A 144,179-nucleotide genomic window follows, 5' to 3' on the forward strand; every position below is an offset into this window, starting at 1 on the left:
GGTGATAATCCTTCAGGGTCGCTCTTCCATGAATAACGGTGGGGATGGGGAAAGAAATATCTGAATAAACGAAAAAAAAAACAACTAAGCGAATATGCAAATACAAGGGTGCCAGACCGCGAGTGTTGTTAGTTAAATATTTATGTAAATCTGCTTTCTGTGCCTGCATGCTTCTAAATAAAATAAACTTCGCAACCACCTATTTAGCGTGGTTATCGATCGCCACCTGACTGGCCCCTTCCAAGCGTGACGTGACGTCATCACTGCCAGCGTGGAACGCACGTCCCGCAACCAAACCAGGAAGTAAATCGCACGGTTGGGTCTGACGCCAACCGAAAGAGCAGGAAACACTTCAAAGTCAACATTACAGCCTTTCTCAAAGAAAGCTCCATGACGAGACTTGGTGGGATTTCTTTTCCATAGGCTTGTCCTTCCATCGCAGTGGAGCGCTTTAAGTGAAGTCGGTGAAGGTAAAGACCAAGAGCTTCTTTAAGATGCGTGTTGCTAGCTAGCAGCTTGTCATTCGCCTGTCAAACGGCGTAGTGCATACTAACTAACACTACATCCCGAAGATCCTTGCGTAAATGCTTGTTTTTAGCGATATACACGCCACCTGTATATCGTTATTATCGCCCGCAAAAGAAAACAATGACAGCGACTGACTTTGCGGCGCTTCCGGGCAAGGACCGTCACTGTACCGCAGCACCAGTGCACCTGTCGAAGACATCGTGTTAATGTCGATACATTTCACTATTATGCAATTGGTCTTATTATGAGCGCCCTTTTTAAATCTTAAATGTTCCTCTCTCTTTGTATTCTTAATAGACTTGATTATAATGTTACCGCACTTTGATAAACGATCTGTATTCATCTATGTCTTACTTAGGGACATAAAACTGCTGGTAAGCCCTGATTAAATATAACCAGTCGTGTGCTTTTCAAAATAAACATTGTCATACATTGCAAGAGTCACACCCATTTAACTGCTGTATCAAATTCAACCCTACCGGTCTGACATAGAAATCCTTTTTGTTGTATTTTTGGGTTGGGTTAGCTGAAACATTCACGACCTACCCAGAGTAGTATTCTATTTTATTAAGTTACACATTACCAACATGTAATCTGTACTTGTATTTTGGCTACAAAAGAAAAATATACCAATGAGTTTTTTTGAGTTGCACAAATCAGACATTCCTTCCTTGGATTTTACTCTTTGATTGTGGGGTCTTGCGATGTGAAAAGGTTCGTTGAATAAAATGTGTTGTTTGTATACAGTGAAACCCTCACATTAGACAAATTGGATTTTAATTAACATTTAAAAAATGTGCCTCTTTAACTAAAGAGACCACTTTAAGATTTGTTATGTTTGTACCTCGACAGCAACACACTTCTGGGCAGTAGTGATAGTTCCAATTTTTAAGACAGCATGAGATGAGTCCAAGCTGGTCCACATATGTACCTTCATACACTTTACAATACAAAGGGTTGTTGTGACAGAGCCACAACTACTACTAAGTAGAAGGCAGCTCACTGTTTATAATTATTCTGGAACTTCTCCCTAATTAATTTGGGGGAAAGAAACTGCCATTCATATTTCTATTTTGAATATTGGCCTCATCGTGTTGTTGTGAATAAAAATAAACGTGTATCTTCCAAAATGCATTTTGAACTGTCTTTTATTTTCTCCCAGAACATAATCACTGGTAGGCATACACATCTTTGGAGATGGTGGACACCACACTGGCTCAAGTGGGCAAGAATCTGAATGATGCCATGAAGATCTTGGGAGATGGACAAAGGTAAGGCTTGACTCAGTTGGAGTATAATTATCCGTCAATGTTCAACAGGGGTCCATAAGGGGCTCCATGAGTACCAAATCCAAAAAGTTGGCTCTGAATTAGACTCGATGATAAACATGTCACAAATCAAAGCATTTAAAGTAACGGTTTAAGAGGAATGTTTCTTTAAACATACTCTAAGTATATCAAAGCGCTCCATCGGAATCAATTTAATTTGTCGTCATCAAACTAGTCTACTCTTGGTCAACATCCAACATTTATTTAAGGGTCTTCATAGTTCAGTTGTGGCGCTTGTCCCCAGTAATCCACGATGTGTTTAGTGAAACACATCAAGGTTTGTTTCGTTGTCGACGAAGTTTGAAGCTTCACTTCTTCAAGTGGTTGTCCAGTTTGTTGGAGTACTTTACCTTTAAAGATGCCTTGATGACTTTTTACAGTGTTTGTGGTTGTTTGGAGGTGTTGGAGATTGCGTCATTGGACGATTATTAGCAAACTGTTATTCATTATTTCTTTTTTAATTCAACACATTTTACTAAAGAATAACTAGATTTAAAAGTATTTCAACACTTTTATAATGAAATAGAAGAGCAAACCTCCTACACTACCTCATGAAACATTTAATGTAGTTATGTCCTTGAGGACTGTAGCTCATACTCACTATTGAGAATTTTTATATTGCTGATTATATTTGTTCAACCAGGAGGTGTCTCGTGTACTTTAAAGCCTCAAATAATGAACCTGTCCTGGCTGGAAAGAAACTGCTTCAAGAATCTAAATAAAAATGCACCACCATAACTATATCAACCAAGACAAATCTCCATTGTATAATATTTTTCTCTTACGAATACCTTATGTAAACATGTACAGTGCTGTTAATGTATTCCTCTTAAATAATTTTCCGGTACCAGTAAGTGACTAGCAAGAAGCATCTTCCTAATGTAATCCCTACTGCTAAACAAGCAGAAAGCATCTTCTTAGAGTGTCGTGGTAGCAGACATAGGTAGGCCAGCTGTTAAAATTAGACCCACTGCATACAAACGGCCTTCTCAGAGAAATGTGAAAAGGTAGAAAGAACACTATGGCATAATGGTAGCAACCTGAATAATGGTTGCATATAATCATGGATGTTTGTGGTGTTCTATCAACTAGAGGTCTGGAGGAGGGAACAGAGGGCTCAATCTTCAGTAGAACCAGCATACCTGGCCCCCTTCAAGAAGCGTAAGACGCACGCACGCGCACACACACACACCCACCCCCACACACACACGCACACGCACACACACATCAATACTAGTGCACGTAAAACAAACGCATGCTAATGTGATGACTTGTCAACAATTGCCATTGATTTATATTCTATTAAATGCAGAGCTGGGAAGTCCGTCCCGGGGGCAGAACAATCAGACAATTTTTATGAATACTCCCGAAGGGTCAAAGCCGGAAGGCTAGCCGGATCGCTGTCGGAGGGCAGGAGTCTGACAATTCAATAAAGGGTCAAGTGCCCAGCTCTGATTAAATGTTTGGATTTGCTAAAGTATATTTACATGAACATTATTTTTGCTCATGTGTTTAAAAAAAAGTTTAATGTGGAATATTTTTATCCTTTCTTGTGCAGTGGTCAAGAAGTTGCCACCATAGTGCACCTTGTTCACAGCCTCATCCATGAAGCGGAGGAGGGAGAAGACAGAACAAACGCACAGTAAGTGACAAACCTTATCCATAGCACCATTATCACAACCCCGTTGTGACCAAAGGAAAGACTTTCCAGGAAGATGTTTTCCAAACAAAAGGACATAATTGTATTTCATTTTAGCAATGATAGTCATTGGGATCGGTCAATTTTAAACGGATAAATAGACCTTGTGTTTTTTGTGACCAGTAGGATGCAGAATGTGGGTGAGCAGGGTCACATGGCACTACTCGGCCACAGTCTGGCAGCCTACCTTTCAGTGCTGGACCGAGAACGACTGCGGAAGCTGACCACTCGCATCTTGTCTGATACCACACTGTGGCTCTGCAGACTGTTCAGGTAGTCTTCTCAAAATTCAACTCTACAATGTGTTTGCAACATGGTGGTTACCGTTGCAGGCTCCAGACATTGCAACTAATCACAGTCTTTAGTCAGGTCACATTGTAACTGTAATTTGAATCAAAATACATCTGAAATTGTGCGGCAATTTATTTGTTCTGCAGAACATAATTTCTCTCTCCAGTATCTTAAAAACACAACTATCTACTCTGACATTTAGATATGAGAACGGTTCCGCTTACTTTCATGAAGATGACAAAGAAGGGCTGGTCAAAGTATGTCGACTGGTCATCAATGCTTGCTATGACGACTATGCGTCTGAGGGCTACGCTGTCCTCGGATCAAAGCAGCCAGTCATTTACCAGAGCGCATCAAGCAGACCTGGGCTAGGGCAGCATCTGTGCAACCAGGTAGGTGCCCAACAATCTTTGTTTATGCCCAAAGTTCAGTTTTGTTTTAGCACTGTGACGTCGTTCACTTGCTTTGTAGAATGATGTAGGAACATTACAATAGTTTGTACTCATGGCTTAATTTAATGTCAGTTTCTGTGTCATTAGCTTAGCTTGCCTCTCTCCAGTTTGTGCACAGTCCCTTGCAACACCCTCTTTGGATCACCACATCAAATGGTAAGCGATGACACATAATAGTAGTTCAATAAAAACTGTTTAGTAAATAAATACATGTTTTTGTTTTTCTTTTTTTCACAAAGGATATTGCCCTATTGGACAAACTAATCAAAGAGGACGTGGAAAGTGGAAAGTTTCCTTTGTTGTTAATTGCCAATGCAGGTAAAGAAAAATAAATCACACATTATGTTTAACTATTTATGCTGATTAAAAAAAAAGTTTTCAGGTAATGCAGGAGGGATACATGTTGTTTTTTCAGGTACCGCTGGGGCAGGTCACACTGATAAGTTGGCGCGCCTTAGGGACCTGTGTGATCAGTACGAAATGTGGCTCCATGTAGAGGGGTAAGACATTTAATATGATTTAATATCATAATCTAATTTAAACAAATTTAAATTCATATCTCAGGCGGAAATGATGATGATGATAATTATAACTTATCGTATTTTCCGGACGACAAGTAGAACCAGCCCAAAAATGCATAGTGCAGGAGAAAAAAGACATGCATAAGTTGCACAGGAGGATAAGTCGCTTTTTTTGTGAGTAATTTATTTTTCAAAATACTAGATCAAAAACAGACATGTCTTGGAAGGCAAGTTATAATATTAATAAAAGAATAAAGAACAGGCTGAATAGGTGTAAAATATGCTAACACAATGACGTTTTATTAGCTACACGAAAAATAAACATGAACAGAAAAGGTGTCCAGTGTTCCTGTTAATGTTTTTGGGACGCCGTGGTCCCTGCTGTGATAGAGAAGCAGTTATGTTGCATGACGCGGAAGCACCAAGAAGGTCCTCCTGCAAAGTCCTTTATATTCATAACTGAGTGTGCAGACGTACTGTAACGGCACTGTTGACAACTCACCCGCTGCATGTTGTCTAAGCAATCACTGGCAAAGTCATTCCTCTTCCCATGACCATCAAGATCTCAGGTTTCTTTTTTTGTTTTGCTCTTGTCATCACAGTAAAAGTACCGTATTGCTATATCAAAGGACGCTGGACCAGTTGAGGGTGTTATTTCTGTAATTAATATTTAGACTGGGCACGCCTTGTCGCATGCTAGCTCGCGCATGCTAGCTCACGCATGCTAATGGCTGTTAGTTGCAGCACTTCAGCTCAGGCCAATCAGAGATGTCATGGAAACTCATCTTATTGACTACGTCAAGGGGAGGGATGTCACTGGTCACCACACTCCTTAGAGTCATGGTTTCAAATCAAAACCATAAACATCTCTGAACAGCATACAAGCAAATAATGAAACAAAGAAATACAATGAACACAAAACATGCATCTCTCATGCCATTCCTATCACCAAAAGAAATAAGAATTACACAAAAACAGTATTGAGGCATTCTGGGAGATTATCCCACTGAGGCATCTGGGAGATTATCAGACTGAGGCATTCTGGGATGTTATCAGTCTTGTCAGGTTAGAGAGATGTTGTTTTTTTTTAGGTTTTTTTGCAGTCTGTTGTCTAAACCTGTGATGTTTCTTGCTTGCAATAACATGAATGTTAAGACAGACTATGACATTGTGTACAGCTGCCCTTTTGTCCAGCTTTCCCTTGCACCATCTCTTAAGATCGTATTCACATAATGTATTTTTCACAGTCAATTTGTATCATAAATATATCAGACTTTTGTTAGCAGGGTGTGCTAACATGCATTCTGCAATCCCACAAAGGGATCCAGGTCAATGTCAATGGATGCGAGAGATGCTCCGTCCATATAATAGGCAATAATAGGCATGTTGCTCTATAAGGCGTCATGTTCGTTTTTGGGGAAGATTTGGGACTTTAAAGTGTTCCCTATGGTCTCGAAAATATGGTAGCCTTTTTGCCAGTCCCCAACAATTTTCTCACTCACTGCAAACTTTCTGATGTTAGATTATGGTTTTTCACTACATCCTGTTTTGTAGTCTGCAGAATATAATTCTCATGAGGGGCATTGCTATTGAATCGAACTCAGCTGTCTTTGCAAGGAGTCGGAGATATTGATGCATAAGTCTAAGTTGCCCACTCGAGGCTCTCTATGAAATTACTTTTTTTTCAAGTCTTTGTAAGGAGCAGGAGATATTTCTTAAATTAAATATTTTTTTATGTAAAGTCGCTTCAGAGTATAAATCGCAAGACCAGCCAACCCATGAACAAAAGTGCGTTTTACAGTCCGAAAAATCCAGTACTTGTGCGAGAGTAATTTTCTGTTCTATGTTATCACTACTGCTTGTTGATGTTGATAGATTATGTTATGCCATTTACCATATGTTAAATTATATCTGCTTTATCTTCAGGGTCAACCTGGCGACACTGGTGCTGGAGGAGGCCACCTCTGCAGTTACGGTAATCTAACCTCATCATCTCATTGATCATTTTACATGGACATGTACGAATTATTTTGTGCATCTATTTTCCATCCAGGCAGCAACCAGATGTGACAGTATGACGCTCACGCCAGGTCCGTGGCTGGGACTGCCTGCTGTTACTGCTGTCACTCTCTACAGACACGAAGACCCGGCACTGGTAGGGTGATAGTACCGCGCAACTCAACCAATTTTTTTCGGCATTTGATCCATATGAAGATGCATCTAAACAAGATGAGTAATCGGTATATTCATTGGTGCATGCTGTGGGTGTATCTGAAATGACTCACTTTTGACTCTGTCTGTTTTCTCTTCAGTCTTTGGCTGCAGGATTGACCTCAAGTCAGCCTGTAGAGAAGCTGCGAGCATTACCGCTTTGGTTATCCCTGCAGTACCTTGGTCACAGTGGAATCATACAAAAAATAAGACATGCCACCGTGCTGGTGAGTAGGGAAAAGTATATTACTGTAGTTCTTCCACATTAGCGTCCAAACAATGGCCTGGGGGACATTTGCGGCCTGCTGTTTATTTATTTTTGCCTTAGGGTAGATGTGTTCCGATCAGTTGTATGCTACCAGTTTCAATATCAATCAATCATGAGAGGGATTGGCCGATTCCAATACCGATCACATGTTCACTAACAATAATTATGTCAAAAATGTTTTGTTTGGTTAATTAATGAATCAGATTGGGGGGAAAAAAACTATCCAAATATTCATCCTTTTATTGTAAAAAACGTGACATTATTTTAAATTGACAATGTGGAAAATTATTCACTTACTGGTATGGTCGGTAACATGTCAGAAAATAGGGGAAATGTTTGTTGTATGCAAGTTTGTTTCGTTTGCCGTGTGCCTGTCCAGTGTTAAGCAGACAGTTGATGTTACACTACAAACAGGCTTGTTTCTAGTTGGCAGCAGACTACAAAGCACGAGCTACGGCTGATCGGAAATGAAAGGGATTGATCGACATATGCCAGTCACATACTTTTCCACGGAAATCGGCTGATCGTAATCGGTGGCAGATAGATTGGAGCACCACTAAATTCAAGAGGAGTATATAGCAGAACCTATTAGTAACGATAGATTTGGTGTCATTGGCGCTGCTGTAATTTTTTTTTTTTTTTATAGTTGGAATCTTTCTTTTTACTTTGTTGAGTAGTCTTGTCATGTGTGTGTGTCTCACCGACAGAGTCAGCAATTGCTGCAGAACCTCAAATCTGTGAGCTCCATCAAAACATCGGTAGGTAATATAATGATTTTATGACATTCAAATCTAAAATAACAGAATTATTTGTGAGTGATGAATCAAATCCAGACAGTATCAATAGATGTAGTGCACAGTTCTGAGGGATGTGTGTATCTATGAAAAGGAGAACTTTTTGTTCATGGCATTTTCGATTGGTCTGAAATGGAAGTTAGACCACCGGTACAATAATGATGCCACATTCAGAACTATTAAAACATTCTTCCTTATGGCAGCTATATTTTCAACACACATGAAATTACCCGAGATTGGCATTCCGCCCCAGGGACAGAACGGTCCAGAATGAAGGACTCACATTTTGGGGATTTTTTTTTTTTTTAAACGGACGGCCGAAGAAGGAACGAAGTGGGTTTTCATCCGTCCCTGTAATTCTCCCTAACCGGGTCAAGTACCCACGAACGTAAACACACCATTACGTATGTAATCTGTTCATACACTACTTCAGACCAAAGGTATCACGACGCACCGCTGGTCTCGTGGGTGTTCACCATGCTTGTATACGTGAGGGAGTGACTCCGTAAATAAATGAAAAAATAAGTGTACACATTGGCAGTCAGTCTGGTGACCAATGGTGGTTGTGTTGTGCAGCTAATTGCTATCTTGTTTGACATTTAAAAAAAAAATGTAAACAATTCAATCCTGGAAGCCGGAATTTAGGAAACCTCTGCTGTTAGCATCTCACAGCATTGCACAGGAAGAAATATAAGGACGGAAGCGCTGTAAACGGATGAGGATGGATGGGGACAGAGAACGATTATTTTATGAATAAGGATGGTGGGACGATGATGGAATGGTGCCCAGGTTGTGGATGGAGGACGGACCAGCAAAATAGGGTGGCGTGCCGATCTCTGGAAATTACATTGTATTAACTCAAAGTACTCACTGATTAACTACCAGTATTTGTAAATGCTTTTGACAAAGACATACGGATACGTTCAAAGATACATCTTTGTTGGATGTGTTCGCGATGAAGATGCCACTCTTCGATGCGTTAACCCTCGTAAAAGCCTATTTCTAAAATAATATTTCTTTTTAAGTTACATGATGCATTTCAGATACAGTGAACATTGGAAATTTATGGGAGTATCAGTCACACAGCCAGGTCTGCAGACTGACCCCAAACGGTTGGATTTTATCTCTAAAATTTGAGACACTTAAAATTTTGATATCTGTGATTTTTCTGCCATTTCCACATGGATGTATTATTCTCAGACTCTTTGATAGTCTGCCCCACATTTAAAGAATAAATGTACTATTGATCTAAATACAATCGCTGGCAACCAGGTCAGGGTGTACCCCACCTGACAGTGGTTCTCCAACTCATGCTGGCTTGGTAATTGATCATTTTTCATTTTATTCCCGGTTCTCTAAGGTCGCTCAATATTTGCATGGTGTTGTTGAAATGTGTGTGGGCAATGTGTACGGTGCCTTGAAAAAGTATTCATACCGCTTAAACCGTTACATGCTTTGCCACCTTGCAACCAAAAACGTAAAGGCTTAGATTTCACATGATCGACTTTACATATTGTCACATAATTGTAAAGTGTACCTGAAATTAGAGTTCTCAGTTTTTGAAGCAAATAAAAATGTGGTGTGCATTTGTGTTCAGACCATCTGTATCAATACTGGGTGAGCCACCTTTTTAATTTTTCTTTGCCCATCGTTATTTGCAAATTAGGTCAAGCACAACCAGTTAGGATATAGACCCACGGGTGATCAATGGGATTTAGGTTCAAACCTTGTGGCCGTGGTTCAGTAGATGGAGCGGGGCATCCAGTAACCAAAGCAGGGTTGGCACTGGGTCATGAAACCTCTTTGTTCGCCAATGTGGCTAAACAGAATAAAAATCTCCTTATCGCATTTATGTTTTGCCGCTGTCTTGTTGCGTGACACATGGCAGAGATATTGCCCGAATAACATGAAGCACTTTAGAATCCGAGAAGAATCTAAATGCCCTTTGTCATTTTGCTCAGGACACAACAGGATTAGACAGCTTGCCCTCGCCAGTGCAAATATAAATAATAAAATAAAATAATAAGACAAATAAAAATAAAAACAAATAAGACAAGTGTTGAAAAGGTACTGGGGGCCACATTATTTTGCATTTCTACAAGGCAAAGGTAGTTGCAAGAGTTCAGCATGGAGATGGCTCTCAGGAAGAAACTGTGTCAGTCTGTTTGTCTTTGTATTGATGCACCTGTAGCGCCTGCCAGAGGGCAGCAGGTTGAAGAGTTGTGAGCTTGGGTGAATATTGTCCTTGATGATCTTGTGAGCTCTGCTGAGGCACCGGGTGGTGTTGATATCCGACAGGGAAGGCAGAGGGCAGCCAGTAATCCTCTGCGCTGTTTTGACTGTACTCTGAAGCCCCATTCTGTCTGCCTCAGTACAGATGCTGTACCAGGTGGAGAAAGTTAAGTCAGCAGGCTCTCGATGGACGAGTGGTAGAAAGCCAGCTGCAGCTTGCTGTCCAGGTTGCATTTCCTGACAACCCTCAGGAATGTAGAGGCTGATTGACCTTCTCCTTCACTGCTGTGGTGTTGTGTGTCCAGTAATTGGAGATCTGTACTCCCACGAACTTTAATGTGTGGACCCTCTCCATAGTCAGTCTTCAGTCATAGATGTAGAGAGCGTACAGGAGAGGGCTCAGCACTCAGACCTAAGGGGAACTGGTGCTCAGCGTTCATGTGAAGGATGTGTAGTGGCCGAATGTCACAACCTCGGGTATGTTGGTCAAAAAGTCCGTAATCAAGTTGCCTGTCATGGGGGAGGCCAAGAATGTCTAGTTCGGAGAGGACGATGTCCGGGTTGATTATATTGAATGCCGTGCTGTAGTCCATAAAGAGCATCCTGGCATTGCTTTGCTACTGTTACTGATGGCTCAGAACAAAATTAGCACATAGCACTTTGCATTTAGGCCATAAAATTCAGATGTGCTCTCATCTGATCAAGCACCTTCTTCCAAATGTTTGCTTTGTCCCGACATAGCTTAATGAGAATCGTTATGCCTTTCTTTCAACAATTGCCCACTTCTTGCCAAAGACCTGATTTGTCAATTGCACAGTATATGGGTGTCCTGTGGACCGTTTCTTCCACCTGAGCTGTGGGTTTTTGAAGTTGCGCCAGAGGGCAGGGGGACCATGGGCCTCTTGGCTACTGCTCTGACCAGTGCTCTCCTCGCTCACTCTTCCAATTTAGGTACACGGTTATTTATTGGTACGGTAGATTTCCAGTTGTGACTATATTCTCTATTTATAGGTGATAGATTGTATGGACTTCCTTTATAATTTTTTTAATCTTGGGTTTTGTTTTTTTTTTTTTAGAACCTCATCTTCATTTAAACCCGTCAACTTTATCTGTGAACTGTCTGGTGGGATTGTTGGTCTTTATGATACTCCTGTTCACTAGCACCGAGGCCTTTAGAAAACAGCTGTATTCATACTGTTGGTATAAATGTGTTTACTGTAGATAGGGGGGCCTGAATTCAAATGCGCGTCGGACTTTCCAGATTTATATTCACTTAAAATTTTGAAATCCATATATAATTTTCATTCTACGTTTTATCAATGTGCTGCTTTTTGTTGGTTTAGCCGATAAAAATCTCAAAATGTTTCAGATTGTAACGTCACAAAATGTGAAAGACTTCAAGGGGTATAAACACTTTTTTCATGTACACTATATGAGCATTTTTCTGTGGTTACTTTATAATAGCCAGCACGGGTTAACCTTGGTTGCAGGCTGTCATCCCACCGATCCCGCCCATCTCTGGGGCTTCTCTACGAGATGTTCTGGGCTCTCTTATGCTCTCTATTGTAGGTGGGAGTCTCCTCTCTCTCTGTAGCCAAGTATCTGCCTGTCACCCTCACTCTTTGCCATTTGCCCCTTCTCTCGCATTTCTGTCTCTTTCATTCGTAACCATTTTCCAGCCGCATTGGCTCAGTGGTATTAGGGTCTCCATTGGCTGATGGTCTGTTCACTTCTTCCTAATTGTTTAGGATGTGGACAACACAGGCATGTTCTTTGAGGTACTTCAGGGAATGCCTCTACACTCATTATTTTTGTTGCCCTTGGAAGATATTCCAGGGTCATGAATAATTGACTTTTATGCTGTTATGCTTAAAATATTTTCAAATATAATACTGATATGTAAACTCTTCTGTATATTTTTGTCACACACCACAAAGAGAAACAGGTCACAGATAAGCAAGAGGAGATGCCCAAACAGTGCAGCCTCTCTTGCGTTGTGGTTGCGGGGGGATTAGACTCTTACTCTCTTAATTAATCATAATTAAGCATTCTATTTCATGAGCCGGATATACAGATCCAAATTTGTTGCACGTGGGGGCTGAATGAGCCTTAACTATACTTCCATCGCAGCAAACACCGTCCTTGTCTAATTGTGTCATTTGAGAAAAACTATGGAGGTAAAAAGAAAACAAAAACCAGTATTGGTAATTATTTCTCTGACTTTACTCAAGACTTGACAGTCTTACTCCCAATGACCAAAGTGAACTAAGGTTTCGGTCATGTTGAATCCAGAAAATGCAATTGCTTTTGGCCAACATTTTGCTTTTTTTACGTTGATAGTACATCTTTTAGTAGTTTGGTTTCTTTTGCCATAAAGTTTATGCAGAAGGGATTTCCTGAGCTCTAAATCAGGGATGCCCAGGGTTTTTTCCCCAATATTCAATATTTTAAGAAATTTCGGTGGTGGATTTTTGTGGGCATTGGGTTTTCTTCAGAAGCCATTGCCTATTTTTTTGTCGAAAATACATGGAGGGAAGTTTATGAGCATACAATTGTTTTTCGCTATAGGAAGGCTAGCCCAGGCCCAATGAGTTTTATTTTAAAAAAAAAAAGAAAAAAAAGTTATTCTTCCTAATTTGGCAGACTAGTTATCAAAACTCTTCTGTCATGTCTCGTACTTATATTTTTTTATTGTCACTTTCCTGGATCTTCAAATAAAATAAAATGGTGTCAGGAGTTCTGTTCAGTAGACTAATAATCAACATGCGTCACTGTTCAACTTTAACCATCCGTAGTTTTGCAGAAAACTGGTTCTACTGGTTGAGTCTCTTGAAATCCTTATGGGGTGTTCATTTGCTGAGTTTATTTAAAAAATTACGAAAATAAAAGACATCGCACACTTTTGTCACAAATGACTTTGTTAAAAAACAGCTTTTCACCATCCAATACAATATCTAGTAGGGTTGTCATTCAATATAAACATTTGTTCTAATTATTTATTTAACCTGACAATGCCATACATACTTAAATCAATTATTCATGACCCTGATGGAATGCACCCCGTGCGCACACCTGTTGAGCTCAACCCAACCCACGCATGATAGTTCTTTGTCTGTAATCTGTGATGGTTTTTATGATAATTTAAAAAAAAAAAAAAACTAAAAGAACACATGGCTGATTTCACTCATTTGTTTACACCGCCATGCTGGCAGGATAGTAGCGATATTGGCAGGTGAAGGATTTACCATGGAGGGCAGTGATAAAATTAGCATTTTATCAGTCAATATTCCACCCAAGGGAATTCACATCTCACCCAAACTCCACTCGCTATTCTTATTGACGTGAACAACTGCTTGACAGAATCAAATCAAATGGATTACTCAATGTTACTTAAAAAAGACGTCATGGTACAACAAATGAAAACTCCAATTTTAAAGGTATATTCACTTATAGCTGTCAAGCGTGTCATTTTGTCACAGCATATCAACCCACGGAAAGGTTTTGCGTTTTAGTTTAAAATAACTAACTTTAACCTCCATGGTCCCTCGTCGTACCCTCGCCAACGGCGAACGGGATGTTTTTTTTCTCTTTGGCACCATTTACGTTGTATTGTACTAGCCTCTTCCTAGTTGAGGGCTAAGCTGGTTTGTTTCTCAGGTCCAGCGCAACTTTGCAAACTCGCTTTGTTTGTTGCTAGAACGGAGTTCAGCTGGTTATTAGCCAACATGGGCTATGCTAGGGCACTACCCACATAAATACGCCACACAACAATATGCAATGAGCGTTTTTATTCAAATAGGAAAATTCTGATTCATCATTTGCAACATTTTCTATCCTGCCAAAATGGCATTGTTTACATTTGCTGCATGCATTGTGGGATGTATGACGTCAAAGTCAGCAAGTCTGTTGATGTTATACAGAGACACAAACCCTGGGTATTTGTGTCTTGTTACTGACTCTATTAAATACCTAATTGCATGATTCAGTTTATTTTAAAACTTGACAATGCTTATAATGGGATCATTAAAATGGGTAATGCCCAATTTGCTGTTAGAAAGTAATACAATACCGATTACTCTCTCATGTGATTCCGCCCCCCCCCCCCCCCCCCCAAGCTTGCTGTGTTGTTGGCCTGCTGCTTTGAGGCAACAATGGGCGGACTATTTATCCATCTAAAAGCAACTACCTGATTCCATACCATCTTGTTAACCGATGGCTTACCATTCAGTTGTCTGCATTAAAATAAAAATTAAATAAAACTCACAATTTCTCAGATGACTGTATGTCCGTTTGTCGCTTCACAGGTGGAGGATGAACTCAACTCTCCTGTGGTTCTGTTCAAGTTTTCTCAGGAAATTACCGCAGGTAAGGGTGTTGTAGTCTAAGCTCATGGGCATAAACGTCCTTATGAAAACTTTGAAGCAAAAAACACAGAACTGCATATCTTTATATCTTGTAAGTTTTTTCACGGCCAAAGTCGATAATTGGTAGTCAAGGAGGTTATTTTTGGAGCCAATATTCATTTGCAGTAAAATTAAAATATTGGCACCAAAATGTAAGAAAAAAAAAACTCTTAACATTTTTTAAATACCATTAAGTATGACTTCAAATTTGCGACTTGTCACCATTTTTTCTTAAGTATTGTAATTTAGTCAATAGACAGCTTTGTTTTGAAATTCCAACAAAAAGTTGAGGAAACTTCCCTAAAGTTTTATACTTCTGTAAGTAGTTTTCTAAAATAACTCAATTATTTTTGTTTTACTTTCAAATTTAAATGCATAACCCCTGAAGTTAACCCAGGTTTAAATTTAATTATTCTAAAAATTCTGATATTGGTAAAAATGAAGAATAACAATTTCTACGTAACAATGTTAGTTCAAAAACAGTCCTAGTCATTAGTGAATCGTGTCCTACTGTAGCAGTTGTCAAAGGTTACAGCTGTCATGTCCATGATGATACTTTAATTGTCTCTTTTTAAAATGTTTTTCACATACACTCCACTCCAAAAGTATTTGAACAGTGAGTCCAATTTCTTAATTTCTGCTGTAGACTGAAAATAAATGTTTAACATCAAAATATTAGTCTGAGGAAAGAGATGGAATTTTCCGTTCTTATTTGATACACAACATTTAGTTTGAACTCATTCATTTTTATTCTAGTAGTACTGTAGAATTGTATGACTGACATGTCACCCTCAGTATTCCAACAACAATGTCAACGGGTTTTGCCTATGAAGACTGCATTCATATTAGAGTTATAACCAGTATGTAGACCACAGTGGGGTTTTTTTTGGTTGAAAAACAAGTAATTGTTCACAGAAACGAGGGCAAATCAACCAGTCAGTACCATATGCTACAACCTCCATGGGTGGGATTGATTTACTCTTAGGCAGAAGACTTGGAAGCCCTTTACGTATATAGAATTGGGGTGCTCTGTTATAAACAATACTGTCTTCTCAGATATTTAATTCAAATGGAAATACTTGAATAAATATAAATGCGTACAACAGCAAAGACAATTTTGTCACTTCTCAAATACATTTTAAGAGATGTGTATACCGTGGTAAACTAATTTAATTTGTTCTGTCCTCTTTGTTAGAATCCAGCAGTAGTTCAGTGGAAGCTTACTGTACTGAGGAGGAGGAGTTCCTCGATGCAATGAATAGATGGGTATGTGACTTGCTGTGATCATTTCATTTAAATTTTTATTTATTATATGAAATAGTCTTGTACACCAACCTATTTGGAGCTGACAACAACTTGTTGGGTACTGATTAATGCAAAGTATTACCAGTTTTTATACACACTTCTGAAATAAGAAATTTGATCAAATTATCAATAATTGGTCATTTGTGTGACAACACTGATCATTTTAATAATTTGTCATAAGAATTAGGAAACAAATACATATCAATATGCAGCACTTCTAAATCTCTGCCATTGTTCACATTTTGACAAATCACCGCATTCCAAGGGTATTACAAGGTCAGCTCTTTTTACAATATGCTCACGGGCTACTCATGTGGTCCTTGGGGGCTACTTGGTGCCGACGCCATCACCCAGTCAGTTTATAGAAACAACAACAAATCAATCACTGGGTTATCGCTGGGTCTTAAGAAGCCTTAAAAGCATTTAATTTATGAATTTGGAAATAAGAGATTAAAAAGTCTTGAATTTTAATATCTGGGTCTTAAATTTTGCACAGTATTGTGTGCCAAGTTGAAAGCCAGAGGGGTTTGGAACATACTGAAGGACTGATTTGCTTGAAAGGGATACTTTACTACTTTTAGATAGAGGGATACTTTATTATTTTACAATTTTCAGCTATGAAATGTTGATATTGTGTCTATAATGAATTTGATAACTTCATTATTTTTCATGTTCAATTAATTAATAGTTTTAGAAACACATTTGGTCAATTGTTTCTGTTAACTGAAAATGACATTGCATGTATTGAGGGCTCAGGTAACAACCAATCACAGCTCACCAAACTTTCACAAGCTAAGCCGTGATTGGTTGGTTGTTTCCTGAGCCATCAACACGTGAGGTCATTTTTAGTCAAAAGCAAGTGGCAAAATGTGTTTTTAAAGCAGGAAAAAAAGTTTTTTTTAAATTTTTTTTATAATGCACATTATGATTCTGAATGTTTTTCATCTACTTTTTTCCCATTAATAGAATGCAACGTTCAGGCCGCATTATGTGTAAAATAGCAATGGTCAAATGTCGGATTGACAGTTAAATTTTTGTGGAGCACTTTTCCAGATGCAATTCATCTGATCTTGCCACTTTAAGGAATTATTGTTGTAAAATTAAGAGCGTGGATAACCCTCAAATGTCCAATGCTGATGTTTGTTTAGATTATATTTTCTTCTGTCAGTTTGTCGCTTATATTATTGTTTAGTATGAGTTTTTTTTTTTTCTTTTTTTTTTTTTTTTAAATTCTAGTTTGGCAAGCAGCTCGCCCAAATGGTTCCTGCCTGTGGGGTCGATGTTGTGGAGCTTGAAGATGAAGGCATCTGTGTTAGGTTCAGCCCACTCCTGACGGCTGCAGGTAACACAATTGCACATACAGTATGAACACCTGACAGACTGGACGTGTTTTTTCTTAAGCACTACTGTAGACTAAAGAAATTCCACAAAGGGTGTGTTTAGAGAGTCGCTTAAGTTAAATTTATTATTCAAATTGTTTAATTCTTGTACAGATTTAGGAACTCAACCTGACGATGTGGACAATCTGGTTAAGAAGTTGATGGAGCTGGTGCCTTTGATGACCTCCACAATGTCCTTTAGACAGGACTTTAAAGAGGAGACTCACCAATCCTCACCCTACCTCAGATACATTGAAGAGCTCAGCTGGCCTGGCCTAGGAGCTGTCCGGTAAGGCCTAATGCAGGATGCATCCCTGTTAACATGCTCCGCTAACATCAATATTTTTCATTTGCTTTCTGTCAAAAACAATCATTACATTGTTCAAAATTAATGCACCGCACCCTAAGCGGGTATCTTATACAAGCAAACACCGCAACTGTCCAATTGTCTGATCGTATACATGAAGTACTCTAAGGGCGGAAATTAGTTAATTTAAAACCTAAATGGTGAGTTATTTCATTATTTATGTGATTTGGTGATTAAAACAACTCATGATGCCTGGATTGTCAGAAAGGACAGTGTTGCCTTGCCTTAGAGCTTATAGCAACCATCACATATAAATATACAGAATATATGTAGAATTCATTCCCTTACAAACTTATGGATATCCAAGTACTCATGCTTTTCAAGGAAAAATAAATTTAGTGTTCAAACTTATGAACTTAGCAAATAATCATGAACTTGGAATTTTATGGCTACAACATATCCAATGTTCTCAAGGATACACAATATTTACTCAAATGACACAGGATATCCTGACGGAGGAGGTGCAAACGGGAATGTCAAAAAACTTTTATCATGGGAGTCCCCCCGTGGCTGATGGGGTCCTACGCACAGTGGGTGATCCACGTGTTGAGCGGGGCGGCTCTGCATGGCGTGATGATGCCCTCTCTGTGCTTCTGCTGCCATGATAAGGCTTCCACAGGGGAGGGACAAATGTACAACAGCTTTCTTTAGACATTATTTGCTTCACTCAAACTGTGTGTGACTGTTTGTCAGAGTTAGTGAGTGACTCATTTATCAATGAAGCTCATTTGAGACTCAAAAGTGGGTCTCGGTCCAGTTGTTAGATCTGCGCCAGGATTTATTTCTGTGTATTTACACGTGGACAAAAGGTCCTGACCAGCGTGTGAAACCCTGATTCTGGTCCATTTTACGTGGACCAAACAGTGCGCATGTAAATAAACCTAAATGTGCGCAAATAGCCCCGGTAAACCAAGCACATTCTGCTTGGCAGTGGCGTTAGTGAAGCCTAGTGTCTCAGCTAGCCCTCCCCATCCCAAAAGTAAATACGCTAATCAGTTTTAATGACCCTGATTTAATTTCACTGGCATAATTATGGTCTGCTAAATCCAGCATTTGTTAAACCATGTTAAGCCCAATTCTACAATTTTATTCAATGGCTCAATTGGGTTAATTAAAGCCTCAGGTAGCATGTTTAGAAATACATCAACATGCTTTTCAATAATGACTCAAATGTGCTCTCACCTATGGCTGAACGTTTGAGTGGTTTTCTTTTTAAATAAATGATTGAAATTTTAATTAAATTTTTTTCCCGCCTGTTTCGTCCAATACTAACTGCTCAGATATGAGCCTCAGGTGGAAGGGATTGACGATAACAGGAGAACAAAGGAAATCAAAAAAATAAATGCTGAACTGCTGAAGAAACTGCAAGAGCTTGACACTGACATCATCTTCTCCACTGGTTTGTACCCTTTTGTTTTTTTGTTTTTTTTTGTTTGTTTGTTTTTTTTGGAAACAGCAGTAAAATGAGAATGGCTTCATTGATTAATTTCTAAACATTTCCTTTCTTTTTTTAATTTTTAATTCCTAGGCCCAGAGTTTGCCAGAGAAGAGGATTGCATCTTTATAAGCATGGTAGCTGACGATGTTGAGGTGTCGGAGCTCGTGGAAACAATAGTGACGCTGGGCCGTGACATTGAAGAGAATGGAAGAGTAATTTGCATTCCTTTATTTGTCCTCATCTGTTCTTTCTGTCGTGTACATTTCATACAAGTAACAGCGGAGAGATGTGCACTCTAAATTATTTAATCCCAATTTCAAATTGTGTTTATTTGATATGAGGACAAAAAAATAGCTAAATACTAATTTAGCAGGTGACCATTGTTTTGGTTGGCTAACCAAACAGAATCTATGCATCTGCCATCTGCATTTTACAGTGGGAGGAAAAAAGTATTTGGTTTTCTTATTTTTGTTAAAATTACCTGGAAGGGGAAAGTAAGTGAACCCTTGGATTTAATAACTGGTTAACCCTCCTTTGGCAGTAATCTTTTTTTTTTTTTGTATTGCAAATCAGATGTTTACAACGATCAGGATGAATTTTGAACCATTCGACTTTATAAAACTTGCAGATCATCAAGATTCCTGGGTTATGCTGTGAATAACTTTCTTGAGCTCCTGCCACAGGATCTCTATCGTGTTGAGATCAAGAACAACATGTGTTGCTAAATCTCCCATAACTAAAACAGTACAAGAACGGGATTCATGGGAGAACACAGAAGAAGACGTTACTCCATTGCCACACATTTGAATTTTTCTGTTACTCCAATGTCACACATTCGTTTTGTTTTCTGAAGAACATTTGGATGTTCCACAGCACTGTTGGCAAAATGTTCTGTGGACAGTTGAATTTAAAGTTGAATAATTTGGGAGAAACACACAACACCACTTGGAAAAAAAATGGCACAGCACACCATTATCAAAACCTTATTCCAACTGTGAAGATTGATGGAGCGTGCATCGTGGATTTGGTGTTCCTTACACTTCAGAGCCTGGACAACTTGCGATTGTCAATAGAAAAATTAATTCTCAAATCCTTTTCCAGGACAATAATCCAAACCAAGTAAACATATCAACAAAGAATGGTTTCAGAAAAAAAACACATGAAAATCCAAATTCCTGACTTCAACCCAATTGCGATGCAATGGCATGACCTCAAGAGAGCTATTTACATCAGACTTCCTAGTACTCATATAAGGAGGAGTGGTCCAAAAATCATCCTGATGAGTTTACGCTTCTGATGTGCAACTACAGGAAACATTAGGTCCAGGTTTTCTTGCCAAAAGTGGGTCAATCAGTTAAATCCAAGGATTCACTTGGCACTTTATTTATGCTCTATATGAAATGATTCACTTAACTTTTTATTAATACTCTATAAGGAGTATGAAAACATCATTTATGGGGCATCAGTTTTAGACACTGTAAAATCTGGTGTTATTTTATTTATTTATTTTTAAAATCTCAGACCACGTTTTATGACTTTTTGCATACTTCCATAAAAAACCAAAATGTAGTACTACTAGTGTTACTCTGTGCAGCTGGTCATGTCAAAACACATGTGCACTATATCCCAGTTTGGCCCCTCTTATCCACTGGACAAATCAAGCCCACAGTGTAAAAATTCTGATAATGCTCTGTGGCCAAACTGTAGTTTGTTCGTTTGTAAACCACTAGCCACTAAACCACTAGCAGTTTTTGTGTGAAAGGTCCTGCAATTGCACTTTAAATCTTGAACCACATTTTAATGGATAGAATGAGACAGGAAGGTTCAGAAGTATACATTTAAAGTTTTTCAAATCTCTTAAATGTAATGGCCAGGTCCTGATGCAAGTCAAAAACTTGGTAGCTTATTTATACCTCAAGTCACTCCTTTTAAAAGATCTTCTCATGTCAAGTGAAGAATTTTTTTTAACTAATTAATCACAAAAAATTCCATGATTGATTGGGATTAATCACATTTTTTCAACTACTATTTTTTGCGACGCTTATAACAGATATTTACTTGATTAATATCTTGGAATTGATACAAAATCACCAAATATTAAGTATATTTAATTCAAAGACTGTTCTTATAGCTTTCTTGGATTCTCAAATACGATCTAAATGGAGACATCTTTGCAGACATTTATTTTCAAAACATTTCTCAAAACTGCCCACATGCGCCACACTCCAGCAGTGTTGGTTTTGAAAGGCCCAGTGGTAACTTAAACACCGTGTTTTGTTCTGAGACGTGCTAAAGACCGCTAATATGGCACAATATTTGCAAAGTATGCAAATTATTTTTTAAGTAAATCAAACTGAGTTAACTGAGTTAAAATATTTAATTGAGTTAAAATGTTTTGGATTAATCACCTGAGGTAACGCTTTAATTTTGACAATTATATATATATATATATATATATATATATATATATATTATACTTAGAATGAAAGTAGTTGCTATAAAACCACTGGCATTTTACTGCTGATTGTCAATAAATTCAATTAGTTGCATTAAATATAAATGTAACATTGGAATCGATTTAATTTTTTGAAGTTATTGATGGACTAGTATTACACTGAAACCTAATGAATATTGTAAAATAAATGTTGCAGTTTAGTTAAACAACAGTACAGCAAAAGTATATTAATGTTAGTGTATTCAATTATCATTCAGTATTATCTGCGATATCGTAACCTTGAACGTTTTTATCTGTTGTAGTACATTTCTAAATCGATTTGTTTCCGATGTAGCTACTGGAGAACATGACAGAGGTTGTGAGGAAAGGCATTCGGGAGGCAGAACTGGAGCTGCTAAAAGCCAATGATGAGAAACTCATGGAAGAGGTAAGTGAATTTGGGCCGCAAGATGTTGCCTGAACATCAACCTGCAAACAGAACTTTGTTTTACTTTAGAACCAGGATGAGTCTAGTGCTGATAATCAAGGTTGCCAAAAAGGGGGAAATGATGATTAGGGGTGTAATGGAAATCAATTGTCTTTATTTTCCAGGGCATAATGAGACAGCTTCCTTTGGTTGGCTCAGTTTTAAACTGGTTCTCACCTATTCAAACTTCAATTAAAGGGAGGACCTTCAACCTGGCAGCAGGTTTGTGCATGTGTATTTTTTTTATTCAGTTGGTCATCAGAGCTTCTGTTATTTAAATCCTAACGTATAACGCACAACACCTTTGCACAGTTTTTCACTTTTTATTTGCTAGTATTGTTTTAAGTTGAATTTACAGGGACAACAGTCATATGCAGATAAGTAAATAGACAAGGTCAGGGATGCAGATAGGGTAACGTTGGAGAAACATTACACTGATAGGCTGATAAAACATTGCATCTTTCAGGACCCTGTTGTGTATTGAGCGAAGACAAGTTTAACTTGGGTAGTGTATCCTTATCGTGATTCTTATTTATACTTAGTGTGTACTTATTATTCATAGGTTCCTTGGACTCCACAGAGGTGACATATTCAACCAAAGCCCAGGCAGGGAGACCTCCCTTGAAAGATTCTTCTACCTTATCATCAGAGAGACTCCAAGGTAACACTGTACAAGTGTCATTACTTTTAGACAGACTGTGCGTAGCGATGCGTTGAATGACACTTGCACCTGTGAAGCAGTTGAGTTGTCTTGATTAGTTTTGTTCTTCAAAATGCATCACAATCCACTTTTGCTCTTTACTTTTCCATCACAGGTCAGAAGTTGTTTCGGCGTTCAGGTGTAGGCTCTGACTCTCTCAGTGAATCTAGCTCCTTTGGACAAGTTGAGGGTTCAACCAGCATCAACTCATCCATCTCTATATTTGTACCTGAGGAGGACCCTGCATGTCAATGCATTCCGGAAGACATTCAGGATTTGTCTCAGCAGGAGCAGCATGGCCAGGTGGAGGACAAAGCATTCTTGGAAGAGAGGAAGCTTGAAGGCCAAGAGGGCCAGCCATCATAATGGTACCAGCCTAACTGATTAACAAGACGTTTTATACATTAATTATGCATTTAAATGGTCTCAAAGAGTAAAGTAGCTGAATTAGTTTCAGCCGATTGTCTCTCACAAGATTATCTGTCCATTATGGTCGGAAAGGATGTCAGTGGATATTGTAAAACTGTGACACTCTTTTCTTATGACTTCCACATTTACCAGTGGCTGCAGGTTACATTGTCATTTCCAAACATTTTTGTTTGACCTATCAGGATGGACCAAGATGTCCGTCCATCTATCCAATCCATCCATCCCAGCCCTCCCTCCCAAGCCCATCCATCCATTGTCCAGGACATTGTACAAAAGGCACAGTACACCCTGGACTGGTCAAAGGGCAAACACAGCACACACATTTAAACCATTACTTTATGAGAATTTCCCAAATCACAGGTGTCAAATGCCGGTCCTCAAGAGAAACTATTTTGTGTGTTTTCAATGTTTCCCCTCTCCTACACACTTGATTCAAATGATCAGCTCATCAGCAAGCTATGCAGAAGCCTGATAACCATCCTGATCATCTGAAACAGGTGTGTTGGAGGAGGAAAACATGCAGGATAGTGGCCCTCGACGCCTGGAGTGTGACACCAGTGGTAAGTGAACCGTTACACCATCAGTGACCATACAAACATCTTGAATTACATTCAAGCATATAGTGTCATGCACAAAAACAGCGCGTTGGTAAAATGTGTTGTCGTGGGTGCAATTGGTTAAGTGATAGTTGCTTATTTTGGAATGATTAAGATGAGTATTAATTGCACTAGAATTACACAAGTAACCATTAATCATTTGCAATTACATTGCAAATGTACCATGATGCATTGGGGAAAAAAATAAACTGAGTCCCCTTTCAAGACCTCACTATAGGAGATGCCTATTCTTTCAGCTCTGAGAGATTCCAGGGTCAAATAATATTGTTTGCGAAACGGATGCAAATGAACTTTTCTGAAGAAAGCACTACATAAATGAGCAATGGCTCATTAGAGCAGTTCTGCTTGATGGTGCATTGCTGTGATTGTAATGCAGAAAAATCTGACAGCATGCACAATGATTTTGGATATGTGTTCGCACAACACTGTAGAAATTCAAGCCACATAATATATGAATATCATCTACCTTTACTTTGTCTATGCAAATCTAATTAACACAGATTACAAATAATGATATAGGGGAATATGTACAAGCATAGAAAACTGTAATGGTGTGTGTGTTTTCATTTTGCCAGAATATGGTATTTTTATGGGAGTAACAATAAGTAAGATTATTGAAAACAATTATTTCAAAATATATACAACCGCATTGCAGCCATAGCCACACTAACAAAACAACACTGTAAAGCATTTCCGTGTGTTCATCGTGGCCTTCAGGCACAGAGCAAAGATGTTTTTTCGTTGCCAAAAATATCCCACCTGACCCAGCTCAAAGTACTTGCGTTGAGAAATACCATTTAACATTTTCCACATGCCATACGTATGGATCATGAAATCCGAACTAAAAATAGAATCATACAAGGAGTAGTAGTTCATGGACTGGTAACAAAAAGTGAGAATTCAAAACTACATACAAGTTTTCCCTGGGATCGTTTTTTAATCGCTTTGGTACATTTCTCTCATCATCCTCGAAATTTGCAGAACAGTGTATGCATTTCTCAAAACCAATTTGTACAAATAACAAAACCATGGATTGTCTGCAAAAGCCATTGTCTTTCTCACAATCCTTAGTGTATCTCTCAAAAGGAAATAACTGTCATTGATTGCGTCTGTGTCATGAGAATAAGTCTTCGTGTCATAGTGTTTGGATAAGACAGCCAAATTGCTTAGTCATGTTGAGGGATGTTCTGATGTAAACTTGGGCTGAAGTATTGATGACCATTATTATAGTAAGTTACATCTTAGTGTATGTAGAAGGTTGAGAATTCGAGACTGTACAAATTGCACATTTATGCTTTTACTGTTTGTTGCGAAATTTGTCGACTGACAATCTATTTGCGGCACAGAAAGGAAAAGAGAACATATTCTACACAAAAAAAATCTATAACGTAGAAATATAAATTTACTACTATTTGTAATCCTTTATCTTGTAATGAGCTATTTAGGGAAAAAAGGTTGAGCTTATGCTTCACAGGTGTTGCTTTTTGGGAGAAAGTCAGTGGAAGGATACCGTAATGCATTTGCAACTTGTTTAAAGAAATTACTTTAAATTTTTTTTTTTTTGTCAATGTCCACAAATGACACAAGTGAAGATTGAACAAGTAGTTTTGACAATTTCAAATTGGGTTCTGAGAAATGTAATGAGGAAAAACAAACTATTTCACAGCCTTCTCTGCCGACATTCATTCTCTCCTAGAAGGTTTATTCTGGTCTCTTGCTCAGCTCCATTGTAATGGTCATCTTGATGTGGACTTCTTCAAAATAAGTTCCCTTGATGACCTCATTTGGCTTTTGGAAAAAGAAAAAAATTCACACATAGGTAGGTTTATTAGGAAGGTGTCTTCACCCCAGTGATATGTTGTCTCAGCTTGGAACTGTCAGCACACCTCTCGCCTCTTCTCATGTACTGAACGAAGCAAACGTTCAAACATTTTTTGTAGACGTACTGGTTGATTTTTTTTTTTTTTTTTGGCCAGCATTGAAAGGGAAACACTTGTAGTTTGTTTGAAATATCTCTTGTTCAAACCAGTCCTGAAACCTTTGTGATACCCCTTGTATTCTATCATAAGGAGATGTTGAGCTCAACGCTGCAAGAGATTTTTATTTAGCGTACATTTGCCAATTATATCTTAGAGAAAAGCTGGTAGTAAATATTGTTACACATTACAAATGTTGAAGATTTTATTTTCTAGTTTTTTCAAAGGTTGAAAAGGGAAATTTTGTGCAGTTGCATTAGAAGCATGTTTAAATTGGTGATGATTGATTGTTTGTCAAAGCAACTTGGAAATTGGTGAGCAGTAGAACTAGTCAGACCTGGAAAATATTGTCATATGCCTTGCCTAGTATAACTTAAATGTATCCAAAAAAAGTGCCAGTTGGATAAAGTCACACTTCTGTACTCTGAGCCAGGTCTTTCTGGAATATTTGGATCGGATAATGAAGTACAAACATTTGTGGATAGAAATGCATTTGTTGGTGGAATTAAGTTATTGTGGTGTGAATGAAATTGATTCAATTTACCTTAATTGCACTTGTAAATAATTTCTTACATGGTGTAAATTAAACTCATGCTTGATGATTACATGTCGGATTACATGATGATGATGTAAAGTTGTTTCTCTGACTTTGTAACCTTCTAATCTTTCATGAAGAACCCTGATTTAGACCAACCTGTTGTAGCGTTGTCTTATTGGCTATATATGATTATGAAACTGCCCCTCCCCAAATGCTCCATATAGTTAGTATATACATTAATTTATTTGTTTTTACATCGTAGTTTATATAGATTTTGTTCAAATTTCCTTGTGGAAGGTAACACTCTTACATTGGATGCAATGTGGCCAATATAAAATTTCCATACAATAGAACCACATGACAGACTTGAAGCAAATAAATATTCCATTATTAATTACAGATGTGGAAATCAATTTTAAATATACCGATTATGTTAATCTATATAGCTTCTCTTTTAATTATGTTGGGATTTTTTTGGGGGGTCATTTATACTCAATTGACAAAAATATGCAGGTACACAGTACAGTGTATACCAGAGGTGTCAAACTCAAGGCCCGGGCCAGATTCGGCCCGCCACATTTCATGTGTCCCAGAAGGCAAATCATGCATGGCTTCATGTTTTATTGCTAAAATCCCAAAATTGAAAATTTTCGTCAATTTTAAAAACTTTAAAATATTGCAAGCATTTTTTTCTGTTTGCAAGCAATTTTTCTGTGTTACCAATCATACTTGTAAAATTAATTGAATGGTAGTTAAAGATTTCCTGGATTCTGGTTTTAAAAACTAGTTATCCATCAGTTTGTTGTGTATATGTAATTATACTATGATGATGATTTATATGGGTTCACTGTCACAATGGCCCACCGAGCAAGACCAAACCTATGATTTGGCAGCGAGAAAAAAGAGTTTTACACCCTTGGTGTATACGGCATAAACACGGCAATGTGTATGAATTTAACTTACGGTCGCCGACCCAACTCGTGACGGCATTTCAAACTCAGACTTAATATTTCACATTCAGTTACATTTAAAAGATGTTTAAACTCAAAAGTACCGTATAAAAAAAACAGTTAAAGGACAGGCGCAAATTCTTGAGCGTTGGCATTGTAGTAAACGGGAGATGTAGTCTTTTCTGTTTGATGAGTGGCGAAATGCCAGTTTCTTCTCCACTACCAGACTTCATATCCCAGGTGTCATTGCGGACAGCACGTCCGGTTGAAGGGACGCATGAGCTCACGCGGACTGTCTCTGGGAGTGCTGAGTCGAATATCCTCTTCGGCGTCTCCACCGATAGAAACCGGCCGCTATATTTCACCTAGGTCGGATTGAAAACATTCCTCCTCGAGTTGGGACGTTTTTTAATCATTCTAAGGTGTGGCCTGAACACCGGGATTTGGGTGGACATTTAACGTAGCCTAAGAACTGCGTAGCTCAAATCTCACTAGTGAAAATTCAAAACCCACGATGGACCAGAGAGACACTGCCCCTGATTCTTGGGAACAAGAGGACGATGTGGAGGCCACAATCGACGGACAGCTTGAGTCTGCTTTCACAAACTTAAATGTGAACGCTAAACCCTTTGTTCCCAATGTGAACGCTGCCGAATTTGTCCCGACGTTTGCCATGAAAAAACACTCGGAAAATCTCGATTCAATAGGTAAGCCGCTGTCACGTTGGGTAGCAACGTTAGCAACAAGCTATTCGTTAACATGAGCACGACTGTGCAGGTGCTAACCCTCGAGCTACACTACAGACACGCGTTAGTGTATTACTAACAACTGTGCGGTCTACTTTTATTTTATGATTGGACGTGTGGTGCGTTGTAATTAAAACATCGCTCGGTGTTTTGATCCGTGTTACGTTTCTTTACCGTTGTGGGGCGATTATATCACTTTTTTTCGAGACCTGTTAAATGTCTAGTGGATCCCAACCGGCATTAGCTTTGTTAGCTGTGAATGCTAATGCTCGTGTGGTTTCATGATAGACTCCTGAACTCTTGTACCGCCCATTTAGGTTTACCGTGTCATGTTAACCGTTACTTCTAACGGTACACGTCACTTGAAGAGGTAACTGAATGAAACTTTGAAATTTTGTCATGTTTAACTGTTACAACCTCATTGAATCACTCTGGTAAAGATAACCTCCTTAGACTATGTTACGTGTTGACCTTAGTGTGGTATGACGTGGTAATTGTGACGCGTAAAGATTAATTTAATCATTCGTTAAGGCCCATTTCCACGTGTAAACAACTGAGGGCGAATTACGCAATGGTTGAAACAACTATTTGTACAATAAAATACAACTATTTATATAGCGTATTTCGCAGCAGCTGGAGCTGTAATAAAACTTTCTATATGGTGTAATGTAAATTTGCGTGAAATTGGAACACAATTTAAACACAATAGATATCAGAAACATTAGAATTGCGACCGTCTCAGCTAAGTAAATAGCTAAGGAATAAAAATGTGTCTTCAAACGAGTTTCAAAAGTTGACAAAGGGGGGTTGCTTAACATTCAATGGGAGGTCATTCCATAGCGAAGTACAGGCAATAGAAAAGGCATGATTCCCCTTTGAGGCTCCGCTTAGTCCTTGGCACCTCCGGCAGCGTTTGAGCTCGGAGAGGTACGCTGGAGTGAGGCCATTTAAAGATTTGAAGATAAACAGAAGTATACTAAAGCAAACACTAAAGTGTATGTGAGCCATTTAAGAGAGGCCAATATTGGGGTTATGTGATCCGTCTTCCGTGACCTAGTTAAGAGATGAGTGGCAGCATTTGGCACCAGTCGGATGCGCTTGAGGGAGGACTGGCTGACTCCAAAGTAATGTGCATTACAGTAATCTAGCCTTGGTATTACGAAGGCATCTATTACTGTTTCTAAGTGCTGCTGAGAGAGAAAGCTGCCCAGGATGAAAGAAGCTCGCTCGTACAACAGCGCTGATTCGCTCCTCTAATTTAAACTCACTGCCCAGTTTAAAACCCAAGTTTGAGACTGTTGGATGTCGATAAAACAAGAAGCTATATTAAGGTGTAAAGGATAGCTTTTTGCGTGTTTTTTTCTATTCCATTTAGGCAGACACATAACTATACTAATATGAATGATGATGGTCAAATCTGTTGAACAAAATCCATTTGAAATTAATTTAAAAAATGCCTTGACACCCTCAGTTTGGGATCAAAACAGTTGTGCATAATGATTTATCTAATTTTGGTGTAACAACCATGTTGTTTTTCAGTTGCTGTTGAAAAAATAGCGACCATGGAGGTGACAGAAAGTACTGGTATGTATGGTCTCAGTGTCTTAAGTTGTTTGTGTCAGCGAGCATTCCAGAAGTGAGACCTATTTTCTTGACGTATATTGTTGTCCTGCACTGTGCAGAGTTTTAGAGCAAGTCGTATAACGGTTACATCAAATTACTGTAATGCATTTACACTTAAAAGTTGGCTGCTTCTCTTTGACTGTACTATGCCACATATCTACAAATTACTTAAATTGTGGGTGAGCCTCGGCTTCTTAGAGATTGTCTCAAATACCTACCGTGGTTCCTTTCACAAAAGCAATTCCTCAACTTAAAACAGAAGATTTTTCATCATAGTTAACATGCAGCAACTGTGTTCATGAGATACTGCAAAAAAAAATAACTTGGAAGAGTTCAATTTTAGTGCAGCCGGCTTACTCCCTAACTTTATCAAAATAATCAAATGTGTATGAATAAGTATTTTTTAACTGTAATTGCAGAGCAAATGTTTGCATTCATATGATAAGTGGACTTTGGAAATTGATCGCAGCCATCTTAGCCCAGTCTGCCGTATTTTCTAAAACTAATGCCAGAAATGGTAAAATATAACATTTCCAACTATTCGAAAAATAATGCAATAGTAGTTATTGCTGTGCTGTATCAACTGTCTTTACTTGTTCAGGTCGCTGTTGGTATGCTGCAGAAAAAACATTATTATGCCATATTACACATCTGAATTGGTGTCGCTTTACTGAGATGTAGTACACTATTTTTGAATAAGAAAAGGGGGCAATACATAATATAAAATGATTATTCAGAGACAAAAGCATGCAAGAGACTTTTATAAAAAAAATATTTGGAAACGAAAGTGCAAATAAATATTAAATGTTTTTTATGCAGCTTTATTGGAGAACGGTGACACAGAAATGACACCAGAGGAACCATGGGACCAGAAAGAAGTTGAACCAAATGAGGAAGAGCCAGGAGGTGGGTGCTGTGGTGACCATGGACCAGTGGTGGTAGCAACAGCTGAGGAGACGGGGTCTGAGATGGTGGAGGAGGAAGAGGAAATGCTTGCGCCCAAGGTTCCCCCTACACAACCAGACGCCCCCAAGAAGGAACACATCAATGTCGTGTTCATCGGACATGTAGGTCAGTGCAAATTAATGCATTACACATAAATTTTGATGAATGCAGTTGTTTGTAAGAACTTAGTCTTGACTAAATTGCCCTGTTCACGCTACACAACATTGGTGTGAGTACGTGCCCTAGCAACAGGGCTTGGCGATATGAGCTGTTCTCGTTTGGGCATTTCTGTCTGACTATATCTCCTATCACAATGAGCAGCGAACAATAGAAAGTGTTTGCGAAGGGAGCGAATGTTGCACTCTTATCAGGGTTTGTTCAAGGTAGCAAAAGTTTGCCGGACATTCACCTGTACTTTTCTTGTTGTAAGGGAAATTTGAAGGTAACATCTTGCGACAGGAAAAAAAAAACACACAAAAACGGATGGAACATTTGCAAACCTTGAACAAAATGTTGACGTGAACGTATGTTTTGCTACCGTCGCCAACAGTCGCAATTTTTCACCCCTCACTGGGATAGAGGCTTAAAGAAAGTACCTAACGCTTGGCACTACGTATTGTGGAGCAAGGGTTTTAAACTGGATGCAATGCAAGCTGCATCTGGATTTACATGGTCAGGAGCTCACTGTGGATCTTTTCTTTTATAATTTTTTTTATTTATTGTAATTTTAAACCTCAGTGTATTGCTTCTACTTTCTAAACACACAATTTGTATTTTTATATAGTGTCCGCTTTTTTTTGCAATTATTTCTTAAAATACTGCTTGGAGTCATCGCACCTTTGTTTGGAGTAGTGTTCAGCTGTTAGTACTCCGTAGTGACACTGCACCGGTTGCCACAGTGAGACCCAGCATTCCCTGAGACGTTATCAGCCCATCTTACTTGTCTGTCATCATGAGGAATGTTCGATATAATACTCAGTTAGATGACTGAGCTCGCGATATTCACCTGGCATGAGAGCAAGCCAGACTAAACCTAGCTCTACCTCCAATTACAGAGATCTAAGAACAATGAATAGATGGAGTCACGACTTGTTGCCAATGCCATGTACAATTCTTTTAATCAAATTGAAGTATGAGCGGTGGAAAAAAAGCTTCCTGAGAGTGACAGTTAATTCGTCTTCATACTTTTTCAGACTGAAGTTCTTAAATTTGAGTACTCACAAATACCTAGCACCAATACCTGATTATGCCAATATGTCTTGCTGTTGTGAAGAAATTACGATTTCCTTTCAACAAATATTGTTCAAACTATAACATGCCATGTTGCATTCAAATACTGTATAGCACTTTTTAGAGAAATAACTTCCAACTCCATCCATTATCCAGACCTCTTCTCTTCACAACAGTCACTGATCTGCTGGAGCCAATCCTAGCTCTCTTCGGGCAGGGGTACGTCCCTAATTGGTTTCCAGCCAATCATAACTGGTGACTGCTTTTTATATAAATTTAAATGGGCTGTCACTTATATAGTGCGTTTCTACCTTCGGTATTCAAAGTGCTTCACTCTTAACTCATCTACATACTGATGACGCAACATCAGGAGCAACTGGGGGTTTAGTGTCTCACTCAAGGATACTTCGACATGGTCATAATGGCCGGGGATCAAACCCCCAACCTTTGCGTTGGGAGACGACCACTCTACCACTGAGCCATGCCATCCCAAATGTAGCCTTTAACACAGGGTATTTCAGTTTCAGGCAGCAGAACGCTAAAGGGCGCTTTTTTGAGGGCGTATCACTACATTCCACGTAGCACCACCTGATTACATCAACAGAATCTATCACATTGCGAAACAAAGTCAATCGTTCCAACAACGGTGCGGTTGTTGATGGGAGTGTGTATTAACTAATGCATACTATGCAATACGAATTACATATCCCACAGTTATCCATTGTATTATACTGAATGGAAAGAAATAAACGTTCTTTTTTTTTTTATACAGTGTTTTTCTGAATGCACCTCAGTCAGCCGTTACGTGACTGCTAATGTAAACATGAATGGCAGCTGAACTGAACTGCAAGCCAGCATTAATTGCATAACCAAACAGGTGAAAAATAAGCACAAAGTCGTTGACAGGACGGATGCATGGAGTTACCTGAACAAAGTTTTATCCGCACAACACATGAGCTGCAAACTAATTTGTTGTGGAAATAGAGTTCTCTCTCTGCAAAAGATCATACTGATACTGGTATCGGTCTTTACTTTCCATTTGAAAGACTTGGATTTTGCTGCATCATTCACCTTGTTGGCCAATAAGCTTGCTACTGCTTGTGTTTGAACACACGCAGACACCATATTTCCTTATATGAACGTCACCAAATTAGAGTCCTTGCTATAGTATATAGTCACTGTTGTATACAGGGTGACACACACCCTTAAGCCGCCAACATACTACAGTATTTTTACACCAATTATTCACACCGTATTAAAAGGCATTGTCTTAGTTACGGGCCCTGTTTTTGTATTTTATACACACATAAGGCTCAGTTTGGTTGTACTTTATTAAAGTATTGAAGTATTTAACACGCCAGGTTCACTCTCTTCATTGTCAAGTCAGTCTCGATGTCATGCAGCTCCTCAGAAAAGATGTTGGCTTTTGTGAAAGAACAACAGTGCGCAAGACACATTCGCCCAAGCATCCTTCATCCATTCACAAATCGTGGTGTAATTCACCCAGTGCTGCCTCCTTGTCTTAGTAAAGCTGTGTTCGCCATCTGTCATGCATCGCTCGCACATCACTTCCAACTTCACTTTGAACGCCCTCTTTATACCAATGTCCAACCGTTGGAATGATAACCAGCTCCTTTAACGTCTGCATGCGGTTGGGAAGGTTGAGATTAGTGGAAAATAACTTGTCCGAAACAAGATAAGTCAAATAAAATTTTAAAACATAATTTTACCTTGCCTTCCATTGTGCACAGAGACTCTATAGTCTTGAAGGTTTTATGTTTAGACAGACTAATAGCTTTAAAAGGATAACCATTGTCAGAATTACAGAGGACGACTGGTTTGCATGATGATCTCACAGTTCAGACATGCAGGGTTTGATCCCAGCTCCGGCCTTCCTGTGTGGAGTTTGCATGTTCTCCCAGTGTCCGCATGGGTTTTCTCCTGTTACTCCAGTTTCCTCCCACATTTTCCAAAACATACATGGCAGGTTAATTAAATTGCACCTTGGTGTGATTGTGAGGGTGAGTGGTTGTTTGTGTTTGTGTGCCGATTGGCTGGTAACCAGTTCAGGGTGTACACTGCTTACAGCCCAAAGGCAGCTGGAATAGGCACACACATGCTTGTGACCCTCGTGAGGACAAGCGGTTCGTTCGATGGCTAGATGCATGTCAGAATGACAGGTCTCCGTAAATCATATTCATCTTAGAATAGTTCAGTAGTTTCATAACGTTTTTGGGAAAAGAGCACTTCAGATGGATGCAAAAGCATCCAAATCAAAGGAGGTAATTTAACAGCATTAAACTGTCAGTTAAGCTTAACCAATCAAATAATAAAATAGTTTTGACAGTTTATAAATGTCCTATAACATTTCTTTCCTTTTTAGATGCTGGAAAGTCCACTATAGGCGGTCAAATCATGTAAGTTGCATGTTTTTTGTTATCTAATTGTCAGTGACTTTAAACATTGACTCTTCTCATATTTTCCCATGCTCCCTTCCTCATCATCAGGTACCTTACAGGCATGGTAGATAAGAGAACCTTAGAGAAGTATGAGAGAGAGGCAAAGGAGAAGAACCGAGAAACCTGGTGAGTGGGTGTGTTGTCCTGTCTGTTATTTCAGGCAACAAAATAGAAATGTGTGCGCAGTTCTTCAAAGAAATAAAAAATACAAAAATAATAAGTCCCTTGTCTTCCTTGAAATATATGAGCGCTTATAACTTCTCAATTGTCTCTCTTTAGGTACCTGTCTTGGGCCTTGGACACCAATCAAGAGGAGAGGGACAAAGGCAAGACGGTAGAAGTGGGCCGAGCATATTTTGAGACAGACAAAAAGCACTTTACCATCCTAGATGCACCAGGTCACAAGAGTTTTGTGCCCAACATGATTGGAGGTGCATCGCAAGCTGACTTGGCCGTACTGGTGGGTATAGGAAAAGACTCCTGTTTGTTAAAATTTGCTGCACATGTGATGGCGCAGGCACAGTGGTGAAAGCATATCATCCGTGTCACATTTAGCCTGTTAAAATTCGCACCTATTTTTCTGCGTACGCCAATTCTGTTGTCATTTACGTCTCCTTGGTTGTGTCATATGTGACCAGCCACAGCAAAAATGAGTTGCGTCATTGACCCATATTTTAGAAATGAAGTTTTGGCATAAACAGAAAGTGAATGTGCACATTTGTCTTGGGCGTTGTTGCATATGGTGGCGCACAACACAAAATGTGATTTAGAAAATCAAATTAAACCCGATCATTAATTTACTAATGGTGTTGATTCAACTGCAGTATACTGTCTATATTTGGGACCATGTCGATCAAATTTTTCAGTATAGAAATTGTAACACATCTTGAATGTTGCCCGCAGGTGATCTCTGCCAGGAAAGGCGAGTTTGAAACAGGTTTTGAAAAGGGTGGACAAACACGGGAGCACGCCATGTTGGCCAAAACAGCAGGTGTCAAGCACCTGATTGTACTGGTGAATAAAATGGATGACCCTACAGTCAACTGGAGCCTAGAAAGGTGGGTTGGTGGATCAGAATGAGTAACACTATAGCATTACTCTTACAATATTGTCACATTTGGACTGCAAAGGTTTGCAAACCATTTGTAATCATCTCAAGTAAAGAACAAGACTGACATTTCTGCTTTTTTACAGTGTAATAATATTTTTCTTTTATTAAATCTATGGTGGGGAAAAGCAAGGGAACATGTGCATTGTCTGTGTTCTAAATCAAATGTGGATATGTTTTTCTATTTTCTGAAATGTATGCATTACAGTGAACCCCCGCACACCACCCCTCTGACTATTAGTAGTTCGCATTTTGCCTATTTGCGTATTTTTCATGGAACCCATCTCGACTATTTGCTTAGTGGCGAGCTTTGTATTTGTTCTGTAATTCTGTAAAATGCCACAAGATTGCGCAAAAGCCCTTACTGACAGGTAAGTAGTGCTGTCAAGGAAGTATGTTGAAGTGATGCGCCTCAAATGAAGTCCAAATGTCTTTGTATTTTGGGGAGAGGCAAAGTTTAGTGACTGGCAGGAGGGAAGGGGTGATCGAGACAGGCTTTGTAGAGCTTGCTGTTTCTATGAAGCTAAACAAATTTTGCGTGCTATGAGAAAAAAAAAGACAAAAACATTGCACGTCCTACGATGTGACAATCACGCATGCGCACATCACAATCGCGATGTTCAAACCGCACATCGTGCAGCCCTAGTCAATATTCATTTAGTGCACAGGCTAAAACAGATCATAGCACTTTAGTAAATACAGCAATCCTTCTGTTCATGAATGCCACTATTTACAAATGACTCGGTTTACAACAAAGGTTTCAGACATTCTTTGTTGGTTCTCAAACTAAGCCTCAGTTTGAACGGTCTCAGTCACTACGATGCCGACGATCAAAATGTTTGACAATTTTTAATAGTCTGAGCAAAGTTTATGTATAAATTTAACCATTTGCCACTTTTCTTTTGAAAAAGCCTCGTCTTTGGTTAAATAAAAACAAAATTAAAAACAAATACAAGTGTTTATTCTAGTTTGCATTTACATTTATAATGAATATGATTAATTCTACTCTCTTCTATGTAAAAAAAGAACGGATTGGTGAAATATGTTTACAAGTATTTTTTTTTTTTTTTTTAGTTTTTTTTTTTTTACAGATAGTTTCTTAGTATTAGTGCCACTCGGCATAGTGTATAGTTTTTAGTTCAATTTTAAAATGCGCTAAACATTGACAGCTAAAAATGTTCAGGTCAGTTTACCGCCTTCAATTTCAGTTGTGCCATCATTTATAGAAATGTCGAGAATGCTGCTTCACGCTGTAATGTAAATTTAATATATTATCTTAATTGTCTTTATTATTCATGTGTACATACCTTAAAGAATTATAACTTTACAGATGGTCATATAAGAGCAGCCGCTTGCTGGTGTGGTTATGGGGCGATTTACATACAATCTGATTAGTCAATAGGCAAAATAATAGTTTTTGGCAGCCGTACTCTGTAGTTGTGCTTTCCTGCACACAGCATACAATTGTCGCGCAGTCTCTATCTTTGTGCTGTTTGCTTTAAATTAGCCATTGGTGTGGGTTCCAAGAAAGTGAAGTGTGAGCCACGGCGTGAATACAATTGGTAAACAGAGATTCCACTTGATGAGTGACTCATGGTATTTTTGTTTTTCGACTTTGCGACTTTACATGGCCCTCTTTCTCTCTCCATGCTCAGGTATGAAGAGTGTAAGGAGAAACTAGTGCCATTTTTGAAGAAGGTGGGCTTCAACCCAAAGAAAGACATTCATTTCATGCCGTGTTCAGGTCTAACAGGAGCCAACCTGAAGGAGCCCACTGATATGTGCTCCTGGTACATGTAAGTCCTCAAATATCATCAGATTTAAAGCCTTTCTTGTCTTTATCCCACATTCCACCAGATGCAACATGTGTCTGTGTTTGTTTTTGCAGAGGTTTACCATTCATTCCACACCTGGACAGTTTGCCAAATTTTAACAGATCGAGTGATGGCCCTATCAGATTGCCCATCGTAGACAAATACAAGGTAACTATTTTTTTTTCACTCTTATATTAAATACCCACCTCAAGATGCGGAAGCCTTTAAAGCCAGCTGCACAATGTGTGTCGCGATAAAACGACAATTTGGTCGCATTGCAAAGTGTGTGAGGTTCTGCTACTAGTTTTCATGAGTTTGTACGAGTGTTGACTGTTTGGTTCAGCCATCAAATGGTTGTGCTGCTTGTTAAAAGTAAAGTAAGGGAATCTCAACACAATTTTGCTCTTGTGTAATACCTATCATCAATTAAAAATGCTATTGTCTCAAATAGACTTGAGAGATTGCATTTGTGATCTTTTCTAACGGAAGAAATGACATCACTCATAATGCTGCCTCTCCTACAGGACATGGGCACTGTGATTCTGGGCAAACTTGAGTCGGGCTCAATCAGTAAAGCACAACAGCTTGTGATGATGCCGAATAGGGTAAGACCTGTGTTTCTCCAGTACCGTTAATAAAAGTTGTATCTCGTTTGTTACGTATTCTACTCTTGATGCTCAGGCCTTTACTCCTCTCCTGTCATTTGACTGTTGCTATAATGTCTTAACAGCATGTGGTCGAGGTGCTGAGCCTCTTGTCTGATGATATGGAGACAGACGATGCAGGACCTGGAGAAAATCTGAAGTTGCGACTCAAGGGCATTGAAGAGGAGGAGATCCTTCCTGGATTCATCCTTTGTAATGCGGAAAACCTCTGCCATTCTGGGCGCACCTTTGATGCCCAGGTCATTTTGGAAGAACAAACAATGTACAATTTCAGCCATATACAAGTAGTAATAATGTGAAAACTCATACGTGTCATTCTTTTCCTTCTAGATTGTCATCATTGAACACAAATCCATCATCTGTCCCGGTTATAACGCTGTCCTTCACATTCACACGTGCATTGAAGAGGTGCAGATTACGGTAAGTATATGAAAAGGTTGAGAAGTATTTCACAGTCAAGTCTGTGGGCAGTCTGTAAGAATTGTAAGTCAAGTATTCAAATGGGAGTTTAAACTTGGTGTCTCAAATCGCCGATCTGAGCAAACTAGCGCAACAAAAATTTTAGAGCAGAATTACCATGACCAAAATGATCTCTTACTAAATAATAAGATGCAAATGTCGCAAAACTTTTTTTCCCCCAATACAAAAACTAAATGGGCACCCAGTGTGTGAGACACTTCCTGGCAACACCCAAAGGGTTTGTTTTCCCTTGGAAGGCCCTGCAAAATGTATTTGAAATGACTGATTTAATAACGGTGAGAATCTATTAGAATATTAATCCAGATAAATAATTTCATAATTATTCACATTTTAACCAAATGTACATTTTTGAACCTATAAACAACATTCAACAATTCTTTTAAAAAAAGGCTTTTGTATTCCAGCAGACCATTTCATACACTTAATTCATTCCCTGCCAATGGCAGAAGAATGCAGATCGTCAATCCCAGAAATGGAGTTACAATTGTTTGGGAGGGGTGTGGCTTTCAGTTAATAAGTGCAGATGCCAGAATAAAATTTCAAACTCCATTTTGAGTTAGATTTAGATTATCTCACAATTGAGATTGGCTACATTGTATTCAAGCTTTTAAATGACTTATTCAACTTCACCATGCATTTCTGCGCTTGTTTCCCCATGTTCCTGTATTACAGAGGAGAGTTGACACCTCCTCTGGCTGTGGTTTTGTAAAAGTATCATCCACATTCCACAACTTGTACTTGTGTGACGTTTTCTTCAATTTCGTGTTCATTTTAATGTCTGATGCAACTAAGTTTATCAAATGACTGAAAAGAAAAGTTGGACTGCCTAAAACTCCTGTTCTTGACTGAACAATGCCATACCTATTTAATATATATAAGAACTTGGGGTAATTTTGATTCAGACAGGTAAACAAACCCAAAAAATTGTGAAAAGGTGGAATTGTGAATGTGTAGAGTGATGCTGTTTTGTGAGCCTGCTATTAAACTGTAAATGTGTTTTTTTTGTTTGTTTTTAATAAACGTATAGGGCAAACTTGTTTTTGAGGTGATCCCTTGCAAAGCCAAGTTGTTGCTGAAAAGATTAGATGACATTTTTTTTATGCATAATGCCTTAAGTTTTTATATCTTATGTGTCTCAAAGCAAGTCTTTCTGTTCACTCGTCAGCTGAGCGGTGAGGTTAAACTTGACGGAAGAAAATTGTCTGAATGGAGGATGCTGTTTTATTAAAAACATGTTGTGTTTTGTAATTGTCCAAATACCAATTTTCTGTGGTTCTTTTCCCTCTTCAGGCCTTAATCTGTCTGGTAGACAAAAAGTCGGGGGAGAAGAGTAAGACACGGCCACGATTTGTTAAACAAGACCAGGTCTGCATTGCTCGTCTGCGCACGGCAGGAACCATTTGCCTCGAGACCTTTAAAGACTTTCCTCAAATGGGACGGTTTACTTTACGAGATGAAGGTAAAGCACCTACACACAGCGGCACAGTCAAATAAGTTATCTCCCCATTTAGTTTAAGAATTTGTAATTTTTCAATCGAAGTACTGTGTTCAGTAATTGAGTTGCTCATCCAATATTTACTAGGTCAACAAGAATGTTTGTTTTGTTTACATCAAATTAATAGTTAATACTTTATAGTCATTGTATAGGTAGTGAATGGAAATGGTTCCAGACTCGAATGATACAGCGGCCACGACAGTCTGTACATTTTGCATTCAAACCCGTTAAATATCAAGTACCCATTAGAATCACTGAGGCAGAATGTCGCATTTATATGAAGCAAATCTCTAAACAACAAATCTGGGAGGGACTTCCAATTTTGTCCATTGTATGCAGAACTCCAGGCTGCCTCTAAATGATGGCATTTTAGGCAGTGCAATGCAATTTTACTCGCGCCTGTGAGACCAGTAAATAAGCAGATTTATTTTAATTTATTACTATTGAACATTTTTGTTGCTTACGAACTTCTGCGCCACACTAGGGCTGCCACATGAGATTTTTTTCGTAGTTAACTAATCACCAACAGTAGTCATGATTAGTTGACTAATCGGATCATATGTAAATTGTGGCATGTCGTACCAGCAAGCAGCTGCTCTTATATAACCAGCATTAGTTTACAGCTTGAATTCTTTAAGGTATGTACAAATGAATAAGATGATAAAACATTCAACTTTAATTCAACTTTGCAGCTTGCACCAATATTTCTGAGATGTTTATAAATGATGGTTTTTGGCTGTAATTGTTTAGTGCATTTTAAAATTGAACCAAAACTATACTCTATGCCGAGTTGCACTAATACACTGTAAATCTATATAAATACCAAAAGAAATGCTCATAAACAAATTTTACTCTTCCTGGGCACCATGACTTTTTTTCAATGTAACAGGTCGCAAAATCAGTTAAGTAGTAAATTAGGAAAAAGCACTTTACAAAAGAAAACTAAAATAAACGCATTGGTTTTTTTTTAGAATTTGGTTTTATTTAACCTTTATTATCCCAAACCTTTTGATTTTCTTCACTAGTATGCACAATTTAATAGTAGTTAATTGCGTTTCAAAAGCAATGCACAAGGTACAAACAAAAAATATTTGTGAATAATATTAGGATGAACATAATGTGTTGCTTGTTTGAAAGTGAAGGTCATTCTGTAGTCTTAACGTGATAGTATTTTGTCAAACCTGTGTTGAACTTGAAATGTGTATTTGTTGATTTATTTATGTTTATAACTGAAATGAGAATTTTTCTTATCTAAAACCTAACTAATAGCGTCACTTGTAAAAATGAATAAAAGGGGACTGAAAGTATGCGTTTTTGTCCAAAAGACTATAATTTGGATTGCTGCCAAACACAAAACGTGACAATTACAATGAGACTGACATAATTATTGCGTGTTTGTTTTGACGTTTGTCCCAGGCAAGACCATTGCCATCGGTAAAGTTCTGAAGCTGGTTGCAGAGCGAGACTGAAGACGCAGCTGCGTGAAAAATCCAGTTCGGAAGAAAAAGGTGGAGCTCGGTCATAACCCGCCCAGTGTTGTCAGCGGCAAAGGCACATCCCTCTGACGCCTACCTTCTGTGTGTCGATGATCAGCTTCAGTGAAAAAAAAAACATGAAAAAGAGAAACCGGTTTTTAAGTCAGTGAAATCCAAGACGAAGTCCACTCAAGTCAGCTTTCTCATATTGAGAGCTCAGCTATGCCATGTTTGGGTTCGCCCACCCTCCACCATTCCCTGCCTCCCTTGTCTGGTCGATTCACCATGACAGTGATTTTTTTTTTTTCTTGCCCTATTCCATTTTATTTTCTTGTATTCATAAATGACAGAAGTTATATCTGTGAACAAATGTGGACCAAGATTTTTGCTTGGAGTGTAAAATGATTTCAGAAATGTGCTGCAAAAACAAATACTCTGAATGAATTTCATCAATTGAAACCAAAATGTTTATTTGGGTGTACATGACTCCCTTTGCTTTTACCCAGTTCTTGGTTTCGCGTGTGGCGTTCTGGCTGTCTGCTTGAGCGTGCTCAACTATTAAAGTAAACAACTATGACAATAAAATGTTTGGAAAAACGCTTCTCATTTGTATGGGCTCTTGAGCTTATGCGGTAGAAATACTGAATAGCTTCAAGTATAAAAATTGTGTTAACATTGTGAAAAATCAACTCCAGTTTTCTTGGAGCAATGGTTTTCTCTTGATGCATCGTTACTGGTGAAAATTAATAAGGTGGTATACCGCCATGTGTTTACCATCCTATTTTGTTGACATCAGTGAAACATAAGCGAACCAGTCGTAAGATTACAAGAGTAATGTCTCGTGGATGGAACTTTTCCCTTTTCTCTTGAATATGCTCACTGATACTTGATGGGTGACGACCATGACCCGGAAAATTATTAACCCCCTTTGGCCACACGCTTGGCACACCCCTGACTGCCATATTAGACTTTTTGGGAGACAGGTTGCAAAATTAATTGTTGCAGTTGCATTAGCAGGTATCCCATACAAAGCAGTACTGTTCATTTGAAATGTGGTGTGTAATATATACTGTGTGTTTACAGATCCAGGTGTGAGCATTGGCTGGTTACACAAGGACATTTACTGATAACCTGAATCCACTTGTTCGAAATCTCTGTGTCTTTGTCCAGCTGAAAACTGAACTGTTGCCTTCGTATGAGACAAAAATGCTTTCATTTTCACGTTTCCATCCTTGGTGTCTCCACATTTCTGTATTTATCCTTCCCTCACTATTCTATTGCTCACCACAGCATGAGGCCATGCCACTACACTTCACTTTAGAGATGGCGTTAACCCGGTGATCAGCCTTGCCTGCTTTTGACGAACATGTCTGGCACACACATCAAGAGTTAAATTTTTGTCTCATTGAATGAGCATTTTGTCTTTCCTGATTTGAGAGTTTCAGGTGCCTTTGGGTAGGCACCAGTTGTACTCCCGAGTGCTTTTTGCTAAGGAGGCTTCCATCTAGCCGCTGAACCTTGCAGGCTTGATTGGTGGAGTTCTGCAAAAAAAAAAAAAAAATCAGATGAAAGGTTTTTTTTCTTTCCTGGCTGGACTGGTGCACTGACTGAATGTCTGTGTATTTATATACTGTGAGTGTATACATATGTATAGATGTATGTATATACACACCATGTTTTTGAAGTCAAAAACCAGCCTTGAATCGAATTGAGAATCTGTGGAAAATATCTGAAAACTCCTGTTCACAAACGCTCTCCATCTAATCTACCTCAGCTGTCGCTATTTTGCATGGCAAATGGGCAAACATTTCAGTGTCTAGAGATGTGCAAAACTGATAGACATATCCCTCGACTTTCGGCTGTAATCATATCGGGTTTGATATTTCCGCGTGTCCTACTTTTACTTTTACGTTTTCTTTGTAAAAAAAGTTTAAACTATCATCTAGATTTTGCTCCAATTTACGATTGTGTCACCACACTAGACTAAGGGGCTGCTATAGCCCCCTCAGAAATCTGGGTAGCACCACTTAAGCCTCTCCAGCTTTTTATTTGATCTTCGAAAAGTTATAATTTATTTTCTTAGCCTCTTTTGTATTGTCAAGCCCCCTGTTTTTAACCGAGGAAAGAAAAAATCCTGGAGCGGTGCTTGCTTGGGGTTGATTATTTTATACATTGTGTTTGAAACCTGAAATGTGGCGAAAGGCTAAAATGTACAAACCAGATTATTATTATTATTAATTAAATAATCATTTATTTAATTTTTATACTTGCATTCGTGCAATGTGAGTTGCGCAGCGAAATCCATCCGTTTTTAGCCATCTCGGGGTGCAGCCATTTTGTCACTTTTGTCGACAGAAAAAAAACATCAGTTTCTCAGGGCTCAGATAACGGCCAATCATGGCTCAGCTTTGGAAAACAGGTAAGTCGTGACAGGTTTGTTACCTGAGCCCTGAGCGACGCAATCGTTATCAGAATCCTATGTTTACTACCGGAGGCAAATTTTGGGGGGTTGACTTCCCCAGCTGTTGACAACAGTCATATAAGGGGAGTATGGGTGCTTGTTTTTTTCTTGAAGCACTGCCCTTGATGTAGTGTGGGGGAAAAAAAACATTTTTCTTTATATAGCGCATTTCATAACAACTGGAGCTGTACAAAGTGCTTTCCATGTGCAGGAAATTAGAACACAAAGTAAAACACATATAATAAATAAATACGCCATGAAATGTTTAGTTAAAATTGTCATTAATCAAATGTTTCATTTATTAATTGAATATGGAATTAGATGAATAAATGTGTCATTACTTAAATTATCAATGATTATATGAAAAAAAATCTATACAATTATTTATGCAATTAATGTATTATTTCATGGTCCCGCGATGCAGTGTTTCATGAATTAATTTTAATTTTCGCCCTTCAAAGTTTGGCGGGCAGGTCCTAACACCTAATTGGTTGGGCTGCTCATCAAGTCAAGGCAAATCAATTCCAGAATAATGGATTGATGCCAACCGAGTGTCTAGTGAAAATACTCCGATACATTGGTTTGAATACTACAGAAAAACAATTAAATACAAGCCTCGACCACTCAATCAACGTAGCTCAAAGTCTTCCATCGTCGTAGCCGCCAAGTTTGCCACCACTTGAGGCTAAAGCAAGGTTATTTGCGTTCGTCAGCGTTTAGCCCCGCCCACTAGCTTTGATGGGCGAGTTTGAATATAAAATTAATTTATTAAACACTGTAACACGGGACCAAGAAATAATTAATTAAATACATAAATAATTAATATAATACATAATTAATGAAATACGTAAATAATTATGTTCATTTTTTTACGTATAATAATTGATAATTTAAGTAATGAAATTTATTTATGTAATTCCACATTTTAGTAATTTAAACATTTAATTAATTAGTGACAAATTTAACTAAACATTTCATGGTGTATTTATTTTTTTGATTTTGGCACTTTCAGTCCTCCATACATTCAGTCAAAAACTAAAGAATGAAAATGTGTCTTCAAATGAGTTTTAAAAGTGGACAGATATGGGGCTTACCTAACATTCAGTGGAAGGTCATTCCATAGAGAAGGACCGACGACACAAATGGCACGATTGGATTGTTTATAAAACCAGTTACTTTAAAGTAAAAAAAAAAAAAAAAAAGGTGCAAATTTATAAATTCAAGCAAGGTTTCCTTGTTGAAAAAGAGTGCATTGCAGTTTAGGAGGGCTGGTGTCAGTCCTAAGCTGAAAATTCACATGATGCCCTGCATCCCAACCCATTATAAGAAACAAACTATTTAGATTTTATTTCTATTTAATTGATAAATGAAACATTTGATCATTGACAATTTTAATTAAACATTTTTAATTTATTTAATTTTGGCACTTTCAGTCCTCCATACTATGGACAGGTAACGTCCTTTTGTTTCCTCCTCCACTGGGTCCGCCCCCACCCACGCTGCTTCTCACCTAGCTCACCTTACAGTCTCTCTGCTGACACACGACACCTGCGCAGTGCGGCCCATTGCACGCTGACATGGAACCAGCGTACCGTGGTCTGGGTCGCTGTGTTTGTTGTTTCTGGCTGGCTGTGGCCTTCGACGTCGTCGGACTGCTCGTCCTTCTCATCGGCGTGTTCGTCAACGTATTTTTCTACGACCTGCTCATTTACGCCGGCGCCATAGTCATCTTCCTCAGCCTCGTGTGGTGGGTGTTTTGGTACTCCGGCAATATCGAGGTGCTCTCCGCGGAACTGGAGGATGACGTGGGCCTTACGAAGAAGGGCAAAGGCGGCATCGGCGGAGCGGTCCGACGGCTGTCCAACCGCGTGTCCGTCGGCATCAGAAATTCGTTGCGCAGGAACGGAGGGGCGGCACCAGGCACCGGCAGTCGGCAGGGAGGCGCGCGGAGGTCGGCTGCGGATCCGACCGTGGCCCAGAACACTGAGCAAGTGATCGTTGCCATGGCAACCTTGACGCCGAATGAGCCAAATTTACGAACTTCTTCGGTGGTGTGCTATGATGCGGAGATGCCTCCCACAGCAACAGAGACTTCACCCGCATAACTGAAGACCAAGAAAGACAAATTTGTGTGCAGGGACATATCCAAACTAAAACACGTGTTCCCATCACTGTGCTTACAAGTACACTTTGTATCAAATTAAGAATCATTGTCATTCATGTATTGCAATATGTAATATATATATATATATATATATATATATATATATATATATATATATATATATATATATATATTCTACATATATATATGTATATATATATATATATGTTGTGTGTGTGAGTGTATTTTTTTTGCTATTCTTTTCAGAGTATATTTGTGAGTATAGCTTCCCTCCATTTTAATGGATCTGAAATGCAAAACCAAATGCTCCTTGGCTTTATAGTTTGCTTGTCACAGACTGCAAAGTATTATCAGTAGTTAATTATTAACCCCAGTTTGTTACCTACTAAAAAGACCACGCCAGTTCAAACAATAGAAACCTGATATGTACTTCCTTACAATGGTCATCAGACACACTTGGGTACAAAAGTCTAGTGTAAATGAACTTTCTAAGTCCTTGATGGTATTTTATTTTTGTTTCACTTGCAGAGACTGTAAATTCAGTGCTGACACGGGGAGAGTCAGCATGTGCGCCAACTCGACTCAGTGATTTTTATTTATATAATTTTATTTTATTTTATTGTTTACAATATCCACATTAAATCAAGAAACAGGCAAGCAGGTGTGGTTTATGGATATTGATTTGCAATTGTAGTCATATTGATAATGATTTTTATTTTGAATAAAAATGTTTGTATTTACCTTGGAGGCATGTATTCAGATTGTATGGCTTTAGTATGTCTGCTAGTACCTGCCAAGCCTTCAGTCATGAAACCCCTCATCCAGGTAACTCACTGTACTGACTCCCTCCAGAATTAGTCTTGTCTAATATCCCATCTTTTTCAATTTGGACACTCCATCTGACTCATTATTATCAGCATTATTATTACTATTACTATTACTATTACAATAGTAGTGGTTGATATCATTGTTGTGTTGTTATGCATTGCTATTATTATACTGTAAGTAGTACACTTCATTTGACCTCAATTACTTTACAACACAAGTGATTCGGGTCTTTCTACAGAATTAGGTCGATTATGCAAATATCATGCCCATCTCAACAGCAACGATAGCAAAAATGAATCGCAACGACCTGTGGGCCAACTTGCTTTGGATCATGTTAAGTCAATTTGTAAAAGTTTACGAACAGAATAAAATTAAATACAGTCTCAAACCATTACATCACATAACAATTTCGATGTTGGTGGTTGTTGGTTGAAGCTTACACAATACACTTTAACTACAGTAATAAGTATTAATAAATTAAATTAGTACTGATTATATAATGTATACAAATTATAATATCTATCTCTCTTTCTAAAAAACACATTTATTAAAAAAAAATTTAGAAATTTGAACATCTTCAAATACAAAATGCGTGGTACTACACATTAGTGCCGGGCCAATTATCGGGGCAGATATTTGGCATTTTGCCGATTATCGCCATTAGCCAATAATTTTGGCTTATTTTGGCTCGCTGCAGTACTCGCTCTCTGCTCAGTTGGTGGCCCTGCTTGCAGAAGCAGATTGGCCCACCCACAACACCATCTAATTGGTTCCTTGTGCAGTGGTAGTAGCCAATCAACAGTAAGATGCTTATTTGCTTTTCACCTCGAGTCACAAGCACCACAAGAGAGGTCCCGCGAGCAGAGTGAGCCAAAATTGTAATAAATGTCAGTCCACTACGAACTCACAATTAATAAGTTGTCTTTTTTTTCTAAGATCTAAAAAAGCTTTAACATGTTGTAAATCGCTAAAGTTGTTTAATAAATGTGCTTGATTGCATTTTTTGTCAAGTCAGGTTTTGGGGTTTTTATTTTTCCAAATTTTGACACAATTTACCCCTTTTTTTTCAACAAATCAATATCGGCTTCAAATATCGGTTATTGGCCTCCATGACAACTAATAATTGGTATCGGTATCTGCCCTGAAAAAAGCATATCGGTCTATCACTACTACACATGCACTGAGAAAATGTCGAATTGGCAGCAGCTTCCTTGTTCCCACACGGGGTGATGACAAACATCAATGAGTAACCTTTAGAAGGGGTTGGCCTTATTTCCAAATGACGATTCCTTCAAATACTTTTTTTTATAAATAAAAGTTCCACAAATTTTACAGAATCTAATATACATGGATTTTAACATGTTTTTTGAAAAATTGAAATGGAGTTTGAACTTTGAAAGAAGTGGAAAAGAAGAAGTGAAGGTGCATCTGCGGCATGTTAAACACTAATTTGGTTGTAGTCCACCTAGAAATATCACTTTTACTTTTAAAATCTTCCAAAAGGCCACTTTTCAGTTTAGAAAATCTTTACTCACAAAAAAAGATCAAAGTCAGGAGAGTTTGACTTCATCTCTTTCTCCACAGCACCACACAATTAGTACTTAAAAATAATTTATAAAGCTGTAATTGAAACCAAAATAAAGACATAATTTTAATGTTGGCGCCATTTAGTGCAGTGGTTCTCCTTTTTTTGTGATGTACCCCTTGTGAAATATTTTTCAGCCAAGTACCCCTTAACCAACGCAAAGCATTTTGAGGTAAAAAAAAAAAGACTTAGAATATGCCATCAGTGTCTTATTTATTAAACTTTATAACCTTTCAAACTTCATTTGTATTGGTCCACAAAAATTAATCAACATAAAGTGTCCTATTTTGGATCATTGAAGAGATCTGCAACTTGTGGGCGTAAATCCAATCGAAACATAATCTTCAATTTACAACTGGAATTCTGCTGACTGGTTTGGCCTTCTTTTGTATTGTGTCATAGTTTTTTCAGGTTTGCGCTTCAACAACGACTCCTTGCGTCTTCAAGTGATTCACGAGTAACGGGAGATGACACGTGACAAGTTGGGTGAACCATTCTTGTACGAGGAGAATCTGGGATTTTTAAATAATGAAATTGAAAAAGTTACTGAATATATAATTTGTTTTATGAACTTCTATTGTGTTTTGAAACATTTAATTAATTCACAAATTATTTTACAGGGTTTTTGCGTGGTGGTTTGTTTTATCTAAAATCTCTCGTACCCTTGGAGTTCTTTCAAGTACCCCCGGGGGTTATCTGATTTTGACATTACCCGAATTCTAAATTAAATATTGTGGAATGTAACCGTTCTTTTCGATTAATTCAGTAGTTATTCCATTTTCTTATTGGTACTAGATTTAGTATCCACTAGATGACTCTAACGAGCAGCACTGCGCATCAATGCACGCCTAAAGTATCCGAAGAAGTGAGTCACTCGGAAGTGCAGAGGAATTGTCCATGTGGTTGTTTACTTTCATATAAGACGTTTACCTTCTATACGCAGTATATATTTCCCATTGACCATAAATATTATTATTCGCAGACTAACAGTGTATTGTTTTAAAAAGTATTTACGAAGCCATGTAATGATTTCCACCGGCAGCCGTAAAACTGCTCATTCGAGAAGCTAATCTCGCCCAAAAAACTGCTCGTGTTTCTTTCAAGAATGGAGATAGAAGGTCGGGATTTTCTAAACACTCGTCCATTGAAGACGGTCAGATTTGGTGCTAGTGTTGTGGAAACATTAGCCAAGTATAAGAAGGTGAGTGATAAGGGGTGATTTTGTTTGATGGGTTCGGAAAACATTGAACTCAGTCGGTCTTTTGTGTGAAGGGAGACTTGAGTGACTATGAACTGCTGAAGCATCAGTTGGCTGACCCCGAGATAAAGGTAAAGCGTATTCAAGAAGCACTTGTAATGACAGCTTGTCACAGATTTGTGTACATCTTCATAGGATGCACAGATTATTACATGGCTACAAGAATTTCGGAATTGTATCTCACAGCTCACCAAAGATCATGAACAACTCATCTATACTATCTTAGTGAGTATGTTGCAACTGCATTTATTTAATTCTCATTTAACCTAATACGGTATTTAAACAATAAAAAGCTTGTGCTTGTGTGCTGTAACTGGTTCTATTTGTGTGGATTTTGCAGAGGCTTCCCTGGGTGGGTCGGAGCCAAGCAGTGGTGGAGGAGTACATGGCCTTCCTCAGTAACCTGGTGTCGGCACAGACTGTCTTCCTATGTGCATGTCTCAAAATGGTTGTCTCCCACTTTACGCCCAGTAGGTTTCTACCTCGTGACAGTTTTTAGTTTGCTCTGTCACAACGTTGCCAATGTCTTTTGAGGAATAATGTGTGTGTGTGTTTGTCTCCAGAAAGAGTAGCCATCTGTGAAGGAGGAGTCGATTTCTCAGATTCAGATGATGAAGATGAAAGTATGTGACCTTTTTTTATTTAGTGTTGTGTGAAACAATCCCACTGGCTGTGTGAGCAAGAATGATTGGGCTGAAAAAATTATAATTGAAGAATTTTTTTAATTATTCTTTTTTTAGAACAGAATAAGATTCAATTCATTGATTCAACTCCTATGTGTAAGTGGAATATTGCCGCTTAGCTCTTAGGTGGTGTGAGTGCCAGTTTAAAAAAGGATAAAACATGAGCCACTCATGTGTACTTAACCAATTTGTGAAAGACCTCCAAATGAGGAAACCTGCAAGAATTTATTCCGTTCTTAATTTTTTTTCCCTTTGTTGCACGACCTAACGCAACAACGGTTCACAATATTTCAATTCTAAATATGGAAATAACTCAGCGGAAACACCGCAGCAGAGCACGTTTTGACTTGCAGTCTTTTTGCCTCCAAAGTGGCAGATAGGTTGATGATGCATTGCACTTTCCCCTTACAATACACGTGTGTTGTCCTCCCTCTTTTAATTTTTTATTATTGTCCAGAATTTGTTCCTCTGTTTCTTAGCTACTGACATTTATACAGCAAAGCAACAAGAATAAAAAGCAAGGAAAATATTTGATATTTATATAGAAAGTAAAATGAGCTATATATGTGCCATTCTAAGTCAAAATAATTTTAGTTTTTTGTTGAATTAACACTTTCCTGTCCAATAACATTTCTAGATCTCCCCAGAAATTTCAACCAGTGCCATCAGGCCTTGCAGCTCATCACCAGATATGTCCCATCGTGAGTCATTTAATATTTTCTTTTCCTTGTATGTCATTCAGGTTTGAGCACATAGTGTCATGTTGAAAACTTAGAGCCATTTTGCTCTGTTTCGTGCTTAATATTCTGCTGTTACTTCTTTCAGAACAAGTCACTTTCTGGTACCTATTTTGCAGAACAGCTTTCCTTTTGTTCAAAAGTCCTCCAGAACCCTGGTAAGTGACAGAAAAATCCACTACATTTTACCACCCAACCGAATAATCGACCGGCACATTTAATTGGCCGATATTAGCTCATATAAATCGGGCAAAAATCAGACAATGTTTGTAGATTAAATTTATTTTTTTTATACACATTAACAAAACAAAACATCTCAGTTTTAAAGTTAAATGCTGTAGAACTACGTATTGTAAAACAGTTAAATGTTCTGTTCTGCCTGTAATTCATAATCATATTGTGAGTGTTGAAGGACAAAATACAAGTAGTTTTATTACTCTATATATTTTAAATAAATCAGCCGATTAATCGGTGATCACAATTTTACTATGCCAAATATTGGTATAAGTCTAACAAAAAAAATCCATAGCCCTTACTACCCATTAAATTTATTCCACCTATTGTATTGGGTAATTGGGTATTGGTTAAACAGCAGCCAATTAACTTTTCAAAACAGTTTTTAGCCATCCCTGAAGTCAAAACACTTGAAGCTGTGAACACACTTAAGGCCACAAATGGTGTGTGTCCCCGATTTGAATTCTGGTGGGGTTGATGCCTTGCTCCATGGCACTTCAACGCAACCTTCGGTTCCAAAGCCCAAGTCTGTATGGAATGTTTTTTTTTTTCCTCTCCCTGCAGGAGTGTTACGTCCACAATCTCCTGACAGTGACTGTGTACATACCAACCATTCGACGAGACGTACTGGAGATCATCATTGGACAGATGCTTAAACTGGATGTAAGTGTTTTCGCTCTTTGAGTGTTTTATTTTGTGTATATGTAAAGCCTCTTTTCCACTTCACACTAACTTCCCAGTTTGCTACAGCTGTATTTGTCACTACCTTATTTAAAGGGACACTTGCCTGCGTTTAACATTGGCACTTATATAATAGGTTTGCATGTAAAAATGACATCAGTACTAAAACACTTTGAAATATTCAGAGCACGAAAATTTCAGCGAGGAGGCCGACTCTCCAGCCAAGTGGCCGAATTGGAATGTCTAATTTTCGGATGAGTGGTGTACGCGTAGTCAGTAGTGGCCTTGATGGGAAAAAAGTAAGTCAATCTAATGCTCATGGCTGAAATTGTAATATAAAACAACTTACATCAACATCGGAAGAATCGGAATACATGAACTAGTCAGAGCTGTTACGTTCCAAAGTAGATGGTGTGTTGTGTTGTGTAGGTATGAACAGTTGAAAAACTGGGGCCAATCCTCATCCAAATAAATACACGTCTACTCATTCCCACTTCAGTCTCTGTATATATCCCCACGGGTACGTGAGCAGCAGCAAAGTAGTGTGTAGCGTCCTAACAGCATAATCTCTGTGCCACTGCTCACTTCCACACTTTCTCATTCTCATATAAATCAGACAGGTAGCATATCTTGTGATACTTTGAAGTGGTCATAGATAGGTGATGTCCACATGAATTTTGGTGCCAATTGATCACTGTTTCGGGACGTTATAAGCAATGAAAGTACAATGATTTCCAATAGAGAGTTTGTAATCCGTACCTTTCATTGACTCCCAAGGACACATGATGGTGAGAGCGGTTGGGGGCGTGGCCATATTCTGCATTAAAAGTAGGCGTTTTTCAAGTCGTTACTTATTTCCTAATTTCTCCAAAATGAATTGATAAAAAAGAAAATGATGACTAATTTTGATCAAAAAAAGTATATAAACTGAACTTGTTAGAGAAAAAAATCCTTTTAACACATGCTATGCTTTGGAACTGAAGATGTGACCAGCCAGCTTGTTGAGGAGAAAACCATTCACAGGGCTCTCACTAATCCCAACAACTACATTCATTGTAATTATCCATCCATCCATTATCCGAGACAGACCCTTTTCCTCACAAGGGTCGCGGGCGTGCTGGAGCCTATTCCAGCTGACAACGGGTATTAGGCAGGGTACTCATCTTATATTAATTCATTTAGTTTTTCTTCTCTGTGTGTCTGTCAAATTATGTCTTCATGTAAAACTGGTCTGTGGTGCAATAATGGTTGTGGACCACTGTGTTAGATTGAGTAAACACCCAATTTAGCACCCACTATTTGGGATCTAAGGCTATGTTCACACTGCGGGGCGTGATGCCCAATTCAGATTTTTCTGCTAAATCATTCAATTGTTTTATGGACTGTTTCACATTACAAAAACAAATGCAACTTCTATTGTAAATTATTACGTAACCATGATGTGACTTGCATGCGCATAAAGCATGATGTTTGAGAAAAAAAGACGTAATCACGTAGTCCCTCGTTTTATCATCTTTTATCATCAACCAGAGCAGCGAGGTGGGAGGAAGTACAAATGTTTTCGGGATATGAGGCAATGCTCTTTCGATCATTCTCCTTATTTCATGGAGATTGGAGAAGTCTACTAATATGGATTTGGAACACCAACTGTAACACACTAACGCGCACAATGATGATCTGTTTTAGGTGAGTGCGTCCCGCTCAGATATTGAAGAGGCTGAAGAGTGCATATTACAAAGCCAGCAGGCAGGCAACTCTACTGAAGAGGCCCTTTTTGATATGGTACGTAAGAGTTCCTTCCAGATCATGAAAGAATTTTTAAAATACGCAGCTCGTTACACTCATGTTACATACACCATCTCCTGTCGGTATGATATAGTATGATCCAGTTCATTCAAATATATTTTTTTATATGATTGACAAACTGTATGTAATTAAAGTGTAGTGCAGCAAATATAGTTCGCTTTTTTTCTGTTCATACATCACTGCACTTTCTTGTGGAAAGCACTTAGGGAGCTCATAATTGTAGAAGAATCTAAAGTAGTTTTGAGAGGAAGTTCTAAACAATTTTATCACAAATCACACTCATGCAAAAGTACCGGAAAAGTGACTTTTATGGACTCTCGAAGGAAGCATGGGAAAAATATCACTTCTCTGAATATTTATCATTTTATTTATTCTGGGCTTTGTAGCTCATTTGAACCTTTCTGTATAAAAGGATTTAACCTGACACTTAAAAAATATGGTAACGTGTTTAAAAAGATCAAGTATTCATAAGTTTAAATAGATAAAACTCAAAATATTGAATAATAAATATTAAAAGAGAAAGATTGTGTTGATTTCATCACATTTTCAGACACCCCTGATGAGCTCTCACCGCATGTTAGTGCGCCACAGTACCTTGGTTTGGAATCACCGGTGTAGTCAGTCACAAATGTGTACACATTAAACTCGACACTTGGACCTCAAGTGTAAATCAAGCATTAGCAAAATATCTTTTAATGGTATTATTTTTTTTCCCCCGTTTGCGCATGTGTATGTTAGGATGAGGACCTGCCAACGAGTCAGCCCCCTAGTGTGGGAATGATGGCTCACCCGGTGGCTGAGAGGCTCGATTCGCTCATGACAATTTTGCTGGCGTTCATCAAAGATGTCTGCTATGTCAACGGTAGCCGACTACATCGCTATTTTATTGTCTTTACACTCCTGGTTTGATTAATAGGAGTTAATTGACGTATTTTATTCAACGTTTTCGCCATCTCTGTTTTCACTTCCAGGTACTCTGCATACGGAGAGAACAAAGGAACTGTACAGGGACTTGTTGGATGTGTTTGACAAGCTCATCTTGCCCACACATGCTTTGTGTCACATCCAGTACATGCTCTTTTACCTTTGCAGCTTCAGGCTGGTGAGTCTCCTCCTCACCCTCCAGTCTCAAACTTTCACAAATTAATTTTTAAGATCTGACCGACAATCATGGCTCACCTGTGATCTGTCTGAGCCCTTGGGGTCATTTTCAAGCCATTACAACAGGCAGTGTAAGGCAAAATGACCGCCCCCCTCAGATGGATAAAAATGGGTGCATTTTTTCATCTGAATTCATTTTCTAATATCGCAATATGAATTGAAAATTCATGCTAGACTAGAGGGAGGGGGTGCGGTGCATATCACCTAGTGTAAAAAGAATTTTTGACTTGACTTTCCCTTTAAGAATCTGAATCAGAATGGCCTTTATTGTCATTATACTCATTGTTCAACGAGCTTAGAGAGCTGCGCCTCTCCGGGGCAAATATAACTGACTGTCCTCTGAAGCCTCACTTTGTCTGCCTTAGTGCAGCTGCTGTACCAGGTGGAGACACAGTAAGTCAGCAGGCTCTCGATGGACAAGTGGTAGAAGGCCAGCAGCAGCTTGCTGTCCAGGTAGAATTTCCTGAGGACCCTCAGGAAGTGTAGACGCTGATGGCTCATCTTTAAACACCTTAAACACCTAAATCAGTGCTTCTTAAGCTTTTTTCACACCCATCATGAGTCACGTTGGAATAAATTATTGCATAGTAGGCTTAAGTTTTCATCAGACAAAGTTTTTATTCCCGTTTGATATGGTCAGCGACTGCAGCAATATACACAGTTCCAACATTACCTTTGCGCTTCAATATACTGTTGGAAACTGTGCTTATTAACTAAAAGTAAAATGTATTACCCACACATTTTTGAAGTTTAATGTATTAAGATTTATTTATTATGTGTCTTAAAGGCCCTAGGTGAGGCTTTCCTTGAGCACTTATGGAAGATTCTGCAGAGTCCAAATCAGCCTGCTGTCCTCCGCCAGGCTGCTGCAGGGTACATGGGAAGCTTCCTTGCCAGAGCCAAGTTCATCCCTGTGCTGTAAGTATATTCACAATTTAGCTTTATAATACAGTTGAAGTTATCAATTTCTTGTTTGGAGGAGCGTTTACTGTTCTAATTGAGTGCACACATTCTCTCCTGCAGCACAGTACGGGCTTGTCTGGACCTGCTCATCTCGTGGATCCAACGCTATATTGATGGCCAGGACAGTAGAGGCGGGCAGGTCTGCTGTGACGTCAACCTCCATGGACCCTTCTACACTGCCTGCCAGGCTGTCTTTTACACATTGATCTTCAGACATGGAGCCATTCTGGAGGGCAACATGAAGAAAGGTGCACGTCTTATCTCTTTTGCTCACATTGAAAGCTTTTTGTAGGCAAACTCGGTCATGATTCTGGACTTCCGTGTTATTACAATGACAATTATTTATTTTTAGTACCAATAACTATTGCAGTGCAGTTGGCCAATGAACTAACTGGTCTCATATGACAAATTCATTTTTGTCATATCAATATAAATATCAATCCCAAAAAATCTTGTCTGGCACTTTCAATTGTACATGTGCTGAAGAGAAGTACTTTCTCTTCTCTTGAAAATTGACAGGCAGGAGGCAATATGATTGCTGGTTGTTTTTGAAGAAGTTCTAATAGTGATTCGAGTAACATGAATTTGAGAACTATGTGCACAACAAACAGCCAAGGCACAACTTTATTGGCAAATGGAGCATTCTTATATCTTAAAAACCTCTTCTACAGTATTTTATGTTGAAGATAACAGAAGTAAATTAATTTATTTTAATCACGGAGTCTTCTTTCTTGTGCTCTGAATGTTTTCATTTTTGCTATAGTGTCCATGGAGATGCCACCATGATGTCATCTTGTGATTGTGCTATAAAATTAAAGTTTTGTATTGCAATGTTTTTTTAGAGCACCAACAAGTCAAGACTAAATCAACAGTGTTTGAGCTGGTTGCACACTGTTTTGCCGCTCCCGCTTCAAGATTAACCTACAACAGTTCTACGACCCGGGACCATTTGCGGCTCGCTTTCCATTTTTTTAGTGGCCCTCATTACAATTTCTATATGGCCTGCAAATCTTGGGTGCAGATGTTGCAAAAGGGTGGGGGAGGGTGTTTGGGACGCGCCTGACTACGAATAATACATTTGATTTGCAAAGTAACAATTTCCAACTAAAATGGATATCTCTTTATTTAATGTCTCTTGAATGAAAATATTTTAGTTTTAGTACCTAAAATGTTTTCCTCTACTTTCTGCTGTCTGATTAGTGAACATATCATATAAAAGATTTATTAAGGTCATCATGTAAACTCTGCTTTCAAAATTGTCATCTTGATAATTGCTAATACTTTACCGATGCCACAAGAGGGCAGCAAAGCAATACTGTGGTCGAAACGAAATTGCTGTCATATACAAGTCAACGCCTTCCCTATCCATTTGCTTGATTAAAAACAAAGAGAGAAAAAGAATGTCAAGTAGTAGTCTTTCTAGAAAATAACTTGATTACTTCTGTTTGTAACAATTTGTTAGCTCCTGCCTAACAGCAGAATGTCAGAATGTGAGCCTAAAAGATTTCACTGAATAAAGTCAATTGTGGTGCAGTAATATTTGTGGAGGGCAGTGTGTATACGTAGCACCATGTTTTACACTGAGCCAATAGTGTTTGGGCACATGATTGCGTCCCTGTTTTGAGCGCTCTAATCTGTCTACGCTCATCCTATCAAGTAATGTGGTGTGTGTGTGTCTGTGTGTTATTAGGCTTGGAGTACCTCCAAAGTTTGAACCTGGACAGGTTGGTCATGTCTCAGTTGAACCCGCTTAAAGTGTGCCTCCCAGCCGTCACAAACATGTTTGCAGCCATCACCAGGTAACAGCTCCGCACACATAACAGCTTTCAACAGTTTCAAACTAATACAATCCTAATCCATTGTGCGTGTCAGAGCAGAGATTCTTTAGCGTCGCTGTGCTTGCGGTTGTTTCAGGAAATATCAGGTGGTGTTCTGCTACACCATCATAGAGAGAAACAGCCGCCACATGCTGCCCGTGGTGCATAGCTCAGCAGGAGGCGACAGTGTGAACACCAACACCAACCCCCTGGACAGCTACTTTCCCTTTGACCCCTACCTGCTGAAAAGGTGCGTGACTGCCCGCGCAGCATTTTGTCTTTTATGTCACGTCTGCTTCAGGCGCTCCGAAACCGTTACAGCTCGGAGATCAAATAACAAATGTGTCCAACACATTGTGTGAATACACACTGGCAGTTGCTAGTCTGTAAGGACAAAATGGAAAATAGCAGCTGACATCTTATTGTTTCACAAATATTATACAGTAGTGTAAGTAGAATTTTCCCTTAAGGTGTCATCCGTATGTTAAATGTAAGAAAAAACAGGTGTGCATAACCAATATGAGCATTTTGGCAAATATTCTCCCTTTACCAAGATAATAATGTTAGTTTTTGATTGACACTGTAAGAGGCCCGTGTCAACCCCCTTTATTTTGCGGCAATCTTTCATGTCTCCCCTATGGTTAAGATTTTGAAGCATTTTTAAGGGGGTTTATATGCGGCAGGTCCGAATTTAGTCAGTTGCCTTCAGCGTAGTTCCATGTGCTGCAACCAATGTTTCTATAGTTAATATAAACAAAATAATGACAAATAAAATGTCACTAACATTTCCATTAACGTAATAAAATAATGTTTTTTTTTCTTTTTTTAAACCCTAATGGAAACTGCATTTTACGTTTCCAAAACTAACAGAAACTAAGCAATGAATAATTGCTACTGTGACTACTTCCATTTCAAGAAATGATGACATACTCATATAAACAAGATCCCTTTATACTCTCAACATTCTTATTATTGTTTTAAATCCAAAAACAGTTATTACTAAAAAACAAATCAACTGGCAGAATGAAATTTAATTAAGTTCTGAAAAAAAAAAATCAGTTTCTGTAATTTATTTTTGATTCCACAAAATACCTACATCGATAAATAAAATAATAGGCGGAATTTTATCCTAATGGTATTACAAATTGTAACGTTGCGTTGCAATGAATAACACCGAGCAAGTGTATTTCAAAATTCCCACACAAATATTAATGTAACAGAGACCAACAGTCACTGTCTCTACATAGACATACAATACAATACAACTTTATTCATTCTGTCTCATAATAAATTTAACAATCACAGCAAAAGAGGTGATTTCATCTGTGGAGCATTGACCAGCTCATACTGATGAAGTGTTGAGTTAAACGGAATTACATTTCACAATAGAAGGAAGCGCCCAGGAGCAAAACTAGTGTTCTTTATATGACTTCAAAGCTTCATTTTAAGGTTTGTTTTGTGCTCAGGTCTGGTCAGTCCATAGAGCCCCTCTACCAGGTGTGGGAGGAGCCAGCAGACACAGAGTTGATCACAGCTAAAACAGTTTGTCAGGTATGATGACTGCAGGATGAGATCAACATGCTCCTGAAAATTAACAATTGAAAAAAATAAAACTATGATTCTGATAAACACAATCACCGCTGTCGTTATGTCAGGGCTCAAAAGAGGATGACTTCGACTTCCTTTGTGGGGAAACGCCTCAAGGTGACGGAATCGTCGGAATGACACCCAACTCCTTTGACTCAAATCCCAACATCGGCTCACCTCCCATCTCCTTCCAGAGACATTGCTAGTGCCACATCATGGACTGCCTCTCTTGGCTGGGCAGAGTGTGTCTGTACTATTATTTGCTAACATTGCAATAATGCACATGGCATTCTTATCAGGATGAAAAGTCTTTTGAGGCAACTTTCTTATCTTAAACATTAATAAGGTCTGACTGGAGAATTAAATGACTGCTGTCAGTTCCTGTTAGTTTTATTTGTAGTGTTTGCGTTATCAGGTGCAATAACAAGAAACTGTTTATATCGTTAAGTGTATTGTATTCTCAGAGTATTTTGGGTTTTCTGTTAAACTCCTCGGGCAGTTGTGAGGTACAACCGATAAATAACGTTAAAGTGAGTCTCCTTTTTGGGAGCCTTTTTCTTGTAGGCGGTGATACAAACAGGTTATTTTCGTCAACTATTTGAAGAGGTGGGGGCGACTTGTTCTGGTTTCAAATGGTTTTAAAACTGTGTATTGTCTTCAAATGACAGTTCTATCCCGTTGCTATTGCTCCAAAAGAACCAAAGTCATTAAGTTGAATAACGATAAAGTCCAGTTGTCAGTTGTCCCTTTATTATAAAACGGTAACAGAAAGAATATGAGGCCACAACAAAGATTCAGTCTGGTTGAATGACGGGAAATGACAGTATCTGTTTATACGGTATGTGCATTGTTCATCGAAATATACAGAACCATGATGGGTGGCTGTTTAGACTTGACTACCAACAACACAAGATTACATAACATGAGCTACATCAGCGATTTCCTTATTGTACAACAATGTCCCTCACAACATCAAGTGATGTTGACTGAACAAACAATGCTCGTCTTGGGCTTGTGTACCAACGCTAAATCTTGCGCCGCTTCATTTCACATTGGGAGAAAGAAGTAAAACAATGGGGTCAAGTAAAGGGATCACTCAATTGCTACTTTTTCTTAGCAGTTGCTAACGTATCTCTGGCAGAGGAAACAGATGGGGAGGAGTTATTATGGAGACTCATGGATTTAGATTGTCCTTTACATGCTATGTGGTGTGTTTTGTTGAAAGGGTAGAAAATAGGTCAGGAGGAAATATTAAGTCTGCAACATCTGTGTGTTGTGGTCATGCTTCAACACAAGTTAAACAAGAGAGGAACTGTTCTCAACGAGATGTCCGTTAAAGTCCGTAGAAGGGGAGACGTATCAAGTCTTGGTTGAGTCCATCTGCAGAAGCCACACTGGAAACTGAGGACGTCTAATTGGATGGATACTTGCGAGCTTTGGCATCAAATGGTTGTGTTCTATCTGTCCCTAGGACCCGTGGATCTGAAATAAAGTCATTTTGAAAGATGACGCTGACTCTGTTGAGTGTCCGGGTGCTTTTGGCGTCTGATAGGACAGCTTCATTCTTTTAATGTTCTTCCTCTGTTATTCTTTTTGTTCACATGTAGTGAGGGCTGACATGTGGGGCGACTTCCTCCTCTGTCACTGGTCACACGTCAGTAGAAAATGAGAAAATCAATTTAATGTTAGATAAAGAAAAGAAGACATGATTGTAGAGTTTATGGATAAATGCATAAAGCATGTTATTCTTGAAGTACCATGAATTACCATTTTGCTTTTTTGGTGTATTTTTCCAAATTATTTCTAGCTGAGATTAGCTTTAAAAAAGCTATGGGTAGAATTTGACATTATGCTGTCAGGTTCAGGTGCCCGTGACTTGCTGATGTTAATTTGAAATGATAAACTGTGTCTTCCTTGAAAACACATAAAGATGAGCGAGGGGCCAACTGGGAACACAACACTCTGTTACCCAAGCGAAGAAAGGAGAGCCTCGTCAGACCAACTTCTCAGCTGTTTTCAACTTTGTTTAGAGACTTGTATAAACACCCATTGAAATTCTGGTTTATCTTAAGTGTATTGCCTCCATTCTTCGGCAAATCTTTATATAACTTGAGTGATATATTCAAATGGGAGTGGGAGGTGGTTGTAGAATTAGTACATCGACATTAACCCGTGCCTCCCACCTGCTACTGGGGCATACCATTACAAGAGGGAGGGGCAATACAACAGACAGAACAGAGGTCAAACCGTTAACGCGCTTCGAGTTGACAAAACACTTACCACCATAATAAGCCCATAAATTCGCCAGCTAATGATTGTCATTGGGATTGTCGTTTTGCCCCCCCCCCATCCTCCACTTGTAATGGTATGCCCCAGTACCAGGTGGGAGGCGTGGGTTACGTGATGTCAGATAAGGACTGGGCAACAATTTTTATGAATAAGGCCGGAGGGTCGAGGTTGGATGGGAGCCAAGATAGCAGCCGCAGGGCGGGCGTCTGAACGGCAAAAAAGGGTGAAGTGGCCAGCTCTGATCAAATTTACTTAGAAAGGGTTGCCAATGTGTGTTTTATCTAGCCAATAATCCGTGATACCTTTGTCATCATTGAAGACGCCCTGCACCAGCTCTTTGGCCTCAACAGCCAGCTGCAAAGCGGGATCGGGAAGTGGCGACATGGTGTCGGGACTGTCTGCGGCCGGTGACGACCTGTTGCTCCTGACACATAAAACACAAGCCACAAAAGTAAATAAATAGAGTGTGACGCAGACATCTGGTGTTTAAATTCATGTCTTACCCGAGTTCACCTCCAAAGAGGCTGGGTGTTGTTAATACCTTGTGGACGTTCTAAGGGGAGAGCACAGGCACAATTATTAGGCGGCATCAATTTTACGTCCCAATGCCAATGTTCATCCCAACCAAGTGCCCCTTTACTTATTGTGAACTTTTTTTGTACCTGTGCGAAGCCGAGCAGTCTTTTGTTAGACATCTCAAGGTGTTTTCTGTTGACCTCAGACTTTCGAAGCTGACAGTCAATAGCGGTCAGCCTCCTACTCAGTTCCTGCACCTCCTCCTAGCAAAAACACATTTCGCATAACACCATGGATGAATGAAGACATTAACAATATAACGAGTCATATGTCACTACAGAATGAAAGATGTGATTATCTTTTAAGACTATATTTATTTATATATAGTAGACTGAAGACATTTGGATTTGATGAACACTTCACCTTTGATTTCCAGGAATTAACATCTTGAAAATAGCACTTTTCGTTTGACACCACCCATTTTTCATGTGGGTGAAATTATTTGAACTTTTGAATGACTGGTGTATTCTGTTGGCCAGTTGTGTCCTATTGTGATGGTTATATAAACAATAAGTCACGGTAAATGTCCAGGGTGAATCTCAGATTTGGGTTTTGCCTCTTAAATTGACATTAATATTAATAAGCGGTGTAACAATCGTGAAACTAAAGCGCCGTCAATGGATGAATGATTAAAACTTGTGAAGCTGAAAAAAAATGGATACTCATATGACGATGCAAACATTAGTAATTTCCTGAAAAATGAAGTAACATTCAAATGTTGAATGGCTTGATTGGAGAAAACAGCATCAGGCGATATAAATATTTGTAGCCGTGTAAAGAAAAGAAAAGATCAGAAATAACCTCTAGAGGGCAGCAGTGAATTACCTGTACCAACAAGTGTGACGATTTGATGAATAAAAGTATAAAGCATCATAGTCAGAAGAATCTAAGACTAGACTGGAATTGTAAAAGATGTATTGAGTGGCAAGCCATAAAAATCAAGGTCCAAGTTTGAAGATGAACTGACCAAATAAAAGCTTCTGATGATCCCAATGATAGAAGCTCATTTTGGGGCTTGCATCACTTCTTATGAGGCAGGCCTTCATTGATGAGCAACATGATGGCAACAGCTAAATTAACTCAGAGGCTCAGAGAATCCTAAAGAAAAAGAAATGGTGCAACCAAAGCGAATGGGAAATCCTTCGCCACCCTATCTGATGATGCAGTGATTCACTTTCCTGACTTCTGTATGAGTGTACCAATCAGATCCTCCAGATTGCTTTGGTCTGTGATCGGCACTGGAAAGAATGAGATCCAACGATTTAACGGGAGCGGAATAACAAAAAAGCCAAGAGATCATTGCAACTGATGATTTGAATGGGAGTCAGAGTAAGGTCGCTGTTCCCTGAGAGGCAGTGTGAAGCCAAGGGATTTAGCGCTTGAGATGAAAAGCTGCGAGTGGTGAGGCGGTGAGCCTGAGAGCGGGAGCAAAAGAGTGAAAAAAAAAGACTGCGCTTCATCAAAGAGAGGTGCAGCTGAATATGGTGGCTGCGGCTCAGTAGCTAAGTCAGAGCGAGTGTGTTTCACTGAGACTGACAATGCTGCAGGCACCTACTGGGTGAGGCAGGAGGCAGAAAAGAATGGAAACTAGAAACGCTCAATCTTATTTTAGCACTACAGAACATCAGCAGTTGTGCCTTCTCAGCATTGAGCCTTTTCTTAATGCACACGAGAACAGATGACACGATGAGACACGTACTGTACTGTGGAAGAAAAAAACATTGAGAGTTCCATGTAATTACGCTGCAACGGAAGAACTAGGATTACAGTACATTCCTTTGATGCTGGCTCTAGTGTTTGTGCGTGTGTGGGGGTGGGTGTGCGTGTGTGCGTGTGTGGGTGTGCGTGTGTGTGTGAGTGTAGTGTGAAAGAACAACTAATCTGCTGCTTTTCACCCAAAAAAAACCCCCACCCACTTCCACTGCTTAATCTAATGAGATCCAGTGCAAGTGCAGTGTCTGTTTTTGACTGACACTGTCAGAGGTATTAATATCTTCATCGGAGTGGTTTGTTTGTGTGTAACCTGTCAGGTTTTTGTTGTGTCATCATATTCTAATGGGTAGGTAATTATATTAAAAACATCTTTAAGAAATAATAAATCTTTTCACGGGCCACCAAACTCACCCGAAAGCTAAAAGCCTTTTTGTGTGGAGTATATTTCCATCAGTGTGCAGATTGATACTGAAATATCGATATGTTAAATCATGGGTGTCAAACTCATTTTTGTTGCAGGCCACTTTGTAGCTTCGAAGAGGGCCGTTATGATGGTGAAACTAAATGTTTAATTATCTCATCGTATCATTACATAATACCAGTGGTGGGAGGTCAAGGCCTTCAAAGCCTTCTCTGCCTGCCTAACAATCAAGAAATCATGAACATATTTTTTTACACTGATGTCATATTGCATCCTAGTGTTGGATTTTTAAGTTAGTTTTTATCCAATCAGAATTAAGCTATATCGTGTTGCCAGGCAGATTTCATAACACCAGTAGCGCTCACTATTTGTCAGAGGCCTTCAGATTCAATTGTGCGGACGTTTGTTGTGTGAGCAGGGGGCTTTTACAGCTGATAGACAGTTGCGATAGCCAATCAGTAAGGCCTTCTCGCTGGCCTTACGTTAAGGTGATGAACACGTCTTGTGATTGGATACGCACTTTGGAGGGGCAGTGCTCAACACACCAGAAAGTCGTAACTGGCGACCGTTTGAAAATCTAAAATATATTCTTGCTTGGGCAGCACGGTGGCCGACTGGTTAGCATGACGACCTCACAGTTCAGAGGTCGTGGGATCAATTCCTCAGCTTTCCTGTGTGGAGTTTGCATGTTCTCTCTGCTTTTTTTTTAACCCACAATGGCCTAAGGAGGGAAAAGTGTGGATTTAATTGCGAGGCCACTTTTCAAGAGAAGCTAGGTCGTCCAACACTCACTCAGTTGTGCGCAAGTGTGTTTCTGTATATTTTCTCCAGCAGTTGTGACATAAATTATGGTAATATGAGGGGGATTTATTCAAGTCGGACTAAGTAAGACCCCTTGGTTGAGTGCCTAATTTATAAGTGCTGCGGGATGCCACACTGCTCAGTCAGTCAGTTTTAAGTCTGACTATGCACAATGGCATTATGGCAGAGCGTAAGGAGGAGTTATGTGTGGAGCTATTTCCATTCTGAAGAGCATAGATGAAGTTTGTGATCTTGGTCGAAAAATGGTCAGGCAATGCAACAAACCCCTTGAAACACCACAACACAGAATACAGTCTGTGGCATTTATGGTGAGATGGACAGAAGTGGAAAACATTGCACTGTTTCTTTGGTGTTGAAGGTAGATACTATCCAGGTACAGAGGCAGAAAATGCTTAGCTTTAATCGTCTCTAAGCCGATGTCTGTGTCATGGGGGGGATATGTGTAAGCAAAGCCCCCCTAAATTTATACAGCTGCCCCTCACACTGTCCAGCAGCCCTGATTCAACCTTCGAGACCTTCAAATTCTTGGGAATTGGACTATAAATCACATTTATTTCTTTTACAAAAACCGAGACCAAGCACAGAACAGCTCAGACTCATATCCAAAGTCAATGTTCCTTTATCATGTTGACGGCAGCGAATGAGTTCAAGTTGGATTCGAAGCTTCTGCGTGTTACCATGACAAATGGGCTGTCACTTGCATAGCGCTTTTCTACCTATGGTACTCAAAGTGTTTGGAAAACCTTTACTTTTTAGGTTAAAATGGCTTACTTTAACGATAATCCTGCCTCATATTGTGGCCAAAGACAGAATCCGGGACTCTTATCCTTGATGTGTCAACAGTTTTAATGAAGCGCATCTGTGGGAAGTCAGTTGACATGATTTGGAAAGGCACACACACCTTACTAAATAACATTACACCATTTCCTAGCACAAATCAAGCCTCTTATCCTTTTCTGGAGTTCTCCAAGACAGAATTGTCTTGTGGTGCAGATCTGGGAGGGGGAAAAAATCTGGTGCTTTGGTGTGTAATTGGCAGAGGTTTGGACCATCAGAGACCAATTCTTTGGTTCTAACCCTCCATTGATGCTCAGTGGTGGCAGCATCATGCCATAGCCATGGCCTCCTGGAATAAGTATTGAAAAGCGCTTTTCGAGTGAATGTTTTCGTTATCTCTTGGGCAACCAATCCCATTGTTGAGGAGATTGTGTCATACCTTGCAACAGGCTAAACTCAACCTCCACACTAAAGGCCTCTTTTCTTTGTCCATGCGTACGTCACTGCGTCAATGTCACACGTCAATTTCCTTCACACTCGTGCACCCGCATGCGTTGTTTTGAAAATGTGCTGTCGTTTCACTCGAAGTCGGGCGTTGTCGCTATTTGTCCGGCAAAACCTTCCACCTTCGCTGGAACTCCAACAAATCCAAGCCTACGGCTGCAGAAATGACACGCCAGGAGTTGGCTGTGATTTGGCCATCGATATAAAAGCTTCAGCTGGCATCATATCGATGAACATATTTGTGCATCTCCTCGCAGAGTTGCTCGTCTACTTGGTCCATGTTTCCTTGCTCGAAATGGCGGAACTTGCCGGGAAACCTTACGTCGTCATTGCAGCATGTGATATAACAAACCAATCAGGAGAGAATCGAATGCGTGCGTTGACGTTCGCGCAGCAAGATTTTCTGACGTGTGCGCTGCATTTGCTACAGACATGGTCACGTGATGTAATGTGTCAGTTGTCGACCATGCTGATGTGGGTGTAAAAAGTGGCCTTAAGATAAACATTTTTGTTTCATCTTAGCATATTTTCTCGTCGACTGGTTTTGACACCGGCCGAAAAGTTTGATTTACTAAGTTACGGTAAGCGCTAGAAAGAAAACCAACCATTCGGATCTTTATGTATTATGATCCTTGTTATTCTATTACATTTGTATGTTATATTCTGTAATTCCTCTAAAAATGTTTCAGAGAAATAGTATGTACCTTTCACGACACACTGATGGAAATTGTACAACAGCTAAATGAAAAAAGGATTGAACCATCTTTTGGTCAGTGATCAGATTCATGTGTAGTGTTGGAATACTTTGAAAATGTTAGATGTAATGTGTTATTGAGCGAATTTGACTTTGATTTAAGGACTCACTTTTGTGGCTTCTCCTCCTCGTGTTTGTCTCTTGGTGGCCAATTGGTTCTTTAGGTCTTTAATCTCCGCCTCCAGCAGCTGGATCACCTCTTCGTAGTCCTGCTCCGCACTGCTCCCATGACGCTGGACCACCTCGGCCTCTGCTGCTTGCAGACGGCTCTTCAGACGGGCATTCTCCTCCACAGTCAAACACGCTTTCTGAAAAGACAACGGGGATGTTCTGTGGTCAGTGTATCTTGTTTCGATATCATCAAATGTTCCATTTGTACCATTGTACCATACCTCTGAGGTCTTTTGCAGCTCATCCTCAAGTGTTTTCTTGCTGTACTCCATATCCTTTAGTACCACCTGGCAAAAGAAATGTAAAATGCAGAAAAAAAAACAAATTAATAATTTATCCATTAGATTCGACCTGTTTCTTCTTATTTAGATTTATTACATATTGTTAAACATTTTGTTTCCCTTTCAAATTGATCAAAAAACATGAAATAAAATAAAACAAATCTTTACTGGTTGGGTCATTTGAGTGGATGTACGGTTCGATTTGTGCTTGTGAATTTGAATCATGAAACAACCAAAGCTTTTTTGGAACAAAAATGTAGTTGTACATTTTAATGATAAAAAGCAGCACTTAAATTATATATATATTGCATTTGCGCAGGGGTGTGAAGACTTTTTATATCCACGGGCCTCCTTCTTGTCAATAATGGCATTATCAATTTAAAGATGTATGTCAACTAAGTTGATAGTTATATCCTTTCGGTAGAGTAGTCATAATTAAAATGAAAATATAGGATGAAAAAAAAAAATCTTTCCACATCAATTGCATTTAAAAGCGAGAATGGCACTAAATAGAGTGCAAGACTTCCGCCATACCACAACAATCCTAAAAAAAAAAAACACGTTGAACATTGATGACATGCTGGGCAATACTTTTCCATTTGTCCGGAAGCAGGTAGCAGGATGTAAATTACTGTAATGAAAATTCGAAGAACTAACTCATCAACTAACTTTCATCAAAACACAACTCATCCATTCATGCATCCATTATCTGTACCACCTCTCCTCACTAGGGTCGCGGGGGTTGCTGGAGCCGATCCCAGCTATCTTCGAGCAGTAGGCGGGGGACACCCTCAACTGATTGCCAGCCAGTCGGAGGGCACACAGAGACAAACAACCATCCGCGCTCACACTCATACCTAGGGGCAATTTAGAGTGTCTAATCAACCTGCCTTGCATGTTTTTGGAATGTGGGAGGAAACCGGAGTACCCGGAGGAAACCCACGCAGGCACGGGGAGAACATGCAAACTCCACACAGGATGGCCTCACTGTGAGGCCATCGTGCTAACCAGTCGGCCACCGTGCCACCCCAAACACAACTCACTTAAGGTAAAAAAATAAATAATTAAAGCTGTCCATGTGCAAAAACTGTCAAGCTAATGCCAACAGGTGACACCTAACCAGTTTCCGACGTGTGGAGAACAAATTGTTTGCTAATATCTTATAATATCTTTATTGGCAGTAACTTCTATTTACGCATGTGCTTTGGAATCAGACTGCTATGGGTCAAACTTGCTTTGGACAAAAAATCCAAAATAATGAACAGTTGTCGGAGAGATGCCAGTCTGCTTCCCGGAGTATTGTTGAGTTACCCTTGAGCTAGTTACAATCCGACAAACTCAAAGTCAAGAGGTGCACAACTTCAATACGGACTGGTTGTGTGTGTGTGATGTGCAACACAAAATGTAGGCTGTACACATCAGAGTGTCTATAACGCTAGTGTGTCCATAGCCTGAGTCTGATAGCGGATGTGTGCTCACCTTGAGCTGCTTCATCTGTGTTTGCAGCTCTTTCACCTCTGTCTGAAACTGCTCCATCTCCTCACTGTTGTAGCTGCACTCCGATTCATACGTCTGCCAACACAAACACACATTTACACACACATGTCCAAGTAGTTACAGATAATAGTGAATAAAGTAAATGTTCTCTGGAAAGATGAGATGAATGCTTACCGGGGAGTGGAAGGCCGACGTGTCCATCAGACTGGCTGCTTCGTGATAGGAGAACATGAAAGGACCTGCCCCTAAGCTGAGCTCCTCCAAGTTGTCTTGGAAAATGGTCCGTGTGGCCTCAACAAAGTCTGACAAAGTTGGAAGATGGAATGTCAGAAGTAAGCTTTTTTTCAAAATGCTTTGGAAATGTAACTTCTATTTGAATATTAACGTCGCAATGAACCGTGAGTACATGTTCAGAGGAGGGGTGCTGCCTTCCCGCTTGCGTGTATTTGCTGCCCAGGCCTTCCTGTGTCGAGTTTGCATGCTCTCCTTGCACTTGCATGGGGTTTTTTTCCTGGGAATTTCCTTTCACATATATGTTAACTCAATTGAAGACTCTATAAACCCATAGGTGTGAATGTGAATATTAATATACTTTGTCATAATAGCAGTCGAGGTGCATCGCCACCTGCCAAAAGTCATTGATGGATTTGTGCTTTTTTCACTCCTGTTAAATCACAAAATAAACTATGACAAAGAATTGACTCAAACATCCACTTCCTGATTTCCCCGCATCTTTATTACACTTAAATGTTTCAGATCAAACCAAATGGCTAATTTTGAAGCCTCAGAATGAATGAAGCAACGGCTGACTAGGAGCCAGTCACAAGAAGGAGTCATGCCATATCATCCTTCCATTTTCTGTACCGCTTATACTCACAAGGGTAGTGGGTGTGCTGGGGCCTATCCCAGCTGACTTTGGGCGAGAGGCGGGGTACACCCTTATCACAACCACATTCAAACCCATAGGCAGATTAGAGGGTTCACTTCAACTACCATGCATGTTATTGGCTTGTGGGAGTTCAACACTGAGAAAACCACCAAGTATGAGGAGAGCATGCATACTCTATACGGAAAAGCTGGTACACGCGTATGAACCCGCCAACCTCTAAACCGTGAGGTGTGTGAACCAGTTGGCCACCGAGTGTTCAAGGACAAAGTGATAAATAGCCATGTGAGGGCACTGATGTCGGAGCTCTCCACCGTGGGTCTTCAAAGCTCCTCAAGACACAGCATGTCATAGCTTTCAGAGGAGGTCGAGAGATTGGGGAGCCTTCTTCAACAGACAGGATGTGTTTCAGCTCTGGGTGAAGTCCTTGGACTCCTTGGTACTTGTAGCTGGAAACCACCTGATTTGACGATCTCCGTGGTCTGCTTCGCATTGATGGTTATATTTACACCAGTACACTAGATGTACTACCTGTCGCTATTCTCTGGCTCATTGATGTACGTGATGCATCCTACAGAGCTCCCAAAAAAAGGGTTGGGCAAACTTTTTGATTGACAGGCCACAATGGGTTCTAAAATTAGACAGAGGGGCCGGACCACAAGCACATGGATGGAGTGTTTTGGTAACCTCACCTCGTTGGGGAAAAAAAATACATTTAATTTTAAATGAAAGTGAACAAAAGAATGACAACAATATATATGTCTTTGAAAAACCACAGTATTTTGAAAATAAAACATTTACAAGGTTTATTCATTTAATTTTTTTCAAGTTCAGCGGGCCGGATTAAAACGTTTAACGCGCCGCATGTGGCCCCTGGGCCGTAATTTGCCCACTCCTGCCCTGAGTTGACATGCAAGGAAAAAAAACTACTTTGCGTTCCCTCGAAAATAATCTTGAATTCCATCCCAAAGATTGCGAGATACTGCAAAGGTTTTTTTTCAAGGGAATGGGAATGCGTGTTTATGTACTTCAGAGTCATCTTCTGGGTAAACAAAAGCAACAAAGATGGAGCATGTTCACCCATGGTCATGTTTAATTGAATTTTATTTTGAAATTGACTTGAAATACAAAGACATAAAATCAGTTCTTGCTGAGTTTTCAAATAAGTGAAAGACATCTGAAGCGAGCACTCAACAAAAGAGGACTATTTTGTCGGAAAACTTTCACTGACTTGGAAGTTCTAAGTCCTCCTCCAAGATTATTGCTATCTCTGACGGACTGTCATCGCTCAAACTGCAGCGCATCAGAAGCGAGGGTAGCCAAACTGACCCGGAAGTACATAAATGCTCATTAAAACAAAACAAAACAAAAAATAACTTTGCGTTATCTCACAATCTTTGCGAGGGAACGGCAAGTTTTTTTGTTTTTATTTCTTCCATGTCACCTTCGGGGATCTGTAGCATCCCACTTGCTGCCGTGCTGATGCTTCGTTTACCCTGAATGGAGCATCCCTCCCTTTCATCAGTGCTAATGGGTCCTTCCTTTCAGATACCGTAACAGGTATTTCAAATTCAAGACATATTTTTGGAAAAAAACAGAAGACACAGAGCAGGCTTGTGGCTACGTGACTTCGCGCACAAGTGACACAACCAGTAAGTGACATACCGCCATCACACTGAGGCTGCGATTTGACAGCGTTTCAACACAGATCTGTCACTTGCAGTTGACACAACTTGAAGCATCTATCTGTTCGCACGTGTGCGTGTGTGTTTATGAGGGCTTTACCTCCATAGGCCACAGTGCCTTGCGGGTCTGTCGTCAGGCTCTGTCGTAACTTCTTTCTTTTCTCTTCTGTGACATCCAAGCCGAGAAAGGACAGAGCCTGCAAGTGATGAACAGAGCTAACATATGCACACTCAATGCAAACACAGTCGATGCACCTGTCAAGCTTGAGATCAGCATGACCATATGTATGTATGTATGTATGTGTGTGTGTGTGTGTATATATATATATATATATATATATATATATATATATATATATATATATATATATATTAGTGCTATCAAGTGATATTTTTTTATTTTAAATCTTTTAAAAACGAATTAATCACAAAAAAATGAAAAAAATGTCCATGATAAGTTGTGATTAATCATCATTTTTTAACTACTATTTTATGTGAAGCTTGCTTGTAACAGACAATTACCTGTATTTTCCGGGCCATAGGGCGCTCTTTAAAGTCCCTAATCTTCCCCAAAACAAACAAAGCGCCTTGTTATATGGACTAAGCGTCACTCGTGACCATCAACCCTTTTACTCATTGGGCTGTTCAGAGTGCATGTTAGCACACCCTGCTGGACAAAGTCTGAATCAATCTATGCTTCTAATTGACCGTGACTTATACATTATGTGACTATGGTGTTTGGGTGATGGTGTAGGAGAAAGCTGGACAAAAGGGCAGCTGTCCACAATGTTGTAGTCTGTCTTATCATTTTTGTTATTGCAAGCAAGAAACGTCCCAGGTTTAGACAACAGACTGCAAAAAGCCCAAAGCACAACAGCACATCTCTCTAAACAGCCATGTGATTGGCTGAGTCTGAGTGGCTCCCAAGAAGCCATTGCTATAGTCTTTTTGTGTTATTTTTATTTCTTTTGGGTATATAGATGGCATGAGAGAAACATGTTTCATTTCTTTGTTTCATTGTTTGCTTGTATGCTGAGCTTTTTTTGGTTTTGATTTGAAACCGTGACTCTAAGGAGTGTGGTGACCAGTGAAGTCCCTCCCCTGACGTTGTCTAGTAGACTATTGCCAAGACATCGTTTATTGGTTAGAGTCATTGTTATTGGCTGTGATTCCTAATAGTTTCATGACATCTATCATTGAAATGGGGTGATACCTCTGGCAACAATCCCTTAGGGGATTGAGTTCTGGTGAGCTGGCATCAACCAGCGCGAGCAGCTGAGCTAGCGCGAGCAGCTGAGCTAGCACGAGCAGCTGAGCTGGTGCCTTGTAATACGGCGCGCGCCTAGTATATGCATTAATTACGGAAATAGCACCCTCAACTGGTGTTGCGCCCTTTGATGCAGCGCGTCTTATGGCCGTAAAAATACGGTACTTGAATAACATCTCGGAATGAATGCAAAACCCTAAATATGAAGTATATCTAACTCAAAGACTTCGGGTTCGAATAGCTTTCTTTGATTCTTGAATACGATCTAAAGCGAGTCATCTTTACAGGAATTTTTCTTCGAGACAGACTTCAAACAAATTATAACAAAAATTAGGGCTGTCAAAATTAAAGCATTAACTCAGGTGATTAATGCAAAAAATGTAACTCAGTTAAATATTTTAACTCAGTTAACTCAATTTGATTTACTTAAAAAATTATTTGCATACTTTGCAAATATTGGGCCATATTAGCTGTCTTTAGCACGTCTCAGAACAAAACACTGTGTTTAAGTTACCACTGGGCCTTGCAAACCAACACTGCTGGAGTGTGGCGCTTGCGGGCAGTTTTGAGAAATGTTTTGAAAATAAATGTCTGCAAAGATGTCTCCATTGAAATCGTATTCAAGAATCCAAGAAAGCTATTAGAACAGTCTTTGAATTAAATATACTTCATATTTGGTGATTTTGCATCAATTCCAAGATATTATTCAAGTAAATATCTGTTATAAGCTTTGCAAAAAATAGTAGTTGAAAAATGTGATTAATCATGGAATTTTTGTGATTAATAGTTAAAAAAATTAATCACTTGACAGCACTAATCAAAATATATATTTTTTCTTTTGCAGTATACATATAAAGCTTGTCATGTACTCTGACATAGCGATTTTTTTTCTGTGAGATTGCACATGCCACTTCATTGTGTCTCTCATTTTCTTTCCGTCTTTGAGACATCATGCCTCCTCAAGCTGTCGTTATCAAATATTTAAATGTTTTCTCTCGAATCTCATGAATGAATTGGTAAATGGGACCAGTTCCATCTGTGGGAGAACTTGACAAAACACAAAACAACAACAAACAGCCAATAGGGCTGAGTCAGCTCGTCACACAAGAAAGAAAACAGAGCGATGTGATCTTTGAAGGCAAGCGCGAGAGTCAGGAGCCAATGGGATAAAGCGTTCAAATGAAGTGTGTCAGTGTAAAAGAGCTGGGCAGAGTCAGATTGCAAGAAAGATCAATAATTAGATGAGGAGAGCGCTTGCGGCTGGCTGAGGGTGCTAAAGTGAAAGATAGAAAAAAAAAAAGAAGCTGCAAGCGAGTTTATCAGAATGAGAGAAATTCCCTGTGTACAATAAATCCGAATACATTAAAAGAGATTAAGTCAAACATCAAAGGTCTTTATATATATTTTTTTAAAGCTAACAAACAGTAAACATCGGGGAAACTTCATAGAGACTTTTTTTTTTCTTTCCCAACAAAGAAACATGTTTATGGGTTTATGAGCTGCAGCCAGCCATCGGCAAGCCAGAACTATACACATTAAATTTTGGTTAACAATAATACTTTACTATTCAGGTATTTACAAACTCAAATTCAGTTGAGTAAAATGTAAATAAAAACAGACGATCCTTTTCAACCAACACTCAACTGAATACACAACAAAGATAAGATATTTAAACGTTAAAACTGATAAATACTTTTGTTTTCCTTTTTAAAAATATACAGTCATTCCAGGAAAGCTGCGACTGTGGCATTTTGCTGGCTTTTGAACTTAGCGTTGCAATCCAGATAGACATTTACCTCTTTGAACTGGAGGGCATGGAGTCCACGATTTCCCAAAACAATTTGAAATGTGGACTCACCAGACCACAGTACACTTTTCCACTATGTATTAGTCCTCCTCCGCCGATGAGTTTGAAGCCAGCAGCGTTTCTGCGTGTTTCAGTATGTGGCTTTTGCTTTAAGTAGCATTTGTACCAGATGTAGCGATGAACTCCGTTACTGACAATGGTTTTCTGAAGTTTTTCTGAGCCCAAGTGACATTATCCGTTCCAGAATGATGCAGTTTTTGAATGCAGTGATGGATCAAAGTTGACGGGCAATTCAATGTTGGTTTTCGGCCTTGCCGCTTATATAAAAATATCTCTAGTTTCTTTGAATCTTTTGATTCAGATGATGAAATCCTTAAATTCATTGCAAGTGTACATTGAGAAACATTGTTCTTGAAATGTTGAACTATTTGCTCACACAGTTGATAACAGAGTGGTAAACCCCGCCCCATCCCAACTTGTTAACAAAATGGAACCGGCAGCTTCTGAAATAACATTGTCTCCTTTGTTTGACGGTGTTTAATTGTTGAAATCAGTGGATTTCACCATATAAGCTGTCTCATCTTTAAATAAGGAAACACTTTTGATGCCATTTAGACCCTGAAAAGATCAGCACTGAATTATTGAATGCAATTATTACCCAACCTCAGAATATCACACATTTAACAAAGGATGTGCCGGTATGCGTCAAACATTTCCATTGTAAATGCTTAATGTGTTGCCATGCGTATGGTCCATTTATGCTTTTATTGTCTTTGTGAGTGCTTGAGTTTTTCACACTCGCTGGCTGTTGTTCAAATGTAGCCATGGGGCTCATTCGAGCACATGTAGCCACCACTAAACATGCAGCAGTGGCTCAGTTGCACGAGACAGAAATGCATCCCCATAAATGGTTGAGAAGGCTGGTAACAGGGTGTCGAATGTACTGTATATATTTTTTTGTTATTCATGGGCTCATGATATTTTAATCATATGCCTATGAACTGCTTTAAATTGTCTGATAGGACTCACCAAATCCAACTTGTCTGATTTGAGCCGAATGTAGGGGTCGAGAGTGATCTTTGGTTTGGTCCCTGTGGGTGACCTCTGATCGGTTGAATCTAGAGAGGGAAAAGAAAATACAGTTGAACAAGTGGCACAAGGACTATCATGGGATAGAGGGTGAGGACATTGGGCAATAACAGACAGAGTATATCACTACATAATCTGGACTAATAAAGTGGATGAACCTGATATTGTCTCTGGATTTTGTGGAAGTCGGTAGTTGCAGTGATCAGGGGTCATTTTATGAGCGTGAGGGAGTGGGATGAAAAAAACATGATTAAAAAGAGTGGGATAGTGGAAGGATGAGTGATTATTGAGATGGGAGCCAGGGAACACTGTGAAAAACCGGAGAGCAGACAGCCAGTGTCTAATACTAATTTGATGAGCTTCCCTGTCCCAGATTTGTGAGTCTGCTTGTTGTGGCAATGGCACTGTTACTGCCATTGCAGTGTGTGAATGTGTGAGTGTAAGTGCGCGTGCGTGCGTGTGTGTTGAAAGCACTCAGTCCTGTTGCTGGGAGTATCCTGATAGCAGCGAAAACCTGCCTCTTCCCATCCAAAGGAATTAAACCGTTCCACCCCTAACCGATAGTGATGACTGACAGACCTGCTGCCGTGACAACAATCTGGGCATTAAATCCTGCTTGCGCACACAATCCATAGCATTAGCTTTTCTTTCATACAATTTAAGGTGAAAACAACCACAAAGGGTCATTTATTTTTACATGAATACTTTGCACTTTGAACTATGTCACCTGTGACTGTTCATGAAATTACAGCAAGTATTGATCGTAAATGTACTATTCTCAACCCGTTTTTAAGCTAAATTCAATTTAGATTGTGTGAGCTGGTCGGTCTATTTCTGCTCATTTCTATCTTGCCTGATCTTCTTTTTTGCTTACTCAACACATAAATGGAATCTTTACGCGTGTTTTAGATTTGAAACATAAGAGAGAAATGTCAGGAGAAATGAAATTGTGTTAATGACTGATCGTAAACCTTCCTGTTGAAACAGTCGCGTGTATGTAGGGCTTTACCTATGACGGCACATGCCTGTTTATCTTCCTAACAGGATTGCACACCACTGATGAGCTGTTGCCCTGCTGTGTCTCGGGATGGGTGACAAAGACAGTGTTGCAAGAAGGCTGTCAGTGAGATCATCTTAAAGAGATGAGCGTGTATTTGCAAGTATTTTTGCATCTACTTTGTGTTGTGGTCCTTTAAGTAACGCCCAGACATGAGATGATTCTCAAATTTACATTTTCATAAAATAGACTGCACTAAATGAGTGCAAACAACCCCCCCCCCTCCACCCACCGTGTGTTTTGCTTCAGCACATGTATCTTGGCACCTCTTTGGAAACTGCTGACATCTGTCACAGCTAGCAACTGGCTTAACCAATAAGAGCCGGAAAAGAAGCTATGGGGTCAGACCACCTAGAAAATAACCTTGACTGCGGTAATCCTGGTCAATAGGATTGGGATGGGATGTTTGGGTGCTGGGACCCACATGTGACCCTTACCATTGGAGATATTTGTCTGCTTGGCTATTTGGAGGAAAAATATAAATACAGACATATTAACCATATAAGGCCCACTCCATTTGCATGAATGTAACGCTGCAAAAGCAGTTGACCAATTTTACTTAAGTGACTGTTCAACAAAAACAATCCAGTCTGAAACGGATTATGACTTTTGACCAATATGTAACTATTTATATTTTTTGTTAAATTATTAGTTTAGTAATTGCATTATGACTCTGACATCCTCTGGTCATCCTTCAACTGAAGTCATATTGATGTTAAATTGGCATCAGATGCTCACTGGGTAATAGATTTAAGCGGTTATACTGTTTTGTAATTTCAAGTATGTCACAGGAACTCCAACTGTCAATCACTTGTATTAAACTCTTTTCAGGTCAAACTCAGGTCACAATGTGAGTGGGTGGCCAGGGGGAGGGGTGGGCTGGCGTTCCATTAATCTCGTCCTCAACACCGAATGCCAAATCTCTATGTTCCGTCTTTTTCAATTTAGTGATCAACCTCATTCTCAGAGCTTGAATGTTTTTGGACTTGCGTGCTAATGACATTCCCTTAAGAGAAAATCTTAACATTTCAAAGACTTTGAGTTAAGCAGCAAAATCCACTAATTTCTAGCCATTTCTGGGGGCAGCCATTTAGTCACTTCTGATGACTGAAAATGACATCACAGTTGTTCAGGGCTCAGCTAACGACCAATTATGACTCAGCTTCAGGAAAAATTGAGCCGTGATTGGTTGTCATCGTGGCCCTGACCAACTGTGATGTCATTTTCAGTCAACACTAAGTGCCACCCGGAGATGTACAAAAACGGTTGGATTTTACCGCTTAACTCATATTCCACAAACGCAATATTAATTAGAATGCTTTCTTTTGACAAGTGGAGCTGCATAGAACATATTCTTGTTCAGCCTTTTGCTTGTTCTTTGGCCATCCTGTTACCAATCTGTATGACTGTTGAATAATGACAGAATAATCAATCAATCAATCAACCAATAAATCCAAGCTGTGTTAAAGAGATCAATTATGATGAAGAGAATGAAATTAGTGTATGTTATGGTAAATTAAAAAAATATTTTCTACTCACTGTCCTCTGGATTTTTTTTATTGTGGCACCCAAACAAATTCACGGTATGTGAAAACTCTACACGTGGGCTACTCAAATAGGAATATTAAAGGCCGTCAAATGTCTTTTTAATGACAGTAAGGCCACAAGTGATAATATTCAAATCAAAATCTACTTTTCAAAACAGCTGCAAAAACATGAACTAAAATAAAATGCATTTTCCATTTTCAAATAAAATGAATAATTTCCTAATTAAAAACATGACCTCTGTCTTAAAGCAACACGAAATGTATTAGAAGGGGGTTAAGACTACTTTCCTCCATCAGTAAACACAAAGGAACACACGAAAAAAAAAAGGAGAAGGCAACATCTATTTCAGCCCTATTATTCACGGGCTTCACACTTTGAGAGAGTGCCAGAGCCGATTTTCACTGGCCCCTTTCCTTTTCGCAGAGAACTTGGAATATATGCAATATGCAATTTTTTGGCAATCTAGGCTCCTGCAGCTGGCAATATGTCAATATTCTGAAATTCTTGAAAAATGAAAGTGAACTCCGAGTGACCCAGTAACAGTCAGTACAGAAGAGATTTTCTAATATGTTGCTCGTTTATGTCAGTGTGGGCCAGGATCAGAGGAAGGATGGTCTGAAATGTACAGAGGTAGATATGTGGGGGAATCGCTTTTTCTCCATTTGTAAGTGTTTTGCGAGCGGATATTAATTTAAAGAACCAAAGAAAAATTGGTAAGTGAACCAAAATAAATGATGATTGCTATATAAAGTATAATTAAAATTAAAATATTCTAAAGTTAACTTAGTACTTATGTTATTTGAAAAAGTGCACTACTTCCTGTGGCGGATTATCGCTGATTTAAAATCACTTACACTGTCTTGTTTTGTATAAAAGTGAGTTCTCCAGACGGTGATACTCTTAAACACTTTCCAAAGCAAGTCTCAACTGAAAGACACTATGTAAACTTGCATTGTAACATAATTTTACAGACTTTCTATTTCAATTGCATGTTTTCCAAAAGTTTGAAGTTTGATAGATTTGGGTGAAAAGTTTTAGAACTGTCGCTTTCAGCGCTCCATGGGGGACATAATATGTACGGAGACCTGAAATGTGGATATCCGGCGGACAGATGTCAGGAGATGGTGAGGACACTGGGGCGGGCTCCTCTGCACAGATCTACAACGGAGACACACACACACACACACAAATACAAAAAGTAACTCCATAAAAAAAATAGAAAAAAAAAATTTTCAACAGAAAAGAAAGCAAAATCAACTCGTCTAGGTTTGTATGTTTTGTGGTACTGGAGACAAAAACTAACCAAAACTGTTTTTTCTTTTTTGTTTTGAGTATCGGCCTTTTCTCAGTATTTGGGGGCATAATGTTGGTGTGCTCCATAACTTGAAAAGCCTCCAAAGTTCAATGTGTGTTTTTCCGCAGCAGTGAATGCAATGATGTGAAGACGACAGATTCAATCGGCCTGCTTAAAAAAAAAAAAAAAAACATTCTTCCAATATTACATATAGATACTTAAAATGTGTTTGCTTGCGCAAAATAACTGAAATGTTCCTTGCTTTCTTACTAAATAAAAGAAAGTTGCAACAAAGCAAATGTCTAAACTAAATTGGATGGGATGTCCAGAATTGTGAGCTGACCTCTGGTGATCTGATGTGGACTTTTAAACGTCCAGAGTTGAAACTGTTGGCTGCTGCCCGCTGAACCCCATTGTGAAGAGATGTACTGCTTTGGAAAAGTCCTTTACCTGGGATGAAAGCAATCTCCACTGCACTTTCTTGACTGGGAATATAACAGATAAATTGGTCACACATTACTCTATGGACAATAAATTATCTGTGGCGAGATGTCTGAGCTCCACCCACCTGAATTTGGCTTTGTTTAGCATACTTTTGGCCTCCTCGTGGGTAACACCAATCAAGGACTCCTTGTTAACGGCAATGAGCTGATCTCCTGGCCGCAGACGTCCATCCTGCGCAATCAACCCAAAAAGTCAATGCCTTAAATTTGGCAGGTAGAAGGATCAGACAAAGGCATCAAATGCCTGTAACAATATCACAAGAATACACAGAAAACTCTGAATTTGTTGACTTCAGTGTTGGTGTTGAGATCACCTTTAATTGTAGTGTGCAATGTTCTTACAAATTTTGCCACACAAATGAGCAAAAAATTTTTCTTTCAAAATTTTTTTTTTAAACAGGACAGAAAATCTAAATCAGTGCTGGTTGTTGCTGCACAGTGCTGAGCATTATACTGTCTGTGATGAAGTTGTCTGTACAATTCACCATCTGGTATTGGGATTTGGGTACTGAAAGTCTGAGAAAAAAAAAAAAACGGCCAAAATACGTCACTTCCTCATCCCAGAGAAAATGTTTCTGTGTGGAGAGAGATTCAGTGCAATGCATCTATTTAGCGGCCAAAGTGAAATGTAAATGAGTAAATACAATTGGAACTGATAGACATTAAGCATACTGTTGTAACTTGTATTGAATATTATAGGTAATTCTTAATATCAGATATTTTCATAGGCTCGTGGGAATTGAATCCAGATCACGTAAAAATGCGCAGGACAACAAAAACAAAAGGAGCAAGAAAACAAACATTTCTTTAGATACAGAAGGCCCATAACGAGCAAAAACGTAAAGATTCCCGCATTCTGTTTACTTTGCGCTCCTTTATTTGCTTGTCATATTGCCACAAGTGGTGAGATGAGTGGGCGACAGAGAGGTGTGGAGGATGCGATTTGAAAGTGGAAGGAGCTGTAGCCAAGAAAGGCAGTGGTATGTGCAAATCACGTAAGACTGAGTGGGTGGCCTATTGAGACGATGCCCCCCCCCTTCAACATCATTCGAGTCAGTTTGCAATAATGTACCTTTGAACGGGAAGCTCGGAGTAAGCCACTCCAAGGATATGTGGCTAATTTACATTGAGACTGACACACACTTTTTTTATTCTCATTCTTTTGGTCTCAATCCCGAATTTGTGGCCAAAGGTGTGGGTGGTAAGATAGATCAGGCGGTAAATCGTTTTCCGGCTCAGTTTGTTCTTCACCACAACAGGTCTAATTCATAGTCTGCATCACCGATTTAGGCTCCCAGTCCATTCTTCCCTGAATCATGAAAAGGAGCCCAAGATACTTGAAGTTGTCCACTTGGAGCAGGCAACCCTTTTTTGGATGGGAACCATGAACACAGATTTGGAAATGCTGATTCTATCAGTTGCGTCACCCTCGGCTGCAAACTACTCCAGTCAGAGTTGAAGAGCACAGGCTGTTGAAGCCCCACAGAACCAGATCATTTTGAAAAAGTAGACACACAATACTGAGACCATCAAATCTGACTTCCCAAAATCCAAGGCAACATGGAGAAATTCTGTCCACAAATCTTCTGAACAGACTCTGTGGCGAATGTCAGCCTTGGCGGAATCCAACAGCTCACTAGAAATGAATCCAATTCACTGCAGGCACTGCAGATCTGCAGTGTTGAAATACTGTGTACTGCAATTCATAACAGCACAAAGCCACTATTGCCTGTCACTAGAGAGCCTACAAAATAAATATCGCTCTGCAATATACTTCCATGGAGTTCTCTAATCAAATCAAACCTAAAACATTCCAATTCATACTAATGGCACAGATAATTTACTTCAACACCTATAAATTGTGAGCTCAAGTTGAATTATTGTAAATAACAGGGAACATCAACAGTAGTGTACTAAACATGTGCCCTTGTTCCACTAATCTGCAACTATTATTTGTTCAAGTAGTTTAAATCTGTGGTGTCACCTTGATTTTCTGTAGGAAATTACCATATGACAAATGTAATCCTGTTAGCACCCAAGATCTGATGAATATTTACAGTTTTATTCCATGGTGAATCTTGGAATGTTAAATAGTGCTCGGATGTGTTTTGGCTCGCATGTTGTTTTGGTGTCAGGTTCAGTAGAGACCCAGAACAGACAGCAGATCAAGTGTGAAGGTCAGCAGGAAAGGCTTGGCTCTGCTTAAAGAATTGCCCCGTTGCTGCTGCTGCATTTTGCAGGCACAGAGTTGAACAACAATAAACGGCAAAAGCTGAGCTATCGTATTTGTACACATTATAGGCAGACCGTTATAATTATAATTGATGTCACTTTAGACAGCTTGCCATAGAAAAGGAGATCAGTAACATGACTCAGCTGATGTATTTTATTTTAATCCAAAGCTGCAAAGATCTGCATATGCAGTTATTTATTCCCTTCTTCATCCCTGCTATGCGTTCTTCCATGGCACTCACTATTTGACAAACACTCTACATCTGTTGTATCGCAACCATCCCTCTTATCTAGATGTCTGTTGAACCCTTTGATCGAAAGAATCAAGAAATCGCATTTGTCAGTAATTGCATCGTTTGCCACAATGCTTCCTTTTTCAACTGATCATCCTTGATTTTTTTTCTGAAACTGAATCGGAGGTGCTTCCAGGTTGTGGGTATCCAACATTATTGCCTAGGTCAGGTTAAATCACTGACACCTGTCCTTCCACAGAGACTGATTCCTGATCGTTTTTCCTCGATTTGGCGTGTAACTGTGTGTGCATTAGATCTCAGTGTAATGTCCAAACCTGAGATTACAACATTATTTATGTGTGAGCATTGATTCAAATCGGCGAGGCGGCTTTACAGCAACATGATCTATTTATCCTTCGCTGCATTTTGCGTCTTGAAAAGAATGAATTTCTGTCGTTGGCTGATTGCGCCAATGTGAGCGATTCAATCATTTGATTCAAACCTTCGAAATCTTCAGTAGTCACATTTTTCAGTGGCATTCTGACTTTTTATGAGGCTCCAACTTCCTGTAAATGGAAATAGTTCCAAAACGCCAGGACTCTTACTAGATCCGTCAGAGCTCTCTTTTCCCACCATGGCTGGAACTATCGAACTTAGTTTATTGATAGATCTGCGTCCGCTCTATCTCACCAAATTTGCTGTGTTGCTTTTTGTTGTGCTAGCACATTTGCTTGTACAAACGTTCTACATGCTCTTTAATTTGGTCTTCCTACTTTTTGTTGTATTGTTTTGGGGGATCCACAGACCCAAAATTTATGATTTATGACAATGGTAGATTCCTGCCTCTCCTCTTAGTAATCTGAGTTTGGGAAGATGCATGTGTCTCACCCGGTGACAGTCGCCACCAGACAACACTTCCTGGATGAAAACTGCTGGGCCATCAGGGCGGTTGGAGCCACCTCCCAGGGTGATGCCCATACTGCTGGATCGAGTCACAGAAATGAGTTGAATCACTCCTTCCCCCGGGTGACTGTGAACATAAGTACATCAGCAGATCAACGTTAAAAAACGGGGTATATTTTTGGAAACATATAGGAAAGTGTTACAGTCCGAACTAATCTGACCTGAGTGAGCGCAGCATAGGTCCGCTGTTGTTGTACATGTTCTGAGAGCCAGCTGGGCTTAACAACAAAGGACTCTGGGAGCGAGATGAGGAACCAGATGATGTACTTTCCAGGTAGCGACCTCCTTGCGATTTGAAATAATGGAAAAAGGTTAAATATGGAGAAAACTTTCATAGTAGTTGCACTAAAAATCAAATCATAAAGATTTAATTCCATATCATAACAGACCAAACAACACAACGGCAAATTCCTCCGTCTCCCTAAGTTTAACATGGCTGCCGCAGACATTTGCGGATGCCTCAGTGACCCCCCTCTTGCAACTCACACCAAAGGTAGACAAAGAAAGACACTCCTTTTAAAAAAAATGTGACATTCCAAGATAGGACAGATGCTGATAAAGAAGATTCACATTTCATTGGGGTGTCATTCCGGCACCCAATCTACCAATTTCCACATGATTCAAGATCACGCCAGTCCTCATGGCACCAGGAGGCTGGAAATTAATTAGGAAGGTACTATCACTCTGAATGTTCAATGAACACAACAAGAACAGTGCGTAGAGTAAATGCATGTTCATCGTCACACTTGCGACCACTAACCGGCTAAATTACACAAATATTGCAATGTTTCTTTTCCATGATTCTATGGGGACTGTCCACAATGGCTGATACACAGTGGTTTGTCAAATTGTTTATAGATGTCAATATGATAGACTTGGGATAGAATTATTGATGAAGTCATAAGTCCATTATTTGACTATTTTAGACATAACGTTGATGAGATAATTACATGTGACAGTCATGTGACTGTCCTCACTTCCTGCGTCTTTCTTCCTGAACACTTCCAACCAACTCTCGGCGCGAGTTTTTAAAAGCTTTTTCCTTCTCCTAATGTATTCAACACAGATTAAACCAGCTCCATGCTATCTCCTAGTGCACTTTTTGCGGGTTCATCAGCTGCTGGTTGTGGTCGTGTAGCTATGCCTACTCAACTGCATGAGTGGGTGGGCGTCCAAGATACGGAGCCCCATATATGGACAGTAAGAAGTTGATATCTTTCTGTTAAGTGGTGAACTTGACTGGATAGCCATCAAAGGCTAATTCTGCTTCGACAAGCCGCGGGAGCTAACAGCCAAGGCTGCCCGCATCTCTGCCCATGGAGCTATAACAGAATTTTAGCTTCACTAAATGTCAGAAAACTATGACCAATTGCCACAAAAATTCACAAGTACATTCCAACTCTTATCTAATCCAACCAGTAGGATAATAAAAAAATAAAACATCAGCACATTATTTTGAGAGGCGATTGTGGCTTTTCCTCGTTGAAGCACACATTTGACGTCAATAAACCCATAATGTTGAGCAGCTAGCTTTTATATGTTCACAGGGTGACATGGACAGTAGTAGGAATGCGCATATGAATTTTGGTGGCAAGTAAACACTGTTTCAGACACTAGGTGACAACCAAACATGACAAACCAAGCCAGGAAACCTTGCCTCGCTGCTATGACGCAGACATCCTGAGATGAAAAAAACAAAACAAACAACAAGAAAACAAAAAAACTATGCACCAAAAGGGGGCGTGTCATCTGTGGTTTTAGTCAGAGCAAAAAAGCCCTTAAATCATCACAGATTCTTTCAAGGGGGGTGAATTTTAGCGTTGACATAATTTTTACACATGGACCTATTTTATACGTTAGCGGTCGTATAAGATCTTGTGTTTAACCTGTATATTCAGTAGAATAGATGCAGATACAATAAATAACATTCTCCGGGTTGTCTACAAGAACACATTATCGCTTTATGGGGGATTTGACACAAGTGTTCAGTTAAATGTATTTTCACAAACAGCTACGTGTTTAACGCTCACCAAATAACTTTAAGTTGGCTCAGAAAACTTGACCGTTAAGTACTGTGAGATTATACACCAATCACATCACTCTTCGATCAACTGACTAAAATTGGCTAACAATGCCCAGCGTGCAAAAATATGGGGAAGCAGCAATTTGATGCATCATGCAAAACCCAAATCTCAGATCTCCACCTGCTGCGCTGCAAGCCCAGTACTTTTCTTCAACCCCTTTTTAGTAAATCTGTACCAGCTGGCTGGCTCTTTAACCAAGGAAACAGATGTTGGCAATTGTGTAACGGACAACTGCACTTGTCCTAAACCATTCTTAAAGCTTGACTGAGTCCATTTAGCCTTTGGGCTCAGAACTTTTAACAAAACACAGTGCTTTCTTTTTTGGGCTGTAATATGCTCTGTTCAATGCTCACGGAAATTTCCTCTCACATGCAATGATTTCATGAGCATAATATCATTAGATGAGTTGAACACAAGCTACATTAGAAACTAGGCAAAGCAGAGTTTGACCTACCTTGTTGTATTGGAGAGTTGCGTGTTGATCCTGTGCTACCATTGGAGCCATATTTCTCCAAGAGCTCAGCAAACTCTTTCCTATCCACAGGAACAAAGTGTGAAATGAGAGTTCATCGGTCATTGGCATTAAAATCAAAAGTACATTTAAAAGTCACAAGTCAAGAATAATGTTACACACGCCAAATGCTTTGCTTTCTTTTTCAATTTAAACAGTGAGGTAAAATGGTGTCCCACGTTAGCGTTATGAAGTATCAGGGAAGTCTGAAATGTGAAAGAGAAAGTCCCTACTTTGCTCTCAAATAAGGTATTTGCTCCTAGTATTTGTGCTTTGCTTTATGTTAACCTAACTTTGTTGTTGTGATTTCCATAGTCGTGCTGAATGCAGTTAGTGACGGCTAACAGCGAGAAATGAACAACAGCTAACGGGCTAACAGACAAACAGTCCAGTCAGTGATTGTCTCATTATCGGTGACTGTTTTTTGTTTTTTTTTGAAAGTCTGATACTGACAAACCACTGCTCTGAAATATTAATCATGGACTAGTGTGCTGAGCTTTCAAATAGTCAATGAACAGGTCTATCATTATTCACTGAAATACAATTTCAGACTTCAGTGGTCTTTAGTCAATGCCTTCTCAGCGAGCCTAAATTAATCAAGAAATCATGATCACATTCTTTTCATTGATGTGATATATCCTAGTGTTGAATTGTTAGTTTAGAGTTTTTTATCCAATCAAAATTCAGCCAACTTGTATTGCCAAGCAGATTTCATAATACCAGTAGCACTCACTATTCGGCCGAGGCCTTCAGATACAATTGTGCGGGTGTCTGTTCTGTGTGAGTGAGGGCTTTTTACAGACGGTTGCGATAGCCAATCAGATCACGAGTTGGTGGGCTTTCCCGCTGGCCTTACCTTGGAGGTGGTGAACGCATTTTGTGATTGGATACACAATTGTGAGGGGGCAGCGCAATGCGGAATAAACACACCAGAAAGTCGGAACTGGCTATCGTTCGAAAATCTAAAATATATTCTTGCTTTTTTGAACCCACAATGACCGAAGCAGGGAAAAGTTTGGATTTAATTGCAGATACACTTGCGAGGCCATTTTCTAGACGGACCTTTCAAGCGAACCTCGGTTGTCCAACACTCACTCAGGAGTGCGTTTCTGTATATTATTTCCCCAGTCGTGGTGTCATAAATGATGGTAATATGATGGGGATTTATTCAAGTCGGACTAAGTAGGACTTCACTGGAGGCCTAGGTGAGAAATGCACAGACCGTCACTGTCAGGCACATTCAAAAGTCACCAATACTTATTGTTTGTTTGGTCTGATGGTTTAAAAAGTTGAATCCCAAATTGAAACATAATCCAACAACTGACTGATTATACGGTATCAGTACATTCATTTCATTCAAATATTTTCAAAATCTCACATACCAGACTAAATAAAGTGTTCAGTGCTTGTTTTGAGAGAAATTGAGGAAACTTCAGACATAATTCCCTCACTCCCTATGTCCATTTTCTCGACATATCCATACTTTGGCTGTAGGGTGGTTAAATCACAGATTAACACACGAGGCTCATCTTCTGAAGAGCAGCCTGCGGCTAAACTCTCCCCCTACTTTGGTCATCTGTCATTCCAGAGCATCATAAAGCTAAGGAGGGGAACTGGAGCAAGTTCACCACTAACACCCCTGCTTTATGCAAGAGTATTAACGTCAGACAAGAATACATTTAACATTGGAGTCCCAAGGCATTGACAGCATCATGTTTTACTTTTTCTTCTACTTTCCTTCATTTATCCACGAAATGCTTCCAATGAGACTAAACTCAGACTCGTTATCTTACATTCATTGACTGTCACATCACCATGATTAACTTTTTTCTGACACATTCACCGGAAAAGCGAACATGTAAATCCTGTGCTCCGCCAGAACCTCTTTTCTGAGGATTACATGCCCTGGAAAGACAACTAAACTATTTAGGAAATTTCTGGGCAGGCACACTGAAGCACCGTAAGCTTCACATATTTAAATATGCAAATCTGTGCTTTTTCAACTCGCAGTTAAGGCTCACACAGTTGTCAGGAATGGAAAGCCAGTGCCTTTTTTCACCTGAACTTGTTGTAGCCTACTTGTATTATTGTCAGGTTGCGTGGTGGAGATTGGGGAAGACCCAAACGCAGGGAAGCGAGGCGGGGGGAAATTAAATGGAATTTAATTGAAAATAAAAAGGCAAACAAGGCATTGGGAAAGTAAAAAAATACAGAAACACAAAATAACAGGGATCAACAAAACAAGGACTTGACTTGGGAAAACAAGACTGCCACAGAGAACAGCCACAAACACGAAAAGGACAGCAACTACGGGCCAACAAGAACTGATAGCAAACAAGGAACTAAATACAGACAAAGTAACGAGACAACGAGGAACACCTGGACAAGACACGAAGGGTTTGAGGGATCTGATTACTTCACACTAGGGAGTGAGACGACAAGCACAGGTGAACACAATCAGATTTGAGCACGAGACACACACCAAACAAGGAAAAACATGAAACTAAATACGAAACCTAAAATAACAAACACCTACCATGACAATTATAATTACATTATTATATTATACTTATTATATCATGGTGCTAAGATGCTATGCTATGCCAAAGGTGATCACAAAATTTGTACAAAAATAATTCTACAGACATGTTTTGGTTGAATAATCTCTGATTGTGGTAGTGGTTCTCCAGCTTGAATTCTGAGCAGGAATCGTGAGTTCAGTTTATACTCCAGGGAATTCTTTTTTTTATCAGATTTTACTGCCATTTTAACTTTATTCTTCGACCTCTCTATTTTCTGCCACCAGATTTTTTAATATAAATTCCATAACTAAAGAATACATGGACAATTGATCTGAATGCAAAAATTTAAATAATCAATTTTAAATAAAGAACATTCAATTCCTACAATCAACTAGTGGTGCAATGGCTCATCTCTGATCCGTACGGATCAAGCGCCATTGTTCGGGCCGGGCAAAAACAAAACAGAACAAAACTGTGTTCGCGTTAAAGCAACATGATTAGTCCGCAATCACTATAACAGCAACAGAGGAAGTTGAAACTCCCACATGGATCACGTAAGTCGCATACATGCATGGGAACATTTTGGCAACTTGAGGTGAAACGAGACCTGAAATTAATCGTACAGGATATTTTTTCTGCCTCTTGTCCCAACACTGTCATTCAGCAAAACATCTCAAAGGAGCTGCAAACATACTCAACAAACACGTCACCTCCGCAAAGGAGGAGAAGTAAACGTTTATTGAACCATCCACAGCCATTGTGTCATGAAATAAAATGCACACATATACCAATCCTGCACACACACTCATAATATAAGCAGGAAAAAACACTAAGTAAACAGCAATGTTAAGAATTGTGAAGAATTAAAATACTTTTGTGTTATTGCGCATTATAGATATGATTTGAATGAATGAGCCATTGATCGAAGTATGCAAAATGGCATTAGCCGTCTGGGACACTTAATCAGACTGATTGTCTGTTAGCTAGTGAATCAATGCATGCGAAAGAGGTGGACTATGAGATAGTATAAAAAATTAAGCCATTGTAAAAAAAAAAAAAAAAAAAATGGCATTATCCAGTAAATTAAGATCAGCAAAATGTAACTCAATTTGTTCCTGATTCATTATGACTGTGATGGACAGTTTTCTGGAAATAACAGAATTTTATTTCATAAAAAGGACACCAAAAATAATACTAGCAAATGTAAGCCCTCCATGTTAGCAGGTAAATTAAAATAACAGTAAGGAGTCACTCATAAATTGAGTTATTCTGCAAACGTGCATCTGCAAGTGTAGGTGATGTAGTTAGGTAATATTATTTTACGTTAGTCGCTGAATATTAATTTTCTGCTTGTCAAACACATCAAACAGGTGGTTGCTGATTTATATTTATCAGCACTGAGTTATTCTGGAATTAGAAAGACATTTTAATCTCTATTGTTTCTAAATAACATTTGTTTGATTAGTCAGTTATTCATTTAGGCGGCGTGGCTCAGTGATTGAGTGGCCGTTTCCCAACCTAGAGGTTGTTTGTGGGTTTTGGGATTATAGGGCAAAATGCCACAATTTAAGGGCAGTCCAAATGGTCACAAACACATTTAGAAAAAAAACACAGATGCACAGACATCCATGTGGTTCATTTTGTCTGTTATGTTTATTCAACCTTGCTAGACCAGTTGAATTCTCCTGGGTAAAATAAAAATAAATACCAACAAACAATTAAACATTACAGCCTACAATAAAAAGAGAATTAAAAGGCCAAGGTTATTTTAACAGACTCCCTTTGGCCGACATTATAAAGTTAACACCAGCTAATTTATTCTTGCCTTAAATGTATTCATTGCTGTAACTTAAAACTACATATACAATTTAGTATACAATTATATTCAACTATATTTTTCTATTAAAAAGACGACCGAATTGTCACTTTTGACGGCCAACTTTATTTTGAAAACTAAAAGCTGCCAAGACACACTTCTGCTTATCGAGCTTCCGCCCATCGAGAATTTGCCTATTCACTATTTTATTTTTTTTTATGAACCGATGCTCAGTTGTTTGTTTAAAGAAGACCGTATTCCTTGAAATGATTAGTGAAAACTCAATCAATGTAAGCAAGCAAAACCTGCATTTAATTTAAAGAAACTTTTTTTCCATTTGAACTTTGAGGTGACAAGCACGATGAGCAACCAATAAATGCATGGACAGTATCTTATATAAAACTACACGACGCTCTTCTTACTTTGCTTCCTCATCCCTGGCGATAAGAAGTCGCATGTGACTGGTTGCAGAAGCTGCTCTCAAGATGTCCACAGCTCTGGTGAACAGAAGATGATATTATACAATGTAAATGATAATACTACATGAAAATGGGTAGTCCGCTTTTACTGCTTTACCTGTCACTTGTGACACCTATTAGACTTTCCCCATTAACCTCCAAGATTTGGTCTCCTGGCAACAGGTTTCCTGTCAGAAGCAGAATAGGTTGTTTATTACAGCTCAACCGTTGGAGCATCAGTAGTATTATATTTATTATATATCAGTGTGAACAAATCTACAGTATATAGAATTATTTGTTTTTCATTAACTAGTATTTCTACTGGGAGATGTGGCCGAGTGATTAAAATAGAGCCCGTCTTAGAGGACCTGTGTTTGATTCACAACCAGCATAAAAATATGGGGAAAAAGAGAGCGCATTGTCAGTCTGAGATTTGAGACCGAAACATACTGGAGGCGCGCTCCAGGGCACATGTTTTAACATATTAGAAAATTGCTCATGCATAATCATGCAGGTGAGAATAAACTAGGAGATTTGTGCTGGAAGTATAGAAGAGATTTGCATGTGATTAAAGCCTTTTTATCCTGTTAGGGGTGAAGAAGTTCACAATATATCAATACCTCATAATTGGAATACATTTCATGGAAAATACAGTACAACATTGAATACTAGAAAGGTGTAAGCTTGATAAATAATATCCATTCAAGGCATTTTCTACACCACTTCTTCGTATTAGGGTCATCCTTGAACTTAAGCCAATCTCAGATGATTTAGGGCAAAAGGTAGAGGTAGGATACTGCACACCCTGGACTGGTCACGAGTCAGTCACAGGCAAACAACCAATCCCACCAAAAATATGGGACAATTCATTTTTTGCAGTGTGGAAGATGAAGCAGAGAAAACACCGGAGCATGCATGAAAAATGAAACCTAACGGATTCAAACCCAGAACCTCACGACTGGGAGACAGACTTACGAACCGTAAATCACTGCACTGCCAGATAATTGGCTTTATTTTCATGACCGGAGCAACTTGGGCATGGCAACCTGTATAACTGCGTGAGGCACGTTAGAATAAATGTTGAAATTTTCACACATGTGCACAGCCTGGCGTGATGAAAAATGGCCTGCTATCGCTGTTGTGGACGTTACGCGCCTTGGTTCGCCGTCAATCAAAGTCACTCATGCAGTGAGTGAGGGGTGCACTGACAGCCATTGACATGGCGGTGGAAGAAACTTCTTTTCTCACGTCTAGGAAGTCAAAGCAAGCAAAGTGTGTAATGTTTATGAGGAACTGCACACACACCCCTACAGAAAAATGATGGGAAGTTGGCTAGGGATATTTCTAACCCGCACTGTCAAGTGGGATCTTGGAGACTGCGTTCCACCCTGATCATTTCATCGGTGGAGCGCAGAATTTGTCCCGATCAAATTTGCCAAAATCGCCAAAACTTTGGCCTAGTTTCAGTTGGCATATAGTGTGGGTGAATTTCTGTCACCAACTTGTCAGATGTGGCAAGCACATGTCAAAGGAAGCGCCATTGCTATGGAAGAACGCCCAGCATTGAAGAGCAGTGAACCAAATTCCCAAACAGGAGTAACGAGACCTTTTACAAAAATAGATCCCAATGTGTCAAATTAAATAAAGCTAAAAATATGACAATGATCTATTCTGAGCCCCTCCCGGGTGACCGGGCTTAGGGAGCGCTCAACACCCTGTGGCAGAAACTCATTTCAGGCGCTTGGATCCATGACCTTGTTCGTTTGGTCACTACCCAAAGCTTGTGACCATAGCTGAGGACAGGAAAATACAATGACTGGTAAATCAGCACCTGATGCAGGATCGGTATAACTGCAGACACTTAATCAATTTGCCTGTCCATTTCCTGCTTCTCTTGGAGAAGGAACTCATACTCATTCTAGAGAGGGCACTCTACCCTATTCTGACTGTGAACCTGGATTTGGTGGTTTTGATTTTAAACCCAACTGCTTTATACTCAGATGTAAACCATTACAGTGAGAATTGGAGATCATGGCTTGATGAAGTCAACAGAACCATATAATCTGCAAAAAACAGAAGCGTTATACTGCGGTCACCACAAGAAATTCTTTGCATAACGATTATGAACAGAATCCTTAAAGGGCATCGTTGGAAGAGTCCAACCTTCACTGTAAACAAAACCATTTCTGCCAGTAATATCTCTGACAAAAGGTCGTACAGGAACTGAACAGCCCATATTACAGGGTCTGGGAGCCCATAATCCTGGAGCACCACCCACAAGACCCCCGGAAGGACACGGTCTCCACAAAGCACATGTAGACTGGTTAGGGTGTAGAGCCGACTCACTTTTCCATGGCCTGGACAAAAACTATACTGCTACTCCTGGATCTGATATTTGACTTTCTGAGGGATCCTCCTCTCCACCCCCCTTGAAGAGACTTCCTGTAGTTTGAGTACAACCTCCGGGCCCCCCTCTTAAAAAGAGCGTCAACCAAGACAGGACAACAACATCCAAAGCCCTTCAGAGCTTCAGACAGGTCTCATTCAACTCCGGGGCTCTACCACCAAGAGGATTTTTAACCAGCATGACTACCATAATCTCAAAAATACAATAGGCCACTCTGAGTCCTCAGACTCTTCTTCATAAGAAGGCGAGCAGGTGAAATTGATGAGGTCTTCTTATTGTCTCACATTGTGTCACATCGCCCCATCATCGCAATAGACAGTGTTGATGCTGCCTTTCTTCCACCCTCCTGAGACGCTGGACGGTGGACAACAGGCCCCATCGCCTCAGCGACAGCGGCACACAACATGGACGTAAAATGTCAAGTGGTGAATTCTGCCGAAGGTGGTAGTTGAAGTTACTCTGCCAGACATTCTTAGCAGACTCTCACAATACATCATGGTCTGCCAGGTCGCACAAATGTCTTTCCCCATTATCGGAACCAACATGCCACTAGGTGCTTACCAGTTGACAGCCCCTTCTCTACACCTAAGTGCCAAAAATATGCAGCACACGTCTGATGAAATGACCACAAAGTCGCTCATCAAAATGTGGCCAAGGGTATCCGGCTGTTTGAATATGTAGACAATCTGTCATCAGTACAAAAGTTGAGTCACAAAGCACCTCTGCAGTGGAGTCATTATTTCAACGTTATCAAATGATTGTGTTTTTAGGCGTCAAAACGCCATTGTCATGTACACAATGTCATTTTAATTCAAATGTATGATGTAGCTTTTTTAAAAACATTCTGTACCACTGAGGGAAATTTGTATTTTTATGCAGAAAAGTCAACTTTGCCAGATGCATTATTCTTGTACACCATTCAACTACTGAACCTGCAATTCGATATCTACTGATAAAAAACATTTTAAAACAGGAGCAGTCGCTTTGGTTATACAAATTATTAAAAAATAAAAATCCTCGTGCAGGAAATGAAAAGACACTCTAAAGTTATGCTTACCATCACTTGAAGCAAGGCCACCAGGTAAGATCCTTTTAACATAAACTCCAAACTCCTCTCCAGTTAGTTCCTTCACTCCTCCAATCACTTTAATTCCTAATGGGAAGAGATGCAGATACATTGAAATGAGCCGCTTTTTTTTTTTTAATAAGCAAGCATTTTTAGGCAAGTTCTCGTGCCACTGTTCGATGTGGTACTAACGCCATATATTCATGATAATGATTATTTCATTTGTAGCATAGTTATACTTAAGCCTTTAAGTAAATATGACTTTTGAAGTAGGTAGTTGTTTTGCATGCAAAAAAGGCAAGATATGTTGAGTTCATAGTAGGGTCACTGTCAGCGATTGTAGCAGCATAAAGAGGCAGCCACACTGAGAAGATTTCTCTAAATATCTGGCAGTGCCTGATATCATTTGCAGCTCGTCTTTGGTTACACGACAGGTATAGCTTTCATCATTGCTCCAGAAGCATGAGAGGTTGGTGAGATCAGCAATAACCTTTTGAGGTCAAAAGTGACAGTATCACAATCTAATATTCGTGGAAGACTTCTTGCACAAAAGTACAGAGGCTTCAAAGATGCAAACCACCCTTTAACAAAAAGAATAGGAAGGTCGTGATTTACCAAAAAGTCAAGAAACACACCCAAGAAATTGTTGGCCAAAATCTTATGAACAGATGCGACAAAGAATAACATTTACTAAAGTGATAGAAAGGCTGAAGATTCCTAAATGAAATGATCTGCTCATGATTGCAAACATAAGAACTCTTATATAAAACCCAGAGGTGGTAATGTCATGGCTTGGGCTATCGTGTCTTTTTCTGGGTCTTATTCATTCATCTTTATTTATGTAACAGAAGATGGCAGCAGAAAAAATGAACTGAGAAGCGGAGTAGGGATCAAGTCACACATGTGCAAGCCTCAAGAATGCCTCAAGACTTAATCTTCAAGTGCCATATCATTTTGTCTTGGGCAAGTCCATTCAAGTCACAGGTAATGAATGCCAAGTCAGGTCACATCAAGTTGAGTGTTTTTTTTTTTTGCCTATTCAAAATATGGTCGGAAAATAACCTTAAAATCAGAGTGCATTTTAACTTCATTATTTATCTCGTTGCACACTTGAGTACAATGACAATAAAGGGATTTCTGATTTCTGATTATCTCTACAAAAATGAATTTTTGAACTTATTCCTTATGAAGATGCTCATTTAGAAGTCCTAACTGGCATAAATAGACACATGGATGAACAGCATTTTTTTAAAGAAAATAATGATGCTTAGATATTCACATTTTTATACAATATGTAAATCCATCATGTAAATCTTAATTTGTAGAGAAAAATAAAATAAGATAACATTCGAAAATATCAGCATTGGTTGCTATGGTAACAGGGACTTTCTTAAAGCATCATGTAAATTCACTAGTAGCGTTATTTCTTCGAAACTACAAGATGGATTTGCCTAAAACTTGTTTTGCACATACTGATGAATCTGTCGTGTGCAACTATGGCGTTTGATGCTACGCAAATTCAAAACCACACCTAGTTTTGAATTTAGCAGTTCTCAAAAACAATTCTTAATTTTAGAATAGAATAGAATAGAAATCCCTTTATTGTTTATTACCTGATTAATGGAGTAGTAGTCTATCTGCGTCAATAATCTTGATGTGCTGTACAATCAACTTGACTAAAAAATGAATTTTTATCTCTTGTATAGTCATCTTTTGGCATCAAACCGAAATGTGCCGCCTTAAGTAAGTGGTGTCGTTGGGTCTATTTTAGGGATCCTGAACCTCCCTGGAGCAGGTACGTACTTGCTTGACAGTTGAAGGTCGACGACGGCGGACAGATCCACCCAACCCAGCAGGTGAAGGGCGGGCTTTATTTTTCACAATTTCAAAGCCTTATTTTAAATTCTGGTTCTTGTAAAATTTCATTTGAATTTGGTAGATTTCTTCACAATATTATTCTGGTGTGTCAAATGTACAAGACATGATTTGTGTCACAATACTCAGTCTTTACCATTACTTACACATATGACATGATAACCAGTTAGTATTCCATAGTAGCTAGCAACACTGTTGTGTGTGCGTATCTGCGATCATGAGTGGCCTATGGTGGCCGAGAAATGTCAAAACAATTGCAAACTCCACAACACAACAACAATGAACCTCGGCATGACTGCAAAAGCCACAACACAACAACATTGATCCTCGGGGCTATTGCAAAAGCCACAACAGAAGTGACCGAAACTTTTGGAAATGACGCAAAGCTGGAATAGTAATGTGAAAACTTAACAATTGTAATGTGAAACTTTTGTGAACATAATATTATTATCCACGGAATATTTACATTACTGTAACAAATTGGATGGGATTGGTGCAAGAGAAGATTGAATCAGACGGAGGAGAGAGGGAGGGAGAGCCGTGTGTAATGTTGACGGAACGGATTGCTCGGAGTTGGCGTCGACTAAGACCCGCAGAAGCTGTGTTGTAACAATAAAAAGGGAGAAAACTAAATGAACGTCTGATGTTGTGTCTTTTGAAGACGCTGCAATACTTTGAAAAGCATGATGTAAATAAATGAAAGTTTTACTGCAGCTTATTTCCCCAATTTCGCTTATCAAAATTTACCGCTTCAGTCTTGTTTTATCTTAACATTAATTGAACATTAGCAACGTCTAATACATGGCTGGCAAATGACAGCTGTCCTCGTACAAGTTGAACCCATTGTACGGGAATATCACAAATAAATAATCTGAAAACAGCATAATTCATTTCTTACATTGCTACAGTGATACAAGCCGCAACTTAATTTTTCTTACTATTCCAGCTTTGCTTTTTTTAAACGCCTCGCGGGAGTTTTGGTCACTTCCGTTGTAACTTTTGCAATAGCACTTTAGTTCAATGTTGTTGTGTTGTGGCTTTTGCATTCATGCCGAGGTTCAGTGTTGTTGTGTTGCAGAGTTGGCAATCGTTTGACCTTTCTCGGCCAACATGGTGGCCACTTCAGCAGCTTATTTTTCCAGCTCAAATTTCTCAACAACTTGCCTCTATTTATGCACACTGAGCAATATTAGTTTTTATTAAAATATCAACCCCTTCACTATCAAATGCCATTTTCTCAAGATATTAAGTTGTGTTTTCACACATTTCACAACTTTCCTGGTATGTTTCAACACTGAGGAGAGGCATCCACACCCATCCAAATCCATGTTTCCTGCTGTTACTGGACAAGTCACGAGCCATCCGCCTACCTATGTAGTACCCTCCTATAAATTTGACACACTGTATAGCCCAACCCTACCACTAGACTACCTACTGGATGCCTCATGACCAAAAGGTACTTAATGCTAATTGCTTTATGAATAATCATAACAAAACACCAGATGGAGTTTTGCATATTGTCGCCTTCATATAAAGTGGAAGGTCATTTGTTGACATCCACCTTTTTAGTGATATACTGCTGACAGGAGAGAAATGGGAGGGTCAATAAAGTCAACTCTCAGGTCAGCCTTTGATTTTGTTTTTTTCACCTCCTTGTGACGGTAGCGTTCCTAGTTTACGTTCAAATAAGAATTAATATCAAGTTAAAAATAATAGAATGCAATTTGAATGCAATAAAAAGAAAATCGATGATGGTATAACAATAAATAGCATTTTTGTCAATACTATTAGGCCCCCGAAATGTAAAGAAACATTCACCACCAGCCTCGTTCACTAAATAATGCATTGACTATATTGTCTTAGAAGTTGGTTAAATAGTCCTGAATAACGCCACTCTATAATTTAGAATTGTGAGTGATGGCAGGTAGTATCTACAAGAAATCTGAAACACACCTGAAATTGCCACAGTTTTAAGGGCCCGTGACTGAACAAGATCAGGTGAGTGACTAAATAAACAATGCTTTCTTGATTTTCCCCCCAAAAAATTACTGACTTGTAGGCCTGGTGTGACAAATAGCAAACAAGTGATGTCCCGGAAATTCATTATAATGATTATGCAATCTTCTTGACCTTTACAAGACCTCAGATAGGGGACATGCAAGACTCACAAGAACCTACCAAAACAAATACAGCAAGGACACTCATTTTGAATGACACCGAAATATTTTTATACATGAAATGGTTAAAATGTCACTTATCCCCTACATTATACTATATTTCATAATCAGAAGTTTAATAAATTTCGTTTCACAAAATGCAGTCAAAATGAAAATCTTCTTTGCACTGAGTTTTGAGAACCAGGTTGGGAGACACAATTGGTAAGAACGCTTCCATGTTGTCGACTTCAAAATCTATGGTGGAATTCTGAATTGCGTATGCACAGCACTCTCATACTGTCGACAGCAAGACGTTCAAAATGAATAAGACTTCCCCCAACACACACACGCGCACACATGCACATGCACAAATACACCAAAGCCTTCCCTATCCTTGAAAGTGTCTTATTAAATCTTTACATCAAGCTTTATTCAGCTTAAGGCCACCATTACCCTGTTACCACAGACTAAATTGAAACATTAATTGGGTCTGAAGCAAAGGGGTGCATCGTAATTATCGCCAAAAACGGGGTTACAATATTCCTTATCTCTGTCCTCCAACCTTTCTTATCCTTCTCTGAGGAAAACTGTTCCTTGTTCTTGTGTTCAGCCTCAAAGCATTCTCAACCCAACTGGATAGAATGAAAAACATCACCCTCCTAATGCATAAGTAGCTGGAGCAAATATGAACCATATGAATCCTGTTTTGTATTTCAAATCACAGTTTCTGCTTTGATGTTTTCAAAGACATTATTACTACCCAAGGAATAATGCACTTTTTATTTTCTTCAGAAGATCATTAAACATGCAATGTAATGACAGGGGTTGACACCATACTGAGTGGATAGGCAGAAAGAAAATTTATAGTACAGTGGAACCTCAGTTCTCGACCATAATCCGTTCCAGAACCCTGTTCGAAAAGCGATTTGTTCGAACACCGAAATCATTCCTTTGCTGCTTGCACTGACTTTCTTTGGAGGCATGATTAGGGGCTAAAACACTTCGTACACCTATATAAAACGCGAGAGCAAAACGCAGCACGTCCGCATGGGACAACAGTTGGTCACGAAGAGAGCAAGAGAGCGATCTACACCCGTACGCCGCTCAGCATCCCACCCTCGCGTACGCACTCACGCGTCGTACCGGCGTTCGAACTCCGATTTTTGTTCGAACTACGAAGCAAGAATCTCTAGAATTTTTTGTTCGGACTCCGAACTGTGAGTCGTTCGAAAACCGAGGTTCCACTGTATGACATAAATGAACAACTCCTAAAAACTTCAATGTTTATAGCAAACATGTTGATGCCGAATCTCAGCTCCAACCTGCCTGTGTTGGGTTTGCACATGGGGAGTCCATGCAAACGGCAAACTCATTTGAAAAACATGCAAAATGTTGTCTACATTATGTCTAACATTGTGCTGTAAGACTTTTTTTAATCAAGACAATAAACAGTCACTTTTGGCGGTTAACAGGCCAAAAAAAAACATCAAACGCCTGCTCAAACAAATTTCCATGACGCGAGGCAGAATGTGGAAGTTCCACCTACACTCATGCTCACTCCCGCCTCTTCCAGCTCCCATCTCACTCATCCAATACAAATCTAACTGCAGCATATTAGATTTGTGATTGACAGCCGCGCCTGTGCTTCTCTGAGTGCTTTGGCTCACTATATTCTTACCAAACGAGGACTAATCAAAGCATCAAAACAAAATCCATACCTACATTTCAGAACAGATCTAGCAATTTTTATTAACGGTAAAAAAAAAACAAGAACACTCCGATTGCCTTGTTTCAAGTTTGCGGATATGCCCGCTTAGCAGTAAATTGTATGCTGAACGATATTTTCACGATATAGTGATCAATTTTCAGTCCAAATAAACTGTCATTGAGTCTTATTAGGTGGAGTCAGTTTCAGTGACATTTCTTTCCTGACCAGCCATCATATGTAATGGCTCGATTATATTATATTATAACCTCACATGAAAACATACCAGTACGTAGAAGTAAACATTGTTAATTCTCGAGCATTTAATTAATTAGCATCATTTTATTTGCGCCTGATATAATAAAAAAATAATAATACAATGCAACTTTATTTGTACAGCTCATTTCATAACAGTTGTAGCTTTAACAAAGCGCTTTAATAATTACAGTAAAACAAGTCATTTATACAAGTCTTTACGACAGTTGTCGAACAAAAAGGACAGCAAAATGAGAAAACATAAACAACCACACAAACAATTTGTAAAGATGAATGTAAATAATGAAAACAATGCAAGACAGCTTTGCTTAACTTCTGACACTTGAGAATTCTTTTTAAAAAATGCTTTCAATAAAATGTTTCAACAAAATATTCTGAAGTGCCCACAACTACAAAAGAAAACAAAATTGTGGGCGGGACCAAGCTGCAATGGAAGTGACGTACAGACACAAACAACAGCACTCAGCTTTCTGCATTCTTAACCCAGCTAAGTTAAGTGGGTTAGGGCTTTACTACATGACCTACTTTGGCTCACAGGCAAATACACTGATACTGAGCAGGGATACCTCCTCTACAGAGAAAATCCCTTTCAAAAGTAGTACTTACATTATTAGATGTGCTCAACAGTCGGCTTGCATACATATAATCTAGTCGCAGACGGTAACTGGAACTGATTTTTTTTTTACTTCCTCCAGTAAAGTTATTTTGTTTGAAGCATTTGCTTAAAAGACTTGCCCGTATGATAATAAGTTCTTAGGTCACATTTACACGTATACCGTATTTCAAAATACTAAAATCCTCTCAACCCCGACCCATCTTGTGGTGCGACAGCTGTGAAACACTAGTTGCTCCAATTGTTTTGCAGTGGTTATTGAAGACATCATTAGACAATTAAAAGGACACAATTGGAAATGTCATGCTGATCTGATCTTTTTTATTTTGTAATGGCATTTGGGCCAAATAGCTAAAATTGAACCACTTAGTTGTTGTGTTTTTTTGTTGCTAAAAAGATAATGATGAAATTATTTATCTTCATACAGTGCTCAGCAAAGTTGGGACAGTGCTTCACAAAACAGATGATAAAAGACACAAATATCTCCCTCAGACCCATCCACAGTCTCTAAACCCTGGAACACCCAACATCCTTGTGTAAAAGTTGTTGCAGATGATTAAATACATAGACGAGTACAGAGTGGCACAAAGATGGATCAAGATTTCGGTTCGGGACCAAGCCTTGATGTCAATAAATTAAATCTACAGGAATTGACTCCTAAAAATGTTTACATATAATTGCTTTAAGTAATATTTTAAAGCATGAATATACCCCAAACTAATGATCCATTATATTAGCAATAGCAATATTACAGTACTACTATCTTATTAACCATTTTATTACATTTTGGACTTAGTGATACAGATCACTCACAAATCTCTTCTTTTCCAGTTCATCCTACACTTACTGAACTGTCACTGTAAATTGGCTTGCTTGAGGAGTGGAACTGCCTGAGCCAGCCCTCATCTCTCCTCGTGCACAGCCAGGCCAGTGGCAAGCCCGTCTTTTCTTAAATTGCTAACAGGTGTATCTGATCTCCCGCTCATCTTTGACTGTTGCAGCCGGCTGCCTGCTTCTACCAGCTGGACAAAGCCCACAATGTAAAAACAAGCAAGCGGCCAAGCCAATTAAACTATTTTCTTAATGTCCAACCGAAAAATCGTCCTGCCAATAACTTCATGGTACAATGTAGAAAATGTTATATTTCTTATCACGTATCAAACCATCATCATAACTCAAGATTATCTTGGGTTTTTAATTTCACACTTTTGCAAGCCTGATGTCAATAAGCTAACATAATTGCCCGCTTTAGGTCCCCGCCAAATGTTGGAACAAACCAACTGTACATACGCTATAATACAGTGGAGGGCCGTGCATTTCACACGTAGGCCTTCAGTGAAGTCGTACTTAATCCGACTTGAATAAATCCCCCTCATATTGTCATTTTTACGACACTACAGCTGGAGAAATAATATACAGAAAGACAATTAACAGAGTACTGAGTGTTGGATGACCTAGCTTCTCTTGAACGGTCCGTCTTGAAAATGGCCTCGCAAGTGTATCTGCCATTAAGTGCATCCACACTTTTCCCTCCTTTGGCCATTATAGTTTATAAAAGCAAGAATATGTTTTATATATTTTTTTACATTTTACATTGTTGCCAGTTACGACTTCTGGGTGTACTGATTCCGCATAGCGTGCCCCCTCACGAGTGATTATCTAATCACAAAACGCGTTAATCACCTTCAAGGTCGACGAGAAGGCTCACTGTAACCAATTTGTGATCTGATATGGCAATGGCAAGTGTCTAGCAACTATGAAAGCTCACTGGCTTTGACAGAAAGATGCCTGTGCGATTGTATCTGAAGGCCTCGGGCGAATAGTGTGTGTTCCTGGTATTGTGAAATCTGCCTGGCAACAGGAGCTAGCTGAATTCTGATTGGATAAAAACTCTCACGGGAAAATACAACACAAGGATATAATAAGCCATCAATGGGAAGAATATTATCATGATTTCTTTTTGTTAGGTCAGCAGAGAAGGCCTAGATGACCCACCACTGCTATAATAAAATTATTTAGTTCTAAACACAAGGTGTGTTCGTGGTGGCACAACCTCAGATTTTTGCCACAGATGTGATGAACCTACACTTTCAAAGAGCATGGGCTGGGTAAAAGCTAGGCTGCGGGTTCAGGCTGCTCAACAACAACAACATTGTGGAATAGTAAAGTGAACAATTCAGCTTATCGACTAGCATGTAGAAATCCTAGTGTGTGTCACAAGTGGTTTATGTTTATTTATTTGGATACAGAATTATAGATTTGCTGAAACAAATCTCTTAGCTCATCTCGAACGCTCAACTACCGATGTACTCACCTAAGCCATTCTCGCAATCTGTGAAGTCCATGGAATGAACTGTTCTGTCGACACCGTATGGACCCATGAGTGTCCTGTAGTTCAAGATGAAGAAAAAGGGGACAAGTAAGTGCATTAAGAACACATTTGCAGGAAATTTATCTAAGAAATATTTCTTCATTGTATTTTTAGCAAGGTGGACAGAAACAAAATGCGTAAGACATGAAAACATTGAGTTAGAGGCGCATACAGGGCGGACAAGTAGAAACCACTACCAAAAACAGGCAATTCATTGTTGCCCATTAGCCATCCATCCATTATATTACCTGTACCACTACTCCTCACAAGGGTCGCGGGGGGTGCTGGAGCCTATCCCAGCTGTCTTTGGGCAGTGGGCAGAGCACACCCTGAACTGGTTGCCAGCCAATCGCAGGGCACACAAAGACGAACAAGCATCCGCGCTGACACTCATACCCAGGGGCAATTTAGAGTGTTCAATCAACTTGCCAAGCATGTTTTTGGAATGTGGGAGGAAATCGGAGTATCCGGAGAAAATCCACGCCAGCACGTGGGTAACATGCATACCCCACACAGGAAGGCCGCAGCGGCAATCGACCTCTGCACTATGAGGCTCCCGTGTTAACCAGTCGCCCACCGTGCCGCCGCCCATTAACCAGTCAAGTAAATAGAACAACAACACGCGATAATTAAGTGTTGGGTACAAAAAGAAAATTGGATTGCATTTTGGGTAGCATATAATATTAGATATTTTCAGCATTAATGGATGGACGAACCACGGCCTGCTTGGCTCAATATAGCTCATAGTATGTTTTGGTCAGCCAGGGCAAAGCGAAACCCACCCCAACTATCAAAGCCGACACACCAACAGGTGCTGATCTTTAGACAACTGCTCTCAATTCTTAAAGATTCTTAACGGTTCAAGACATGCAGCCCCAAGTCTTATGATGCAATCGCCAAATCATTTATTGAACTCTCCTAAGATCTCCTGGTGCCAAGTGCGCATTGGTCACTATTATGCTTTAAATGGTGTTCGTTATGGACAAGTAAGTAAGTCCATTAACAACCTGCTGCTGAAAAAAACCCAAACAGCATCGATCTAAGCCAAACATGTGATCACTGATCAACCTGCTCTTTGAATCAAGCCAGCATGTTGTGTCACCATTTACGAGCAGGACTGAAACAGCATATTGCTCTTGCTGAATGCCTGAGACTCGGTGGAGCAAGTTGAGCAGTGACTGAAGGTTTGTGTGTTTGAATCTTGGCTGCTTTTTGCTGCCGGTCTTGCTCTGGACACAAGCAAGACCATCATGAAATCTTTTAGAAAAGTAATATCTTAAAGATAATAAGTAGTATCTAATAACTATCATCCAACTACCCAACTCATCAGAGAAACAAATATTAAATAACCAATCATGTAATAGCCGGGCACTTGACCCTGTTTTGCCGGTCAGTTCCCCAGCCTCCTGCCGCGATCTCGGCACGGTTCCTCCTCGACCCTGCGGCCTAATTCATAAAACTCTGAACCCGACCGCCCAGCTCAGGTGACAATAGTGGTATTATGAAGTACTGGACATCCCTCCAAAATGGAAGAAAAGAAGAAAACTGGTCAGGCTAAGACGTAACAACAACACTGAAGGAGCGTCGGGAAATTTTGGTCAGAGTCTAAAATAAAATTTTTGAAGGGGCCACTGGAGACTGAAGACCCCACAAAAAGGGGGTTCAAGTACTTAAAAAAAAGGCCAACCATGATATAAAAGGCCCTTTAATAGGTCCCATTTACCATAAATTTAAATGTGATTGGTTAATTATGAACACAGTTATAAGCGTGTGTCTAGTAGTTCATTTTTACTTCCTTTGCCTAAATGACTTCACTTTTTTCAATTGAGTTGTATAGATTATAGGTCACATTGTTAGATTTTTTTGAAAAAAAAAAAGGTTTTATCATAAATGATTACTCCAGGTTTAACTTTATTATGACGCAAAATCTAAAAATTTCACCCGGGTTGTGTAGACTTTTTACATTCACTGCAACTTATTTGCTGATGTAATATGAAGTAAGAAAGCCTGTTTTATTGCTTCTTTAAATATGCAGCATGGAGGAGAACATTGAGATTCACAAAAAAAAAAAGGAAAAGTTGACAACACATTTTTAATGGACAGTATAAATTTGTGATGTTGCTGTGTGAGAGATTACCGTATACGATTTCCAAGATTGTGATATATAAATTTTGTCCTTCCTCTTGCGTAAACTGTATATTTATCGGTGCTTAAGCATTGAATCGATAATCAAAGTAGAGTATGTCGGCAGATATAATTGCGGTATTGCATCAGAGCAGTGCAGATGAGTTGCAGATTTTGATTTTGGGTATATATCCACATATATCGCATTTGAATGACCATTTAGGCTTTCTCTTCCTATTGATATATAACAGCGTAATGCCACTTCACATGAAACTCTATACCGTGTACCTTTAAATGGAGTCTAATTTTATTTTATTGTCCTCATGCAGGGATATCTTCCCAACTGCCAAACAAAATTCTTCTGTGTAACTGCCAAAAGCATGACAAGGAAAATTATCAATATTTCAGCTGCTGAGGGTTTATAACCAGCAGTCTGATACTCCCACTGTTGGCTGTGAAACAATGAGGTTAATTGAGGACACAATGAAATGGCAACTGATGAAGCTTTATGAGAGAAGCAGCGTGATCATTATCTTAAGTCAGAAACAACAAATAATACAGGAGAAGCTTTTAAAACCAAAAAATCTCTGAGGTCTAGAAGTCAGCCCCACAAAATGTGGGAATTTTTGCCCATGAATTAGTATCTCATGATCTGTCTTTTTCTTGGTTTGGTTCTGATTCAATTTGGAATTGTCATGTTTTCCTTGTCCGCACAAATTCATTTTCGGCCACATAGAGTCGCACGGAAGTGACGTCATGCGGCCTTTGGAGTACCCATCTTGTGAATTTGGAAGGTGTGTTTGTTTGTATTTATGCTGCACTGGAGGAAGGTGGTAAGTCGGGGTGTGCCATTTTCTCAACTCCAAACGTTTGAGACGAATGTAAACAACAAAGTTTTTGAGTCCGAGAAATTGTTTGTTGTTCTTATTCATTACAACACATTTTAACCTCCAGCTGTCTTATGTACATAACGGAATATCTTCTCATCAAAGCGTTTCATCCATTTCACCAAATTACTTGATAGCAGGAGATAACAGCATTGCTTCACGCAATCCTTACAAATCACATTGCATTACACAAAGTTATTTTGAACGACAATAATATAATAATAAATAAGTAAATAAAGCTAAATATATGTTTATAATCCTATCAATTATTCTGACTTCTGTTTGTTTAATATATTTTATTCACCCAAGTGCGAGTAGTTGTTCGTCTTTGTGTGCCCAGCGATTGGCTCGCAACTAGTACAGAGTGTACCCTGCCTTCTTTCCGAAGATAGCTGGGATAGGCTCCAGCACGCCCAAGACCCTCATGAGGAAAAATGGATCAGATAATTGATGATTCACCCAAGTATCCCGTGTGCCTTTTTATTCTCTTTCAATTCCTCGCCTCCCCGCATTTGGGTCCTCAACCTCACATAGACGATAGTACAAAATGTCAGTGTTGGAACCGCCGTTATGCAAAATGTCATGTACTGGAAGTGTCAGTCCAGCAAGCAAGTGTAAGGATGAAAAATTAGTGTTCTGCTTTCTTTGGCTTTTTGTTGATTTTATGCCATACTGATAACCAAAAAGTACCAGCATTAAATAAGAGACAAATATGTGCAGTCTCCATGGGATCTTATGTGCAGTTAGCAGACTTGCATTCAAAAGCAGTAAAACTCCAGCATCACCATACACATCATAACTTGTTTTTGAACATAGGGCAGAATATTTTCCTCATCATATTGTACTATTAACAGTGTTTGATTTCCTTTTACACGTGGTCTTCGGCTATTACTGTTTCACTGTTAGTAGATTATTTGTTGATTGGTTTATTGTTAAATTAGTTTTGCTGTTGAATCACTTTCATGTTATGATGTCATTTAAAAAAGACTTGTACCGTTAATAAAGGTTCGATAATGCTGCCAGTTAACCCTGGAAGGGATTGTGTCAAAGCACAGGCAAAGATATAAGATATTTATGAATACAGCTCTTTTGAAAAGTGAAGAAAGTGCAATTCCCAGAATGTTGATGTTGAGACTGACCTGTCACCTGTGAATTTGTTCTTTTAACATCTGTTTTGATTCCATGTATTTCTTTTATTTATTATTTTTGTATAGTTAACATTCATAATCTGCTAATTATTTTTTCATATACTGTATCTACTGGAGGCTATTGTACATATGTAAATGGACATTGAAATTTTAACAAAGAAGATGAATTCACAACCAACATAAAATAGGTTGTATGCCCCACGTCTTGATTACAGCGGATCGGTGACATATGGGATCACCGTGGGCTCAATTGACGACCCCTTGCACTGATACAGACATAAAACCCATGTCCGGTTAACTTTTCTGGACATTTCCACGCATGACATACAATGGTTTTAATCCACAAAACGGCTTTTACAGACAAGGCAGAGTAAATCCATCCAGTTCTGTTTGCGCACGGCGGCTGGGCGAGTAGACGACAGATGGAAGAGTTCAACCTTGACCGAAGCAAATAGGAAAGAACGAGAATGCGAGCTGCTGTTTTTACATGTTGCTCTCAAATCCCTAAAATAATAATGATGTCTGTACAGAACCGTTCATTTCCAAAAGGAGAAATATTGCGCTGCGGAGAGTCGACTCCCTTTTCAAGTCATGACGCGCGAGAGAAAATAGGCGAACATTTTCCTAATTTAATAATATAAATAATGCTCATTTTTTCAAAACAATAAAACTACATCTATAATTATCTGCTGCTATGGCAACAAAAAGTACATCCACAAAACGTACAAGCATTGTTTCAGATTACCACTTCCTCTATTCATTACTCACCTGCTAATGATGACAGCTCCTTTATACATAACGGAAAAGGTTGGCATCTTGTCATGGAGCCAGTTTCTCCGCCAGAACGGACGCACGGACGCTCGTTCAGTGTGTCGGGCAGATCACCGAGCTTCCCCTGCCTCAGCCAGCGACCAGCCGCATGACGATAGGCGCGCGGCGCGTGTGTGCGCAGACTGCTTCTATATTCCGATAAATCGCCACAGCCGCCGACATGCAGTTAACATCTCCCACCTTCACCCGCACCGTTAATCTGTTGCGTAATCTAAAAGTCGCCGAAAATTAAAAAAAAAAGAAAAAAGTTGGAGGTGGGGGGTGTTAAGGGCAGAAAGCTCCGACTGAGACAGTGAATTATTCTGGAGCCGTCTCAGTCAGCTTTAAATGCCTGTTGGACGAAAAGGCCAATTTGTGTGCCAAGAGCTCAAGTACTGTAGTAATGTATGGAGTAGAAGGTAACAAGATTCGCCCCCTCTCTCTGTGAGATCCAATACTGTGCAACAGCTGCTCAATTATGGTGATTAGAGAATGGCACTACATTTCGGAGCAGTGTTTGTTGAAATAGTGCATTAATTTGGTGACAGTTCAATTATAAATGTAGACTATAGGCTATTGTCGAAAAGCAGTTAAATAAAATGCACTTTGTAAAACTATGCTAATGAAGGGGGTGGACAAGAGCATATTTTCATGTTCTTAATGAGATCTTATTAAGACCCATTTTTAAATCCTAATTCAACATTGTTTGCATGTTTCTAACAATAATTACTGGAAATAACAATAAAAAAATGTCCATAACAGAATAATTATTCAAGTTTAGGAGCACCAAAGTACTGCACCACTAATGGGTATATAATTATTGAACTTGGATTAATTGCAGTCTATCATCCAACTCAAATTTCCCCATTGTGGGACTAATAAAGGACATTTTTATCTTTAACTACCCAACTCACGAGTGAAACATCCATCCATCCATTATCCATCCCGCTTCTCCTCACTAGGGTCGCGGGGGGAGCTGGAGCCAATCCCAGCTATCTTCCGGCAGTAGGCGGTGGACTCCCTGAACTGGTTATCCTAACTGCCAGCCAATCGCAGGGCTCACACTCATAGCTAGCGGCAATTTAGAGTGTCCAATCAACCTGCCATGCATGTTTTTGGAATGTGGGAGGAGACCGGAGTACCCGGAGAAAACCCACACTGGCACGGGGACAACATGCAAACTCCACACAGGAAGGCTGGAGCTGGAATCAAACCCACGACCTCTGCACTGTGAGGCCATCGTGCTAGCCAGTCGTCCACCGTGCGGACAACCAGTGAAATAAAGCAAAAATTATCAATCATGTAATATATCACCAGAGCTGGGCACTTGACACTTGTTTGCCGGTCAGTCCCACACACACTGGCTGTGATCTTTGTATCGTTCCAGCCCCGACCCTCTGGCCTTATTCGTAATATATATATATATATATATATATATATATATATATATATATTACGAATAGGTATATATATATATTTTTTTAGGGTATACAGTGAAACCCCGCTACTTCGCGGTTCACCTCTCGCGGGCTCAGTGCTTCGCAGGTCTAAAAAATATTCAAAAATTAAAAATGTTTTTGCCCGGCCACGATCGGGGCTCTCCATTGGCTCCGCTCGGCGGGGGCATTGTAGTTTCGCCGAGCGGCACGACAGGGCACTGGAGCGGTTAGACGGCCGGCGTGCGCCGAAGAAGAGCGTGGGCGAAGAGGAGAGTGGACTGTCACGATCCGTGCTTCCTCGTTGCAGCAGAGAGGGCGTGGTCGACGGCGCGTTGCTCACGGCCATGGCCCACGCGCACCCGGCAATCCGTTCCTCGTTCCCTAACTTTCTCGCCGAGTTTCGAAGGGTGTTTCACCACCCGGTCCGCGGGAAGGAGGCCGGAGCCGAATTATTGGACTGCACCCAGGGCTCACGATCAGTTGCGGATTATTCGATCGCCTTCCGCATCCGAGCAGCCGAGAGTGGGTTCGACGACTGCGCCCTGAGGTCCGTGTTCCGGAGGGGCCTGAACTCGGCCCTAAAAGACGAGCTGGCAGCCCGCGACGGCGCCGAGACGCTGGAGGAGCTGATCACACTGGCTATTCGGCTGGACAACCGCCTGCGAGAGCGTCGCCGAGAGCGAGGAGGGGAGCAGCGCCGCGCCGAACCACCACGCTTCCGGGTACCGGAGCCTGCACCAGCTGATGAGCCAATGCAGACGGGGGCAACCCGCCGGGCACCCCGGGAGCAGCGTCGAGAGCCGGAGTGGGAGCAGCGCCGCTCCGATCGTCCTCGCATCCGGCACTCCGAATGGTCACCTTCCGACGAGTCCAGGCAGCCGGGCCCGGTCCGCCCGGATCTTCAGGAGAGGGAGCGTCGGCGCAGCACGGGGGCGTGCTTCTACTGCGGCCTGCCGGGACACCGAGTAGCGGGCTGCCCGGAGATGGCCGCTCGCCAGGGATCGTCTCCTCGCTCCCCGACCAACTGTCAGACCGCGGGCCGCTCCTCCGCGGCCAAAGAACCCCGACAAGAGCCGGCCGCCAGCGTGGCGAGGGGTCCGGCCCGTCCCGGCATCCCCTTGAGACTGGAGATGGATGGGGAGATTATGGGACTCAGTGGTGGTATCAAGATTCGTGCACTCATTGACTCGGGCGCTGACGACTGCTTTATTGATGCGGGCTTAGTGTCCCGACTCGGCTGCGTAGTTACCGAGCTCGATAGATCCGAAAAAATCTATGACCTCGACGGGCGCGTGCTGGCCGATATCCGGCGCTTAACCGAGCCCCTTACCCTAAAGCTGTCAGGTAACCATATCGAGAAGCGCTCCTTCTTCGTCATGCCGGCCAGGTCAGCACCCGTCGTGCTAGGGATTCCGTGGCTAACCTCGCCCAACCCCGTCATCGACTGGGGGCGTCTCTCGATCCAAAATTGGAGCCCGTATTGCTACGCGCATTGCCTACGGTCCGCCGAGGCGGGGGTGCAGGTCAGGGCACCCCCGGAGGCGGACATCGACCTTAACGGGGTTCCGAGCGTTTACCACGACCTGCGCGCCGTGTTTAGCAAGGAGAGGGCTAAATCCTTGCCACCACACCGTCCGTATGACTGCGCAATAGACTTAGTCCCCGATCCCGTCCTGCCGTCGGTACGGCTGTACAAGGTCTCGCAACCCGAACAAGCGGCTATGAAAGATTACATCACGGAATCATTGGCGGCGGGATTAATAAGGCCGTCTACCTCTCCGGTGGGAGCAGGCCTGTTCTTTGTCAAGAAGAAAGATAAATCGCTCCGCCCGTGCGTCGACTACAAGGAGCTGAACGCGATTACGGTAAAAAAACGCTACCCACTGCCCTTGCTGGACTCGGTGTTCGCCCCCCTGCAATCCGCGACGGTGTTCTCAAAATTAGACCTCCGTAGTGCTTACCACCTGATCCGCATTAGGGAAGGAGACGAGTGGAAAACCGCGTTCAAAACTCCACTCGGTCACTTTGAATACCTAGTCATGCCCTTTGGCTTATCTAACGCCCCCGCAGTTTTCCAAGCCCTGATCAATGACGTGCTAAGAGACATGCTCAACGTCTGCTGCTTTGTGTACCTGGACGATATCCTCATTTTCTCTCGATCCTTAAAAGAACACCACCTGCACGTGCGAGCAATCCTCCAACGCCTTTTGGAGAACAAATTATATGTAAAAGTGGAGAAGTGCGAATTCCACCAAACCTCTGTCTCCTTCCTGGGTTTTATCGTCGAGAACGGGCAACTAAAGGCCGACCCGGCCAAGACGCGCGCCGTCGTCGAGTGGCCGGTGCCGGCAACACGCAAATAATTACAAAGGTTTTTAGGATTCGCCAATTTTTATCGGCGCTTCATTAAGGACTATAGCCGCCGGGCGCTGCCACTCACGCGACTCACTTCGACCAAGATCCGCTTCACCTGGGATAGTGGGGCCGAGGAGGCATTCGCGGACTTGAAAAACGCCTTGACAAACCCCCCTGTTCTGCATCACCCTAACACAGATCTCCCTTTCGTTGTAGAGGTGGACGCCTCTGATTCCGGAGTGGGGGCCGTCCTGTCGCAGCAGTCCCCGGTCGACCAGCGTCTTCACCCCTGCGCCTTCTTCTCTCGTCGCCTTTCACCAGCGGAAGCCAACTACGACGTGGGAAACCGTGAACTTCTGGCTGTGGTCCTGGCCTTGCAGGAATGGCGGCACTGGCTGGAGGGCACCCAGGAACCCTTCACCATCTTCACGGACCATAAAACCCTCTCTTACATTCGCGTCATGAAGAGACTGAACCCCCGGCTGGCACGGTGGGCCCTGCTCCTGAGCCGGTTCAATTACACGATGACGTACCGGCCGGGGGCACGCAACACCAAATCCGACGCACTGTCCCGCATCCACGACGCGTGGGAAGATGAGGAGGGGCCGGCAAGCGTGGTCCCCAGCCATCGGTTGGTGGGAGGCCTCCAATGGGAGATAGAGCAGCAGATCCGGGAGCTCCAGGACAAGAGCGGAGCTCCAGCGGACTGTCCCCCGGGGCGCCTGTTCGTGCCCACCCGTTACCGGGCGGAGGTGATCCAGTGGGGCCACGCCTCCAAATTGGCCTGCCACCCGGGCATTCGGTGCACCCTGGGCCTGATCGGGCAGCGATTCTGGTGGCCGTCCCTCAAGAAAGACGTGACGGCCTAGATCCAAGCCTGCCCGCCGTGCGCTGCCAGCAAGGCATCGCACCAGCCCCCAGCGGGCCTACTGCGACCGCTCCCCGTTCCGGCGCGCCCCTGGGCGAACATTGCCCTGGACTTTGTCACTGGTCTGCCCGTTTCCCGAGGGCACACCGTCATCCTGACTATAGTGGACCGGTTCTCCAAGGCTGCCCACTTTGTGGCCTTGCCCAAGCTCCCGACAGCCTTGGAGACGGCGAAGCTGTTGGTCCAACACGTGGTCCGACTTCACGGCATTCCCGACGACCTGGTGTCAGACCGAGGCCCGCAGTTCATCTCCCAGGTGTGGAAGAAGTTCTGCCAGTGCCTGGGAGCGACATCCAGCCTCTCCTCGGGGTACCACCCGCAGACCAATGGGCAGTCGGAGCGCGCCAACCAGGACCTCAAGTCCGCACTCCGATGCGTCTGCCTGGACCAGCCTTCGACCTGGTCCGATCACCTACCTTGGATAGAGTACGCTCACAACACCCTGATCTCTTCGGCGACCGGACGGGTACCAACCTCCGCTGTTCCCGACCCAAGCTGGTACAGAAGAGGTCCCCTCAGTCCAGCAGCACCTGAAGCGGGCTCACCGGGCGTGGAAGGAGGCCCGGGCCGCCCTGGCGCGCACAACGCAGCGGAACCAACGCGTCGCTGATCGTCGCCGGCGCCCCGCCCCAGCCTACAAGATCGGCGACAAGGTCTGGCTGTCGACTCGGGACCTCAAACTGGCAGGTGCGTCCCGCAAGCTGGGCCCGCGTTTCGTGGGTCCGTTCGAAATTACCGCCATCATCAACCCTGTCTCAGTCCGACTCAAGCTGCCTCCCACCATGAAGATCCACCCCGTCTTCCACGTATCGCTCATTAAGCCGGCCCCTACCTGTCCTCTGGTGCCACCTACCGCCCCGCCGCCACCTCCACGCATCATCGACAGCGACCCGGTCTACACGGTGAAGGAGATCTTGGACTCCAGGCACAGGGGAAGGGGAATCCAGTACCTGGTCGACTGGGAGGGCTATGGCCCAGAAGAACGACAATGGATCCCTCGCTCCTGGATCATGTGTCCATCCCTACTACGCGACTACCACAACGCCCACCCGTCGAAACCAGGTAGTCCGCCAAGGGGCGTCCGTTAAGGGGGGGGTACTGTCACGATCCGTGCTTCCTCGTTGCAGCAGAGTGGGCGTGGTCGACGGCGCGTTGCCTGGAGATGCGGCCGCGAGCGGGACGCGCTCACGAGACTCTCAGCTGCAACCCATCATCGCTTGATTACAGACTACTTAAGCCTTCGACACGCACACTGGCGTGTCGGATTATTGACCCAACTTGCTCTCACCTCTGTGCCTTTTGCTATAGTCTTTGCCCAACTTTGCTCCGTCTGTTAATCGTGATTGTTTGTTGCTCTTCTTTGTTTTCTACAGCTACGTTTCTGCTCGCTTTATGTTTTCGATGATTGGACTTAACCTTACCCTTTTGAGGAAGGACATTCTCGTTTTCGGTTTTCTTGCGTTGCAAGCTTCTTTTGTTAATCGTTTTGGTTTTCCTGGGGGAAGATTGTTCCCCCAGCGTTTTTCGTTCTCGTCCCCCGACGCCTGTAAGTATAGACCCACTATTATTATTGATAGCAATTTATCTTGCCTATCGCCTGTCCATTGTTTATTGCCGGTCACAATAAATATTGTTTCCATCGCATTTTCCCTTGTCCGCGATTTAAGAATCCACCCACACCGCTTTCCAGCGGGAAGCGGTCCTCACATGGACGAAGAAGAGCACGTTCCCCCGGGCACGATCGGGGGCGACGTTTCGCGCGGTTCGGACCGTACCAGAGCTCCGGCCGGCGTGCGTGGCAGTTAAGCCGAAGAGGAGCACCTTCCGCCCGGGCACGAGCGGAGCGCGAGGCTGTCAGTTATGAATGAATAAATAAATAAATGAAGAATGCCACCTTTCATTTCACAGGGCACACCGGACGGCGTACCAGCAGGTAAAAGTCGAAGTAATTAAATAAATACAAAAAGAAGTAATTGAATAAATACAAAAATAATGGCTGGGGAATAAAAAAATAATAAGTTATAATAATAATTAGGTTTTTTTTGTTATAACATGAATTTCACTCTCTCTCTCTCTCTCTCTACTCGTATTCTATATGGTGTACTGTATACAGGGGGGTATACTGTATACCTGTATAGGTTTTTTTAAGCATTTTTGAAGGGGCGCCGCTACTTCGCGGATTTTCAGTTTTCGCGGGTGGTCTCGGTCCCCATTAACCGCGATAACCGGGGTTTCACTGTAGTGCGCCTTTCGCCCATAGTCAGCTGGGATAGGCTCCACCTATACGTAAATTATATATATGTATATATATGTATATATATATATATATATATATATATATATATATGTGTGTGTGTGTTTGTAGTTTGCATTTGTGTGTGTGCATATATATATTCAGCAATCTTAAATTAACACTATACTAATGATCTGATCATAGTAGCTGTTTTGACCTCACCTAATCTGTTAATGTTACCTGAATCTACCCTATATCACGCTAACTAAAAGAGCTCCGAGAAGGTAACTTGCATACTGCATCATTTACAGTGGACTATAATAATGTGCCCCCTACTGTTCTTTCAGAAGACAAGGAGAGCTTTTTAGTCTGAAAGAGTGGGGGTGCGACAATGATTCATATGTACAGTCTGGGAGAATAAACTCCGCCTATGTTAGTGCGAAAGGGAATGCATTCTGGCAACTGAATAAAATGTCATCTTTTTTGAACGTCTAAGCTTTTAATAAACAACGTCAGGACCTCATTATAAACAAACACAGAAGTGATTCACAAAAATGTTTTTGTTTTCCCTTTGTAGTTGGAATCTGAATAAATCTGCTAGACATTATTGTGTGAATTGATGTCAACTCAGTCTACAACATGCAGTAGATACATCTATTGTTTTGGATACACCTTTTCCTCTGTCGCGTCACGGGTGAGCTGGAATTTAGCGCAGCGCACTTAATAACACTATTCACACCTTTAAGCACTTTTGTGAACCTGTCATGCATGACATAGTCTCTCCAGCGTGTTCTGTTTCATCCAGGAGGCATCCTAACCAAATGCTCGAGTCACCTCATCTGACTCCTCTCAATGTGGAGCTTGACTCTCAGTCCTTGAAAACAGACCTTCCTACCCTATCTCTGAGTGAGCTCTGACAGGAGCCACAAACAACAGTCAAGACCTGTCTCCAGACTCTAAGACAGGGAAAGCTGCTCTCTTTTACATGCAAACCTATTTTATAAGTGCCAATTTTAAGATAATCTAAGGGTCTCTTTAATATAATGTTCCCATTATAATCCTAATAATAATAATGGATTAGATTTATATTGCGCCCATTTAGACAACTGGACACCCATAGTGCTCACAATGGACACATTATTCATTCATCGACACAATCACACTGGGGCAGATTGGCTGTTGGTTCCTCCGAACACCACCAAACATTTACAGTACCCTAGTGTGTGTGGCACTTCCGCAAAAGTACGTAAAATATCTTGCCCAAGGACACAACAACGCATGACTCAGACAGAGCGGGAATCGAACAGCGGACCCTCCAGTTGCTGGACGTCCAGAACTTAACTCCGGTGCACAGCTGCCCCTATGATCCTATAGCACCCACACACACGCACGCATGCACGCACACGCACACACAGAGTTGGATATTTATTTATTAATTAACACAGGAACAATTTCCCTTAACACATGTCAAACGATCTTTTGCCTCGTGGGTGCAGTCTGACAGACGGACACAGCGTTGGTGACCTCTGTTCTAAACAGTTCCCCATCCCTCGCGATAATCCTCACTAGGTTAATTAGTGATCTGGTGCCCATCCCAGGTGACTTTGAGAGTGAGGCATGGTTCACTCCGGACTGGTTCCCCAGTCAATTTCAAGGCCTTGATTAACTATTACACACATACTATATATATTGGCCCGTTATTCAAAATGTCAGATTATATCACGTGATCTTTCACAATAAAAATGGCAAACTGGATGTAAGGAAAAGGAAGAGTTGAATAGCGTCCCCGGCATTGCCATGGTGACCCCAGGACTTTAAGCCTGCTATAGCTTGATCAAGAATGTCAATGTTTAGTTTGTTTGCACTTCGTTTTCCAGCTGCATTGCCAGCGAAATGCTTTCCACGAGCTTTTGGTTTGGCTGACTTGTGTTTACTTTGATCTGCCACTGGATTATGCAACATGAAATCCAACATTTAAAAAAAAAAAAATCTAATACGTCGAGAAGCTTAGGAGCTTTTCAAAGCCTCTTTGCAACATTTATTAAGAACTGAAGGGTGCTCTAAACAACACTGGCTCTTGGATTTTTTTTTTTAGGCACACTGAGACAGGAGAAATCTTCAATTGCAAATTGAAGAGTGTTTGTAGCTCCAGGACAGAGAGAACCTTTCGTTTAAAGGTTAATTACTCGTAGAGCAAGTTGCTAACCAAGTTGAAATGAATCCCTTCTTGATTTTTGAGGGTGACTCATGTTTGTTCATTATTTTAATTCATGTTGTCCACTAAAGAGTATTCAAAACTAAACCAAAAGTTGTTCAGGTTTGTCTGGTCAGTTGTTTCGCCTCTCATCTAAGCAGGCTTCATCAGGTGCTATGGCACCCAACCCAAATATTTATCTTCTAAGGCAGAGACATAACCCAACCAAGACTGGTTTTACTCTTTTGGGATTCAAACCCATAGTTGTGAAGATTCAGTGGATAGAGGCCTCTTTCCAGCAACTGTCATTTTCATCTTCGTAAATACGTTTGGAATTGGATTAGAATAAATCTGTACCAGACTGTACATTGCACTTTTTAGTGTAGGCAGTGTGATTGTGTGTGAGATTTCTCAAAATATATGACAATTGGTGGGCAGAGTGAGGACAACCAAGGGCAATACAATATCTCCACGGTCTTGGATCAAACTTCAAGATGAGATTTGTGCTCTGAGACAACCTCCAGGATTTGGGAGTGCAAAGACAGAAATAACCTGCCAGCAGTCCTGACCTCATCCCAACTAAACACCTGTGGGATCCGCATGGGGTAAATGACTAAAACAAAATCACAGGCTGACTTGTGACGACTCACAGCCGAGGAATACAATACCATACCACGGTTGTGTGCAACTGATCATGCTGAATTGAGCTGTTCATACAGCAAATGCATGTTAAATGTTACATCATTCATGCATACTTCTGTTTTCAATTCTTCCTGTCCTATTCAGATTCACAGTGAACTTGAACTTATCCCAGCTAATTTCAGGTGAAAAATTAAAAATTCAAAGGAAACACGCCGGGACGGAAAACTATTCACACTTCAATTACGTGAATTCCGTGGAAAAAAAAATACTATCAGTGACAATAGGGCTTAATTTAAGAGAGACACAAACAAGCTTAGTCACTGGTGGTGTAGTGGTACATTCGCCTGACTTGGATGCAGGAGGCGGGGTTCAGTTCCTTCATCTTGAATGCAAGTGTGAACTGTTGTTCGTCTCAGAATATGTTCTGTGAGAAGCCGAGGATGTTGTTCTGCCTTTTGGCCAAAGTCAGGTAACATAAGCTCCGGCAATCTGTTATGCAAAAGAGGAGAAGTGATCAAGAAAATAAATTGCTGAATGAATAGGAATTTTTAACATTATGAATTGTGTTTGCAGTATTAAGTCATAACAGTGTTACACCACTAACCAGACACGGTAGAGTGTGGAACGTGCTTGAACTTTTATTGTGCTTAACAGAGGTGATACACACATTTTCCAGACATAACTACAGCCAGGTGACTTTCTTTTTTTGTTTGTTTGTTTCTTTGTCTTGTCCAGGGGGGCACGGTGAGACAGCATTGGTCGTGGGTTCCATCCTGTGTGGAGTTTGCATGTTCTCCCCGTGCTTGCGTGGGTTTCCTCCGGGTACTCCGTTTTCCTCCCACATTCCAAAAACATGCACGGCAGGTTGATTGGACACTCTAAATTGCCCCTAGGTACGAGTGTGAGCACGGATGGTTGTTCGTCTCTGTGTGCCCTTCAATTGGCTGGCAACCAGTTCAGGGTGTCCCCCGCCTACTGCCCGAAGATAGCTGGGATAGGCTCCAGCAGCCCCCACGACCCTTGTGAAGAGAAGGGGTACAGAAGATGGATGGATGGATGTCTTGTCCATTTTTTCTTCTTAATGAGATTCTTCCTCGGGTTCACTTCGCCAACAGACCTTTCAAACAAAATATTCAACACTCTTCTCAGCTGTACTGCACAATATCACATCCTAACACAAAATAAATGAGAGAGATCCTCAACTGATTGCAATATAATTTCAAAGAAAATATATTATTTCAGCTGTTACAACATCACATATATTACACCGTATGGAAAGAGCTTTGTTACAGTCCAGCGGTTGTGAAATGCACTGTAAACAGTTGTATTGTATTGTATTGTTTTGTATTGTATTGTACTGTATTGTATATTAAAAACACTAAACAAAACCTGAAATTGACCAAATTGTGACATCGGACGCGTTAAGATGAGTGACTGCACTTTTTGTTTTGGTTGATTATTATTTTTTATTTATTTATTTTGCAGAAAACACAAGTTAACAAACAAAGGTTCTCTGTTTAAATTTATCATATGCCTTGTAAATAAATGAAATCATTTAATTTGTGGCTCTATTAATTTTGCAATCCACCATAGTAGCATTTTCCCTAGATGGCTGATGAGCTTTAAATGTTTCATACTTTTTAAAATCAAACTCTAAACTCTTCCACTGTCCAAACTGAAAATTAATTTACGTCCATTCTTCAGTTGAATTAATGGGTTCATGAAGGAGTGCTGAAATGAAAATGCATTTGCTCAGACCCAATGTCATGTCTCTGCTTTGTTTTGTTTTCTATTCCCGCTGGAGCGGAACGTGTCACGCATCATGTCATCAGGAGTGGAGGGCGTTCCCTCCAGCGGTGCACCTGTCTGTGTAATCACCACCTGTTCAGTCACCATACTATTTAAGGACTGCCTAGCTGACAACCCATTGTCAGTTTATTCCTTGGATTGTTGAATTATTTAGACAATTTCTTTCATGCCACCTATTATTTTGTGTTGTGGCATGCTTTATAGGATTTTTTGGTGGTATACAATTAGTCTTGTGTGTATAATTTCTGCGCTTTGGCTTTCTTGTTTGTTTGTTTTTTTACGGCAAGCAATTTATGTTATATTTTTCCTTGCCATTTAGCAAGCGTTTTTGGATTGTCCCATTTACCTATTTTTTGTACCATTGTCATTTGTTGCACTTTTATCTCTTTTTTTTGTATTAATAAAGTCTATTTTTTATCAATTTCCATCCGAGTTTTCCAATTTAAGTGTCCGACTCTGTTCCGGACCATTCCGGAACCCCAACACCCATTAATTTAGTCTCCGCTTCATCTTATTTGGCAGCCATAGCAACGACCATTTGCCTCAGATCTTTAATCACTAAATCTGCACAGTGGGTCATTATCAGATTATGGGATTATCCACTCCACGCTGAGAAATCAAACGGGCTGGGACCCAATCACAGAAATACATTGCGCTCAGCACTCTCTGTCTACCACTAAAACTAACACACGCATGCAGGGACACACAGGCACGCACTCCTAAATAGACCCATCTGACCAGTCAGCTATGAAAGTACTGGGCATAAACTTCAATGAGTTGATTGCAAAACGAGAGCTTAAAGCGAATATCTCATGGGAAAGAAAACTCCATTCAGCATTCTGCTTTGTTGGCAACATCTTCAGTGGCAAGAAAACATCCATCCATTTTCTGCCACTTATCCGGGGTCGGGTCGCGGAGGCAGCAGCTTCAGTTGCAAGATAGTCAATAGAGTTGAATCAAACATCACTAGAGGGGATGAAGACCACAACCTCAAAATACTTGATTTTGACTCCCTGTACTTGCTATTGACTTTACCCGAAATGCCAGTCATGTTCACCATATCTGGAAGTGACAGCCACTGGAGACTGAAGAGAATTTGAAACAAAGATTCCCAACCACAGTTGGCTCCCATTTTTCCAATGATCAAAGTGCATCATTCAAAATGAGTTTAGATTATAGTCTCCTTAATTTTGAAAGCATCAAGGCATACAAAGGTTGGAAATAACTAGTAATACTGTCAAGTGATGCGAACCACTATTGATGGTGCTGTGAAATCAACATTAATAAAAACCTAGGTTCTGCAAAAAAATAGATACAACTTGATGGTGGTGCAACATATTTTTGCTAAACAGATACCTGTTTCTCTTCAAAGTAAGCCTAAGGCTCTCAATGTGCATAATGCCAGGCCCTTTTGGACAGAGTTAAATTCCAGTGATCCATAAATCAGGCTATGAAATGAAAAAATATTGTTCACGGAAAAGTCTGTCCTCTGTTCACCAAGGCATTGATATTGTTGTGATGGCCGTTCGACTCTATTTGCTAGGATATGGTCAAGATGGGTTATATGAACTCTGACCTTTTGTGTGGTTGCAAGAGGGCAGGCAGAAATGAAGTATCTTCGGTCTTGTTTGGCAGATTGATCAGTGTTTCATCAGCAAAAGTGCAGAACTGATCTATTTACTGGTTGATCTACATTTATTCGCTCTTTTCTCATATACGGTCATTAGCGTTTGTAGAGACCAAAAGAATCAAGGTTGATGGTAGGATCACCCCAAAAGAGGAAAGGCTAGGAATCCAAAGTTTGGAGATTATCTACATAGGGAGCACTTTGTTCCTTGTTGGGTGCCAATTCCTGTTTCGTATTGTCGCTGCATGGATCCTGCAGTTTTAGCATTGAGTAGATAAATATGAGCATTGTCAACCTACTTGACTAACATTAGCCCTAAATGACTAAACTGCGGGGAGCCTACACATGGCAGTTTGGCAGTTTGTTATTCCGGCTAGTTACTAACCGGAATAACAAACCGTTAGTAAGACCCACTCCAGCTAGGTCCTCTGGCTCCCGTACATTAAGCCTGGTTCAAACTTCTGGATAGTTAGCTGCGTTTTAGCCCCTTTTCTCAGCTCCCAACAATCGTAAGGATGTCTCCTCTTATCATAATAGCTCATCAGATATTCCCTTCGTATGTGGTGGGTTCAGACAAACCTCGACCTCTCGGAAGGAGGTTTGGGCCACTCCAATCTGAAATCGTGGATATGTAACAAATTTGATCTCAACTGTGAGTTTGAACAACACCTTTTCTTTTTATGTCACTTTTTTTCTGCTATAAAACACAAACTATCGCCGTTGTCTCTTTTTGTCCAATTTTGCAAGATTTCACATTTGGCAAGGGAATTTTCATGATTGAAATTAGTTTGCGTGTGTGATGTGTTGATTTTGCTTTTTGCTGTGCGGCTGCATACCACACTTTCAATATTTTATATGATATTTCTATATATTGGCATATGAGGATCTCCGGTTTTGGGAGTCTTCTGACAATTTCAAAATCTTGTCATCTGAACTAAGCTTTAGCCATTGGTGACTCCAGTACCTGCAACATTAAAGTGCATGGGACAGGACATCCATGTTGCAATGAAGAGTTTCTCAAATTGATACAAAAGTGTTCCTCTAAAGGGAAACTTATGAGCTTAACGTTGGCACTTATATAATGCGTTTGCATGTAAAAATGACATCAGTACTAAAATGCCACGACAACAAATACAATCTAGTGGCACACACAGACACAGACCAATGATCCACCTATAGCAGAGATAGTCAATTAAATGTCACAGAGGTCCACGACGAAAATTTCTTCCAATTAAAAGGTCCGAACCAAAGTCCAACTTCCCTTAATGCCTAGCCTATGTTCACATTTTTATATAGTTTCAATATTTAGTCATTTTCAACAGAGCGCACTTATATACGAAATATTTAGCAATGTTCCCATTAAACACCTTTGCCAGTCAAACAAATATAAGGCGTTTATTTCACATTTGAGAAAATGTGGCTCCAGGAATTTAAGGGTGCCACTTCCAGAAAAAAAATATAAAATATCTCCTGCAGAAATATACCAAGTGCTAAGCATTGAGTTAACATCTTTTACCTTTTTTTTTTTAAAAAAATCAAAGAGTGATCAGCCTAAAAAAAACGGAAAGCCTAATTATCCAAGTAAACCAGGTCAACATGTTCAGTACACAATCAATAAAAATGGCTGTCCTCATGAAAAACTCATTCAAAATGAGCTTTGACACCACTTTTTCTTTTGAATATTTTTTTAATTTCTCTTAATGAGAAAAATTAGTTTGTGACTGCCCTGCCAGTGACTTAATTCTGTGTTGGAACGGAGTTAGGGCCATTGGGATTTGGTCGATTATTTCACACATCTGGGCTTTGTGTTTTCCTTTAAATAATGTTTGTGCAACCGCATTTAAGCACTCCTTCACAACTTCCCCATCACTGAATGTTTTTTAATGTATTCCCAAAATCCATGATACTTTTAGTGAACATTCGTTTGCATGCCGCTGGGCTGTAAACGAAAATGTAAAAATCTGTTATACTGCACTCAAAGTTCGATGTTTTTGCCTGCGCTCACCTCAAACTTCAGCGGATAACTGTGCACAAAAGGGCGGTGCTTTGTTTCGTAGTGGCGCTTCGCAATGTTGCGACAGTTTCGGAGCATATGATGCACACTGGTTTTGAATCGGCTGCAGGCAGAACAAAACTAAATTTCTCCGTCCATTCATTTAAAACAACACGCATCGACCTTGCTAACTTTTTAGCGAGGCATACTGTCAGCAGCACTCTCTTCGGGTCTGCTGCGCAATTGGCAGTGGATCGTAAACAAAAGATTTGATTGGCTCAAATCAGTGACGCCTTTTCCGTATTGACTAGAATTGCAGCGCCAACGTTTGCGAATGCGCCCTGAAAAAAATCATCATAGATTGGCCATGGGTCCGGTCCGCCATTTGGTGATGCCTGACCTATAGCCACCATCATCCATAAAACATATACAACAGATGTAGCAAATAAATGCTGATAGAAAAGTTATATAGGCTACTGTCTGCCAGTCAATGAAAATGTACCAGTTTACAATGCTGAAGTATACCAAGCTGTTATAACTTACTTAACTTAGTTTAGTATTTGTGACTTGTAGTTTCTAAAGGATTTCTGAAAAATAATTAGCGCTCCACCTTGTTTTCAAACTCTCCACAAGTGTAATTTGCCATGTACATTTTTAAGAATGAAATTGCAGTCTATATGAGCTTGTATTCTATTTTTTATATATTATATTATATTTATTATATTAAATATTATATTTATTATAATATTATTTATAATATTATATATTACGTTATTATATATATTATATGTGTTTCAACATCTTTGGTTTATTGATTTTTTTCTTCTTATTATTATTATTATCATTATAATGCAAAAAAATTATTTATGTCAAGACCCAAGAACAAGGGCAGTCTGGATTCAATCAAAAGAAAATAGTTAGGGTAACACAAATTCATCACTTCCTTCACTAGGTTTTTCTCCTTTGAGTATCCATAGCAGAAAGATGGTGGGCGAAACATGGCAGCACCTATGTACTATAATTTGCAATTACTTCACTGACATTTGTATTAAAAAAAAGACATATGTAGAAATGTTGATGTGAAAGAACATGTTTTTTTTTCACATTATTGAAATTAAATTGGGTTTTTGAAATAATCAACATTGGAAAAAAATCAACACATTTGTACACACTGTCCCTTTTGGTTAGACTGCCCAAATGTATTTGAAAATTGCTGCCTATATTGCTGCTTAACTTCATGCATTACCAAAAGGTATGAGAGGTGGTAACACTGTTGTTTTCCCGTCTTACTGATGGAGGTGCAAACCCACTAGGCGGAACTATCTGATGTTTGGCAAAAAATGCAAACTTGCCCAATGGAAGCTCAACAATTTGGTCCATTAAATGTCAATTCAGGGAGAAGTTTAAAAAAGGAAGCCTAAAGAAAAAACTGTACATGATAGTTTGGATGGATCGCACGTGCATAAACTTAAGCTCTAATATTGACATCGAATTCATCTGAGGGAAGGCGTGGCTATGGTGGTTGAATGAGACACATCCTGATAACATTATGTCACACAGAGGTAAAGATGCTGAGGCCAGTTGACTTAATGAGAGCATATTTTTTTCCTCTGTCGCAGCAAAAGCAAAGAGAGAGCAAGCAGAGGCCTGAATTCCAAAAGACAGCGGTTGAGTAAATAGCCTGTCAAGTCAAGGTGCATCCAATCACACTGGTTCATGCCTTTGGCCATTTTGATACTGAGAAAATCAGTTCAAGGACACACATCAGTATGAATTGATTTTTTAGGTAAATTGCTGATAATGTTGACTGCACTTTTGTATGATAAAAAAAATCCACATAAATTATAAAAAAAAGTTTTGCTGGACTAACCTGGACACATATGTGTTCAATTTCATAGAGGTGTGTTCAGAAAACCAATCTACTCAAGTGTGTGTGTGTTCGGAGAGGCAGAGTACATTCCCCGCCCGTTAATATCCAAGCGCAGCCAATGTTATGAACTATGCTTGTGCTTGAACTGTTTCTATTTGGAGTTCTTGACGCAATGACGCTCCGGCACTCATTTTTTGGGGCACTTTGAATAACTGAACAGAATTTGAACAATGCTCAGAGTTTACGAAAGGTCACAGTGAATCGGTGCAAGCCCGCAAGATATTTTTAAACACACCTCTACTAATGTAGCTAATGTTGTGCATATTTTAAACAAAACTTGCGATGCAATTTTCCAAACATAATTTCTCCTACCTTTTGCCCTTATTAAGGTCGCGGGGGAGCTTGAGCCTATTCCAGTCTTTTGGTGAGAGGCTTGGCACACCCTGTACTGGTCACCAACCAATTTGTATTCTGGCATTTCTGAATGATTCATTTGGTGCTTTGCTTAATCATGCCAACAGTCACTTAGAAATATCTACTGAACAAAGAAGCAATAGTGTTGGGAAAGTCCATCTTCTTTATGAACAGTTCAAAGTTCATCTCACAAATAATCTTGTTTAATTCATTGTTCCCAATTAAAATTTTTAAATTAAGTTTGTTGCTCATTTTTGTTGTTGTTTTTTTATTCTCCCTCCAAGCACTCATTCCGAACATCATTTTGATGATGTATGCGCGGGACGACTGTTGGTGGCCGGCAATGCCAAATAATGGCCTTTTCCACATAATTGAGGCTCGTTTACAGTGAATTTAGTTGGGTATTTATCCTTGTAGTCTGATAAGAAAAAACCTGACACACTTGAACAAGCTCCCACTTCAGCTATCAGAAAGCGCAGGATTGGTAGCAAGTAAATGTTTTGACATTTTTGCGGTTTAGCTGACTGAGAATAAGTCTTCAGTGGAATTCAGTTTGGTTCTGTAAGGTTTCTATAATGTAAATATTGATTTAAGGTTAAACATGAATGAAACAATTAGTTTTGTTTGAAATTTTCCCAACAGAAGATAATGGCAATTGAATGAATAAATATTAATAAAATGTTAATTATAACATTTACAATAATTCAATCTAAGAACAATGTGAATGAAACCATAACATTTGAATTCTGAGGTGGTGAGCAAAAAAAACATTTTTTTATTAATCCAATCATTGACAAATTGGATGATCCTAGTTAACTAAAAGTTATTTTGGTTTCCCTAGGCAACAAGGCCGCAACAACTATTTATAATCTATTCAACATCTACTTGAAACACTGCTGCATTATCACATCGACCTTCTTTTCATGGTGCAGTTCATCCCGATGGGAAACTGTCTCAGGTCTAAATGTCTTTGCAAAATCTAGGACCTTCTGAAATAGCAATCAGAAAGTAGTACCGAAATTCTGATAATTTTTCGGATATTGAGAGTCATCAGGAAAAATCATGTTGGCAGTTGTTTATGAAAAGTAGGTCAAAGATGAGCAGCAGTGGTCAAACATTGCCCTTGAGCTTTCTTTTGGCAACCTTGGCCGACCCAGCTGTAACAGTCCACTCAGCACCCATGTTCAGTGTATTTAGCTGACTGAGTCAATCCCCTCGGAAAGAATGTGCGCTCAAACTGAAGGAACCATCTTCCGATGGCTTTACCGTTCATATTATTTGACTTTAACGCATGTGGATGAAGCTTTTTTCTTTGACTGGTTTTAGAAATTGTCATTGTATTTTTGTTGACAATAATTATCTTTTTAACCAGAAATAGAATAGAATAGAAAATAAAACTCTATTTGGCTCACAGACGTATTGTCCATTAGACGTTTTGGCCATAAAATCAATGCATTTTTAACTGTCCCGGAAAAATAACACATAGATGAAACCAAAATGACAACAATAAATCAATAAAGAACGAAATAATGCACCATATATCCCAGCGCATTTTTCAAAGTCAGTCATTATAAAACCAGCAGCAGATTAATCAGGACTATACCGCAACCCCTTAACGGATCCCAGTCATGTAAATTACTTCCATCATGTTAAAGTCAACACTGCTTCCAAGTGTCCAAGGATGCACCAGCTTTTACATACCAGTAAATAAGCGACAGTCCATTGAAATTCTCGAACTCTCTCCCCCTTTGTTTCAGCAGGGACATCATCGTAGTAACAAAATATGGTCCTGGTGTGCTGCTGCGGGCCAGATTTTAGGGTAAACACGCAGCTGAGACATGCATCATCTCTCTCTTGCGCTTCAACGCTGACTGCGTGGAAGTGTCACCACTCATTCCCCTTGGACTCAATGAGATGGAAAGTGCAGCCCGATAACGCAATGTTCAATGTGAAAACACACACACAGTTGCCACGGTGGAGGTGACTGAGGGTTCAGGCGCGTCGCATTTAGTATGGAACACGATAATTCAGAGGTTTCGTGCAAGATACTTTGAAGCTACTACATTTTTGTTGCTGTCATTTGATACTTTAGTTTAGGTTGAAGGTCACCTCAATAACCTACTGCAGGATTGCCCAAGTCTGGTCCTCAAGAACCCCTTTCCATCCTGTTTTACCAAAAATAAAAAATTACGGGAAAATCATGACATTTTCCTGAAATTCCCGATGGCCACCACACCCGTGGTTATGTCAATTGAGGACTCTTACTTGCTCATGGGTATGAAAGTGAAACTGAACAGACAGATACACAATACAAAATCCTTTTGAGAGTGGCAGTTTTTTTTTACTTCCATTTTTATTTATATTTGACAGAGACAGTGTACATTAATGAACACTAGTACAACATACAATACCTGCATAAATGTTATATATCATCATATATCAAATCAAATGTTAGCGTTAGTCAAATATTATGTTACGCGGGGCACCCCATGGAAAATAATCCTTGCTACACACCTGACCAGTTCATCACATGGCGTGAATAGACACAAGCAACCAGTCACATTATAGTTATGAAGTGATACCAGAGCTGGGCAGTCTGTCCCGGGGGCGGAACGGTCCGGCCTTCCGGCCCAACTGGACGCCCGTTTTTGGGGCAGGGGTGGCTGTGATAATCTTTTAAAAAGGGTTGGATTAACAAAGGCCGGAGGTGGATTTAAGTCCCGCCCATGAATCAGCCCTCATACGCGTGATGAATCTGTTATGTATTTTTGGTCTGTATTGAATCTCGTAGTTATGCGTGATGTCATCACGCAGTGCGTGTGTTGACAATGTAAATGAGAGCTCTTCATGTCATCCTGCTTTGCTCCGTTGCATTATTTATTTCCTTTGACTTGCCCGAACAATGTCTTTCACTGCTGCAGGCTTAAGAAGATCCAAGTTGGTCCATAGTTCTCTGTTGAACATCAGGCTGGCGGGTGATGTCTTGGTAGTTGAATGTGGAGTGGTCCGGTATTTGAGAAGAAACTCATGTAGTCTCTGGTGGAGCGTCCCTTGTCCTTGTGATGTTTTAAGTGCGTTTTTTAGTGTTTGCACGAACCTCTCTGCTAACCCATTCGTTGCAGGGTGGTATGGAGCTGACTTGATGTGCTGTCCTCCATTGACATGCAGAAAGGCCGACATTTCTTTTGACACAAGTTGAGGGCCATTATCTGAAACAAGTCGACAGGAGCACCAAATCTACTAAAGATTTCTCCCAGTTCCTCAACTGTCTTTTCTGCAGTTGTGGATTTCATTATGGCCACCTCTGGCCACTTACTGTGTGCATCAACAGCAATCAGGAACATTCTGTCTTCAACTTGACCCGCAAAATCGATATGAATCCGATACCAAGGGTCCTGAGGAAAATCCCATGGATGAAGTGGTGCTGCTGGAGGATTATTACGAGTTTTGTGACAGGATGGGCAACTCATGGCCATATGTTCGACTTCCTTGTTTAGCCCTGGCCACCAAAAGTAGCTTCTGGCCATCGCCTTCATTTTTACTATTCCACTGTGTCCCGCATGAAGCTGCTCCAACATTTTAGCACGCAGTGACTGTGGAATGATGACCCTCCTTCCCCACAGCAGACACCCGGACTGGGCAGTAAGTTCCCACCTCCTATTACCTCCTGTAAGGTTTCAGTGTAGCACTATCACCTACTGAACGTCCATTCATGACCATGTCCATAACCACTGACAAGTCAGGGTCAGTATCTGTCGCCTTTTTCACTGGGGATGCAGTTATAGGCGCTCTTTCAACGCTCCTGAAGTAGAAGATGTCCACTGTGTTCGATTCATGTTTCGTGACAGGGAGTGGCAACCTTGAAAGTCCATCTGCGTTGCAATGAGAGACTGATTTCCGATACTTAATGTCGTAGGAGTGAGCCGACAACAGTAAAGCCCATCGCTGGAGACGCGAAGCTGCCAGAGATGGTATTCCTGTCTGTGGTCCCAAGATACTTGTCAGAGGTTGATGATCTGTGAGCAGAGTGAACTTCCTTCCATATAGGTATTGGTGAAATTTTCTCACGCCAAAAACAATGCCCAGTGCTTCTCGTTCCAGTTGAGCATAGTTCGACTCTGCCTTGTTCAACGTCCTGGATGCAAACGCAATAGTTCTGTCCTCACCATTTGGAAACACATGAGAGATGACAGCACCCACTCCAAAGGGTGACGCGTCGCATGCCAGTTGGATTGGTAATGACGGATTGAAATGTGTTAACACCTTAGACGTGGTTAATGCATTTTTAGCATTATGAAATGCTTGTTGACATTCACTAGTCGATTTCCATTTCTTGTCTTGACATAACAGTTCATGTAGCGGCTGTAGCAGTGATGCTAAAATCGGTATGAACCTTCCATAATAATTCAACAATCCGAGAAAAGATCACAGCTGACTCACGTTCTCAGGTGGCGGGGCGTCCACAATGGCTGTGATCTTTGAAGGTGACGTATGCAGGCCTTTCCCATCTATGACGTGCCCTAGATACTCCACAGATGGTTTCAGGAAGTCACATTTCTCTTTGCGAACTCTGAGTCCATAATCACGTAATCTTTGCAGTGTAGCATCCAAATTTTGAAGATGTTCTTCATCGGTTGCTCCGGTGCACAGTAGGTCATCCAAATAACACTGTACACCTCGTAATCCACTGAGAATTTGATTCATGGCACGCTGAAATACTGATGGAGCCGATGTAATACCAAACGGCAGTCTGCAATACCTAAACAGTCCTTTTTGAGTGTGTTTCACGTGACTCTTCCTCCACATGCATTTGCAGATATGCTTGGTTTAATTCAATCTTACTGAACTTTTGTCCACCGCTCAGTCCAGCAAACAAATCATCAATCAGTGGGAGTGGATATTGCTCTGCACTCAACACCGGATTGACAGTCACTTTGAAATCTCCACATGTGCGTATTCCTCCATTCTTTTTGTATACTGGCACAATGGGAGTTGCCCATTCACTTGTTGAAACAGGTTCCAGCACTCCACTTTTGACCAATGCTTCCAGGTCTGCCTCAACTTTGTCACGAATGGCATAAGTCACTGTCCTAGCCTTCATAAACACTGGTTTGCTTCCTTGCTTAATGTGTAGTTCCACTGTGATATTTTTCATGCTACCCAACTCTGGTCAGAAAACCTCCTCATTCTTGTCAAGGATGGTTTGCAGTTGTAAATTCTCGTTTGACAACCGTCTGACTTCTTGCCAATCAAGACGTAATGCTTTAAGCCACACCCGCCCCATGATTGGTGCAAAGTTTCCTCTCGTAACATACACTGGTAGCTTAGCAGGTTGACTGTTAAACTCAACCGTTATATTGGTCATTCCTTTAATGTGCACTTTGTGTCCTGTATATGCCTTGAAAACAGTGTCAGAAGGGCGTAAAGGAACATGTTTCATGCACCGCTTGTAGACTTGATATGACACAAGCGATGCCTTGCAGGGGTGTCAAACTCCAGTCCTCGAGGGCCGTTGTCCTGCATGTTTTCCATCTCTCCCAGCTGCAACCCACCTGATTCAAATGAGCAGGATACTTATCAGGCTTCTTCAGAGCTTGCTGATGAGCTGATCATTTGAATCAGGTGGGTTGCAGCCGGGAGAGATTGAAAGCATGCAGGAAAGCGGCCCTCCAGGACTGGATCTTGACACCCCTGACCCTGTGTCTATCTGCATTTTAACTGGATGCCCTTCCAGGTTAGTCTGAGGCCAATAGCAATCTGAGCTTTCATCTGCATTCATTATACGCACTGTGTTGACGTTCATTTCTTCATCAGAAGATGAGCTTTTGTCATTTTTTACAGTGTACACTTTCTTTTTATTTCTGAACTTGTCTTTTAAGTCCTGTTTCTTACTCTTTTCCATAGTTTTCTTGTTCCGACATGCTCTTTCCACATGTCCTTTCTTGCCACATTGACGACAGTCCATTTCTTTACACCAGCAGGTAGATGCAAGGTGACCTGTTTTATCACACCTATAACACGGTCCCGGAGAGCTGCTCTGACTGCCTGCAACGTTGTGCACTCTTCCTGTAGCATTTAGTTGCTGAGCCTCTCTGGACGCCATTTCCATTGTAACACTGATGTTGATCGCCTTTTCCAGGGTCAGGTCACTTTCAGTCAGCAACTTCTTCTGTGCTGCTTCATTTCTTAATCCACACACTAGTCTGTCCCTTAGTGTGTCATTTAGCACCTCTTTGAACTCACAATGTTCAGCTAGCTTTCTCAAAGCTGCCACAAAAATAGTTACAGACTCCCCCTCCTCTTGACTGCGCTTGTGAAATCTATATCTCTCGGCAATGACAAGAGGTTTTGGTGAAAAATGGCCTGTGAGAACACCCACAATCTCTTCATATGTTTTACTCCATCGGTGCAGCTGGTTGTACCAGATTAAAGATAAAGATAAAGATGTCCTTTATTAGTCCCACAATGGGGAAATTTGAGGTGTTACAGCAGCAAAGATTACATAGCAAAGTAAATGTCTCCGCACCCATCACACACAAAAACGTTGGTACTTTCCTTTCGTCCTAAATAGCATTAGCTTGAACGAAATAGCCAAAACGTTCCGTGTACGAGCTCCACTGCTCAACGTCCTCGTCAAAGGGGCCAATCAAGCCGATAACTCCCGCCATTCTGCGCCTGGTTAATCAGCCTGCCACTTACTTGACTGTCTTCCTGAAAACTTTTAATGTCCGCAGCTTCCAAAAACCTTTTGCCGCCACTTCTCCTCCGCACTCAGCGTAAAGTCCTCCCCGAGAGAAAAAAAACGTCGTCACCGCCGGGGGAATGGCACCGACTAACACCTAGATCCGAGCTCCGCGACCCGCAGAAACTCCCCCCCAAAAAAACCATCGTAGGTTCAGACGTTCCCGTCGCCACTTTTGTTGTATCCTCTACTATTATTTCGGGTAAGGATGAATGAAGGCTCAGGTGTAGACGGATAACTTTTTAATCGCACCGGAGCAGAGCAGGATGACATGAAGAGCTCTCATTTACATTATCAACACACGCACTACGTGATGACGTCACGCATAACTACGAGATTCAATACAGACCAAAAATACATAACAGAATCTGCTTGCAAAATGGGCAGATGACCAAAATTGTCTCTGAACGCGTCAAAAGCGCCACTACCAAATGTTTGTGTATGAAGAGACAGCAATGTATGTTCAAGCATGCCTGTGTTTCCTTATTTTGACATCAAGTAACCCGTGCCTCCCACTTGCAACTGGGGCAGACCATTACAAGAAAGGGGGGTGGGGATTGGTGCAATATCATAATCCCTATGATATCAACTGAGTGTACTTACTGACTGACCTGGGGTGGGGACTGACCGGCAAAAAAGGGTCAAGTGCCCAGCTCTGAGTGACACCTGATGCCACACAGAAATCAAGCAAGTGAACCTTCAATGCTAGCTAAAACCTTAAAATGCAAATGCGTGTTTTAGCTCCCACCCACATCCCAAAAACATGGATACTCGAGTAGTTGAAGATGCTAAATTGTCTAAAGCTGTGAAAGTGAGAGTGTATGGTTGTTTTTATTATCCAAACATCCATCCATTATCTAAGCCAGGGGTGTCAAAATCGGATCAGGCCCGCAAACATATTTAGTCGTTGTTCAGTCGGGCTATACTTATATTTTTTTATACATTCCCATTTTTATAAAATCCCACATGCGAGGTATCCCTCAATGTTACTTGGATATATATATATATATCTATCTATCTATCTATATTTATATATATATAGATAGATAGATAGATATATATATATATATACTTTTTTTATAGCTTTATTTTCTATATCATGATATAGTTACAGTTGACTTCTGGTATTCGCAGGACAGCGTTAGTCTGCATAATATTGACACTGATTGCTTTTGTAGGTGCAAGTGCGCTTGAAATCTTTTTGATCATGTTCATTTTCTTTGGGACTTTTTAAATGCTACCTGGTCCGGCCTCTTGGTAATGGATTTTCCTCCATGACCCAAAATGAGTTTGACATCCCTGATTTAGATCAACCTCCCATGCATGTTTTTGGAACATGGGGTAAACCGGAGTACCCGGAGAAAATTATTATTATTATCCATCCATCCATCCATCCATCCATCCATTATCTGAATTGCTTCTCCTCACGAGGGTCGTGGCCGTGCTGGAGCCTATCCCAGTTGTAATGGGGCAGTAGGCAGGGTACACCCTGAACTGGTTGCCAGCCAATCGCAGTACACACACAGGCGAACAACCATCCACGCTCATATTCACACGCCACCAAGGGGGAATTTAGAGTGTTCAATTAATCTGCCATGCATGTTTTTGGAATGTCGGAGGAAACCCACCCAGACAAGGAAGAAACATGCTAAATTATTATTATTATTATTATTATTATTATTATTCAAACACAGTCCTCTATTCAATATGGTCTCTGTTTTACTCGTATGCTGTTGTGAGACAAACGTCAAATGAACACGTGCTGCCCTCATCTGGACAGTCTCATACTTTCAACACTCTCACACTCGACACACCTCATATTTGTTTACATTGTTGAACAGTATTATTGATCCAACTTACTCGTGTAATTGACGCAGTAGTTGCTTGTTGTTTCTGAGGGCAGACAACATGTTTGGGAAAATTATGGTGAAAATTAAAATACGCACGCCCGTCTTCTCAGATGGCATACCTGGATAAGGTGTGTTTTTTCCCCCTCTTTAGCAAAAAATGCTGAACTTTCAGCTTTAAGGTGCTGTGGCCGCGATGGCATTTAAAATAATGTCTCTTCACTCTTAAGTGTTTCATCTGTACTGCCGTCTGGGAGGTTTGGTCCCGAAGATCCTGATGGGTCACATTGATAAAGCAGAAAAATACTTCTGAAATATGCAACGGTTATTGTTGAACTTTTGCTGCATGCTAAATAGATTAACACGTTTTTATTGTCGTTACAAGATAAAGTACACAAATTTGAAAACTTGAACAAAGATCAAGCTTGAAAGTGTTTATTTCTATATTTTCCTGGATTATAAAGTAAAAATACTTTTAATGGGCAGATTTCAGCACACTTGGATATGTTAGTCATATGTGGACTTTCATCATGAAAGGGTCGTGTTTTTTTTCCTTATTTAGTGTTATAGAACCTTTGGTCCTTTCAGATTTCAACCAACCACGCCCACTCTTTTGCCCCACCCTCTCTGCACAATTTGCATGCATATGAAAGACTCAATCCGTCATTTGTTTTCATAATCCTCGTATGAATATATGCTTGGGAGTCAATAAAGTAGCAACATTAATGTTGAGCAATGATAAAAATAACATTTTGGCAAGATTATATATGAATTAAATGGTGGGTGACATTAAACTTCATTCAAAAATATTACACCAGTGTGCATTGAACCCTCTGAATCTTTGCAGAAATCAATTAATTCAACATATTATTTTCGTGCTGTTTATTTTTAAAATCACAGGTGGGGCAGGTGGAGGGATGCTCAAACATGGACATTACGCAATCTTCACGTAAGGCAGTCTCCAAGTGCCCTCTTCGCAGATAAGTGATCTGCCTGGCAGGGGTGTGCACTTTGGAGGGGGCATCCTCACACAAGAATGAGAAGAATAATTTGAACAAATTGACCATCTTGACCAGCAAGTTTAATTAGAGAATGCACTGCACTGTTTTTTCAATGCATTTACTTCATTAGTTTTTTTGTTTTGATTGAGATATCCACAACCAAAGCCATTTAATACAAATTATAGAGATTTAATATTATCTTGTGCCTACGTATAAATGGCAGCAAGCAGATCCAGCACCGGCTGCAAGAGGGTTTTTAAAATGCATTACATATTTGGGACGAGGGTGGAGTCACCTTGCGTCTCCGATTTTTCATGGGTTGCTTAATGTACGACTTCTTTTTTCACATTGATTAACTGATTTTGTTTGTGATTATTACATGACACGTTTGTTTGAGGGGAGCCCAGTTGTCCCGGATAGTTTTGCGTTAAAAAAAGGACATCTTAAACATTAGGAGTATTTTAAGAAACTTTCTAAAGTTTGATCAAGCTAATGTAATTTCCACTCTCTGAATCATTCACTCACTGTTGGTTTTTTTTTTAATTGAACACCTCATTTCCTGTCAATTGTCTTAGTTCTTGCGTAAAACATTACTGTTATTTGAAATTGTGCAAACAATGTGACGGATCACATATGCATTGTATATTTTGAGTGCTAATTAACTGAAAAAGGCTACTTTAAACAACATTCTGAGGAATGCATTTTTTTGCAATGATACCTCTGACGATCCATGGAATGCGACATAACATAACATCCAGACTCACCGTAGACTCATGGCGTATACCAACACCCTTGGCAACAATGTACCATACTTGTCATACCAACTGTGAACCCGCCTCTTTTAGGTAATTAACTTCAGTGACATGCAGTCACACACACCTTAAAGTTGCTGAGGTCCCACCTCCAATGAGAATGTGGAAACCCAACAAAGATCATTCTTGCAATCATTCATTTGCGTAGTAATGGTGCAAATAAACACCTCATCACATTTTCATTCAGTCACTTGGCTGTATTCCTCTGCTCAATGTCTCACATGCTTACATTTGTGGAGTTTGATGATAAAATAAAAACACCAATATATGTCACATCCAATGCATGTAGAAAAACTGGAAAGCTATAACTGACGCAAACAATTGAGACCACACATTTTGTCAGTGGCTTGGCTCAATTTTGTTTGTAGAAACATAATACATTAAAACTATTCATTGGGACACAAAGTAAACTCACCCATGTCATTCAATTGTGTTCTTGTGGTCACTGGGTTGAGAACACCCTGGGCTTGGTCCTATTCAGCTGCATGTCCCTGTAGTTCGCCTTTCAGGATAGTATCAAAGCAACAGAAATGTGTATACAGTGAACCCCCGGTTATCGCGGTTAATGGGGACCGAGACCACCCGCGAAAACTGAAAATCCGCGAAGTAGCGTCGCACCTTCAAAAAAACAAAACAAAAAAAAAACACCGTGTATATATATACTTCGCCTCTATATATATATATATATATATATATATATATATATATATATATATATATAAATATATATAGGTGCAAAGTAGCGGCACACCTTCAAAAATGCTTAAAAAAAAATATATATATATACTGGTAGAGAGAGAGAGAGTGAAATTCATGTTATAACAAAAAAACAAATTATTATTAAAACTTATTATTTTTTTATTCCCCAGCCATTATTTTTGTATTTATTCAATTACTTCTTTTTGTATTTATTTAATTACTTCGACTTTTACCTGCTGGTACGCCGTCCGGTGTGCCCTGTGAATGTTATGATCCTCCAGCAGAACTGGAGGATTGAACAGGACTCTCCAAACGCAGACACGGGGAAAAAGGTGGCGATACAAAGATATTTATTATAATCACAATATAGTCAGTGTAATCAGCGCGTCTACCAGCAGCTGACGGCATGGCGCGAGACGATCGCTGGAGGAACGCCCACACAGCTGAAAAAACAAAAACACACGCGGCATGACAGGCACGGATCATGACAGTGAAATGAAAGGTGGCATTCTTCATTTATTTATTTATTCATTTATTCATTCATAACTGACAGCCTCGCGCTCCGCCGGTGCCCGGGCGGAAGTTGTTTCTCTTCGGCTTGACAGCCACACACGCCGGCCGGTCTCCTTCGGAGCTCACGCACGGTCCCGAACGAAGCAAAATGTCGCCGCGCGAGTGCCCGGGCGGAAGTTGTTTCTCTTCGGCTTAACTGCCACGCACGCCGGCCGCAGCTCGGGTACGGTCCGAACCGCGCGAAACGTCGCCCCCGATCGTGTCCGTCGCCACCAATCGTGTCCGGGGGAACCTGCTCTTCTTCGTCCACTCTCTTCTTTGTCCACTCTCTTCTTCAGCGCACGCCGGCCGTCTAACCGCTTCAGCGCCCCCTTGTGCCGCTCGGCGAAACTACAATGCCCCCGAATATTTTTTTAGACCCGTGAAGCACTGAACCCGCGAAATGTGAACCGCGAAGTAGCGGGGGTTCACTGTATTTGGAACTAATTATAGCATTCCAAATGATGACTGATGCTCAAATGCACTGATCATTGATTTTGCGCCATTGTTACCAATCACAGAATCTCAAAGAGCACTTGCAAGTTAATCAATAACACTCTGCTGGAAAACTGTCATACAAATGCCTGAAAAAATGAAAAAAAAAAAAAAAGAAGTGGCAGTCTACGCAAGAATAAAAATACATTTTATTTTGACTGCTGGTCGAGCAAAATGTGCATGGTGTATTTGTGCAAAGTGTGTAGTCTGTACTTGAAAATTTCCCCCTTCACTTGTATTTATCCTAGTTGTAAATATACTCTGATTCCTATTTTCAAGTCCCAGAATAAATCTAGTGGAAAGGGCAGAAAAGGGGGTTTGCGACAATGTGGGAGTGAACACTGTCGTTTGTCCGTACTGTCCAATGGAATAGCTAGATGGTGAAAATAATGATGTGTTAAATAAATTGATTTCTAAAAAGGTTCAGAGGGTCTGACGAAAGTTATTGTCACATTTATCAATAAATTACGATGACATCCCAACACTCGTCCACGTCGCACAGAACACAACTGCCTGTGCTTCAATCAAATCCACCCAAATCACAATTTAAACCTGCTCCATCTACTTTCAATAACCAAATTGTCAAATGTTCCCTGCGCGTGCAATAGAAAATGCCCCCCGGCACGCCCAGTATGGCACAGCGTCCACTTCCAAATTCCAAAACGACCGCATGTATGCTATCTATGAAAATAGAGCGCCTTGAGTGCATGTGGTTGATTTTGTATAATCCCTTCAAGCTGCACCTACTCTCAAGATTTTTTAGTGTCTTTCTTCAGTGTAAAGTACCTGAGACAAGAGCAAATGAAATGCCAGAGGAGTCAAACTCCTTTTAAGTGCATGTGTAGCATTTCATTTGTGTTTCAATTAGCTCTGTGTACTCAGTACTGTGATGGGCTTCCTTTCCTCATACATGAGTGACTGTATATTACTCAGAATGCTGCCGAACAAGTTCAACAACCCAGACAGACATTCCAGTCATAGTACCGTACTGATGTGACTTCCAGATTACACCCTTCTTTCACACTTATCACAAATACATTGCACTTTATGAGGCATTAGCTTTCAGTTATGGGATAACTTCAACGATAAACTCAGCTGTAGATAGAAGGTCTTGTTGAGTTTTTAAATAAGTGTTACAATATGGCGGATATAAAAGTGGTACCACCAGAATCAGGTGTAATTTGTTCCCTGACCTTGCCCGTAACTCAAAACACGCGTGTCTCAAATTATCTCAAAATAATAGAAACACCAGGCTCCCCTCCCCCCAAAAAAACCACACAAAATTGTAATTTTTCATAAGGAAAGAAGCAATGCAAAATATTGTACATTATATTAAAATTTAAAATCTTTATGCATCGTGATTAATTCCTTCTGTTTTGTGCAATTTGGACACTGGGCAGCATTATAACACAGTTGTGCATGGAAATGAAAATTACAAAAGTAACTAAACTTTTGTAAAAGACACAACAATCAGCAGTAATAATAGCAATTTTTTTCACAGAGAATAAATAATATCTGCCTGTGAGTATTGATGTTTTGTCTGTTTACATGTGTTGCTGCACGGTTAGTGTTCAAGTATCCATTTTTTTTTTTTTATAACACCGTCACACACATACTATGACATTAGTCTATGTATGGCGTTTGCCATTTTGAGTTAGCCTAAAGCTAGCAGACGGTATGTGTTTGTTTTAAATACACAATGCCCATCCATCCATTATCTAAACCGCTTATCCCAGCCGTCTTTGGGCAGTAGGCAGCATTCACCCTGCCACGCAATTGCAGGGTAGACATAGACAAATAACCATTCACACCCACAATCACACTTGGGGATAATTCCGAGTGTTCTATTAATCTGTTTAATACTATTTGCTTTATGTTGTTATGTTGTTGTGTTTTGTTTGACAGTAAACTTTAACTGGCATTGGCATTAAACAGTTTGAAAAATCAAGTCAAGACAAAAAAGTGTCCGAACAAAGTCAGGTCGCGTTTATCTCAAAGCGGAACAGTACTGTACATTAAAGGGACACTTGAACGAGTTTAACATTGGCACTTATATAATAGGTTTGCATGTAAAAATGACATGAGTACTAATATTCCCCCCACTCCTCCCCAAAAGGCTCTTTAATGATTTAAGTTTTTTAATTTTTTTAAGATTAACGCCCTTTAGGAGCTCGGTTATTTTTTTTCCGGCTGTATCGGTCAAAGCAGGGAGTCAAGCACAATAATATTGCTAGCTTTGTCAAATCTGTTGACTAAAACAGCGACCGATCGCCAGCAAAACATAAATGCACATTACTATCATTGTGTATCTTAATCTAAGTTTAATTCATAGAGTATAACTTTAAACTGACGCTTCATTGACGTTAAAATTGGCATTTAGATAATAGGTTTGGATGTATAAATGACATCAGCACTAAAAAGAAAAGACTCTGTCGTGATTTAAGGGCTTTTTTTTGTGATGAGGTTTACGCCAAATTGGCACGCCCCCTTTTGCAGCTCGGCTTGTTATTTTTTTCCGGTTTCAGCGTCTACGTCACAGCAGGGAGGCACGCGAGGTAATATTGCACACCTTTGTCAGTTCTGTTGTCTAAAACGGCAACCTAACCCCCCCCAAAATGCAAATGCACATTAGTACTCTTGTCCACATCAACCTGCGAAGGTACAAAAGCTTTCGGCACAATAATTTGGATTTATTGACATCAAACGTGAGCTCATGTGATCACATCCGCAAAATCGAAAATACCGTGCCAATCTCTTCTCCACTTAGACAGGCGGAAGCGGCAAGAGCATGAATGCGCACACAAACCTCGACTGGTTATATTTTGGACATTTATCTATGCTAATCTTTTGTTAAGTGTTGGGGAGCAACCGCCAGCCAGGCATGGATGTTTATGGCTGAAATTATAATATAAAACGACCCACGACCTACTTCGTCGTCTTAGAACAGTCAGAGCTGGGGGGGGGGGGGGGGGCAATATTCCTCATTAAAAGTAGCTATTTTTCAAGTCGTCAATTAGGTAATAATTTCTCCAAAATTAATACATAAAAAATTAAATGATAACTAACTTCAGTAAAAAAATGGACGATCTAGGCCGGCTAATTCCTATAAACCTTGGCAAGAAACCTTTGGCAGAAAGTACTCAAAACTTTCATTTTGCAGGTTAGTTTTTCATCTGACAAAAAAATACAAAAAACAACAAACTTATATAATATCTTATGTAAAGTGAGAAATGAAACAGCTTATAAATAAATATATATTTTGTATTATATATAAATGTATTTTATATTATATATTACATAAAAAAAAAATACTTAATGATAGTCATACTAATACAGTAGATCGTAAAGAAACTCTTTGGAATGTATAAAAGAAGATCCCTTTAACTTCAATGCAGTAAGAGCACATGCTTCTCAGTGAATGTGCTTGCTAAAGTAACTACTGAACTGCGCATTCACCTGCCACACCTATGTGAGCCGCATTCCACACTGGAGGACACATGAGTCAAGTGTGTCAGCAATGCTGAGAGGAGGTCTGTAAAAATCTGAAAGATTTTCAGTGAAGTATAGAAAATCATTAAATTACCTATATTTGACGTGGCGTGTGAGAAATGAAAATGGTGTGAGAAGTTGTCCTTTTATCTGAAACAAAACCACAATTTGACAATAATAATCGTTCAGGAGGAGTTTGGGATCAATACTCAACGTAATTTTAATTACTATATTATTTACTTTCATTTTATTCTTTAATTACAATTCAAATACGAATTATGAAGTATGTGCTGTAAACACCATCAATCCTTATAGTACTTTGATCCATTTTATGTTTAACCTATCAGTATAAAGAGGAGGTGGTAGCGTGTATTCTAGAAGAATTGTTTTAGAAATATTAGTGTTGTTCGTATTATTTTTGGCTTATGGACACCCACCGGTGGACACCCCAACGCGCACCTCCCCATTCATTTTTCCTGCATTTGTCTTCAACCAACGCCAAACGACTCAAGGCAGTCTTGAAACAGTTAGACACACTTCTCACAATGTTTGCATTTAAAAAGCCTTTTTTAAATTTGATTAATGCCTGAAGTCACCAGGGATAGGCTCCAGCACCCCGGTGACCCGTGTGAGACTAAGCGGCTGAGATAATGGATGGATGGATTTCATTTTCATGACTATCATTTTTTTTTTTTTTTTGGGAGTAATAAGGGTTTCAAGATTTCATTCAGCCAGGATGATCCATCTTTCAATAACGTGCTCTATTTCTGTATTCTTTTAATCAGGAAAATATTTGCATTTCATCATTGCTGTTTGATTTGGTGAAATTAGTGAATAAACAAAGATTTGAAAACCGCTCCTTAAAAGTCATTGATAATGCCACGCCCCCTCTCCTTCCAAACGCATTGCACAACACAATGCATTCTGGGAACCATCAATGTGCAAATTAGGTAGTTGTGACATAACTCTGCCTATGGCAATGTTAAAGCTCATACAGGCAAAGTGTTGGCGCCTTCCATGATGGTGAATATCACAAAAACAAGTTATTTCAATGCACAAGCATTGCTTTTGGTGGCTGGCATCAACGTGTGTGAGCTGGGCTGCTCCAAGTGAAGTTCTCTTCAATTAGCAACAAGCAAATATTAATGATTGCTGATGTGATAGAAAGTGGGGAATTACACTAGTGGTCACATTTTCATTGATCTTCATCGCTCAGCGCTGATAAAAGCCTTTTATCCAGATGAGATTCACAATGGGTGAGGGTTGCAATCTGGGACAGCACCGGACATTCGGCTCAGTGTTGTAGTGCTTTTTTAAAATTTACATCTTAAGTTTACTTTTGCACACAGCGCTCCAGTATTGGACGTGACATAATTTCTTCTTCGGGCAAAGACAATTCCAGTACGTCATTACTTGGGTGCCATCTCGTGTTCAGACTGAGTCATAAAAAAGCATCCGTGCATGACGCCGCTGCAGGAGGGATGCTAACGGCAGTGATTTATTTAAAGATCATTAGCTGGCTAAATTACTATTCAAGTAACCTTACCTTATTATGGGCTTATTATGGTGTTTCGTCAAACCGAAGTGGGTTAATGTCGCCTTCTTCTTCTTCGTCTCATTCTTCTTCTTTCTTCTTTTCCACGAACATGCCCAATGCAAGTAAGTACGCACTTTTGCGCTTCTGACGCATTCGGAGGCAAATTTTGTTGTTTGCCTAATTCACCGAAGAGGTTGAGATGAACTTTTGGCTGTTACATTGTATTTATTCATTGATTTTAGTTCATATTATTGCGTGTTCCATACGAAATGTGTATTTTATGAATATATTTAAAATATATATGTATTTTTATAGAGTTCTTTTATATATTGCAATATATTTAGTTGACCTCCGGTATTTGCAGGATAATGTGCAAATAGAGCGACGAAATATTGACGGTGATTGCTTTTCGTTATAAATCATGATTTTAGTGGTCCGGCTTACTTGGTCATCGATTTTCCTCCATGTGGCCCCCTGAGCTAAAAGGAGTTTGACACTCCTCCGCTAAACAGTCTACCACCCCTACAACCTGTACTTGGTCATTTAATCCTGCAGCTACGTTAACGTGGAAGGTTAGGTATGCTGAAAGTTAATGTTTAAGTCAATTATGGTCTGTACACTATATTGATCCATTAGCTCTCATCAGTGACTCCCACTTTACTATCTACCCTGGAATGTGCTATAATTGCGTTAGCCAGGGTTCATCTAATTGTCACCTCGGTCAAATTTGGCGAAGCACATATCTCAGATCAAAGGGATCAGGTGAAAATCTCAACTAAAACTAAAATCCAATTTCAGGTTAATCTATTAGAAGTTTAAGCCACAATGGTGTGACCATACGTGTTCTCGCGGTCCACCTGAGTGACTTAATAGAGCATTTCTGAGTACTCACTTGATCAGACCACCACCAGGTCCATGGTTGATTAACAGACATAAATATGTGGAAGGACCTCAAGAGGGCTTTGCATTATTTATTTATTTATTTATTCA

At 40.1% G+C, this 144,179-nt stretch overlaps 5 protein-coding genes across 10 annotated transcripts; 4 read left to right on the top strand and 1 right to left on the bottom strand.

Annotated features, from left to right (window-relative positions):
• The first annotated feature begins 251 nt into the window (after positions 1-251).
• pdxdc1 (pyridoxal-dependent decarboxylase domain containing 1) lies at positions 252-24,617 on the top strand. 3 transcript variants are annotated; one of them, XM_088317075.1, is made up of 24 exons: positions 252-470; positions 1,691-1,799; positions 2,949-3,017; positions 3,415-3,498; positions 3,679-3,828; positions 4,049-4,238; positions 4,386-4,454; positions 4,538-4,616; positions 4,714-4,798; positions 6,746-6,794; positions 6,873-6,974; positions 7,132-7,257; positions 8,006-8,056; positions 12,073-12,102; positions 14,629-14,689; positions 15,923-15,993; positions 17,269-17,374; positions 17,526-17,700; positions 19,059-19,177; positions 19,307-19,428; positions 22,006-22,098; positions 22,263-22,359; positions 22,700-22,798; positions 22,953-24,617. In XM_088317075.1, exons 2-24 carry the CDS (start codon positions 1,726-1,728, stop codon positions 23,201-23,203), a joined length of 2,352 nt encoding a protein of 783 aa, XP_088173201.1. In that variant the 5' UTR covers positions 252-470; positions 1,691-1,725; the 3' UTR covers positions 23,204-24,617. The 3 variants fall into 3 exon arrangements, with proteins under 3 accessions (XP_088173201.1, XP_088173202.1, XP_088173203.1); XM_088317076.1 differs by having other exon boundaries at positions 3,682-3,828; XM_088317077.1 differs by lacking the exon at positions 12,073-12,102.
• Positions 24,618-27,587: 2,970 nt separating this feature from the next.
• gspt1l (G1 to S phase transition 1, like) lies at positions 27,588-41,988 on the top strand. Of its 2 annotated transcripts, XM_088316801.1 has the most exons (14): positions 27,589-28,054; positions 29,633-29,677; positions 30,536-30,787; positions 34,275-34,308; positions 34,399-34,476; positions 34,630-34,810; positions 35,254-35,408; positions 37,114-37,254; positions 37,347-37,440; positions 37,797-37,877; positions 38,003-38,176; positions 38,268-38,357; positions 39,708-39,876; positions 41,329-41,988. In XM_088316801.1, the coding sequence occupies exons 1-14, from the start codon at positions 27,862-27,864 to the stop codon at positions 41,379-41,381; spliced, it is 1,740 nt and encodes a 579-aa protein (XP_088172927.1). In that variant the 5' UTR covers positions 27,589-27,861; the 3' UTR covers positions 41,382-41,988. The 2 variants fall into 2 exon arrangements, with proteins under 2 accessions (XP_088172928.1, XP_088172927.1); XM_088316802.1 differs by lacking the exon at positions 29,633-29,677 and having other exon boundaries at positions 27,588-28,054.
• A 3,332-nt stretch (positions 41,989-45,320) lies between these two features.
• LOC148323011 (transmembrane protein 238) lies at positions 45,321-46,099 on the top strand. The gene has a single exon (XM_088316803.1). It carries the CDS (start codon positions 45,426-45,428, stop codon positions 45,951-45,953), a length of 528 nt encoding a protein of 175 aa, XP_088172929.1. The 5' UTR covers positions 45,321-45,425; the 3' UTR covers positions 45,954-46,099.
• Positions 46,100-49,210: 3,111 nt separating this feature from the next.
• rrn3 (RRN3 homolog, RNA polymerase I transcription factor) lies at positions 49,211-60,822 on the top strand. The gene is made up of 17 exons (XM_088316250.1): positions 49,211-49,587; positions 49,659-49,715; positions 49,780-49,869; positions 49,985-50,114; positions 50,208-50,267; positions 50,965-51,028; positions 51,153-51,222; positions 51,863-51,961; positions 53,666-53,761; positions 54,524-54,647; positions 54,757-54,887; positions 55,734-55,864; positions 55,970-56,157; positions 57,600-57,708; positions 57,824-57,976; positions 59,193-59,277; positions 59,382-60,822. Exons 1-17 carry the CDS (start codon positions 49,492-49,494, stop codon positions 59,517-59,519), a joined length of 1,821 nt encoding a protein of 606 aa, XP_088172376.1. The 5' UTR covers positions 49,211-49,491; the 3' UTR covers positions 59,520-60,822.
• Positions 60,042-108,890, bottom strand: LOC148323013 (syntaxin-binding protein 4). Of its 3 annotated transcripts, XM_088316248.1 has the most exons (21): positions 108,470-108,887; positions 103,486-103,559; positions 94,538-94,633; positions 91,192-91,261; positions 91,038-91,112; positions 86,221-86,300; positions 83,844-83,967; positions 83,608-83,749; positions 80,320-80,426; positions 80,095-80,236; positions 79,543-79,615; positions 75,793-75,881; positions 71,790-71,886; positions 69,293-69,420; positions 69,101-69,193; positions 67,562-67,627; positions 67,280-67,477; positions 62,265-62,381; positions 62,106-62,155; positions 61,905-62,026; positions 60,042-60,957 (listed from the first exon to the last, which is right to left on the bottom strand). In XM_088316248.1, exons 1-21 carry the CDS (start codon positions 108,514-108,516, stop codon positions 60,911-60,913), a joined length of 2,037 nt encoding a protein of 678 aa, XP_088172374.1. In that variant the 5' UTR covers positions 108,517-108,887; the 3' UTR covers positions 60,042-60,910. The 3 variants fall into 3 exon arrangements, 2 of the variants coding, with proteins under 2 accessions (XP_088172374.1, XP_088172375.1); XR_015846600.1 differs by lacking the exons at positions 60,042-60,957; positions 61,905-62,026; positions 62,106-62,155; positions 62,265-62,381 and adding exons at positions 64,042-66,260; positions 66,351-66,571 and having other exon boundaries at positions 108,470-108,890; XM_088316249.1 differs by lacking the exons at positions 60,042-60,957; positions 61,905-62,026; positions 62,106-62,155; positions 62,265-62,381 and adding an exon at positions 64,042-66,571 and having other exon boundaries at positions 108,470-108,890.
• Positions 108,891-144,179: the final 35,289 nt, after the last annotated feature.

The sequence above is a fragment of the Idiotropiscis lumnitzeri genome, chromosome 15 (genome assembly GCF_059441095.1).
Source record: "Idiotropiscis lumnitzeri isolate Australia: NSW breed Sydney's pygmy pipehorse chromosome 15, RoL_Ilum_1.0, whole genome shotgun sequence".
NCBI lineage: Eukaryota > Metazoa > Chordata > Actinopteri > Syngnathiformes > Syngnathidae > Idiotropiscis > Idiotropiscis lumnitzeri.

What these genes read in the sequence shown, in the direction of transcription:
- pdxdc1 (XM_088317075.1), top strand. Translation starts at nt 1,726, where the DNA reads ATGGTGGACACCACACTGGCTCAAGTGGGCAAGAATCTGAATGATGCC. An exon ending in GAAGACAGAACAAACGCACA is followed by an intron (nt 3,499 to 3,678) that starts GTAAGTGACAAA and finishes TTTTGTGACCAG; the next exon opens with TAGGATGCAGAATGTGGGTG. An exon ending in TAAGACATGCCACCGTGCTG is followed by an intron (nt 7,258 to 8,005) that starts GTGAGTAGGGAA and finishes TCTCACCGACAG; the next exon opens with AGTCAGCAATTGCTGCAGAA.
- gspt1l (XM_088316801.1), top strand. Translation starts at nt 27,862, where the DNA reads ATGGACCAGAGAGACACTGCCCCTGATTCTTGGGAACAAGAGGACGAT. An exon ending in GGAAAATCTCGATTCAATAG is followed by an intron (nt 28,055 to 29,632) that starts GTAAGCCGCTGT and finishes GTTGTTTTTCAG; the next exon opens with TTGCTGTTGAAAAAATAGCG. An exon ending in TTGTGATGATGCCGAATAGG is followed by an intron (nt 37,878 to 38,002) that starts GTAAGACCTGTG and finishes ATGTCTTAACAG; the next exon opens with CATGTGGTCGAGGTGCTGAG.
- LOC148323011 (XM_088316803.1), top strand. Translation starts at nt 45,426, where the DNA reads ATGGAACCAGCGTACCGTGGTCTGGGTCGCTGTGTTTGTTGTTTCTGG.
- rrn3 (XM_088316250.1), top strand. Translation starts at nt 49,492, where the DNA reads ATGGAGATAGAAGGTCGGGATTTTCTAAACACTCGTCCATTGAAGACG. An exon ending in CATTAGCCAAGTATAAGAAG is followed by an intron (nt 49,588 to 49,658) that starts GTGAGTGATAAG and finishes TTTTGTGTGAAG; the next exon opens with GGAGACTTGAGTGACTATGA. An exon ending in GGAGGGCAACATGAAGAAAG is followed by an intron (nt 56,158 to 57,599) that starts GTGCACGTCTTA and finishes GTGTGTTATTAG; the next exon opens with GCTTGGAGTACCTCCAAAGT.
- LOC148323013 (XM_088316248.1), bottom strand. Translation starts at nt 108,516, where the DNA reads ATGCCAACCTTTTCCGTTATGTATAAAGGAGCTGTCATCATTAGCAG. An exon ending in TCCACATCAGATCACCAGAG is followed by an intron (nt 79,616 to 80,094) that starts GTCAGCTCACAA and finishes TCTCCGTTGTAG; the next exon opens with ATCTGTGCAGAGGAGCCCGC. An exon ending in GCCGGATATCCACATTTCAG is followed by an intron (nt 75,882 to 79,542) that starts GTCTCCGTACAT and finishes TTCCCTCTCTAG; the next exon opens with ATTCAACCGATCAGAGGTCA.